The sequence below is a fragment of the Eublepharis macularius genome, chromosome 10, assembly GCF_028583425.1.
Source record: "Eublepharis macularius isolate TG4126 chromosome 10, MPM_Emac_v1.0, whole genome shotgun sequence".
NCBI lineage: Eukaryota > Metazoa > Chordata > Lepidosauria > Squamata > Eublepharidae > Eublepharis > Eublepharis macularius.
The window spans coordinates 56,048,548-56,192,726 of record NC_072799.1 but is presented as its reverse complement, the minus strand read 5'-3'; the positions used below and the strand labels follow the sequence as shown (position 1 = coordinate 56,192,726).

Genomic DNA, 144,179 nt, shown 5'->3' with positions numbered 1-144,179 from the left:
ATGGTAGAGTGGCATAAAACATGCACATGCTTTTTTGTTGCTCTTCAAGGACAGCTATGATTTAAACAATGTAAGAGATTAAAAATGACATTAAAAGATTTATTTTAGAATTTTCCATTTCTTTTATGGGATGATCACAGAAGTTTTTCTTTAAGAACATTTTGGGCCTGATTTGATAAGAATGAAAATTCATATAACTTAATCTAGATTTAAGAGCATTCTGAATGAAACAAATAAACATACGGAGCAGAATAGTTCATAAAGTTTTTGCATTCAGAGAGTTAAACTACTGTGGTAAATAGGATAGTCATGTTTAAACAGTTTGTGCAATATCAATTCTTCAGGGTGAACAACAGGAATATGTGAACTGAGCAACCTTCAAAGGATAGTGGATTTTTTCCTTATCTTAAAAAAAATACTGTTTCACTGCAACCTTTAGCAAGTATCCTTTGTGTAAGTCTTCTAGTGGTTTTAAAAAATGTATTTACTTTCCATCTTCAAGCATCCTAGAGTGACATCTACTGGCAGCATTTTGAAATTCTATAATATGATTCTCAATGTAGCTAAGTCAGTGATGAAAGTTTTGCTTGTAAAGATGAAATTCCCAGGTTCCTGTTCCAGACCTCTGGCTTCCATTGTATCCCAGAATTGGCAAAGTTCCCAGGCCTGGCTGCTCTCCTGGAATATTTGATAACCCTAGCATGGTTACTTACTATGGAAAGCTCCTACCATACGTATTTTAAGAAAGATCCTGATGTTATCTCTTTGTTACCTTTAATCTAGTCATTAATTTATAATTATGTACAGCAATAGTGCATAGATAGATTTTTTTCAGGGTGCCTCAGCTAGGGCATGAATCTACTCTGCTGTGTCAGTTGGAATGAACAAAACCAGTTAATATCACACAACAGGCAAATATAACCAAATTCCTTCTTTGCTATATGACAAGCACAAATAATTGTAACTTGTGCTTTTTTTATGTTTTAGTTTCTGGTTACTTCCTTGGTGTGGATTTATGTTCCCAGCAGCCAAATGTTTACAAAAACTTGCAGTGGTCTAAAATTGTGTATTGTGTTTTTTTGCATCTCATGGCTTGGATCTAAATGTGTCATCTCCAAATGTGTATATGATATTTTTAGGTATATTCAGGAATCCCAATCAAATTCAGAATTCTCAGATGTACTGGTATTGGCTTTCCAGTTAATTCTAAATACATTAACCAGGTCCTTCCCTATGGGGGTATATTTCCAGGGGGCTGAAGGGTCTGTTTTTAAAGCAAACCACCAAAATTGCAGTGTAATGAGGAATGTTTGTCTTTTAACCCCCCCACCAACCCATTTCAAGTGAGTTGGAGCAAGGTGTCCAACTTTACAAGCCCATGAACAAGATTTTCAGAGTATGAGATTTTGAGAGTCAGAGCTTCCTTCTTCAGACAGTAGTCTTACTTGTGACTGAAGAAGGGAGTTCTGACTCTCAAAAGTTTACACTCTGAAAATCTTATTGATTTCTAAGGTACCACTGGTCTCAAATCCTGCTGTTCTACTGCAGACTAACATAGCTACGCACCCAAACGTCTCCCCGCTCCTGTTCCTCTCCTTCCACCACTCTTCCAACTCCACTGTGAGGACTGATGCTGTTCCTTCTTATCAGCAAGCATGGGGCTGTGCTGGAATTAAGAATCTCTCTTCCCAGCATCTTGCATGTTGTTTTGGGGGGCCAGAAGCTATGGGAGACATAATCTCCAGGATGCTTGACATCCTAAAGGGCTGTTTATTTAGTCCGATCTTTGTGCTGGCTACTTTATTTCTCCCCACCCCTTTCTGGGCACAACTTCTTCTAATGGTGACTGGTTCAATAAAGTAACAAAACACACTAGTTGTATGTTAACTTAGAAAATGGAGAGAAGTATGTCATTGTGTTGACTGTGTTTAAGTTCAGGTGTCACTGAAATTATACAAATGAAACTCTCCAGAAGGACCAGGATGGTTTAGTGCTCTGTGATGTAATGCAGACATCATGTTCCAGGCAAAACAACACTCTATTTATTGCTTGTAGCCAATGGTAGATATTGTAAAAGTAATAATAATCATACAATAAATTAATAAAAAGAGTAATCTGTACCATATGCATAATATTGGCATAACAGATCACATTTATTTTACCTTATTTGGTATTCCATTCAAGCTAGAGTTTCCCCACTTAATTAAGGAGATGGAATAACAACAAAGAACAACTTGGAACATATCTTCCATTATCACCATAAAGTATTTTCATTGTCTAAACATTATTTGGCCAGTGGTCTTCTTTCAATGAAAAAAGTAACTAAACTTTATAGCATTTCCCCAATTAATTTTGTTGATGTTAGTATGTCAAGAGCTAAAATCATAACAGAATACAAAAAAATTTATCTGTATGAATCTCATTTAGGATATACTTTCTACTTAATGTTGGCCATATTAATTTGAACATACTTTTATATTTTGAATCTAAAGCTTTTGTATACTTCATACTTCTAGTAGCAAAAACATAAAAATGTCACATGAAAAAGTGAAATACATTATGTGTTATGTAACATTTTGCTTTAATAGCTACAATGCATTAGCTTCCAGCTATAGCCCATTGGTTTTCACAAAACATATTATTTCTAACCTTAAAATATTCTTTCTCTACGAAATTCAAATAGATGGCATGAAAGACCATAGGAAGATGTTTAGTCAAAATGGAATTACAGAAAGCAATTCAAACACCCTTTTCTAGTGAGCTCTTAGAGCTAGTTCCCAAGGGGAAATGGAGTGGTTTGTTAATTGAATTTCTATCTATTTCTGAAAAGTTAAACAAATGTCTCAGTTCTTATGAAGAAACTTGTATTGGTTTGTTAAAAGGCAAAAACTTGTGTAAAAGTCCATAAATGTTGCATTCATAAAGATATTAAATTGATTACTACACTGGTAGTGGTTTTAAATTGTCATGTGGTTCAGACCCCATATCTGTTCATTTTTGAGGAACATTTTTTAACCAGGAAATTTTTAATAAAACTATTTGGCTATTAACTTTGTAGATTACTATGCCTGTAATGTTTTATGGGTACAATTTTATTTGCATGTTATGAAATAGAGTAGAAATCTACTGCCAAATGTAGTGTTCTTGAAATAGTTATATACATTTTCAAGTTAGTTTTCTTAATATATATTTTAGTTCTCATATCATATAACAAAAGATTTGGGGGATTATCCCACTTTTACTGAATGTTTGGAACACAATTCTTCCCTGTGTGGACACAGTGTCCACACATGGAGGGATTTTCATAGGGCATATGGATCCCACCTTCTCTGAAGCTCACATTTTTTGGTTGAACAGCAGGGATATGAGAGTCTTCCCTTTTCCATAAGATTCCTTTGTATGTGCCACAGGAAGCAAAGAATAGGATTCTATTATAGCCTATGGGATCATTCCATGTTTTGGTATTGTTCCCATACAGTAAGGGATTGTGCTGTATTAAAAGGCTCGTTCCTTCTAATAGCAAGCATCAGTTTTGAAAGAAGCCAGCAAAAGGGGCTCACCCACAGACAAGGTTAGTGTATGCAGACTCAGACAGTTACCTAGGTATGAAGAATAACATCGGACTGTATCTTTTAAAAAGAAGAAAAGCCAAAAGAAAACTGACGAGGACTGAGCATGCCTTTGGAATCTTGAAAACAGCTGTGTTGGGGAGGTGGGGGGAAAAACAGAAAGATGAGAAACTTGATCTGTTTAAAACCCTAAGACCTGATGGCACCCTGGGATATTTTGACCAGGGTTTTGTCAATTATCCCCTCCCTACCACCAAATTCCTTGCATTTAGAGCATTTATAGTTTCTCTTTGCTCATTTGATACAATTTTGCATTATAAAAATTTTAGGATTTTATACATGTATAAAGTTTTTGTTTAGCCTACTCTGAAGGGAATTATTATAAGAGTTATAAAATATAATAGAGTTATCTGATGTTTTATTTAATTGTAGCTTTATATTGAGATATAAATGTATATAATTGATTTTGCAGTGTTGAATCAATACACGGCCTTTGCTGTTGCAGAATAAAAATTAGAAGATTTTTCCAGCAGTCAGTCATCAGCAGCAGTCGATCTTTTTCAGAGTTTAACTTTTTAGTCTTAAATATCAATGAAAGGTAGCCATGTTTGCTTTAAGAAAGGTTACTTCTTAAAGGAAGCAACCTTTGGTATGTATATCAAATCTTGATAGAAAGCAGTGCTATGAGCATTTCCTGTATTGGTTGAATTTATTAAAACATAAACTCCAGTTTTCTTATACTATTGCCTTTTAGTTTAAAATCTCTTTTTAAGATTGTCTTTTGCTTTTCCACTATGAAGCTCAAGATTAGGAGAACAACATAGTTGCAACACAGGTGTTCGTAACCAAGTAAAGAACAGATGAACTTGAACATTGTAGAAGTGGAGGAAAGTTTAGAGTTCATTATGATGGTTTTAAAAAGATTGTTCCAAGTATATTCATTTTTTCTTAGTAGAATTGCAGTACAGCTTTACATGAATCATGCATATAGTTCGTTTTACCTTCTGAAATTTAAGTAGTATGATTTAAAATAAGACTTTATCCTGTAAGACTACAAAATATATTTGTTCTTTGTTTAGTAAATTTAGAGGTAAAATTCTTTTTTTCTGTTTTGTACTCTGTCATTATGTGGCTGTTGGCATTAGTATCCAAGTTCAAGTTTTTAGTTTGAACCATGAGCTGGGAACATTATTAAATGTAATACTGGAGACAGCATCATCTGAATGGTGGGTTACCCTTCAGATACTAGTACAGGTTCTTTAATCCCATTTGACTTGTTCATCTTTCTGTAAGGATTCTCCATAAAGATGTACTCAATATTCTTTTCAGGCCTGAGTTAAAGCTTGGATCAGTGGTCATAAACCTGCTTAAAGGACAAAGCCTTGCCTTTCTTTGAAGTCACTTCCCCAGGATTTCAAAGAAGAGCTAAAAGCCAGTTCCCCAAAACCAGTTTAGAAAAGCTTGAACTGGTGCCCCTTAAACCAGCAGCAAAGTAAAATTTTCCCTTTGCTTTATTGAAAACCATGACAATCTTCTGAAGCAGTAAGAATTTAAAAGCTTTTAAAGAAATCTCTTTTGGTCTACAATCTGCCTCTAAGTTGACCTTATTATTTGGAAAAATCAGAAGCATGAAGACCCTTAAACGCTTAACATTTTTATCAAAGGGACCAATGTGACTTTCCAAAGGATTCATGTTCTATAAGACTACAGTGGTGAAGAGGAGAACTTCAGTGAATGAGGCAGCAAAACTATGTAAAGTGTAGTTAGTCATTGCTGCATTAATTTAAAAAAATCTAAAATTCACTTCTTAGAAATTGACCAACGTTAAGTTTTGAAGCAACTTTTGTGCTATGCATTTGAGGCAGTTATAACTTTTTGTCATGTAAAATTACTGTTGAAATAGCAAAGAGTCCAGTAGCACCTTTAAAACTAACCAACTTTATTGTAGCATAAGCTTTTGAGAGCCACAGAAAGCTTATGCGACAATAAAGTTGGTTAGTCTTAAAGGTGCTACTAAACTCTTTGCTATTTTGCTACTGCAGACTAACACGGCTAACTCCAGGATCTATAAGTTGAAATGTAAGTATTTAAGACAATGGCAACAATTCAAGAACATGTTTTGTGTAGAAATGGATCTTTCAGGATTCAGGAATAATGGAAATTGACATTAATTCAGATGTTTACTAATGTACGCAGACTTTGGAATTGTGCCCAACATTTTTAACTTGTTAGTTTCTATTGTATTGATTTCTTTTGAAGATTTTACATTTGAATTTTTGATATTATGACAATGTTTAACACCTGTCTGTCCAATACAGTCTAACATTGCTTATGTGTATGAGATGTCCCTGTCCTTCCTTTCCTATTGTCCATGTTAAAGTGTTGCCGTATGTGTACATTTATATTTCTCTGTATGGTCCCATTATTGCATCTCTTTTTTATGAACATATGCTGCTGATTGTTCTTTGTAATATGAACCTCTCAGAGCATATTACTATTTATAAGGCCTGAAAGTAATATACCACCAGTACAAGCATCACTACTGCTGACTCCAGGATTTTGTATATCCTTGGCCAAGTGAGATATTTTAAAGTAGAAAGGGTAGAGAATTAAAAACTCAAGAATTCTCTTGGATAGTTTATGCTCAGTGAGAATGGCAGCACTATTGGGATACCAAATCATTTGCTGTTTTGAAGCCCCAGGCAATGCTTGACTTCATCATCATTTGGAGACAATCCAGACATACCAATCATGTACTGGATATGAAAATTTTATCTTATACACTATATACAGGTGTAGATGGGCAGACCAGGAACTTTATTATTGCTATGTAAAGTTGAAAATCCTGCAGTTCGCTCTAGATAGGACCCAGAAGAAATGAGCAGTTTCTACAAATTCCTTCTGCCTGCTGCAGACCCCTGTCCTGTTGTCATTCCTCAGGGTCTCCTGTCCACCAGGACCAGCATTTTGAGGAAATCAGTGGGATGCTGTGGGAAGAGGGAACAGGAAATTTCTGTTCTGCCACTGGAAAATTTAGTCTGGATCCAACCCCTGTGAATACCTTGCTGGAAACAGCAAGAATGCTGTCCTTCTGTAACTTCTGAACTGGCTGTACAAAATGAGTTATAAAATACTTTTCCAATGATTACTTTTTAAAGTTGATACTCAAAATGCTTCTATGAACTACTTTTGAATAGTATATGAGCTGCACTATTTAAATAAACGAACAAACAAATCTCTGATCTGCTACTTAGATAATAAATTCACTACTACTACTACTACTACTACTACTACTACTACTACTACTACTACTACTACTACTAAGGCAGGAGTCCCTATTTTTTTTTAGTCTATAGGCACATTTAGAATTCTGTCACAGTGTGATGGGCACAGCAACAAAATGGCTGCCACAAACTGGCTGCTACAGCTTACCTTCACTTTCTTAAAACACTTGGCGGATGACCACATTTATTTATTTTATTGCTTTCAATTTTTATTCCTCCCTCCCCGCACAGGCAGGCTCAGGGCGGATTACATCAAGTAAAAAACAATCATATAAAATTTTACATCTTAAAACTATTTAAAAACAACAACAGCATAACAGTATAATATAAGATTAAAAATGTACAAGTCAGTAGCAATCAGCTAAGCAGAGGCAATCAGAGTGCCACTTAACTGTCATTTAAAAGACTGAATGGTGGATGCCTCTAGTGGGGACCCCTGTGCTAAGGCAAGTCTGATACATAAAGGCTACCATATATATTCTCCTGGAGGTGCTGAATTCATCATGTATTGTGCTCCAGGAGTCCTGCCGGACAGGGTAAAATATCAAGCTATATTAATCAGATGAAACGCATGCTCAACATGAAAATGGTAAGACACAAAACACAGACTAAATCACACACCAAACAGTTGTTGTATCATTATAGATTAAAGCACTTATTCTTAATGACCATATGGCCTCCAGAAAGAAATCTCAAAATCTTGGGGGGCGGGGGGTGCATTCAGAACTTGGGGTGGCAAGAAATTCTTTTCTCTTTGCTTGCAGTGATTTCTGACAGCAAGCATAGGAGAGTGGCTTTATATTGCTCACTTCACTGCAAGTAATATCCCAGAATCTAGATTTCTCCCACAGCCTCTCCCCCCACCCCGTAGCCAACATTAAGGAGCTGGCTAATGGCCACCACAGTCACAAGGATCTCATTGAGTGTATGGCTGAGACCTATGGATCATCATCATATACATATATGCACCTATATAAAATTTTCTTATGCAGAGTGCTGTTTTCATCCATCCCAATTTCTACTTGTTATGAATCTTTTCACTTCCATCCTCCCAGGGCCCCCTCCCGGCAAAGCTTTCCCTTCAGGCTGTCTGGTCAGCTGCAGCATGGCTCCAGTTCCAACTTGATGGAATATCCTCCTCAAGAAGGTGCAGAGAGGCTCTTTCATTTTCTGCCTCCTGGAAGACATGTAAAGCTGTTCTTTTTAGGCAGGCATTCTACAGTGTATTTCATAAGGAGGACATTATTCTGTGGAAAAGTTGTATAGCTATGTTTTTATTTTCTGGGTTTTAAAAAAAATTGTTTAATTCCTGTGTGTGTTTGGTAAGCTATCTTGAGTCGTTGTGGCAAGTGAGAAAGGCACATTGTATTTTAATACTCAGAGAGGGGAATTCAGTTATAATGTGTATCTGGGAGGGAGCAGAGGATTAAAGGTTAGGAACCACTGGGTTAAAGTAATGCCTTTCAATCAAAGTATGCACAGTAATACACTGTACTATTTACAATGATGTTTTAAATAAACTATCTCCTGCACTCTCCTTTGTAAGATGGAAAGTTCAATAGAGTAGCTTGTCTCTAAAAGCATTGTGAGAGTTCACATTCACCTAAACTCCACCTAATAAACATAAGAAGATGTAAAATTCCTGCCCTTATGCTTCCCATTTGTCTTCCCCTGCCCCCCAAACTGTCTGCCATGCTTCCTGGATTTGAGTGTGTTTTGCTAAAACTTGCATGAAACAAAAGCTTTGTAAAATTTATGGCTGCTATTTTAAAATTGTGTAAATTTTTTTGAGTTGCTGTATTGTCCCTTTTTTAAAAAAAAAACCTAATCTTTTTCAAGTCATAGTGCAACCCTATACAGGGTTATTCCAGTCTTAGTCCTTTGAAGTCAACTGGCTTAGGCTGACATAACTCTGCATAGGGTTGCAATTCCAAAGGTTCATGCAGGAGGCGTTTTGATCTCTTTTCTTTGAACAACTGATTCCTGTATGCTCATAAGCTACTTTGTAAACTCTGTTTCAGAAGCAGTGATCATAGGGGGCTGCTTGAAGTAAATTTGGCTTGGGCTCCTGGAGCTGGTTTTACTGTTCTTTGGATCCTGAATCATGTGCATATATAATTTTTTAAAAAGTAATTTAGATTATGATTTCTTTACTTAAAGTAAAATAACTAGGCCCTGTTACTTGTTTAGCGCAATAAACTTCGATATCAGGTATCTAACATAAATATAGTATTTTCCTTTGTCCCTCTCATACCAGGAGGGGAAAAAATCATAATGTGGTTTTGATTTCTTCCGCAAAATGCATGTTGATGCAGCTCTGGGAATCATAAAAAGAGTATGCTTGTCAAAACATGTTCTTCAAATCCATAATTCTAACATATTTGTAATTGTGAAAAAGAAATTGTACTGTTAGTGAAACCTTGATACTTAAGATGTGGAGGTCCTGCAAGTGTTAAGGTTTTTTTTACATGTACTTTTTTGTTGCACATTTTATGATGAAGGCTTGACTAGTTGGTCTGATAAAGGAATCAGCCTGCCCCTGTACATTGGCTCATGGCAGTGTCCGGAGCTAGTTCTCTTAGGCTACAAGTTCTTCGAAAAAGAAGGAAAATTTGCACTGTGTGATGAGCCATTTGTTTTCAGCCTTGTGGTTGAGATTTCAGAATCAAAGACAGATCAAAATGGACATCTTCTAGTTGTTCATAAACAAAAAATACCAAACCATTATAGTTTGAGGTGACTTGTGATTTTTTTGTTTCTTTTTTCCTCCTTGAAGGTGAATTTGCATCTCCTCGAGCTATCTTGACAGGACATGACTACGAAATTGTCTGTGCTGCAATTTGCGCTGAACTTGGTCTAGTAATAAGTGGTTCTAAAGGTAAATTTCGCTGGAGACTTAGAAATTTAAACATCTTTTTTCTTAATGCTGATTCTTTGGGATGTTAATGTTAAAATTAAGCAGTTTTGAAATGGTGAATTTGGATCCTCTTTCTGTGAAGGCTGCCAGTATTGCGCTGCAAAGTATATGTGGTTTGAGTGTTATGTTTTCATGCAAATGGATACTGGGCTTCTCATACATATTTTTAAAGGGCATTATATTTAGACAATGAAATGTCATTATAGCAGGAGTACCCAGCCAAAGACTGACCCGAGGCTGCCTTTGTGGTCTGTGGAGGCGTAGGGAGACACAGTGCTGTGATCTTCTCAGGGGCCCAGTGACTCCCTGGTTCCCCAGCAGGGCTGTGTCTCAGCCCCAGGTTCAAATCACCAGCCAGCCAATCAGCAGCTGGCTGGCTGGCCAGTGGGGCGGAGCACCAACCAGCAGACCTTGAGGGCTAAGTCTTCATTCTGGTCCACCTGCTGGGGTTAAACGGCAGAGTTGGCTGAGCCCCCAGCACTGTGCTCCTCATCTGGCTTCCCATCCATCTCACCCTCATTTCTAGGGATTGCTGAGCATTATGATGACTCCTGGGTCTAGAGAATTCTTGGTTGATGGTCGCAGTTGGGATCTGTAATGTCTGGATGTCATTGTGTTTTTTATGCTTAGGCTATTATATCTCTGTCACACCTTTGAGAAGGGTGGTTCGGGCATTGGGCATGAATCATTTTGGGGAGAAACAGGGCTGTGAACCCAATTTCCCCATACTTCTGGATCCTCTTAAGGGATCGTAGGGGTGAAGCATCACATGGACAAGCCCAGTTGGGGGCTGTTGGGGCATGTTCATTCCCAGGTGGCAGGGGGATCCACACAGAGGTTTGCGCCTATGTGAATTCACTGTCATCCTCGTTTCCCCCTTCAGGGAGTTGGCTGGAGGGGTAATGAGGTCATTGGCTGACAGGCAGGTCAATTGATGCTTGGATTCGTGCCCTATGCTGTGCCAAGTCTTCATCAATTATGAACTAATAAAGCTGTGGCCTTTTAAAATCATACCTGCGTCTTTGTGCTGCCTGCCCTTTCCCCCTTCAACGCTGGACCTACAAATACTTGCCTGTGCTGATTAACAAGGAACCTATTATACTGTGTGTTCTTCTAGAATAGCCTCATCTTTCCATTCTAGTTCTAAAATGGAAAGATGTCCCCCTCCCTACCCCAGTATTTGAAGACTGATTTACTAGCTCTTGAGAGCAAGAATAATCACTCCTGTCAAAGAACTACCTATACCTTAAGACCAGGTACTTCTCATGTTGCGCCTATCGTTTTGCCAGCTTATCTGTCTGCTAAATAAATGTATACCCCACCTTTTCCCCCAAAGAGGACCAAAGCAGCTCACATCATTCTCCTCCATTTTATCCTTACAACAAGCTTGAGAGGTTAGGCTGAGAGAGTGTGACTGACCCAAGGTTACCCAATGAGCTTCCATGGCAAAACGGGTATTTGAACCTGGGTTTTCCAGATCCTATTCAAACATTCTTTTCTGCTACACCAAACTGGCTGTCTGGCATATACACCACTCTGGCATATACAGGTATTTTGTGTTAGAGAAATCAGGATCTATTTTTGCTGGATTGCCATTTTGTTAGATGAATGAGAGGTGGTCTTATGCCCAGCCTCCTATAGTGCCTGCCACCAAGTCATATTGTCACAGAGTTGCTCTTTCATACCCACTAAACTGTGTAAATAGCAACTGGAAAGGCCATCACTCCGAGGGCTGGATCTGACTTGGTCACTGAACCTCTAGGCTCATGACATGGCACAAAACTGTGCTGAAGCAACCAACAGGAAGGAGTTTTCCTTCAGACACTCACAGAACCAAAATATTTGTTGTTTCCTCCACTTTTCTCTGCTTTATCCTACCATTCCTCTCTTGCATCTTGCATCACCACAAAAATGCTTCTCTCCTGTGCAATTTCTTTCCTAAGCTGATCAAATACCTATGTATAATAAAACCCAATTATTGTCTTTGATTTGTTTGCTTTTTGATCTGCTTACTAGCCAATGAAGGAGCCCCGTGGCACAGAGTGGTAAGCTGCTCACGACCTGAGTTCAATCCTGGCAGAAGCCAGGTTCAGGTAGCCGGCTCAAGTTTCCTGGGGGTAAAGTGTAGATGACTGGGGAAGGCAATGCCAAACCACTCCGTAAAAAATCTGCCAAGAAAACGTCGTGATACGATGTCTCCCATGGGTCAGTAATGACTCGGTGCTTGCACAGGGGACTACCTTTACCTTTATCTAGTAGCCAATGAGAAGGTAAAGAAATGATTGCTTTGACCCCTCTGGAATAAAGTGTATTAGCTTATCTGTTATTGTAGGATGTGCATATGAACAATATTGTGAATAAATTTGTGAGTATACATGTATAGGTTAACAAATTAAATTCCTAAGATTCCTGCCAAGTCTTGAAGATCCTGATGGTTTGGCTGTTTCCTTCCCTCATCAGATGGACCGTGTCTCATACATTCTATGAATGGAGATCTACTGAGAACATTAGAAGCACCTGAAAACTGTCTGAAAGCAAAACTTATCCAGGCATCAAGAGAGGGTCACTGTGTCATCTACTATGACAATGGTCATTTTTGTGTATTCAGTGTGAATGGAAAACTGCAAGCCACTATGGAAACCGATGATAATATAAGGGTGAGTATCTTCAATATTTTAAGTGTGTGAGCAGGTTCACTTATTTTGTACAATTAATTAAACAAATAATGCTAACAAAATATCCTCACAGCTATGCCAAAAGACAGACTACTTAAATTGACCATTTTGTTGTTGCATTCTAAATACTTTTGCTATTAATCTAAATTCCTTGGCCAGTACTGGAACTGAATTGCAATAAGAGAATAGACAAGCCTGGCACGTTTCAGCCTTTTTTTCCTTTCTCATGCAAGGGCATCCTGCCCATTCGTGGAGAAATCTTTGTAAGGCTCCTGACTGGGCATTTGGCTAAAACAATTTCTGTAGTGTTTGTTAATGGCAGCATTTGGGGAATGCTGTTTAATGCCAACAGCATTCGCTGTTAGAGTCAGATGGTATAATCTCCTAATTTACCATCTTGTACACAAGTATGATAAAAACCCTACCAAGAGAATATGTGGGCATTCTGGAGATACTAGGGCCTAATCAACACTTTCCACCTGTTTTTGTTTTAAAATTGTATTGCTTAGTGGAGCTTAGGCTAACAGCATATTAAAGTAGATCTGCCTAGCATTGTTTAGATATCTTAATGAGTAATTTAAATCTAAGTAGGCAGGCAGTTCAGAAACACATTATTTTATCCTCAACAAAGCCGCTGTTCTATTCCACCCAAATGAATCAATTTATTTTTCTTTCTTTGGTTGGTTTTGAAAAGCGACATATCTAACAAGCTGTCCTCCCTGTGCTGTATGCCAAAGTTGTCGTAGCGATAGGTCTGTTTTTAAAAGAGCGTGGTCTCTCAAGAATCTGAAAGCCAAACTACACAAGATGCCAGATGTGTTCTTCATGTGTCATGTCTCTCAAGGTTCCCTGGGTAGTGTAGTCTTACAAAGAACAGTCATTCAGTGTGATTCTCCACCAGGGAAAGAGTGATGGGAGGGATGCTCTCTCTCTTTCAAAAAGTCTTGGCTCATGTTTTCGTCCAGGAGCTCGTGGGGAGGGGTGTAATCTAGGGCGGCTTTTTGCAAGAGAGAGAATCCCCCCTCACCGCTCTTCTCCCTGGCAGAGAATTGCATCAGATTCTCTTTTGCAAAAAGTTGCCCTGGATTTCCTGCCTCCAGGTACATTACCGCCCCCCCGCCTGCACTCCCAGAGGAAAACTTGAGCTGAGGCTTTTTGAAAAAAAGAGAGAATCCCTCCCCAGTGGAGAATTGCATTGAGCAGCTGTTCTACGCTGCTCAGGGAACATTGCAGGACCCGACATGCACTCAGGCATCTCATGTAGTTTCCCTCTGAGTTTCAAGACTCTATAAGAGAGTTCAAGTCAGAAACAGAAGATATGTTTGTATATCAGAACCCCGTATTAGTTGATTAGATTATTAGAACACCATTTAGTAGAATTCAAAATCACGTTCATAGTGAGGCAACAGCAAAACATTAAATTGATTCATATTTCTGTAGACAACTTCTTTGAAGCAAGTGCATCTTATATTAAATCCTAAGGGCCATGTTATGAAACTGAAATCCTGACAGACTGAAAAGGTCATTCCTCTTCCACATTCATTTCTAGTTGACTCACTAATGCTACAGCTTTGAGTAAAACTCAAAATCTCATCTTTTATTTAATCAAGAGCACAGAAATACACAGAATTCATTGGTGGTAGAAGAGTTAAAGATTAATGGCTTTAATTTGCCTTTTAATATAGCATTTCTCTGATAAAAAGCCTCCAGTATAACATTCAAGTGAACCATAACCATAAGGTTAATGGATTTTCATCAGATGAATTTTATAACTGTAGCAAATAATTATTTGTCACGGTCTTCACTGCAATTTCAAAAATACCCTTAGGAAACTGCCATTTATGAAATGAGAAAAAATGGATATTGATTTTGTTTATAATGAATAATCTTTTTGTAATTGTATTTGGTTTGTTAGATATCGCGAGTCCAGCATTTTCTTTTAAACCATTTACTGCCTTAGCTTCATCATCCTTCCTCTTGTCTATATTGTCATCTATTCATTTATAATGCACAAAGACTGATGTGTTTACATTTTAAGCACATCTGTGTAGCAAATACCTTTTGTCTATTAACATGGAAAATGTCTAGTTATATCTCTGTCATTATTTTTTCTTATTTCAAGACCCAGTAGTATAAAACTTTGAACATAGCTGCATTTTAAAGCAACATTCAGTAGTATTGAGTGACTGATTTTGATTATCTCATGTTTAATGCAGATGGACTAAAAGGCATCACAGTGTCTGTAGAACAATATACATTTGACTGAATGCACTTAGCATAATAGTAATTCTAAACCACTCTTCTAAAAAAAATGGTTACCAGCTATTCTTCCTTAGAGCTTACAATAAATGCACTTTTCTTTAAAATCATTTGCTCAACTGTGGACAAATGGGTTTGCATAAGCAGGTGTAGGAAATTAGAGGTTTGAAACCATTTCATCCAAGAAATTAATAGAGGTTCTGGTTGCAGAAGAGAAGACATAAACATTTCTGAGCACTCTTATGGTATTGCTATGCTGCTAACTAAGCTGTGAGTTTCATCCTTTATGGCTGGGATCCAAAGAGTTACTTTAGGAAAGCCTAAAGGCATGCATGCATCCAAGCAAAGTTTTTTTACTTTCTTTGAATAGACCTTCATGCTATATCATATATATATATGCTATATCATATACTGCTTCTAAATCCCTTGTCAGTCTCAAAAACAGCTTGCAGTTTGACAAAGTTCAAACCCACTTTGGGAAGCTACTTGTAAAGTTATTTTGAGATGAGCTTAACTTATAAAGTAAATAATAAACTTTCTCAAACAAGTCTCTGGAGACACAGCACATGCATTTTCTTTTTAAAAACCCTAAATAAATAAATTTGAAACAATTTTATTGAAATTATGATATTAACTATTTTGTTTGACTTAGTGAAAAGGTGGCTAAAATTTAGGAAATGTATTAACCTACAATGACTATTACACACACCTCCTCCCAGGAGCTGAGTAGACAGACCATTATATTAAAAAAATGTGTTAAACTTAAATTGTTACAGGCTTTCGCACAGAAAAGATTAATCAAATGCGCACACATTTGAAAAAGAAATGGAGATAAGAAATGAGAAAACAGCTGGATAATAATAGATAAAACACAGAAGGAATAAAAAATTGACTGTTCTATTTAGGATTTCTTGGCTGAGACTAAGAATAGAAAATTTCCTAATAAATGGTGTGTCATGTATTTAGATATTCAACAGCCCAGTGGGTTTTATGCTGGATCTGATTGCCAGCAGTGAGTACTTCAATCAGAACTTCCTACTTTCCAAAAAGAAAAGTACACCAAACAAGTCATGACATGAGGAATATAATTCTTAATCATGAGTCAGTTCTATTCTTCATGTAATCGGTTATTATCATTTTTCTAATTCTCAACATGGCCATCTCTCATGGCCGTTCTCAACATGGCCATATTTAAATCCAGAGATTGGACCAATGAATAGACAGGACAAATTTTTATTCAAAGCTGAGAAAAGCCTGAGATTTGTAGAAAAATCTGAAATTAAAAAATATATATTTTGGGAGATAACATCCCCCAATAATAAAAGCAACACCTGTAGCTTTAAGAAACAAATGCCTCTCAGTGACCATTGTGGGGTTGCTAGGCAACCACAACTGTAGGCTTGGTTTCTGGAAGTAAAAGGCAGGGGGAGGGCACAAGGCCTTTCCAGGGCTTTTTTGGCAGAGGGAGGACTCATCATGATTGCCAGGCCTGGCAACAATCACTGAGTGACTTGTATCATGCGACTTGCATGACTCACCAAGGACTGGCTGCTTGTTACTCTTCAAAATTCAGTGTGGTGTAATGATCAGTTTCAGACTAGGATCTGGGAGACCCAGGTTTGGAGCATTTATAGAGACTTAGCCTAATCTACCTCATAGGGTAGTTTTGAAGATAAAGCGAGGAAGAGGAGAATGTGAAATCTGCTTTGCGTCTCCATTGTGGAAAAAGGTGGAGCATAAAAGTAGTAAATAATAAATACAGCTGAAGGGCAGAAAAAAGGTTGGGGGTGGGTGGGAAGGAGGAGAAGAAAGCAGAAGGGGAGAGGCTATACGAGCTTTCAGGGAAAGGTAAGAGGAATTAGTGGGGGAGAGAGAAATAAGATGCCCTTCCTCCAAGTCCTTGCGCGTTCTGTTTTTATTCTTGTATTTCTATTCTGCCTTTATCTAAGACTAGGTTGGCGTACCTGCTTGGCCTCATTTCATCCTGAAAATTCGGTGATGTGGGTTGGGCTGAGAATTAATTCCTAGAACAAGTTCTAGCTTCATGGCTGACCAGAGTTATTGGAACCTCCCTGGTCAAAGTCTAGCCGATATATCACACTCATTTTCTTTATATTCTTTATGCCATGCTACAAATGTATTATTCTGACAGATTTTTTCCTACGTGTGAAAAATATGTGAATTTTATTCTGACAAGTACTGAGAGCCAGTTTGGTTTAGTGGTTAAGAGCGCAGGATTCTCATCTGGAGAACCGGGTTTCATTCCTCACTCCTCCACTTGAAGCCAGCTGGGTGACCTTGGGTCAGTCACAGCTTCTAGCTCTCTCAGCTCCACCCACCTCACAGGGGGTTTTGTTGTGGGGATAATAACATACTTTGTAAACCACTCTGAGTGGGTGTTAAGTCATCCTGAAGGGCGGTATACAAATCAAATGTTATTATTATTACTGTTGTTGCTTGTAATTTAAGCCTCTTAGAACATTGTCACAACTGTCTATGGGTTTGAAGAGGACTAAGTCCCTACTTCCCAAATTGACAATAGGAAAAACAATAAAGTGCTGTCATGCGTATAACCTTTTCACTGTTTTATTATCCAAGTGTAATTTACTCATTTGTTATTTATTCCAAATTTGATTGTCTTTTTATTTAAAACATTTTAAACTAAATGGTTTCATAAGGCACCTTATCCTTCCTTAATTGGCTATCAACTTTGAATAAAACAATTTAATGGTGAACATTAATAGAAGGTGCACTCTGAATTCTTTAGGCAATTCAGCTGAGCCGTGATGGACAATACCTCCTTACAGGAGGAGACAATGGAGTTGTTATGGTATGGCAAGTGTGTGACCTCAAGCAGCTTTTTGCCTATCCTGGTTGTGATGCTGGAATCCGATCAATGGCTCTTTCATTTGACCAAAGGTGAGCGTCAGTAAGTTTATGTTATGTGTACAATACTATCCTGTATTGGCTTCACTGGATGTGGCTCAGCAGGAAGGGACACAGCACATGTAAGATGAACATTTAATTAATCCCAAAGCAGGGTATTTTTTTTAAAAAAAATGTTTTATTCTATCTATCCCAGCTGTTTTAACACTCCCAAGCCTGTTGTTGTGGTGACAGAAGCAAGATCTAATGACAACTGAATTCAGTGGAAATCTTTACCATTATATTCTTTGACATAGTTGGTAGATCATATGCTTTGTTAAATGCAACCTCAACATAATGATGATAAGGCTTCTCTGAATTTCCTCCCCCTCCCCCCATAGGTGTATAATGACCGGAATGGCTTCTGGCAGTATAGTGCTTTTCTACAATGATTTCAACAGATGGCATCACGAATACCAAACCAGATACTGAAGCTGGAATATACCTGCTGCAGTTGGCAGATGGAAACTTGAAGCATAGCAAGTCTCTCTTCAGTGTCTTGCCAGATCCTCAGTACTTATAAATAGTAAATATAACATCTTCGAATGTAACTTAAAATTGCTGGAAGAAGCTATTTTTTAAAGTTAACTGCTATTTTTGTAGACATTGCTTGACTTTTTTGGGGGAGGGAAGGGATAAGAAGCAGAAAATAGCTGCTGAGGCCTGTAGTTTAAAAAGATAATCTATATTTTTAGTCATAGTAAGTCTATTTTGATTCATGTATGAGGAAAGACCTACATAAGTTGGCTAAAATTCTTGTACTAGCTAAATTATGAAACATGTTTCTCATGTAAATCTTTATAATCTTGAGGATTATTTGATTTTAACAATGGAAGTTGGTTATAATACTGGGGTTTTAAACTGGGCTTAACCATACCACATTTTTGTCTTCTGTCTTTACAATGATTGTACTTCTTCAGCACTGACTCTTCTGGGAATCAATAAGAATATTTAAATTATGAGATAAATATAACATTTCTTTCCATCAATGTAGTGATCAAGCATGCTTCTGATTCTAGATTATTAGTTTTTTGTTTTAGTTTAGTTTTGTTTTGTTGTGCAATTAATGAAGAGGAAATTGGCAACAGAGTTGATATGTCAAGTGTGAGTCCTTATGGCTTTTTCGTGACCTCACCTTCAGCCATACCTAAATGTGCATTGTTCCATAAAAACCAACCTTAATTTTGAGAATTACCTACTTCCATATTTTTTCCCATTAAATCACATGCGGAATCAAAGCACACTTCTGCCTAGTCTGATGTTTTTAGGCAACCAGCAAAAAAGGATTATATAGTTGCCCATAGAAGCAAAAGTTTTGTTTTGATTATGGCATAGATTGTCAGTATGTGTAGCACACACACACTACCATTCCATAAACTGAGCTTGTTCTCATTGGTCCTCAATTATGTTGACAACATTGAATATCCTATCTTTCAACTCCTAATGAAAAGAATTTTACTAAAGGAACAATGTTATTTTGGTGTTGCATAAATTCTACTTTTTCTACAAGGTTGCCATTCAGAACTCTGTGAAAATATTTGTGAAAAAGAATTGTATTGTTTTATAGGTCTATATTGCATAAATAACTACTTTGTATGTTGTGCTCTATTAAGGTTTGAGACATTCCATATCTATATTGGTCTATAATTTTCTGCAGCTGCCTACTTTAAGCAGTTCCCATTTTTTTCTAACATTCAACTACCATTTCTTTCAGTAAAGATCCAAATAGGTCAACTCAATTTGGAAAAAATTAAATAAAAGACATTTGTAATTTAGTGCATCTTTTATTGCAAAAGAGTCTTATTGCTGAGCTGGAACAATGTAAAATTCACAGTTGCCCCTGAAAAGTACTGACTTGTCAGTCAACAGTATTTAACTAAGTTTTTTTTTAAAGGTGATCCTGATGGTTTATAATACTGTCCTTTCAGACCTATTTACTACATCAGCAGGTGCAGGCAGTCTTTGGTGTCTTCCACAGAACTTCACATGTAGCTTATTCAAAACATCATGGGTGTTTTGCAAAATGATGTAGTATAACTTACCAACTGCTCAAGGAATAGTTGATTGTGATTAAAAAATGCTTGTACTGATGTAGCTGAAAGAGATAATTCTAAGCCAGACACTTTTCAAATTAGAATAGAATTCCTTTCTTCCAAAAGCATGGAGATGGGAGGGAAAAAATTAGTATAAAAGTTTACTCTTTAGCTTAGTGAGCATCATTGGTGCTGGGGTGGGTTATTTTACTTAGAACTAATATCTCCCCTTTTCTCTCACAGAGAGAAGCTGGACTCAGTGTTTAGTGATATGATGGACTTTAAACTACCTATACATACAAAGAGTGTGCACTTAGAGCATCATCCCAAACTTTGGCAAGTTCTAATAGATGGATTCAGTTTGGGTCAATAGATACAATTCGAGAAAAGTGAGATCTTTTTAAAAAAGCAAGCAACTGGCTCAGCTTTTTAGTAAGTCTCCTCTTAACATCTTCAAGGAAGATAAAATCATTTTTGTCAGTGTTCCAAGAATTGTTTTTGAACTTTCAGAACCTATTCCACTTTATCTCCCATTATCACATAGCCCCATCGCTTACTCGAGCAGTTCTAGGAACAGATTCATAGGCTGAACTACTAACTTTTGAAGAACTGAAAGGTCAGAAAGAAAAAAAGAGAAACATTTTGTCAGATACGCCTCCAGCATATCTGTCATGTGTTATGGATCTCTTGCTGCAGTGTGCAGTGTACCTCTGAGAACATGCAGAGGGAACCTGTGTTGCTGACTGGGTGCTAGCTGATTATCTTGCAGGTGTTTTGGTTACAATTTCCTGGCAGGCCTGAGAATGTGGCCTTTAAGTTCCAGCAGAGACTGCACCAACCTAAGAGACTGAGCAGAGCGCACCCTTTCCCTCCTCCCCTCTTCCCTGGCTCCCTGGCTCAGCATGCCAAAATCCTACTGGACTTTGTCCTATAATTAACCTTGCTTTGCTAACTTGAGTCACTTCAGCCCATGATCCTGTCTGACCATCTTGAGACTGGTATTCTTTTTTAATAAAGTAACTTTAACTCATACACCTAAGAGATGCAGTGAAGTGCTTGGGGGAAATACCTGGCAAGACCTGACATTTTGGCTGAAGTCCTAAAAATACCCCTGGAACCAGAGTCCTGAACTTCGCTACCTGTGCAATGGCAGACGAAGCAGATAAGGGATCTCATGAGATGCCAGAGGGACTACCGTCCAGCCCAGCGCGACCACAGGGCTCGGAGACGAAGTGCCAAAAGGGTTGGGGGCCCACCCCAAGTCGGGGGCCATCTACCTGAACTGGCTGACCATAACTTCCCAAGAATGGGCATTGCCGAAGCCAGAGGAGGTGCAGCCCACCCCAGAAGATGACGAGCCAGGAGGAGACGGCTCTGGCTCAACAAAAGAGGAGCCCGAAGATCTGGATAAGCCCGAGGCCCCCCAAGGTGTTACCGAGGAGATGCGTGCCATCTGGGGGAAAATAGATGACATTAAAGAAGGAATGGGAGAACTACTGAATGGCTTCTGGGAGATAATGCAAATCCTGCTGCAACCAGGGCCATCTGCAGGGTCCCCTCCGGACGGCGGTGTTCTGGGTCTGGTCCCAGGACCGCAAGACACGCCAGCATTGTCCACACTTCAGCCACAGGGGTGGTGCAAGCTGGATGCCTGGTTTGAGGGGGATCCCGAGGAGCTAGGTTTCTTATTAGTCCAGGCAATGGAGTGCTACTGAGAGTGGGGCCCTACCTTCCCCAATGAAGCTAGCTGAGTGAGTTACTTGGGTTCGTGGTTGAGGGGCCAAGCGGAAAAGTGATATGTGACCCTGTATGGGGTCCACGCCCCAGAACTGCAGAGCTTGGATGCATTTATCCAAGCCTTAAGAGAGCAGTTTGAAGACCCGCTCGAGGAGGAGAGGACGAGGACCAAGCTGAAATGGATGTGACAGGGCACCCGTCCCGTGCGAGAATATGCCATGGAATTTCGACAGTATGCAGCCAAACTGAGGGACTGGACTGAGGAAGTAAAGATCGAATTCTTCCGGGCGGGCCTGAACCCAGACTTCGTGGCCAAGGTGTTGGTGCAAAATGACCCGCGGACGCTGCTGGGATGGATTCAACTCTCCTGCAAGATCGAGAATCGGGACCAAGTTGTCAAGCTACTGCAGATGCAGCACCTAGTGGGTCAGCGCAGACCCCCCTCAGACGCCGGGGCTCAGGAGAGGGAGTACTCCAGAAGCCTCCTCCCGGCGGCTGAGCAGGCTTTCTGCCTTAAATGGGGTCTCTACTTGCAGTGTGGGAGGTTGGGCCATTTTACTGCCGCCTGCCCTGGGCCGAGAGCGGAAGCTTCAGAGAGAGGACGCAAGGCTTGGAGGAGCCAGGCGGGACCTTCACAGGCCACTAAGAAGCCGGCGTGGCTGAGGAACGAAGCGGCCACCAGCTTAAAGCTAGAGGAGGAGTCAGAGTCATCTAGTGGAGACTCGTCTAGGGCTGAGGAAGACAAGAGCCTGCCGGCGGGGAGCAAGGACAAACTGCTGTAAGGAGGCCCAGCCAGCAGGTCACGGAGAAATCAGCACCTGAAGAGGTGAGACCTAAAGGGGCCCTGTTCTAGTTGCCGGTTACCCTAGTGAACCCTCGGAGGGGGTCACACATCAGAGTAAGAGCTCTAATTGACTCGAAGTGCACTAGAGACTTAATTGCCCCCGCGTTGGTGATGAGACTGGGGCTGGAGGTAAGCAAACTCGCCCATCCCATTGTGTTTGAACAAATGGATGGGTCTCGAATGAAGGGGAATCCTCCCAGCGATGAGACTGAACTTACCCCTCTGGGGATGGGGAGCCATTGGAAAGCCCGGACCTTTATAGTAAGCACAGCTACTAAATTTCCCCTCGTGTTGGGAGTGTGCTGGCTATGTGATCATGACCCATATGTACGTTGGAGGGCAGGAGAGCTGTGCTTCCCAGGGGAAGAGTATCACACGTATATGAGGAATGGGGAAAAGTGGACCCTCCCATCCCAGAAGCTGTGCTGTTGACCATGGAGGAGAGGGAACAAATCCCCTCTGAGTATCGGGATTTGACCCAAGTATTTGATGAAAAAGAAGCAGACAAGCTTCCCTCCCACCATAGGTCTACCGATTGTTCCATTGAACTGATCCCCAGACAAAAACTGCCAAGAGAAGCTATACTCTATGAGCCCTGGGGAGAGAGCTGAGGTACGAAAATTCATTGTCAAAAATCTGGCGAGAAGTTTTATTAGACCCATGAGCTCTCCCCACGCCACTCCGGTGTTATTTTATTTATTTATTTATTTATTTATTTATTTATTTATTTATTTATTTATTTATATTTCAATTTATATACTGCCCATCCCAGGGGCTCTGGGCGGTGAACAGTTTAAAATCGATAAAAACAAAAAACAATACTAAAATCAATATACAAAACAATAATGAAATAAATTAACCAAGTGCAATGGTGGGGAGAACCCTCCCCCACCCCAAAGGTGGGAGGCCGACATGGTACCGCCCCCTTCAACCACCGAACGCCTGGCGGATCAGCTGTCTTACAGGCCCGGTGGAACGATATGTCCCGCTGGGGCCGGGTCTCCATTGACAGAGCGTTCCACCAGGCTGGGGCCAGGACTGAATAGGCCCTGGCCCTGGTTGAAGTGAGGCGGGCTTCCTTAGGGCCGGGGACCACCAGTAAACATTTATCCGCTGATCGAAGCGGTCTCCGGGGAACGTACAGGGAGAGGCAGTCCCAAAGATATGCCGGTCCCAACCCGCTAAGGGCTTTAAAGGTAAGAACCAACACCTTGAACCTGATTCGGAATTCAGCCGGAAGCCAGTGCAGCTGGCGCAGGACAGGTGTGATATGTGACTGGTAAGATATACCAGTCAGGACCTGCGCTGCCACATTCTGGACCAATTGTAGTTTCCGGATCAGGCCCAGGGGTAGCCCAGCGTAGAGTGAGTTACAGTAATCTAGCCTGGAGGTGACCGTTGCATTGATCACTGTAGCCAGGTCCTAGGGCGTCAGGTAGGGAGCAAGTTGCCTGATCTGACGATTCCACAAGAAAAAGGATGGGAGGTTGAGGCTGTGCACGGACTATAGGGAGAGCCAGTTTCATGTAATGGTTAAGAGCGCGGGACTCTAATCTGGAGAGCTGGGTTTGATTCCCCACTTGAAGTCAGCTGGGTGACCTTGGGCTAGTCACAGTTCTCTGGAGCTCTCTCAGTCCCACCCACCTCACAGGGTGTTTCATTGTGGGGATAATAATAACAAACTTTGTAAACCACTCTGAGTGGGCATTAAGTTGTCCTGAAGTGTGGTATATAAATCAAATGTTATTATTATTATCAACACGGTCTCGATGTCTAATGCTTACCCTCTCCCCCTCATCAGAGACTTGTTGGGAGTGGTGGCTCAAGGGAAGATCTTCTCTAAACTGGACTTGCGGGATTCTTACTTTAGAGTAAGAATCAAAGAGGGAGTGAATGGAAGACAGCGTTCAACACCCCGTTGGGACACTATGTGTACTTAGTCATGCCTTTCTTGTTGCAACGGCTCTGGGAGTTTTTTATGAATTTGATTAGTGAAGTCCTGCACAAATACCTGTACAAAGGGGTAGTTATTTATTTAGACGACGTGTTACTGTTTTTGCAAGATTATGAATCACATGTGAAATCAGTGCAGGAGGTGCTAAAAACCCTGCAGGCCCACCAGCTGCCAGTTAAATTGGCCAAGTGTGAATTCCATAAGAGAGAGTTGGACTTTTTGGGCTACCGAGTCTCGGGTCAAGGGCTGGACCCAGTGAAGGTGCAAGCCATGGTGGGGTGGGAAGCCCCCAAAACCAGATGGCAGCTGCAGTTACTCCTGGGCTTTGCTAACTTTCACCGACCCTTCATAAAGAACTTTGCCCAAATCTCCTTGCCATTAACTGACCTGGAATGAAGCTTAGTGTTAAACTACATGGACTGCCGAGTGTCAGGAGGCTTTCGAGTGCCTAAAGCAGTTGTTCACTTTGGAGCCGGTACTGCGCCACCCAGATGAAAATCGCAAGTTTGTAGTGCAGGTGGATGCTAGTGATGTGGCGATGGGGTGTGTGTGTGTGATTCTATAGGAGGATGATGAGGGAAAATTACACCCCTGCGTCTATGTGTTGAAAAAAATTTCGGACTCTGAGCACCACTGGGCGATCTGGGATAAAGAGGCGGCAGCGTTAAACAGGCTTTGTGTACTTAGAGACATTGGTTGGAAGGTGCTAAAATGCCATTCGAGGTGTGGACTGATCATAAGAATTTGGAAGCATTATGTGTCCCTCGCAAATTGGGCGCCAAGCAGTTATGGTGGGTGTTTTTCTCCCAATTCAATTTTATACTGAAGCACCTCCCAGGCAAATCGAACTTCCTGGCAGATGCCCTTTCGCGCCTCCCCCAACATGACAGTCAAAAGGAGGAGTGGACACTATGTTTTCACCCACTCAGCTGGGAGGGGCGGTCATTATTAGGCAACAGGCGAGGAGCAAAGCAATGCCGCCTGTTCTCACGGAATGGGAGGAGAAAGTGAAAGCTGAGGTGGAAAAGGAGGAAGTACCCAAGGATGAATTGGAACAGGGCAAGCATGGAGGCTGGTACTGCCAAGGCAAACTATACGTTCCTGCCAGCCTGAGAGCAGAGGTGTTGAAAAGTTGGTATGATGCTAAATTGGCTGGGCATTTCAGGTACTTGAAAATCTTACACCTAGTGCAAAGACAATTTTGGTGGCCCAAAATGAGGCGTGATGTGATGCAATATGTTTCCACCTGCCAAGTGTGCCTGATGGGGAAGAAAAGGGGGGGAAGCCTCCCGGGTTACTTCAGCCACTTGAAACTCCAGCCTGCCATGTACCACAATTTCTATGGACTTTATTACAGACCTTCCCCTCTCCAAGGGAAAGACGGCGATTCTAGTGGTGGTGGACTACCGACGGCCAAAAAGTTGGCCGCTTTGTTTATGCAGCATGTGATCCATTTGCACTTGTTTCCTGAGAAGATAATCTCCGACAGGTGGGCACAGTTCGTGTCCAAGCTCTGGAGGGAGTTGCAGGTGGTAGGGATAGAACAAGGGTTAAGCTCCGTCCATCATCCCGAGACTGATGGACAAAGAGAAAGGGTTAACCAGGTGTTGGAACAATTTCTAAGGTGCTACATCAATTATCAGCAGAATGACTGGGTGGACTTTCTGGTTTTCGCAGAATATTGTTGCAACAATAGCATACACAGCTCCACGGGAGTATCCACCTTCAAGATTGCTCAAGGGTTTAAGGGCAGAACCATGCCATTCATACGTACCTAGGGTGAGAGCAAAGGGAGGGATCTGACTGAGTGGTGGACTAAATTAACTGACCAGTGGAAAGTGATCAAAAGGACCCTGGACAAAGCCAAAGAGGACTCTTAAGAAACAAGAAAATTGGAAATGTTCTGCCCCCTGGAGTCTAAAAGTGGGAGACCAAGTTTATGCCTCCACCAAAAATCTACAGGGGGAGCAGCCGAGCAAGAAACGGGTGGACCCAGTTTGGGACCCTTCGAGGTCATTCAGGTGATCAATGATGTGATTGTGGAAGTTAAACTGCCAAAGAAACTAAAAAATGTTTGCCCTTTATTTCATTTCAGCCTCCTGAAGAAGGCTCCACGGCCTGACGTGTGGCACCCAGATCTGGGGGTCCCCCCCCCCATCGTGAATGGCCAACTTCACCACAAAGTTGAGGTGGTTTTGGACTCTAAATTGAAATGTGGGGAATTGTATTACTTGATTCAATGGGTTCATTTCAACAAGAGTAATGTAGAGTGGGCAACAGCTTCTGATGTGAATGCTCCTAAGCTTGTACGCCAGTTTCACAAGAAGTACCCGGAGAAACCTGGGGGATCAATTTAGAAGAATCTTTGAGGAGGCAGTATGTCAGATATGCCTCCAGCATATCTGTCATGTGTTACGGATTTCTTACTGCAGTGTACCTCTGGGAACATGCAGAGGGAGCCTGTTGCTGACTGTGTGCTAGCTGCTCATCTTGCAGGTGTTTTGGTTACAATTTCCTCGCAGGCCTGAGAACATGGCCTTGAAGTTCGAGCCGAGACCACACCAACCTCCTAGGAGACTGAGCAGAGCTCATCCTTTCCCTCCTCCCCTCTCTCCTGGCTCCTTGGCACAGCGTGCCAAAATCCTAACGGGCATTCTTTCCCACTGGGGGCATGGACTTTGTCCTATAATTAACCTTGCTTTGCTACCTTGAGTCATTTCAGCCAATGATACTGTCTGACCATCTTGATACTGGTATTCTTCTTTAATAAAGTAACTTTAACTCATACACCTAAGAGATGCAGTGAAGTGCCTGGGGGAAATACCTAGCAAGACCTGACACATTTTACTATTATTGATTGCAAAGAACGAAAGAGTGAAGTCAGAAAATCTAAGTACTAAATATGCTAGTATATAACTTGACTCTTTCTGCCCACATCAGACACAGTTGACCAACACTTGATTGTTGTGGTATTAATATTTGGCTGTGTTATAGAAGACTTGGTTTACTATAAAAATCAGGTAGTTTCCTTATTTTGTTTACAGTGCCTAAAAACCAATTACAGATGCTTTAAGAGTCTGAAGCTTTCGTAATGTAATGAGATCTGTTTATAAAGAAACATTTATGTTCTTGGGACAGTTAGCTAGTAAGAGACACTTAAGTTGCTGCCCTATACTTATGTGGTAGGAGGACTCTTGAATTCAAGTGTTCTTTGTGGCCACTTAAACTATTATTTTTTCCAAGGCTAGTGGACAAGTGATGTCCATATCATTGGAAATGCAATACACCAGAGCAGTAGCACTTTTTTTGCTATAGGCAAGCTCTTGCACTTCCATCCTTTCCCCACCAGTTTCCTCATCACTGCTATCAAGGCTGTGGTGATCATCTTATTAATAATTACAGCACAAAAGGAAAATGTGAAGATGTTAAGCACCCTTCTTCAAGCTGACTGTAATATTTCAAGCTTCTTCCCCTGAATTTTTGGGTGCAATTCTCAGAAATTCCATTTCTGAAAAGTCTTATTAAAATAACAGTCATGGATTTACAGTTAAGTCTAGATTTCAGAACTTTCTCTACAACTACTTAGCAGAAGTCCTCGTTGGTCAATCAAAGACTGTAGGAAGTTTTTAAAAAAAGTTACAATAATTGTCTGCTCTACTCACTCACGTTTTTATACCAAGTGGAAGCAATCTGGGAGAGAGAGAACAGCTATCCACCTCCTATTTTGAGATCTGCAGCTTTGAGATGGACTCTGACTTGAGGATAGGGGAAGTCAAGCCTACTTATCTGGATCATTTCCAGATAACTCACTTTCAGCATGGCCACTTTGGCAACCAGCAACGTTGGGACAAAGGAAATCAAAATGTAAGACCCGCCTCGGACTTCCTAAATCCTAAAAAAGAAAAAAAAACAATTACTCTTTTTAAGAAGAATGTTTATTGCAGGTCTTAATAATTCTAATATGAAGTAAAGGCTAATAGAAAATGACAAGAGTTAAGAAGGTGCAAAAGGAAAAAATAAGCAGATTACATACAATATTGAAACAAGCATTAAGAGAAAAGATACAACTCCATCTACCCTTGACTGCACATGTAGCATCACTGCTCTCTATTATTTCAGCTCTTCCTGAAATGAAAGAGTGGACTAATGGAAAAACAAAATAGCAGAAGCATTGTGTGTGGGTGACCCGCAGTTCATCGCTTCAGTTGGCTAAATATATACTCCACTGTAGGTTATGCAACATGCAGCGCACACCTCTTCCAAACAATTCTTGTTGCTTGTAATCAGTACTGGCATGGAATGGGAGGCAATTTGTGCAGAACAAATAATACTTGAAAAGGCTTCAGGGACTGCAGTTGTCATACATATGAAGAACTTCCTCTTGATTATGTTACTCTTATACCCAAATTTGAAGTCAAATTATTGAAACTGCAATTTGACAAAGAAGAACTTAGTAATAACTTCCTCGCAGCCTGCCTTTCAGTACTGTACAGTTTGTCCACTAGGTCCAGTCTGTAGATGAAGTTGCCTTTTAAGAGAAAGTCAGGAACTGAACTTTAAACTTGTATAGATTAGCACTTCCTCCTTTGCTGCGCTCATGTAAGAGAGTGTGCTGGGTAAGTCTTATTAACAGTCTGTATATCAATATATGATTTCCAACAGAGAAGATTAATTCCATTAATTGTTCCAATGTTGTGTGAAATTATATAGAAAGGGTTTGTTTTTGTTTTTTAAAAAAGACTTTCCAAACTGAACTGCCAGTAGAGTACTAAAAACTACTGTGTATACTACACCTGCATTCCCTTTCAAAAAGTTGTGGACAATCTATGGTGGGTACAGGGTAAGAAACCAATACTGGAGGACAGATTTCCAACCTAGCAATGGCCTCGGTTCACATGAATCCTGTGGTATCATTGTGATGCGCTGAGACAGGATGTGGGGGGAGTTTGTGTGGCTCAGAAGCAGCAGGAAAAGGTGCCTGAAGCCCAACCATAGAGGAGTCATGAGCTGCAGCATTTGTCATGGTGTTTTGCTCTCCAGCAGCTGGCCCAGATTCTTGACGGCGCTTGTTGCAGAAGATCTGCCTCTCTTTATCTAGAGCTGTGTTCTATAATGCAAACAAACATGGACATCTCTAAGGGCGGTTATAATTCATATGAAACAGCAGACACACACACACACATCCTTTGACACATGCACTAGTCTGAAGAAAAGGAGTAATAACATTAAACGTCTTTGCCAAACTTGTGGGTTCTCTGGACTTGAGAGCTAGCTTTTTACATGCAGAGCATTGAGAGCATTAGCAACAGACAGTATGAAAACATGCTAATGCAAAGCCAATGAAATCAACTTTAATGAGTTGCTTAAGCTAAAAAAAGGTAAACATCTTATTTGCAAGTCTGGTGAGGAAAAAGCAAGCATGCAATGTTAAACAGAATGGCCATAGCACTCCTTAAATACTCTGATCTAGTTATTGGTGCAACATGACCAATTGTGGCTCCAGATTTGGATTTCCCAACTCAGAAAAGCACTGCAATGCAAATGAGATTGTGCTGACAGATGCGCATCCATTTCCACAACATACATAAAAAGATCTCTCTTGCAAGAGCAGGGTATCAACTATTCAGCAAAAATATAGGGTTGAATCCAGCTTAGGTGGAATCGCAAGAAAAATACCATGGTAGCCACTAGCAAGTCAAACTTACTGTATTGTCATTCATATTTCTGCTTCTGCAACATTTGTGCAACCAGTTTCTGGGCAATATGCTGTATAGGGAGGAAGATCTTACACAAGCAGAACTGTTCTATGTTCATTTATATCTCCACTTCTGCAGTGCTGGATCCAAACCACTGCTTAGAAAAGTTAACATGCTGTGGTTAGCAAAAGACATCAAGTATCAAAAATGTTCTCATGGTTAACTATAGCTGACAGAGAAAGTCAGTAAGTATGTTTCTTGGGAATGGTTTATCTCAATTTTTTGATATATGTGTTGGCTACACGAATTCATGAGACCATACTGATATAACATATGCCACTGGTACAAGAATGCTGCTGGCCATGCCAGTGTTTGCCCAACATATAGTCTGTATGAAAATCTGGGGATGTTTAGGAATACTGAAGTATATGAGATTGAATTGATTGCATTCTGTGACTACACACTAAATTATAGTAACAAAAAACCCATGGCTATGTACTTCCAGTTTACATTTGCAGTAAAAAGAGAGTTATTTGTGTATATGCCATCCTGAACAAAGTTATTCTCTTCTAAATTCACTGTCTTCAATAGACCTAGAAGCATGCAACTCTGCTTAGAACTGCAATGCTAGAGCGTTATAAAACCCAAGCCAATTTAACATGTTTTACTGTTAATAGTCTGCTGTAACAACTTATGGACTATGCCACAGAATGACATAAGATGACAGGCATTGGCGCATTCATGTCCTCAATGAGCATAATGACTTGATAGAGACTGAACCATCTAGACTCCAAGATGAAATATTTATCTGTACTAGATTTTAAACTGAACAGTGACCATCATCTTTAAAAGAACGTTAATTATAGGCCTCTAGTTTTATTAAATGCCCCTCCCAAGGTTCTAAGAAATTATAATAATTTGGCCTTAGTGTTCTGATGTCCCTTACTGGAAATTCTGATCTGTAATCCAAAGTAGTTTAGTATACATCAGAGTTTGCGTTGTAGTTTGCTGCCCCATTCTGCAGGCCCCATACTAAACTTACAGCCTATTTACCACCAGTTTGGATGCTTCTACAAATGCATACCTTTTGGGAACAATTTAGGTCCAGTACAGAATTAGATATATGATCAAATTTTTAGATCAGAATGAGTTGCATGTTCATATACTGTCTGATATAAAAGAACCCTCCTGCACAAAGAAAACTACTAAGTCAAGGAGAAGACTAAGATGAACCTCTCTCTCTGGGTTGATCGTTCTTAATGAGCATTCCCCCCCCTCATTTCTCCCCCAAATAATACAGTTTTACACAATCTGAAGTGGTTAAGCTCTGATTCTACTAAATATATAGGGGTGGTCCCAAGACTGCTTAGTTCACAAATAACTCGGTGTCAGATAACAAAATTGTTGCATCAGTATCTAACTGTCATTTAAGCTATGGTTTTTGTGGGTTTTCCGGGCTGCTAGTATAGACAAAGATTTTAGGGAGTCATGTTGGTCCACAAAAAAGTACAAAAACAAAAACCATACCATACCCCTTCCTGGGACCAAAATATCACAAAAACACAGTGCAAGTGTTCTTCAAGTTCTCAAGAACTCTTCATCGGACTGTATGTTCAGTATATAAAAACATAAGGGGGGGAGGAGACAAAAAGATGTTGTAAGCCATTGTGGAAAGGCCTCTAGTCTACAGTGTGCCAAGTCCCAGAATGGAACATAGGATGTGCTGCAGATTGAATTGAACTGCTAGAACAAACTCAGAGGCACATTCTCCACTTGAAAATATGAATGCAAGTAGAGCTTGAAAAAAGATAATCACTGAAACACACGGCCATGGGAAATGTTGGCAGTCGCAGTAAAGATGACCATCAATAGGAGCAAAATTTAGCAAACTCCTGTTTGAATTACTCTTTACTTTTTCTGTCTACAGAAAGCTAAAGAGCTTAAAGTCTGCTCCATTTTAAGAGGCATCTGTTTCTAAAGGAGGAGGACAGAAAGATCTACAGAGCACATCCATTGTCACAGGTTCAGCCCCAGGCAGAACACGGGTGTTGGGAAAAGCCTTTTTCTCCCATATGCCTTGGAGAGCTAATGCCAGTCAGAGTAGACGAAACTGAGCTAGAAGACCAACAATCTGGTTTGTGTACATGTTCAAAGACACGATACACCATGCATGGATGAAATGATGCAGACATATAAATGCAACGAAAGACTGTCATGTGTTTCTTCTGCATAAGTTGACAGACATCCCCACATCAGACTGCTATAGGTTACTTCTCCTTTTCTGTCAGACTCTAAAAGAACACATTTAATAGGGCAAAAAAGCAGTGTAGTTAGTACATACCATTGCCTTGGACCTACTCAGAAGAAAGCAATGCAGGCATTGGGAAAGGAAGCAAAAGAGGAAGCAAGGGACAGACACTAGACTTACTTGAAGCAGAACCAATAGCTTTGCAACATTTACAAATGCAATGAACCACATTCTGAAAAAAGCAGCACTAAAATTATTTCAGTGTACGATTGCGGTTTTTAAAATCACAAGGAACAGCAGCAAACCATCTTTTAAATGTAATTTCATTCTTCTACCACACGAGGGCAGATCTCAAAATTTCAGAGGAAAAAATGGTTTCTCTTTTTTTGCAACAAAAGGCTGAAAACGAATTCGAATTCAGTGGAGACTTAACTATATAAGCTGAAAGCAGAAAATGGATGCTTACTACAGAAGTGAAACAAATGTGATGGTAACTGTATTAGATTGCCATGTCCTCAGCTTAATTATATTAGACTGTCCATGTCTTCAGCTTAAATGTTTATTTTCTGATTTTCCTAAATTATCATGAGTTTTATAATATGCATAAGCCCTAGAGTTAAAGGTAAGAAAGGCTTTTGATTCCTTGGCCCCATTTCTGTTGAAGCTAATAAGAGGATGAACAAAACAGGTCTTCAACAAAAATAACATTTACTTGGTGGGTCTCTTCAGAAATTATCATCTCTCTTGCTTCCCACCTAATTTATGCAGCAAGTGACCAGATTAAAACAAGAAATATATTTCATTCTACTTAGTAACAAACAGCCTGCCCTCTGTATGTTTACTCAAGAGTAAGTCCAGAGTTCAATGTGGCTTAGCTTCTAGTAAGCATGCCTAGGATTGCAGCCTTTATGAGCAAGGAAGGAGATAAGGAAGAGAAAATGAGAAGTTAAAACTAGTATACGGGGTATGCTTCATTGACTGGAAGCAACATGAGCAGGCCAGATAATTAGAAAACTGCACACCAGTAAAAAGCCAGAAGCTACATTATTTTGAAGCCTGGAGGCAAGATTTAAAGGGCGTGCGTGCAAACCGGACAGCAGCTAGGAGTTAGAACTTAAAATCACTCTATTTAATAATGTATTTGATACCAGGTTTCTGCTTCAGGTTTATCCAAAGTCTCAACAATACAAAGTATGAAGCTCTGAAGACCCTCAGACTGTCAAGTCAAACTGTCAAACAAAATGCAAGCAAGAGTATCAGCCTAAAATAGTTTGCCCTTTCTTCTGCTCTTGTAAATTGTTTTAATTTATTTTTTTTTAAAAAAAAACTACATTTAAAGCTGTCATGCATCACAAACACAGCCACACAAACAGGTTTGCATCCTGAAACAAGTAGGCAATATAAATCTTTCCACAAATTCAAAGATTTTCTTTCTAATCTAAAATGCGTTTCAAGTGTCCCGCTAAGCATGTCAGCCACTGTTGGCACTGCATATTAGTGATGCAATGCTAACAGGAAGTTAAGCAGCATCTTTAAGAACTTCACTGCCAAGAGGCTGTATTTCATGAGACCAAAACTCGTTACAATCTTAATATCTTTACACCAATCTTTTTATTATTCAGAGAAATCTGAACATGAAGACATTTCTGTAATTCTTTTCCAAATACTATTCTTAAAAATGCGTGCACATGCCCACACATCCCATGTAGGGGAAATACAGACACAATCGGGAGTGTTCACGGTTATTTTTTTCAGTGGAAAGATTCAACACGATTCTCTCTTTGAGGATTAAATGGTTGATAGATTAGTGAGGTAATTAATGACAAAGATGCATTTGCTTACCATGATGACAGAAACCCCTGCGGTTGGGTTATTCTGTTTGGGTAGTGTGTTGTTAAAGTGCTGCTTTAATTTACCTGTTACTTCAGCTTGCATATTATTCTCCTGGGAGTCATCATCCTAGTTAAGCAAGGAGAGAAAAAACACACATTTTAACACAAAGAATCACAGCCATTTGTTTTTTTGTTGGAGTGGGATGGACAGCAGGTCTGGATTTCTACTTCCCTGTTACTCGGCAGGTAATTCAGTTTGAAAAAAATTCTAAATCCACAGTACAGATGAAAATTTCCAAATGCATAATGAAAAGTTTAATTTAGTAATGCTGCTATTGACATTATTAATCATGTTGACCATCAAACATCTTCAATGTGATACAGCTCTTTCACTCCTACAAAATGCTAATGAACTTTTTAAAAAGTATGTATGTGATGAACTGATTTACCAGGAACATGTGCCTCTTTTAACTGATCAATTTGTTTCTGCACATTATGCAGAACATGCCTGATATAATTTGTAGGTGATCTCCCCAATCCCTCCAGGAGACCCATACACAAAAATAGGGTTTAGGACTCAAAAATCCAGGGCCCAATCTTGCACTTTTGCCAAACAAGAATCTTTCTGTAATGGAGGAAACACTTCCTCTGTCAAAGGAACAGTCTGTTAGTCATGATGTATTTAGATCCCACCTCGAACTGTACAGGTAATCTGCATTTGTCAACTGTTGTCGGGGAAGGGCTGAAGATTTAGCACTTTTTTCTCTCTGCCATCCAATGAGTCTCCTGCACTGTGAGGAGGACTGATTGTGTTGATGAATGAACAAAGTATTCAATGCCAGATTGGCCCCCTCCCAACTAAAACCCTACGCATGCCAATATTGCAGTCTCACAGCAATCACACTGTGAGCAACTTCAGATGAGAGAGGAAAGCTGCTAGCCACCAGTACCTCTTCTGCACTCAGCAAATACAGCACATGCAAGTTTTCTATTATGGCTGGTCTTTTTATGAACGTTTTAAAACACACACTGTAGAAGAAACTGTGCAGGTAACTGATGGCATGCTGAGTCACAACATAAAGTTAGGACTCATGGGCTTTATTCCAGAAAAGTAGGGCTTTAACACAGTGTGAGCTTCTTTAGAATCATCTCTGTCTAAATGTGCATTTTGAGAAAATACATTACTCACCGACACCCAGGGGTGGTTTAAAATCTGAGCCGCTGTATATCGTGCTTCCACATTTACTTGTAACATCAGACTAATTAACTCCTGATAAACAAAAGGAGAGAGAAAAAATGGGCACCATTTATATTCACATTAAAATGAGAGGCTACTTTTGCTAGAGACATTTTCTTCTAATCTTCATTTCTCCTAGACTCTGAGTTTACGTTCTCTCAAACAGTTGTCCCTGCTTCTTCAGGGGGAGTGCAATTGGGACAGGCTGATTTCTCAGTCCTTGAGTGCCTTTACCATTGGCCAATGACACCTCAGTGATGCTTCCGTTTACCCTTCCCATTTTTTCTTCTGGCATTTGTTAAGGACTTCCACACACCCATCCAACTCAGATGTTGGGCAGAAAAAGAGCTGGGTATCATCCACACATTAGCAGAACCTCACTTCAAGTTCCCAGATGGTCTTTCCCAGAGGTTTCACATAGATGATGAAGAACCTGGGGCAACAAGATAGACCCTAGAAAGAGCTCACAGCATAAATGCCAGAGTACCAGACATGAGTAGAACCACTGAAGCTGTTAAACATCATCTTTATGACAGAAGCTAATCTTCATAGGTCACATGACAAAAAACCCCCAATTGGAACGTTAGGTAGGCACTAAACCCTGGTGAAGTTTTTCTGAACTATTAAAACTAAGCTAGAAGCAAGAATAGGAGTGGTACAAATCAGCTGCTTCTTGTTCTCATAGGAACACCCCCTCTCTGGTTCTCTCTTTTCTTTTGAGGCAAGTATACGAACATATGTCAAAATAAAAAAATGTCTTAAGATCTACTTTATACTGCATAGTGCATAAGGGAAAAGTCATATTCTTGCCTTGGTTATTACTTGGAACCTGACGATGGGAAGCTATTTATACTAAGAGAATAGAGTTTTCTTCCAGCATACAAATAAGCAAGAGCTGATTTAAAATGGTATACCAGTAGCATCAAATAACAAATAGATTATCTATACTCAATTAGTAGTAAGTGCTGGTTTTGCACCTCTCCCAAAACAGATGGTGGCCATGCCCTAGGGCTCAAGTTTATTGGATAACAATACAAAACACGGTTATGGGGATTGCTCCTTAATTTGTAACCTGAAATGTATCACTTAAACTGTGATGATAAAATAACTACTAATCCCAAAGAAGTACTGCTATATGCAAGGATGGTATTGGAAACAACCAATGTTGCCTGGCAAAATAGAATAGTTCTTAAAGATATGGGAGTTGTTATCAATAATCAAACTGACAGAATTTCAAAATTCTAAGAATGTGAGATGACAAAAATGGTCAACAATTGCTACATGTAAAGAAAAATCCTTAAGCTCTTAGAAACGAATGGATAAGAAAGAAATGACTATAATTGTGTACATTCTCTTTCTTAGTTTTTAATTTGTGAACTGGAAGTGCTGTTTGTTCTGTTGTATTTTAATTTTAAATAATCACACACTTGCACATCGAAAATGACTTATACTGAGAGAATCATCAGAAATTGTGATCCATGCAAAACACTGTAAAAACAATACTAGGTCAGGAACACTACAAAAGGACACGTGTCAGAAGTCATGAAATCACTGTATTTTCAGCAGCTTTCTGAGGTGCCAGGTTTTCTTCAGCCAATTATGGTAGGACAGTAAGAAATAGGTGCATAAATTTAAGTCCTATCAACAAACCAATACCTTGGCAGAGTCAGTGATGTTATCCCAGTATGGAGAAGGAAACTCTAGCTTTCCAACCAGGATCTGGTCAAACAGATCTTCTTGAACGTTGTTTTCACTGTGGATCAAGGCAGGCCGGAAAACAATTCAGCATACTGGTTAAAATTAACATATTTAAAATTGGAAAATAAGATTAACCAAATCTGCAGAAATTTGCCCTTGTTTTCACTTGAATTTCACTCTAAACTTAATTTACCTGAAATGTGCGTGTAAAGAGAATATTGACATTCACTAAGCCAGTTTGAAGTAGTGGTTAGTAGAGATGGGTACAAATGTAACCCATCTCTACTAACTAAATGGCCGCGGCAGCCATTTGAGGGGCGGGAAGGTCATTTTCAGCTTCCCTCCACCACCCTGCAGGCCCACGAAGCAGCGGAAGAGGCCAAAAACGGCCTTCCCACCCCTCATGGGAGGAGGGGGAGGACGCCATGGACCCACAGGGCAAGTTGTGGGGCTGGGGGGTGGGGGCTGGGATTTGGGCAGTTTAAAGGGCCCTGCTGCTTGCAAGCGGCAGGTCCCTTTAAACTATCAGCTGGCAGGTGGCGAGGGGGGCATCCCCCCTGCCGCCCACCAGCTGATAGTTTAAAGGGACCTGCCACTTGCTAGGAAGGGCCCTTAAAACTGTCAAATGCCCCTTTCCTTGCTGCTGCTAAGTGGCTGGAAAGGGGCATTTAAACCCCACGAACCACAAACTGATTCGTATGCTTGCCCCAGTTTGTGCAAACTCACAAACCTCATGGTTCAGATTTTTTTTGTGGTTTGTGCCCATCTCTAGTGGTTAGCTGCTAGAATAGGACTGGCGAGCCACAGGTTCAAGTGTCCATGTAGCCATGGATCTCAGTGGCTGACCTTGGGCCAGCCAATTTCTCTTCCTAACCTACTTCAGAAGTTATCATAAGGATAAAACAAGGGATGGGATAGCCATGCAGATCATCTTTAGTTCCTTGGAGGAAAGATGTGATAAAAATATGAGACAATTATTCGCTGTCATCCCTATGAGCTAGTCTATGGTCATACAAAGGATAGTAAAGTTATGGGACAGATACATACAGGTGACTGTTTGTGTCTATATGCATACACATACACTCCAAATAATTGTTGAACTTTCAGGATTCAGCTACGTAAGAAGAACACTGTAAATATTCTGCATTTAGTCCTGTCTAAACAGAGAAGAGGGACTATAAGAAAGCCTCATCTATCTGTATACTGAAGCAAGTTCTGGGGAAATAAAAATTTTTTCCCTCTCAATGCAGGAGGATAAGGTAGAAAAGGCTGATAACACTGGAAGTGCAATTTTAAACCTTTTACTTCCAGCATTTACAATTGCCTTTTAATAGCTGTCCTATAGAAGCTACCTTGCTCACTGGAACCGGTGTGAAAGAAGTTTTGCCTGTTGCCATAACCTACAGAATATGAAGTAACATTTTTAGTTTTCCCAATCTACCTTGAGTCTCAGCGCTAAAAAACATTAACAAATAAACAAAATAAAAATCAGTAGACTATGTGATTATTTACAGTTACATATGTCCGTTTAACACATTCGCTTGCAGAAATGTGAATAATTGACACCTGGAACCTTTTTTTCAGAGGAATGCCTTAACTATGCTAAATGAGTTTCAAGTGGTCTAGCCACATTAACAAAAGTTTACAGCTACTACAAATTACCATGTATGGTGCTTCTGAGATAATATTCAAAGTAATGATTATAATTACAAAAGTTGCTAGTACAACTGTTAACACTAGAGGGCAATCTCTGCATGCTTAATAGTGAAGTTACGTCTTGATGCGCGACATTTAAGGAGAAGCGTATACAGATGGAGAAACCAGTTTCTTGTTGGAAATTATGCCTACCTCTGATAAAACAATATAATCTACTCAATTCTTCCTATAAACATATTGCTTTTTTTCCTGAATATATTGATGGCAGATGAACTAAAGGCATTGGAATTATCTGAACTGATGAGGAAGGAATGAAGATGGAACGTAGCCAGCTGAAATAGGAAAAAGAATGGAGATATATTTATAATAAAATGGGGGAGGTTTGAGGGAGAGAGAAACACTTAATCTTCTCTTACTATCTTACCTACGAAATGGTGGAAACCCACATAACAATATATACGTAATGACACCTGCAGCCCAAATGTCCACCTTTAAGCCATAACTGTAAAAAGAAAAGAAAAAAGAGAGTATATTATGTCTGTCATATATACTGCATTTTTTTTTCATACCAAGGTTTTGGACTTACAGGCATGTAACAGTGTATGCTTTTTAAAAACTTGTAAGGATCTCGCCCATGGCAGGATTTTATGCATAGCTTTATACATCTCGCCCTTCACCTAGAACACACTGAAGGTCATATTGAGTTGAATCTCATCTCAGAATTTACTATACAGAATATAATAAAATGTTCATTATGCACATATCTATTTAAACCTCACAGTTGTCTGTATCAATGCAACAATCGAAATAGCACTCCTTTTGGGGTGTGTGTGTGTGTGTGTGTGTGTGTGGCTTCAGCAGAAGAGAAGATCGACGCCTGAGGAGAAAGCTCCAACTCTCAATCCCTGAACCTCATTAATTAACACTCTAATGACTTTTCACTTGCCAATAATATGGGCAAACAAACATCTGACAAACCTAAACCGAATCTTAAATTTTATAAACAAATACAGGACTTCTTTTCACTGTCACAGACATCCAAAAATCAAGGCAGGAAAGAGAAGAAAACAAAATGGTGACTGAGGAAAATGAGGTAGGCCTGAAGACTACTCCCCCATCTGACACAGCATTAGCCTCATTATTAACAAATATGGAGCAAAGAATTCTAGAAAACATGTCTGCCCTAATTAAACCTTTAATTGATCAATTCGCTGACTTTAAAATCTCCCTGAATATTGCCTCTCAGAAAGCAGTCTGTGTGTTAGAATTAGGAAGGACCTTACAAGAAGAGCTATGCACTCTTCAAAAAGAAAATTAACACCTTCAAGACAGAGTAATAAGCCTTGAGTCACGGCAGACCCATTTAAAATTTAGGGGCTTTGATGAACAACTGACTGCCAGCGTGGACTTACCAATCTTCATTGCAAATTGGCTAGCACAACAGCTACACTTAAAAGTCAGAGTGGCCCCCTTAATAACTAAAGTTTTTCATCTGGGACCCATATATCAGCCACAGCAGAGGGTTCCCAGAGACATTCTAGCAACCTTCCCTGACCTGAGAACTCAAAAGAAAATATTAGAAAAGGCCAGGTCCCGAGGCTCATTTTACTTTAAAGGCAAACAGATCTTGGTATTTCCTGACCTTCCTTTACAGGTCTTATACAGGTGGTGAGAGTTAAAAACAGTAACAGAGGCACTAAGACAAGCAGATATAGAATATAAGTGGATAAACCTAACAAAGCTGCAAGTAAGATGCAAGGACAAATCTGGCTGTACTATAGATCAAGACTCGGGTCTTGCATTACTGCAAAATATTCATGTCAACTTACCCACAGATCTCATCAAAACTTCTCAGAAAAGGAAGATGATGCAATTTTCAACCCCCACAAAGGGTAGTAAAATATTTGTCCATCATGCCTGACTGCTTCATTACTTCATAACATGGTTAAACACTCCATATTGCTCATTTTTAGTTGCTTTTAAGTTTCTACTAAAGTAGTTATGGTCAAGATTAGTATCATTCATTTTACCTTGCTGTTTGGGGAAGGGAGGGGGAAGAGTTTATTTTTTGTATTGGAGTTAACTCTGGTAACCTGGGTTGAGTGTCATGGTCCAGTCTGGACTCAAGAAGCCTTGTGCAATCAGCCAGAACTTCTCAGGAGAAGAGGAGCTCCGTGTAGCCAGTCCTAGTCCTGACTCAGCAGAAGCCAGAGATCAGGAACAACAGCTGCTGGCTGATCAGAGTTCACAGCCAGCAGCTGATGCAGAGGCACCAGCACCCTCCGGCCCCAACACCACAGGGGAAACTCAGTGAGGTACGTACAATGCCACAGGTGAAGCCCAGCCAGGGGCTTCCACCGCCCCCAGGTTCACCTATGCCCAAAGAGCACTGCAGACAATGGCAGAGATTGGAACAGCAGGAGAGACAGCTCAGTGCTCATCTCCTGAACCGACGCCAGCTGCTGGAGAGCAATGATGAGTAACGTCAGGATGGAGCCCCAGCAACCGGTTGCAAACTATGCCTGGCTATAAAAGCCTGCCTGGAGAAACTGCCAGGCATGGAAGCAAAGTGTTAACTACATGCAACCACTCCGTGTACTGTGTATCTTGCTCATACCTGCATCTACACCTGATGCTTCAGTAACTGACCCTGGATTGGACCTGACCTGGCTTTTGGATTCTGGACACACCCCTGGCACTTATCTCGTGCTCTGACTACAGACTGGAATTGGCTTTTGAACATTCCACCGCCACCTTGACTTCGTGTTAGTGCTCAGACTCTGGACTATCATCTTGGGCAAGCCCAGCCCACAACACAGTGTCTGTTTCTCCTGAGGTTGTAGAGGGCTCTTTTAGTTGTTTGCATTCTTAATCTGTCTGGGCTCTTTATTACCTAATTGGTTTACTGTATATCAAATCAAACAATAAGCAAAGTATTTGTGTTTAATACAACAAGGGGGTGGGCTGGGATTAAATAAGGTTCAGTATTATAACTTGAAGTGTTATTTTTCCTGTTTCAAAAAGAGTCCTCAGAGGGAAGGTACTGCTACTTCTATAAAATTAATTTTGTGTAAGTTCTGTTTATATTTATTCAATCTTAGATATAGTAATAATTATTTAATTATTAAAAGTATCACATAAGTATTCAAATCACATTTATCTTGCTGTAGTTAATAACCTTAGCAATAAAAGGAAATCAAATATTACACTTACTGATTAATTTTGCTACTTAGCTTTCTAGAAAAGAGGGTTGATTGTTGTACAAGTTGTTTTGGTTTAATCTAGCCAACATTATATTGTTTCAGGTATAACTTCTTATTAACAATGAGTAATCTATAACCCTGTAATTGGGGTTTGATATAACGTAACATTACTTTAGCTGCAACCTCACGGCTTAGCATTGTACGAACAGAGCTCTAAGCTCCTCTTTGTTTACTTACAGAACATCTCTTACTATAATTTTTATAATAAAAAAGAATGTACTGAGATAGTACATTTCATTGATCTCAGTTCACCTTCTCTAAAGAGACTTAATTTTTCCACTGTGTACCCTCAGAGCCATTTACCACTTAACAGACTAATAGTGTAATAATCTTGTGATCCCCTCTGAGTTCTTACTTTTAATTGCACACAAATCAGAGTGGGTGGATCTATTCCACATCAGAAATGTATTCCAAGTTGAATATAACCACTTTTAATGTATGGGGCCTTAATAACATAAATAAAAGGAAAGAAATGCTATCAAACTTATCCAAATTGTGATCAGACATCATATTACTCCAGGAAACCCACTTGCAATCCTCTGATCAATCTGTTTTGAAAGTCAACTGGATTAAATATCAATACTATGCGAAAGGTACATTGAAGGCACGAGGTGTTAATTTCCAAGAACGTCCATTTCTAACATAGAGCTACGCTAACAGATCCACAAGGTTGTTTCATCTTTGTGAAAGGTCCCCTTGATGAACAAATGACCACATTAGCTTTGGTTAATGCTCCAAACAACAATCAAATGAAATCCTTAGATTTCACATTAAGATAATTTCAGGAAGCAGAAGTGATCATTGAAGGTGATCTTAATTATATTGTAAATCTTGAGTTAAATTGCACACATCTAAATAAATGCAAAACTAAGAAGAGGAAATTAAACATGCATTTAGCAGAACTTTTGAATGAGCTTCATTTAGGCAATATCTGGCATCTAATGCACAATTCTGACAGAGACTTTATATATTTTTTTATCAATCCACAATGTGTACACCAGAATTTATTTTGTTCTCATTTCTGAATCCCTAATTAGCAAGGTGGTAAATTCTGAAATTGGCAAAATCATATGGTCTGATCACGCCTGGGTAAATTGCCTATTGTCAATGGACTTCACATCTAAAGCTGACGGACACTGGTTGCTGAACAAATCTCATATATAATGAAGAATATGCTAAAGAAATTGAACTTCGTATTCAGCAATATCTGAGAGACAATGGCTCCAATGTGACCTCCCTATCCATGACATGGGATGCACTGAAGGTAGTTCTCAGAGGCCATTTAATCTCAATGTTGTCGTACTTGAAAAAGTGTAGAAAACCTTATAAATCAGAATTATTGGAAAAAATTCGCTGTCTAGAGAGAATACACAAGGAATGAGGAAGCAAAAAAGTCTGCCATAAACTTCTAACTGAACACAAGCTTTTAGAAACTCTGGAAACCCAAGTACAAAAAATTCTTTTATTTCTCAAACAAAAGTACTGGAGTAATTCACTTAAATCACTCAGAATGCTGTCTTGGAGGGTGAAAGACAAGAGATCTTCTAGAACGGTAAACACAATTTGTGACAACAAAGGGTGATTAAACACAAAATCAAAGGATATAGCTCAACTATTTGCTAAGTATTATCAATCATTATACTCATCCAAAAATCCAAGCCCTAGACTCACAGAGGAATATCTGCACTCAAGTAAACATATTAGAAGACGTTCACCGACACGGTCTAGAAAACCCACTGAATATCAAGAGGTCTTGGAAATTATTAAAAAATTAAAAACCAACAAATCAGCAGGTTCAGTTGAATATACACCTGAATTCTACAAAAAATATGCTTCTGTTCTGGCACAACCAGGATGTAACATGATTCTAGAGGCAGGGACCCTCCCACCTTCATGGAGCTCCTCATCTATAATGGTCATCCCCAAACCAGGTAAAGATCTTACAAACCCAGCATCCTTTTGTCTGATATCACTTCTGAACCAGGATTATAAAATTTTTACAGCCATCATTGCCAGACATCTAAACTCATTCGTGGCAGAATACGTACATCAAGAACAAGCAGGACTCATATCAGGAAGGGACCTAACAGACATCTATAAAACATTGAATGTCCTTTCCTCATGTAAGTACACGGACACTGAGGTGATCTTCCTCTCGCTAGATATCGAGAAAGCCTTTGATTCACTAGAAACATCATAGTTACAGACTACTTCAACATATGGGCGTTGGAGAAAATTTCCTTTGTTTAGTTAAAACCATCTACTCTTGTCCAACAGCACAAATAAAGGTAAATGGTGTAGCTTTAGAACCAATCACACTACACAGAGGAACTAGACAAGGATGCCCTTTATCACCTATACTTTTGCTATTGCTTTGGAACCTCTAGCTGCGGAAATACGAGAAAACTCCCAAATACATGGAGTGAGCATAGCCTCTCATGTCTTCAAACTTAGCATGCTTGCAGATGATATGCTTCTTTACATCACAAAACTGGAAAAATGTCTTCCTCATCTGCAAAAAACCATCACAGCTTTTAGTCAGATCTCAGGTTTGAAAATCAATCAGTCCAAATCCTGCCTTTTACCTGTCAATTTATCTTCTATTTCTGGAACGTATTTACATCAACTATATGATTTTCAGAGGATGAACACATATCTCTCCTATCTTGGGATACACATTCCTCTGAATCTCATCCACCTGCTAAAAGTCAACCATTTTAGGAAATTCCAAGAGATAAAACTGGATCTACAAAAATGAGATAGACAATTGCTTTCTTGGTCAGACAGGTCCCATCTGATCAAATCTTTTGTTCTTCCTAAAATATTGTTTCTATTCTGAGCTATTCCCATTGCTATACCCTCCAAAACACTGAAACAGTGGCAATCCACAATTAATACATTCCTGCTGCATCATAAAAGACCAAGAATTGGCTTCAATACGTTACGTCTACGCAAAGCATCAGGAGAGTTAAATTATCCTGATATCTCAGCCTACTATAGAACAATACGTCTTTCAAATATAGTACAAATGTTGTGAATAGGAGACCTTGCTGACTAGATAAAGATTCTACATCCACTAACTGCTCCCATGATCATTCAAGAAGTGATATGGAACAGTCAGCACTCTTGTCCAATCTTGATTGAACAGAACATTTTTCTTAAAACCATGCTTAGGGTGTAGGACTCACTTAGGTCCAAACCGACCCCGAAAATACCACGATTTTCCTCATTCTTATTCCAAGAATGGTTTCTTGTGGGTAAAGAATCTGCTGTACCCACAATATGGTGACGAGCTAAGATCACATGCTTGACTGATATTTCCTCAAAGGAGGGTATTTTAGCAAAAGCTGAATTGGAACAGAAAATTCAACAGAAAGTTTGATGGTACTTTACTTACAATTTAGCCATATGATAAACTATCTATGAATCCCAAGACTTCTGAGTATTCCTGAATCAGACTTTGAACGATTACTAAGCAACTCGGGATCTAAGCGCAAAGGTTTAATTACAAAGATTACAATTACAAAGATATATTACTTCATATAGAAAAACCAAAACCTTTAAGTTATCAACTGAAGTGGCAACATGATTGCAATATCACCTTAATAGAAGACCAGTGGACAACTATATGGTCCTCCACATTGTTCAACTCCTCTGTCATAAGCACCAAACTACAAGCTTATAAAATACTGACAAAGTGGTAGCTTATCCCTAAGAAACTAGCAATAATTACTTCTTCACGGTCACCTCTTTGTTGGAAGAACTGTGAGGAGGTAGGTTCCTACACACACTGTTGGTGGAACTGTACATATATCAAAGCATTCTGGAATGAGGTTCTTTCACAAATAACTCAAATAACAGGACATACAATTCCACTGCTTCCTGAGCTTATTTTTCTAAATCACTGGCAAGATATCTCTATACCAAAAATTAGATGTGAATTAATCATCTGCCTCTTAGTGGCAGCAAAAACAGCAATTGCTCTAAAATGGAAGTCACAATCTGCTTCGACTATATCCACATGGTATTTGAAAATATGTGATAATCTGATAATAGAAAAGATCTCAGATGGTCTTCTCCAATCTAAAATTTGCCCTAATACAACTGGGTTCATTGAGAAATGGCTCCCATTTCTTCAGCACATTATCAAAGAGGATATCCTACCCCAAAATCTAGTCTATCCGAAACACTTGTATCCATAAAATTTAACTATCTTAACAGTATAAGATATTGAAGGTTACTCTCTGTTGTGTGAAATGTTTAGCCATGGAGTACATACTGGCATCATTAGTAGAATTTGACTGCTCATATCTCTCTCATTTGCAGCTTGTTGTGTTAGTGTAAACTTAATATGTTTAATTGGCTTCGATAGTATGCCCTGATATTTGTTAATTCATTCTCAGTTATATTGTAACTCATATGCAGGACTTTTTTCTGAGAAAAGAAGTGGTGGAACTCAGTGGTCCCATATGCGCGTGTGCAAAGTGGGCACGCGCTCCCAGGACCGCGCGATGATGACACTTCCAGGAAGTGATGTCATCGTGCAGGACGTGGCCACCCCTGGGAGCATTCCAGTGATTCAAGTCCACTCACCTCCCCGTCCTAGGCTGATTCAGGCCAGGATCTGGCCACTGTCAGGTGCAGGATAGATCCTGGCTGTTTCAGGCCAGTTTCAGCCATTTTGGGCCCAATTTGGGCCCGAAATGGCCAGGATCAGGCCACTGCTAGGCAGGGGAGTGTTCCCCCGCTTAGCAGGGGCCCGATCCTGGCCATTTCTGGCCCAATCCTGGTCGTTTGGGGCCTATTTTGGCCATTTTGGGCCTGGTTCAGGCCTGAAACGGCCAGGGTCAGGCCGCTGCCAGGTGGGGGAGTGTTCCCCCGCCTGGCAACGACCCATTCCAGGCTAATTTGGGCCCGATCCTGGCCGAAACGGCCATGATCAGGGGGGCAGTTTTGAGAACTGCCAGAAAGCTGTTCCGGAGCATTCTGGCAGAAAAGAAGCTCTGCCCATATGAAATGTCAATATAATGTATTGTAAATCTTAGAATCAAAAATAAAATTTGGGGAAAAAAGAAAGAAATAGCGCTCTTGTTTACCCAAGACATTTGGATAAATGAGGTTAACCACACTGACAAAGAGAATTTAAAATATGTATTCTCACCCAGTCTCTGCAATAATTTCTGGAGCCACGTAAGTTGGTGTGCCACAGACTGTATACAATGGCCCTTCAACCACTGTGGCTAATCCAAAGTCTCCCAACTTCAAGGACTTGGTTCCATCTGAATACTCACAGACCTGAGGAGGTGAGGAGAGAATAAATAGGTTTAATTATACACAGAAATATTGATACTGGAGTGCTATGGTTCACAATAATATTACCCCATCTAAAAAAAAAGAGTCTATGAACATGTAACAGTTATTCCAAGCACTAATAAAATATAATACTTAAAAGGGAAGGTGGAAATTTCAAAGGAAAATTGGCAATGATAGTACAAAATGGGGAGGGATGATGAAACTTTCAATAAAGAATCAGCAGGCAAAATATGCAGGGAAACCCACTTCTCCACATTCATCAGTCCCATCGTCAAAAACTTCTTCCACTGCTGTTGGGATAGGCACCAATTTGAATCCAGCAGCAGAAAGATGTATTTGAATATGCTTGGCAAATGGACCTAAGCCGACACTCAGCCAAAGACAACAAAACAAAAAATAACCCACACTTCATCCTCATTTACAGAAAAATGTACCTACCTAACACTGATATGAGACAAATATGTCTTTATGAGTTCTAGATACTTCAGTCTGAAAAGCATGAACACACAAAGAGGCCTAAAAACATATCCTCTCTTAAATGCAGGGGATGTTAACAGATAAATGAAACATACAATGAATTGCTTTTTACTGAGAGTGCCATTCTGAAACACAAAACTAACAGAGGATTCAAAAAGGAGTTAGTAAAACATGGATGAAAATACTATGTAATTCTGTTAACTGTCATTCATTTTGTAGAAAATAATCAGGCCTTTTTTAGAAGTAAAGTCTAGGTTACGGAATACCCTTCCCCCAATGATGCACTTAGTTGCCTGCAATCTGGACACTAAGTGAAGACATCTTTATTTGCCCAGGTCTTATAATTTCATCTCATTGGCTGGTCTGTATAAGTGGCTTATTGCTGACTTTTGTTCATGGTATATCAATGACTTATAGACCTTTCTGTTTGCTTTACTACAGGGGCTGGTTTAACTATTTTATTGCACTTTTATATTACTTTGCTTCTGTTATAGATAAAATTTATTCTGATTTTAACTATATATGCACTTGTGTTTTATGCTGTTGGCTGCTATTGTCCTGCTGCTATGATAATGGTGACGTTTGCAGTTCTATTATTGAGTACTGTTGGTTTTGTGGGTTGGATCCAACTAGCTTTTGTGGTGGTGCAAAAAGAGAGGATGGGTCCCTTTCACTAGCCAAATGGATATGCTGGAGATCATGGGACTGGCATGGACAAAGACCACGTGGGCTGTAGTAAGGAGATTTAATTGGGTAATACTGAACTAAAAAGCTGGCTGGATCCAACTTTATGTATGTAGTTAGTTTTTGTGTTTTGTGCTCATGAAGTCAAGAGGCAGCGAATAAATATTCTAAACCAGCAAATAAATAATAGTAATGTTCTGAATTGTTTAATACTATCTGTCCCAATTTCAGAAAGAGCAAGAAGTAAGTATGTGGGAAGATACATAACCAGCCACAAAGGGCAGTATCCAATGGGTTGGATTCAATGGAGCATTTCCATAGATTGAAGGATTTCTGTCTACTAAGTGTTACTTTCTCACCTCCTCACTCCTGCTACAGCTCAAAATGCCCCACTGAATGCTGTTCCTGGGGGCCCCCTAGGAAGGGAGAGTTGACTAAGCTGCAGTCTCCTGGCAGAAATCCTTCAATCTGCAGAAATTCTGTTGGATCCAAGCCAGAGGCGAGGAACCAAAGGGAAGGGCTTTACCCCAAAGTTCCTTCGACCATGTGAAGAAAATGTGAGGAAAGAAAAACATAAGCAACACTAACTGAAGATCATGAAGGGCCCCAATAGACACTGTCTGCTTTCCCTACTCACATACAAATGCTGTTTGCATTTGTTCACCATTTTCAGCTTCTAGAGAACTAGAGTTGGATCCAGTGGAAAAATCTCAAGAAAAAGACTAAGGTAGCCACTTGCATTAAGTCAAACTTATTGTATCTCCATTGCCGATTGTGCTGTGCAACCAGTTTCTGGGCACAGCAATATATAGGGAGGAAAGAGCTAGATGTTGCACAAGATCTTCCACAAGTGGAACTTTAACCACTTTAAGCTAACCTCTCTCATAGGATTACTATGAGAAACAAACATTTAAAAAACTAGAAGCCTAAAAAGCTGCATCACTGGTTCATACATTATCCCTTGGAGGATAGGTAGGTTATTAATTTATTATTTACTTAATTTTCATCCCACCTCTCTCTCCAATGGGGACCCAAATGGGTTCACATCATTGTCCTCACCTCCATTTTATCCTCACAACAACCCTGTGAGGCAGGTTAGGCTGAGAGGATGTTACTGGCCCAAGGTCACCCAGAGAGCTTCCATGGCAGAGAGGGACCTCCCAGGTCCTAGTCCTACAGTCCAATCAACATGCCACATGGAAGGCCAATGACACAATGATGTTGCTTTTTAGGTTTCTTTAAAACATTTACTGTTTTATGAATGTTGGTTTCTATTTGTGTTGCTGATTTCTTTTAATTCATTTTCACTGAAGGATTATATTATTGCTAATTTTCTAATTGAATATCATCTTTTGTGTCTGTTATGCATAAAACAGAACATCATATCTCCTATCTATTATGTTACTTGGATACAGACATGAAGAACTAGAGAAAGCAAACTAGACAATTGAATGATCAAGCAACTAAATATATTTCTAGGACATCAAGAAGTATTTGTGTCATCTCAAGCAAAACTCAGTTTCAGTCATGGCTCATCTGTCAAGTAATCTCTTTAGGCTTTCCAAGGAAAAAAGCACATATGTCTCTATTTATATACCTGATTTGATTACTAATGAGAGCTTAAAGTGTCAGATTACCCTAAGAGGTACAACTTACTTAAAGTTCCCAATGTCACAATTACTGCTTTAGATAAGATATTATCAACAATATTTTGCTTCAACAAGTGAACAATCAAAACTTGCTTGATGCAAATTTCCCCACAGCGATTTGAAAAATAACAACAGAACATTGCCAAGATTTTTTTTAAAAGGTCACAAAATCCTTAGTCAATGTTGTTACTTGTAACATTCGAATATGAAACCTGCTTGTAATAAAGCAGTATTATTTCAGATTTCTCCAAATTTCCCTCCTCCCAACTCCCCACCCAAACAAAACAAAAGCGAAACTCCACGAGAGTAGCCATTTAAGTCTGTTATACAGACAGAAGCAAACCAAATCAATCTCTTTATTTATTATATACAAGTGGACAGATAAATACTTTGGAATCCTCCACGTTACCCATTCTTGGGGTCAATATACAAGAGTTATTACTATTAATATTTCATTATAAGAACTATTATTATTATTATTTCTCTATTATCCAGGGTATGCAGAAATTAGCTTGTAATTTTTTTAAAAAAATCTAGTATCATTGCTACACATTTCTTCCAGGACACTGAATGTTGGGAGTAGTACATCAACAGTTGGGGCAGGGGGTGGTAGAGAGGAAAGGAAATGGGTCTGATCATATCCCCAAAACAGCTATATTATAGTATACTGGAAGGAAATTGTTACTGTGAGGTGCACATCCTTTTACCCTAATCTCTCTCCTCTGCAGTCCAGGATTCAATACACTTTTAAGTGAATTGGTCACTGTGAAGCTAAGAAAATCCTTGGCAGATGATTAATTAGGAAAGGAGAAATTAGAAACATTGCCTCTGCCTCCTATCAGTTTCTTCAGCTGTGAAGGAAGCAGAACCCTCTTTAGAGTAGTGTGCAGGCAAAAGAAGGGCCTGAGAGGACGTATTCCATCAAACATGTATTTCTTTTTTTTTAATAATTTTTTTTTATTTTTCATAACTACAAAACACTACAGACTATCACAAGGAAAGGGGAGAGGGAAGGGACAAAGGGGGGTGGAAAAAGAAAAGGGGGGGGGATGAACTACAAACACTAAACACTACACTTCAATGTTTCCCTTCATACTGTCATAATACAAAAATAGCTCCATAGAATAATGATGGAGTGGTTAATCATACAGAGAATAAACATTTCAAAATCTGATTAAACTTTCCTCCCCCTTCTAGGTCCCGGACGCAGTTCTCTCTGTGCAACTGCTGTTGCGATGCTCTCCTCCTCCCCCCCCCTCCGGCTCCTCCTTTTCTTCGTTCTTGGTGCAGCAGAGTTCTGGGTTTTTATTCTCAAAATCCTTTAGTTGATCTTCTGATAATATCTTATAGGCCTGATCTTTATATCTGAACCATATTCCTTCCGGGAATAACCATTTGTACTTTATTCCATGGTCCCTCAGAAGAGCTGCAAACTTTTTATATTTAAAACGCCGTTTCCAGACTAGAAATGGAACGTCCTTCAAAATCTTGACTTTCAAACCCATAAAGTCCAAATCCGCATTGTATGAGTTATATAGGATGGTGTCCCGAATCTTTTTAGATGAAAAGTCAATAATGATCTCACGAGGCAACTGTCGCTTTATTGCATATTTTGAAGAAGCCCGACGGACCTCCAAAATGGCGCTTTTAACCTCTTCTTTAGTCGTCCTCGCGGGTGTCGCCAGCAGTTCCGAGACCACATCCCACAGATCCTCCTTTTCCTCCTCTTTCACGTTTTGGAGACGCAAAATTGTCTGTGTTCGTTCCACCTGTAGCCCGATCAGCTGGTTCTCCACCAACTTCAGCTCCTTTTTTGTAGCCTTCACAAGTGACGCACTTTCCAGAGCAGACTTTTCTGCCCCCCCCCCCCGCTGCTGCCTTAATGGTTTTCACCTCGCTTTCAATTAAGCCCACCCTTTGATCAGTTTCGTTCAGCTTGTCAACAAAGGGTTTTATGGCTTCCACCACCGCCCTGCGCACCAACTCTTCGAGCGACTCCCCCTTCAAGGTAGCCGAGATTGACTTACCGAGAGCGGGACTTTGCTTCTTTGCTGCCATTTGGGGGGGGGGCGCCAACAAAATTCTGGAACTCAACGAAGGGGAAGAGCGAGTCTTCTTCAGATCAACCTCTCCTTCACAAACGCTTGTAGAACAGAAGGGATTCGCTTGTTTACAGGCTTCCGCCTGTTTCTTTTACTTGCCGTTTCTCGTTGCCCGGCGGCACTCGAGGCGCCGCGCACATCTGCCGGCCTCCATAGGGACAAACGGGCAATTCCCCCCCCCCGCATTGATTTCGGGGAGTTCTTCCCGCCGCGTCCCGGACCCTGGCTCCCTCCCTGGGAGTCCTGGGGGCTAATCCTTGCGGATCAGCCGCCCGGTCAGGGTGCCCGGTCGTTTCCTCCCGGACCAGCCGAGAGGAGCGTCCGGCATGGCTGAGAAAACGAAACCGAATCCCAAACATGTATTTCTCAATCAAATTCCTTGTCCCTCAAAATCTCTTATATGGAGAGGGGAAGGAAAAAACTCCACTGCTTTGTACCACTCAGCTTCAGGAGTAAAGACGCAGCTCTTTAACTAATCCTAAATAACAGCAGCCAGGACAACTGTGCCATAGCACTATACTGGTGAGGTTCAGGGACAGCTGAACAAAAGGCTACTCATCTAGATTCAGAAATCAGCAGTGTGGCTGGCATTAGTGTACTCTATTAGCTAGGAAATTTCTTAATATTTTATTCTACCTGTAGGGGCAACCCAGTTCCTAGTTTTCTGAACTCAAAGTAACTGCTTAGGTAAACAAGATAATCTCAAGGAAATATGTACCAGACCTAGCAGTAAGGGTTTGCTCGTGCTCAAGTCAAACCTTATTGTTTGTTTAGTGGTTCATGAAAAAAACAGCTTTAGGGCATCTCCTTATATTTTGTTATTGCTAGGTATTGCATTGTGCAATCCTGATTTTCCTGACAGACTCCAATAAGAATTTCCTTCACAGACAATGTAAACATCAATATAACTAAGTAGCAACCAGACATTTTTGAACTATTCAGAAGCAGTTGTTAATTCCAGTCTGTTCTTACAAAGAATTTTTTTTTTAACATTTAAAGTCTTTGTTGCTAAACGAGAAGCTAAATCCTGCTTTCATAAGACACAATCAGCAATCAAAATGTAAATAAGGATGGGACTTGGGAAATGTCAGAAAGGCAAACATGTGACAAAAGGTTATTAATATTTCATGAAAAGCAATTAAGTTAAAGCACACAATTATTTAATTCGTGCACCACAATACCCCTGATTATTTCTTCACACATGCATGCATTTACATTAATGTGGCAGACAAGTGGGAGGCAACATACTAGAAGATTCTCTGGCTTGATATCTCGGTGCACAATATTGAGACCATGGAGGTATTTCAATGCACTGGCTAGATTGTAGACCATTGCACTTCCATCACGTTCAGTGTATTTTGTAGAAGAAGTGATAGCATCAAAAAGATCTCCTCCCTGTAAGAGACAAAAACAACCACCACACATTAAATTCCATCTATTTTTCTAACTATTGAAGAGAAGTTTATACTTAAATTGCATAATCGATCAAACAATGTAAAGTCAAATCCATGTAAAAATGCTTTATGCTTAGTTATAATACTTTAGAACTATGAGCCAAGCTACAAGTGACTTCCTTCACATGGAGAACACTTGATTGTTCTCGCAAGTTTACCTGGGAAGTAAAGTCCGAGTGTCACCAAAGCCACCGCATTGGTGAAGCTCCAGCCGCAGCGACAGCAGAGGGATCTGCTGCTGCTCTCACATGCCCTTCCCCTGCTCCTGAGTTCCCGGAGAAAAACTGGAATGAGGGCATGTTAGAGCAGCAGCAGATCCCTCTGCTGTCACTGCAGCTGGAGCTTCATTCTCCAGAGCAGCTCCCCGGGAGCAGGCAGCCCACAGGATGCTCTGGGAAAAAGTAGCAGCTGCCCACCCTCCAATGACGATTGTTGGGAGCCCTCTTGTCCCACAGGCTTGTGACTGGAGGAACGATTTGCAAAAGCTGCTGCTGTTGCTGCTGGCTTTCTCTGCCAAAAACTGTTAATGGGCTCAATCCATAAAAAGTTATCATGCTTAACAAAAACAAGATATAATAACAATTACTTTTTTATTCAAAGAAAGCCCCATGGCGCAGAGTGGTAAGCTGCAGTACTGCAGTCCAAGCTCTGCTCACGACCTGAGTTCGATCCTGGCGGAAGCCCGGTTCAGGTAGCCAGCTCAAGGTTGACTCAGCTTTCCATCCTTCTGAGGTTGGTAAAACCCAGTTTTCTGGGGGTAAAGTATAGATGACTGGGGAAGGCAATGGCAAACCACCCCATAAAAAGTCTGCCAAGAAAACATTGTGATGTGACGTCGTCCCCCCCCCCCCCCGCCATGAGTCAATAATGACTTGGTGCTTGCCGAGTGTGCAACATATAAGTGGGACCAACTAAAACATTACATTTTCCAATCAGAGTACTATTCCTGAAATGGATTTTTACTTTGCTTTCCCATGACAACTTAGCATACAAATGCAATATACATGCAGAAGCTGCATATGCTACTACATACCTCAGAATCAACAGTAAATGGTCTGCAAGAAGCAGAATTGGATGTATTTGGACACTGGCCATAACTTACAGTGTGAACTAGAACAATCCTACTGAAATCAGTGAACTCTGAACTAAATTTGCATAGATTGCACTGTTAGTCACTTGAATTACTGTGGGCTGTGGGAAGGGACTGTTCGTATAGATTCATCGACATCATTTTCTGTATATTTATATACATTTTCTGTATATTACTTCATACTCAGTAACAGTAAATGTCTCACCTTGACCAATTCCATTACCAGATAAAGCTCTGTTGCAGTATTCATCTCCTCTATTAGCATGATGATATTGGGGTGCTTCACTCGGCGCAATATTGAGACTTCATTCTCAATCAAATGCTCCTGTGTATTGTTGGGGAGGGAAGGACAGAAAGAAAGCAACCTTCTTTAACAATGTAGTTACAAATATATTTTAGGACAAAACTGGGCTTCCTATAGGGAATTGAGCACTCCAAAACTATTCTTCTCCGTATTATTTACTGTGTGGTCATAAATAAATCTCTTCTGAAACACAGGTATTGGTCCAACAATCTCATAAATATTTGAAAACAAAGGTTTCCCAAATATTTAAAATTATTTTCTCTACACAATTTCACTTAAATCTTGTAATATTTCTTCAGTATGTTATAAAGCAAACAAAAAATATTATGTCTTTTTATCCATCAGATAAATGTTTCAATACTTTTCTCTGTAAGAAACCCACTAGGTATACTGCAGTGGGGATACTATTTCCTGAAAAATAATTCAGCAGTTGCTCCAACATACATTTTGTGAAACTCAAAAGCCTCACTAGAAGCCAAATTCTCCTCAAAGTACAAACATTCTAACATGCGTCTGTGAGGAGAACTGAGGAGAACTAAGGAAAGTACATGTGAGTGTTCTATAATAGATGGTCGTGAGCAGTGCCTGAAAAATTGCATTCTATTTTCCCTGCATCGTCAAGATTACAGAACAACGTGGCATCTGTATTCAACTAGCATACTTATCTGTATATTTCCATTTATCCTAAAGACTTAATTATTTAAAAACCTACACGCTAAGCATGCACCTCCACCTATGAACATGTGGTACACCAGGTATTTCTTAGGCTGCGGGATTTGAACCCCAATTTATGAGAGGATCAATAGTCCTTCTGGAACAAACACAAGTCTGCTCCAAACAAACACATATCCTAAAGTAAAATATATATTTGATATGCCAGTCCTAGAATTGCTTAAGTTCTGTTCCAGCATTTCTTCAACTCTGTATTGGATTACTGCTTTATTTTATTATTTTTCTTTTATTCAGCTTATACCCCGCCCTTCCCACAAGCAGCCTCAGGGCAGCTTACAGCAAGAATTCACAATTAAAACAACATAACAGCATTAAAAAACCCAAATTAACAGCTAAAATCCAGGTGCCTCTAAAAAAAACCTAAGCTTCTGCAAAACTGCGAAGACCACAGGACCGCCATGATAAAGGCCCAAGGCAGTAGAAGAGGGGGCATGGCAGTCAGGATAGGGGATAAAAAGATGGCTCCTAGTAAAAGGTCCAGCAGAACATCTCCATCTTGTAGGCCCTGCAGAACTGTAAAAAGTCCTGTAGGGCCTGGATCTCCACAGGGAGAGCGTTCCACCAGGCCAGGGCCGTGACAGAAAAGGCCCTGGCCCTAGTTGAAGCAAGCCAAATGCTTCAAGCAAGCCAAATGTCCCTTGGGCTGGGGACCATCAGAAGCTGCTTATCTGCAGAGCGCAGGCCCTATGGGGGCCATAATGGGAGAGGGGATCCCGTAGGTATGCAGTCCGTGGAGAGCTTTAAACTCTAGCTAATGCTCTGTCTTTGCAAACTTGTATTTATTTACCCTATGGCATTGTTTATGGAAATGTTCTTGAAACTGATTGTACTAATCTCCACACTGTGTAATCCGCCTTAAGTCTCAGTGAGAAAGGCGGACTATGAATGGCATAAATAAAACAAACAAAATATGTATACATACACAGTTTCTACTCCTGAACACAAGCCACAATCCCTTTGAATTAGCCCTTTTGACACCATGCAAACAATAGTTGAAATTATGTTCTAGTTCTTAGTTCTAGTACTCTAGAAATGCACTTTAATTCAGATGCAATGGGTGGGTGCTGTCTGCTGAAAATTAATACTAAAGTAATTAAAGGCAATACTGTTTGTGAGATACTTCTATCATTAACATTTGCTATGATGAAGCAAACCTATTATGTCTACTTATATGTGACATGGCTTATCAAAAGGGTCTTGGATACCATTACATTCTCCTTATTCAATTAATGAAACAGATGGCATAAATTTGCTAGTGATTCACTCAGTAATCTACAAAAACAATTTGCAAGCTGTAACACCGTTATCTAGATAGAGTAAATCTGCTCATCGTGTATTTGTAAATACAGATGCAGCTTTATAACATTCAAAAACGCACAACAGTGATGAATAAGCAGTTGTTAATGTTCTTACCAGAAAACGTATCCTAACAGTTTGGTAAAGGGACAAGTTTCCCAGAGCAACATGGCTCTTGGTTACCCAAGGCTTTATATGCCAATTTGGATATTCAACTGTTAGACTCTAGAATCCTCCACTATCTTCCTGGATGAGAGGACTATGGAAGGATCTCCCAAATTATGATGGAATTATTCTACATTCCGTTCATACCTTTCCACAGCATTTTCCTTTGTCTATAATCTTCAAAGCAAACTCCTTTCCAGTGGTCCTACAAACAAATGAACAATAATACTAAATAACTACTTGTATTTTTTCCTGAACTGTGCAACTGTTTTTCATTTTTATTGTACATAGTGATAAAATCACTTTCATCGATGGGAACAGATGAGAAAATGACTGCTTTTATTTTCCTTCTCTATAAGCCATATCTGTTGCCTTGACTACCAGTACCATGTTTACTGCAGTCATTTACTCTAGTGCAACCTAATGCTTCACATTCTGCCCCTGCTTTAGGGTCAGCTAAAGTAGTTCCATATCCTCCACCGAGTTCTGCTTAACTGGCAGCTTTGTAGTCATATGTCGTAGCTTACAGGTTTCTCAGTCATTTCAGACAAAAAAAATCCTGATAGGGACCAGGGGGTTATTTTAAAGTGTACTAGTTCAGTTACCTTAATGTATCTTTAGAATTAACACAGTAATATCCTTTTAAATGCAATTTATGTTAGAAATATTATATGGCCATTCTATAAATTTACAGTAATGCTGTGCTAAACCTAAACACAGTTACCAGGAAACTATGTGAGGTTATTTTCATCTAAGTTAGCTCAGCTATGCAGGATTATGGGGAGGGAAGAAGTATTTTTATCTATCCATCTAATACATTTTTATCCTGCCCTTTCTCTAAGGGTGGAATATTCCCTTTTTATCTTCATAATACTCCTGTGATGTGGCGGTACAGAGTCCACAAGAAAAAGTTTATGACAAAGTGGGAATTTAACCCTTTATCTCCCAGATTCTAGTCTGTCACTAACTGTTATTCAACACTTTTTCTCTATATAAGAATGGAAACATGATTTATTATGTTTTTATCTGGATGAACAGTCTTCTAAACGTACGCTGAAAAACTGAGAACCAGTGTGATACAAGGGGGTAGAGAATAGGACTAGAATTTGGGAGAGCCAGGTTCAAATCTCCACTTATAATGAAATGTACTGTATGATCTTGGGGCAGCCATTCTCTTTTTCTCAGCCTAACTATCTTCCAAGGTTGCTGTGAGGATAACAAGGAGGAGGAGGAGGAAAGAACATGTATGCCACCTAGAAGGAAGAACGGGATAGAAATGCTCTTAATAAATAAGTCTTTATAAAATCATTTCCAAGGAAGACATGAACACTGTATCTTTCAAATAGTGGCTTGGAATGTACAAGCAGACACATAAATGGACTTAGCACAGTTCCACATGCACAACATCGTATGCAACACCTAGCACCTTCCTCCTTTACATATTAGTTTCCAGAGATTGCGGCTCTCCCAGCGCAGCAGAATGCCGCTGGAGCTGGGAGCCGTCCTTTGAAGCCCCGCCCGGTGGAACGGAGACAGTCTCCCTTCCTGGGCATCCAGGGCTTTGCTGGGGGGGCGGAGCCAGGAGCCATTTGCTGGCTGCTCCGCCCTTCCCCAGCTCCAGTCTACAGTAGATATTTTGCATGCAGCAACACAAGTGGGGGATACGATAAGGTTGACTTAGTGCAAGGAAGCAACTACTGTAGTCTTATTTTTGTATTTCTACCTGAGGAAGAGCTCTAGTGAAAATGTAAAGTTTTCAACTCAATATCTCTATTACATTCATAGCAACACACAAATTTTCACTGGTATTATGCAAATTTGTATAGCATAGTTACTAAGAGGTTGCTATTTATCAGAAATTACTGGCTCAATTCTTGCAGGTTGCATTGGGAAAAAACCCACAGCCTTATATACAATATGGGAGCAAAGATTACAAGACAATGTATGTGAAATGCCTTGACAATCTGTAAGTGCTATAGAAAAGGTGAAGTATTATTGAGAAGCATCTTAAAAAGACAGTGATTCAACTATCATTAGCACTCAGAAATCAACTATGAGATAACTGGTACACAGAGATTTTCCTGAGACTGGAGGCAGGGGTGTCTTGAAAATTGTACTTACAGTGTATTGGAGCTTGCATTGTGCTGACCAACAGCCCAATCAGCCAGCCAGACCTTCTACCAGATGGTCCCTCGTATTTCTCAGAGACCCTAACTACCTCCTTCACATTCCATGAACTTGCCTGGCAGTGGCAGCAAAACCCCTGTCACTTCCTTTGTTTTAAATGTTACATCTCCCAGGGGTTCCTTGCACTTTCAAAGCTGCTTCACAGAATTTGGAAGAAAGGGGGAAAGACAGGGTGTGGAATTTTGTTGCCAATGTCTGGTAGGTTTAAGAGAAAAGAAGGAGCAGTCCTGGGTGACAAGTGGGGAGCCGCCATATGGAATGAGGCAATCATGGGGAAGGACAGTTCTTTCTATACTAAGTTTTTATAAGATCCAATCTAGGTTGTCATGAAAAATATTGCTGCAGCTCCTTGTCAAGGGTTCACTTGGTCACAAATTAGGCTTTTTACTATGCACTATGTTGGAATGGCCTATGAATATGTAGTCATACAATCTTCATTTCTTTCTATGGGGCATGTCAGCACGGCTTAAATTTGATAGAGGCTGTTGAACAGCAGTTCCCCCCTCCCCCAACGATTCAATAGTGCCCTGTTTAGCATAAACAGAAAAAAGCAATGATATTGCTATACATATTTTGAATCTATTATAACTACTCAATTAATGTTGTACAAGTGCAATGTCAGAATAGCATGCATTAAAGATGCTTATTATGGAACAACATAGTGTAGCAGAATAATATCACTGGTGTGAAAGCACAGCTGTGTCTGCTAGGTTGCCATAGTTACAGCTAAATTGAACTGAGAACAAAAGGAAAAAATAGCACCTCAATAGCATTTGAGAACCAAGCACTACATTTTTAAAACTACCACAACTATACTTAAAATGGAAAAAGCTTCTCAGATGTGCCAGGTTATATATTACATTATTGAATAGCTGGATAAATATGCATCAGTTTCCAAGTTTTTTAAAAAAACCCTGCAGCATTTTTCAGTGGATGCCACTGTCAGAAATAACTTGAACACAACAGAACAAATAATGTATAAAACTTATTATAAAGAACGTCCAGTTAGAAATATCTTCCTGTAGTTTCTGAAGCTTCTCTCCCTTTCCTTTATGACCATATAGATCATTATTAATTCACAGCATGCACCAATTTATGTGATTATATTATAAAACAGTAAGCATTTTGAAAGAATTTTTGAAGGTGGATGCTTGAAAAATTGAATAGCTTAGAAGTTAACTGAAGGGAAACACCACCAAATATGCTAGCAGGAGAATCATTGGGTGACTTAATTCCATTTCTCAATAATATTTCTATGCTAACTATTCATACGTTCATAAGGCAATTGGATGTTCTAATTTAACAATAAACAAATAGCACATGGATATGGTAAATGTAAAGTATTCTAGTTAATTGGTTCACTTCACTGAAATTCCTCAGCTTCAGAAATCTAGTTAATGACCAATATTTACCTCCATTTTGAAATGCCTGTAAAAGTTGAGTTTTAGTTGAGAAATTAAGTTGAGAAATCAAAATTCAGTAGTTTAGTAATCCAAAGTATGCTTTGAAAAGTAGCAAGAATTAGTATGGAACAAAAATCTAGCTCCCTACTTGGGTTAAGGAAAAATTAACTGAAGCATCTAGTACTTATCCCTTAATTTTAAAAGCAGGCTGGAAGACCTGAATATGTATTAATAGCGCAATCCTATTATCATCTTGTAGACACTGGGCAGGGTAGAATTGCTCCCACATCACCTGCTCCTCCTTTTTGTCCTTTGCCTAAGACTTCCAGGAAAAGTGCCAAGTGTACAAAAAGCTCAAAAACCTAACAGCGCCAGTGATCTTGCAATGAGGAATAATTGCATACTAAGTAAACAAGCCTCTCTTTTTAATAGCTTGGAGCAATAGCCCCAGCATATGGAACACAGCGTAAATATGTAGCATGTATGAAAGGAACTTCGTTACTAAACTATCTATTGTTACCTATGGCTCATTATTCTTTGTGCTGAAGGCCGAGTACATGGAACAGAGCAAACAGAGAGATATCTTTGAGGAGCAATACTGTCCTGGTAAAAAGGTAAAGGTGGTCCCCTATGCAAGCACTGAGTCATTACTGACCCATGGGGAGGACATCACATCACAAAGTTTTCTTAGCAGACTTTTTCTTACAGGGTGGTTTGCCATTGCCTTCCCTAGTCATCTACACTTTACCCCCAGGAAACTGGGTACCCATTTTACCAACCTTGGAAGGATGGAAGGCTGAGTCAACCTGGAGCCGGCTACTTGAAGCCGGCTTCCACCAGGATAGAACTCGGGTTGTGAGCAGAGCTTGGGCTGCAGTACTGCATCTTACCACTCTGCGCCAAAGGGCTCCTACTGTCCTGGAATTACCTTATTTGGGGTGAAGCCACAAAACAGAAGTGACTAATGAGACCCACTACAGTAAGGGTCCCCAACCTTTCTAAGCCTACAGATACCTTTGGAAATCTGGCACAGGGCAGTGGGTGCAACCACAAAATGGCTGCCACAGGAGGTGGATCCAATCACAAAATGTAAAGGAGTGAGGTTATGCATAACTCTAAAAGTAAATCTTCAACATTTCAAGCAGAAGCTCTAATCTAATCTTTTAAAAATGAACATATTGTTTAAAAATATTTCCTTACTTACACCCAGGTTACCCTTTAGTCACACATTGAAGCTCTTTGTGGTGTGGTGGCAGCTGTTGTCAAAGCTTTTTTTTTTTTGGAATCTGCACAGCCAATCAGATCTCCAGAGGCTAATCAGAAGTCCTGCTGGACAAAACCCCCACCTGCTGCTCCTTTCTAAAAACACTTGACAGGCACTAAGAAAGGTGACAGTGGGCCCCATTTTGAGTACCCCTGCACTACTGTTGTTCATTATTGCTCTTTGCAATGTCCTAGCTGTTGATTATATTGTATTTTCACTTTCACTATGTAATCTGCCTTGGATCTCAATGAAAAAGGTGGACTAACAACAAAACCCACGTAGGCTGACTGCTGTTTTTGTTTCTACCACTTTTTCTGTTCATGTGCTGTCACCGCCTTACACACTGCCACCCACCATAAAACTCTTTTTACAGGCTCTGGGGCTTCACAGGCAGATAAGGGCAGTCTCTAGTAATCAGGCAGAGTGCCCTGACCAATCCACACAGGGTTCCTTCTTTCCTCTTCCCAGGGACTTTACGAAACATTTGGTCAGCTCCCTATTATTCACTACCCCTCACCAAGCTACTCTCCAGGGCTATTGCGGAAAAGGAACTCAGTGTTTACTTTCTCTGTACACTGCCACCAGGCTGCTCATATGTGTGATTTCCACTCAGCCAACAACTTCAAGCCAGCCAGGGTTAAAACAGAAACAAGAATAACTTTATTTACAAAATGTATATATTGCAGTGAATTATTCAAACACACAGCTACTCTGCTGCACACTCTTATAACAGTAGATGGTTACAATGTATGAGAAAGGGTGTCCACAACTAGCTATACTTCTGCCCTTAGCAGCTTCAAAACCTTCTCTCTCACACTAACTGCCTTAAAGATTCCAACTGCCACCATTCCCAGCATTTTGCCATCTCTCATTAGCTGCTCCCAAGGACAAGCAGAGCTGGAACCAGTCCTGTCCTTCACATGTGTATTTTCCGAACGTATGATCGGCAACAATGTAACAAGGATAGAACTGCTCGCTATAGAAGTACAGTAATAAGAGCAGCTGCACATATTGCTTATATGTCTATCATACAGCTTTACAACCCATTGGTCCCCACAGGAATAGAAGAAAGTGGCTACCAAATTCCTGTGCTGCTGCCAGAATTCTTTTTATCTTTCTCTCTTGTTCCCCATCCCCCTTGTTTTATACAGAGCAGTATGCTTGTTTATTAACATGCCTGACTGGTTTCATGAATTTAAGGTTGTTGTTCATTTTGTTTGCTCTGCAAACTCTTTTTCCATCCGAAATTATTGCTACCTACTGCATTTCCAACAAGCTATTTTATGAAGGCCACACCTGCATCTCTCAAGGGCAAGACTTGAATTTTAATTGCACTGCACTGCCCTTTCTAGGCATATATATTATATTGTCCATCTAATTATATTATGTAGCAACCTGAATAGCCAGACTAGACCAAGCTTGTTAAAGACTGGAAACTAAGCAGGGTCAGCCATAGTAGTACCTGGATGTGAGAAAGACCAAGTCAGCTACACAGACAAAGGCACTGGCAAACCACCTCTGCTTCTTTTGCTTTGAAATCCCCATGAGAGGTTGTCATAAGTCAGCTGAGCCTTGACAGCACTAATTAATTTTATTATATTGTTCAATTAACAGTGAAATCCTAAACAGAGTTACTCCATTCTAAGGCCATTGATCTCAATGGGTTTAAACTGGAGTAACTCTGCATAGGATTGAGCTGCAAATTTCTAGCCAGCTACTACTGTAGCTTCTATTTTGTCTATTACCCTGTAGCTTCTATTTTGTCTATTTTTTCTATTACCCTGAAGCTTCCTTCCTTCTCTTGTAAAAATCTCATTTCCTTAAAAAAAACCCCTCCAATATAAATATGTTGTGTGAGATATTATATGTATTATCACTGGCACCTCATTAATACACTAAAGTTCCCCTCTCCCCCCTGCAAAGCATCTATGCCGCCTGAATCTTAGCCTTTGAGAGGCTGTGAAGGTACAGGTGTAGCTTTCTATTCCTGAAAATATTCTGTGTTTGTACATGGGAAGGGAAGGATTGCAATATTATGATGCTGTTGCCATCATCACATGTGGATTGGTGACCTTCCTGCATAAGTAACATAGAAGTCATCAAGCAAGCAACATCAAGATTGGTAGGTGAAATGCCAAGGATGGTTGCTGGGAACATTTATTGGTGTTGCTATGACAACTGTCATTTCTATAGCTATTCCTGCTCTTTTTTCCCTTTGCTGCTACAAGTGCATTGGGTTGTGACTGCATTATCTTAGTGTTAGCCCAACTGGAATAGCTGCACAGACTAGCAGGACCACAGGAAAGTGCTGTCCATAATGAAGAGAAAAGGAACTGCTGTGTACCAAAAGTAATGTATAACAATCTTATTAGGAGACTAGAAAAAGGTCTAGAACTGCTAGAGGATGTGTTGGTATTCTACTTTCTTTCTAACTTAGTAACCATCTTCTATGCCAATGCTTTCCAATTCTATTATTCTGTGTCAGTTTTTTAAGCACTATATTGCTTAGATTTATCATCCTGCCTAAAGTGTGTTTGCTTTCATAGAAAAACATCTTAGGGCTCTAGAGACATTTTCTAAAGAATCCTTGGGGAAAGAGAAAGATAATCGGTACTGAGAGGATTGAAGAGGTAGGTGCCTAATTTCTGGTTAGGCTAAAAAAGTCCTAAGCTGTTTGGTGGTATTCACTACCAATATTTGTTTGCTTAATGGTATAACACTTACAAACTCTTGCACCCATGCTGGTGAAGTCATTTAAGAGGATATGGCAGGCAGGTAACAGTGAAAAGAACACACTGAACACTTCATTGACTTAGATGTTGTGTGTAATTATTATGCCAGTTAATGATAACCAGGACATCCTGGTAATTATCTAGGAAACATGGCTGTTGTGGGTTTTCCGGGCTGTATTGCCGTGGTCTTGGCATTGTAGTTCCTGAAGTTTCGATTCGGTTTCGTTTTCTCAGCCATGCCGGACGCTCCTCTCGGCTGGTCCGGGAGGAAACGACCGGGCACCCTGACCGGGCAGCTGATCCGCAAGGATTAGCCCCCAGGACTCCCAGGGAGGGAGCCAGGGTCCGGGACGCGGCGGGAAGAACTCCCCGAAATCAATGCGGGGGGGGGGGGAATTGCCCGTTTGTCCCTATGGAGGCCGGCAGATGTGCGCGGCGCCTCGAGTGCCGCCGGGCAACGAGAAACGGCAAGTAAAAGAAACGGCGGAAGCCTGTAAACAAGCGAATCCCTTCTGTTCTACAAGCGTTTGTGAAGGAGAGGTTGATCTGAAGAAGACTCGCTCTTCCCCTTCGTTGAGTTCCAGAATTTTGTTGGCGCCCCCCCCCAAAATGGCAGCAAAGAAGCAAAGTCCCGCTCTCGGTAAGTCAATCTCGGCTACCTTGCAGAAGGGGGAGTCGCTCGAAGAGTTGGTACGCAGGGCGGTGGTGGAAGCTATAAAACCCTTTGTTGACAAGCTGAACGAAACTGATCAAAGGGTGGGCTTAATTGAAAGCGAGGTGAAAACCATTAAGGCAGCAGCGGGGGGGGCAGAAAAGTCTGCTCTGGAAAGTGCGTCACTTGTGAAGGCTACAAAAAAGGAGCTGAAGTTGGTGGAGAACCAGCTGATCGGGCTACAGGTGGAACGAACGCAGACAATTTTGCGTCTCCAAAACGTGAAAGAGGAGGAAAATGAGGATCTGTGGGATTTGGTCTCGGAACTACTGGCGACACCCGCGAGGACGACTAAAGAAGAGGTTAAAAGCGCCATTTTGGAGGTCCGTCGGGCTTCTTCAAAATATGCAACAAAGCGACAGTTGCCTCGTGAGATCATTATTGACTTTTCATCTAAAAAGATTCGGGACACCATCCTATATAACTCATACAATGCGGACTTGGACTTTATGGGTTTGAAAGTCAAGATTTTGAAGGACGTTCCATTTCTAGTCCGGAAACGGCGTTTTAAATATAAAAAGTTTGCAGCACTTCTGAGGGACCATGGAATAAAGTACAAATGGTTATTCCCGGAAGGAATATGGTTCAGATATAAAGATCAGGCCTATAAGATATTATCAGAAGATCAACTAAAGGATTTTGAGAATAAAAACCCAGAACTCTGCTGCACCAAGAACGAAGAAAAGGAGGAGCCGGAGGGGGGGGGAGGAGGAGAGCATCGCAACAGCAGTTGCACAGAGAGAATTGCGTCCGGGACCTAGAAGGGGGAGGAAAGTTTAATCAGAATTTGAAATGTTTATTCTCTGTATGATTAACCACTCCATCATTATTCTATGGAGCTATTTTTGTATTATGACAGTATGAAGGGAAACATTGAAGTGTAGTGTTTAGTGTTTGTAGTTCATTCCCCCCCCCCTTTTCTTTTTCCACCTCCCTTTGTCCCTTCCCTCTCCCCTTTCCTTGTGATAGTCTGGTGTAGTGTTTTGTAGCTATGAAAAATAAAAAAATTTATTAAAAAAAAAAAAGTAGTTCCTGAAGTTTCGCCAGCAGCTGTGGCTGGCATCTTCAGAGGTGTAGCACCAAAAGACAGAGATCTCTCAGTGTCCTGTCAAACGTCAGGAACTACAATGCCAAGACCACGGCAATACAGCCCGGAAAACCCACAACAGCCATCGTTCTCCGGCCGTGAAAGCCTTCGACAATACATCTAGGAAACAGTTATTTTACAGGTTTCCTGGAAATATGCTATGATAAATGTTGTCTCTTATCATGAAAGATGAAAGTGATGCTCGATCATTTTCTACAGACAGTTGATATTTACCTATAAAAATAATAAAAATTAATGAAGTAAATACATTATGGTTGTTGTGGGTTTTCCGGGCTGTATATACATTATCCCCAATAAATGACAGAAAGGAAGAAAAATGTGGCACTTGATTGTCTTTTGAAATAATAATCATATGTCCATCCAATGTACAGTTTTAAAAGGTGCAATTAAGTAAAAAAAGAAAAGAATAGATATATGATTTCCTCACCTTTCTATGCACTCCTTAACCACAGCAAAATTACCATCACCAATCACTTTCCCCACTTTGTACTTCTCAAGAATTGTTGCTGTCCCTGAGCATTTGTTTCCATTCACACCTGCAGATAGGAAAGGACAAAAAGTACGGTGAACAGTGAGGTAGGTAATCTAGATTGTCCCTCATTGACCCCAAGCCTCCTCTTAGGCTACATACTTGCCTATAATATAGGGACTTAAAAATAGCTTATTTTTTTAAAGTACATGTCCTTTCAAATTTGCAACTAGAACATGAGAGACAAAAGCAAAGCTTAATTTAAGTTGCATAACCTTGTAGTGCTATCACAGAGGGCAAGCATCAAAACAGCTTTCAGACAGTTTAACATTCCCAAGGCAGCAGAAATTCCATTTAATGATCATCATACCTTTTCCATTTCATTTACAGTGTAATCTCAAGCAGAGTTACACACTTCTAAGTCCATTGACTTAGAAGGGTATAATTAGGGTATAATTTTTAGGATTGCACTGTTAAGCTACTTAAACTTAACTGCACTAGTCTTCTTGATGAATGACCTTCACTGGGAAATAGACAGGAGAGTGCAATTCTCTTGGTATTTGGTGCCATTGACAATTATATTATTCTAGATCAGTTGTTTGAGATGCATATCAGGAACATCTGAGTCAATTAAAAAGAAACCTGGGCTAAGCATCTGCCCCTCTCCTTTTTGCAGGTAACTTAAAGCCTGTGCTTGGTCCTTTGCTCTCAGCTTGCACCTATGACCCTGCAGCAAAACCGACACCAGTTCAGGATATTCTTGTGGCTCATCATCGGTGTTAAGTTTGACCCTGGAGGGGGGGGCATTGTTGGGTTGATTGTTTTGTGTGTGTTTTCCTTCTTTTGTAAGCTGCTTTGAGCTGCAGTGTGGGGGATAAGTAGAATAAAATATTTAAATAGATATTTAAAAAATAAATTAGCAGGGAATGCACGTGGCCCTGCCTTGTGGGATAATGGTAAATGCTTTTTCATTCCATTGGTTTTGGGCTGTTCCAGTAGATATAAATAGGGGGAGTAGCTTGGTAGTATATTACAGTTCTAGGTGCTTGGCACATTTAGAACGTATTTGTGGGACTATATCATGTTATTGGTAAGTCTGTACGGCCTCCTTAAAAGCATACTAAACATGAAGCAGAAAGACCTAAGTCATGGAATGGAAGACTGACGGCACCCTGCAATCTCTATTACAAATAACACCGAAATGCAATATTAAATAAACATCATAATATACCTAGACTATGCCATCTAGCTACCTACATCAGCTGGAAGTTGGTAGTTAATCTGGGAATGCAAAATGTAGTCCCTGTTGCAAAAGCTGCTTATGATATGAAAGATGCGAGTTTCTCAATCTGATGTACTTCATATCACAGGAGCACAACATGTCCAGCAGGACTAGAGAAAATGGAATGCAGGGCAATTAAGTTTATTTCACTCTGCCTTCCCAAGCCTCACAAATTGCTTCTTGTCAAGAAAAGCCCTGAGAAGATTCTCTCCTGACACCCCTTCCCCCCTTTCATCCCCATTTGGTGAGAGACCCCAGTGCGACCCTGTCCAGGTATCTGGAGTCATTTGTCACCTCTGCAGAGTTTTTACTTCTTCCTGAAGAAGACTTAATTAAAACTCTGTAACACGTCACCAATCTTTAGAGATATTTGATGAATTACAGTTTTATTGGACACCTGAATAAGCAACTGCCCCTCTTGTCCCCAGGAGGGAATGCTGAATTATTGTTTTATTGGCAGGAACTAAAACAAGCAATGTCATCCCTTGTCTCCAGCCAGAATGTTGATCGAAATGCATCAAGGTCTTTAGTGTCTTGGACCATTCAGCTCCAAGGTCCTTTCCATCCTATAAATATGTGAGTTCTGATTCAGTCAGTGTGTACACTATCTGGATCCAAGTGTGTCACCCTCAGATTCCGGTCTGAGCCCCCTCCCCAAAGAAACGATGGCTGTTAGCTCCTTCTTCCATGGACTTCTGATGGGTAAATATTTCCTCATGCTACTCCCCCTTTTTCCAGCTGTGTTCCTAGGCTCTAGTATGCAATTGTTTGTCTATCTGTGTGTGATATTTTTCCTCTTTAATAAAAGCTACCTTTGTTTTTGGAAAAAGCATCCGTCTTGTTGGTGTCTTCATGAGAGGGACCCCGTAAAAGTTGACAGAATATCCCTAACTACCTCTTGCTGATCCCTGTTTGCTAATTTCCCCTACTTTTGCAAGGAGTCCCCATCCAGGTAACATTCCTGGGTGGCACTTTCGTGCCCAACTACTTATGCAAAGAGGAGGGGAGCGAGAGAGCGAGGGAGGTTTGGGGAGAGAACAAGAATGGGGAGACTCTGCATGGGGACTGCAGGGGGAGGGTAAAGGTCAGCCACTGAAAGACTAAGCAGGCAATTGGGTGATGGAATAGGGAGGGGGAAAATCTGCACAGTTAGAGCAGAAGAGCATGGGAAGAGGAAATGGAGACAAGGCAGGCAGAGGCATGAAAGGGTGGGCAAGCAAAGACCCAAGTCAGTTGGGGGAAGTAGGGAAAGGAATGGGATTTTCTTTTTCCTGGGAATCTTATGCATGTCCCATCTTGTTCATAACTATTTATGTTACATAGAAATACAAATTCATCCTGCTTTCAACCTGGGAAGGCTGTTTATTCACACTATCATGCTTGGATATTCTCTAATATTAACATGTGATGTGTGTGTAAAATGCTGCCAAGTCACAGCTGACTTATGGCAACCTCATAGGCGTTTCAAGGCAAGAGACTAACACAGATAATTTTGCCACTGCCTGCCTCTGCATACCGACCCTGGACTTGGTGGTCTCCCACCCAAATACTAACCAGGGCTGACTCTGCTTAGTTTTCAAGATCTGATGAGATTAGGCTGGCCTGGGCCATTCGGGGAGAACATGCAGTATCTCCCACAGCCTGTTCTGTCCATAATAATCTAATTGTGCCTCATATAAGGAATTCTAGCTTTAAGTGACAAGTTATAAAGCTGCTTTAATGTAAACAGAGGCTAACATTTGGATGTATATTACTATCTAACAAAAAAGGCTTGTGTCCCTACCAAAGAACCATCATATATGATGTATTTACAGTTACTTTGTAGAACAACAATTATACATTTTTCTTCTGAGTGGATAAAAACAATTCAATACCTGGTGATACACATTAAGTTCACATGACGCAAACATCCACCCCAGCCAACAACAGTCGTGCACTATGGCACTGCTGTGCAGGTATTATTGGGTTGAGGGTGAACAATTTATTATGTCCACAATACCTACTTCATATGGGCTCTTGTTGCCCACACAAAATATGCATGGCAACAGAAATGCAGGGGTGACCGCAAATAGCTTAGAGCTGGATGAGTAACTTCCTGTCCAAAACAGTATCTGCATCTGCGCTAATAAAGTCACGGCTTGTTTCACTGCATATGAAACTGATCTGTGCATAGGACTGGTAGCCAGACTGAGTAAGATTAGACAACAGCAACAGTAACACCTCCAGCATAGACATGCACAAAACAATGTGAAAATATTTACATATTTTGTTGTTGGATCTTTACGCATGTTGTCGGATCTTACCTTCAGGACTCAGGCAAGGAGATAGTTCAGGCACACCATTAACATTAGAAGAAGACTCACAGTGTGGTGGAATCTATGGGAAGATGCAAGGTGTTAATTCTGTGGTAGTTAAATACATTACTAAGCGATTACACTGGCATACAAATAAGAGTCAGCCTTATTTTCTTCACGTTTTACAAAAACACCCGCAAAACTAAACATGAATTGACTAGTTTTTCTAATCACCCAAATACCCAATTTCTGCTAGTCATTCTGTTATTATTTAGTTACATATTATTTATTTATTATATTTTTAACCTGCCCTCCCCCCAAGCGGGATCAGGATGAGGTACAACATTGATTAAAATACAACATAAAAACAATAAACACAGCATAAAACAGCAATCAATAAAACCATTCCAAGATGGGCAGTCCTGCACTCTTGCCCGTCAGCATACAAAAAGGGAAGGTAGTAGCGGACAGATAAGATTGCTGAACCCCTTTTTGGGGAAGCCAGCAGTGGACCCTCCATAACCCCTCACAGAAGGAGACTGGTGGAAAGTTCGGCACTGATGTACTAAAATTAGCCTCCACCATATGCCTGGCGGAACATCTCTGTCTTACAGGCCCGCCTAAATGATACAAGATCATGGCAGGCCCAAGTGTCCTCAGACAGAGAGTTCCATCAGGTTGGGGCCAGGACCGAAAAGGCCCTGGCCCTGGTAGAGGCCAGCTGAGCCTCCCTAGGGCCAGGGACCACCAATAGATGTTTTCCGGTTGAACTAAGCACTCTTTGGGGCACATACGGGAAGAGATGGTCCCTTTGGTATGCTGGTCCCAGCCCGTTTAGGGCTTTATAGGTCAGAACCAACACCTTGAACTGGATCCAGAATTCTACTGGGAGCCAGTGAAGCTGCTGCAAGATAAGCGTAATGTGTGTCGTACACGAAGCTCCAGTTAGGACACGCACAGCAGCATTCTGGACCCATTGAAGTCTCCGGATCAAGCCCAAGGGTAGCCCTGCATAGAGCGAGTTACAGTAGTCCAACCTGGAGGTGACCGTTGCATGGATCACTGTCATTAGGTCCTGGGCCGAGAGGTAGGGCACCAGTTGCCAGGCCTGCCAAAGGTGGAAAAAGGCCGCCTGAGCCACAGCTGCGATCTGGCCCTCCATAGACAAGGAAGAGTCCAGAATCACGCCCAAACTCCTAACCGATGGTACGGGCACAAGTGGTACCCCCCCCAAAAGGCAGGAGAAGGATCCCCGCCTCCAACAGCCCACAGCCCAAGTACAGGATCTCCGTCTTCACAGGATTCAACTTCAGCCTTCTCTGTTCTAGTCACCCAGACACGGCCTCCAAAGCTCTCAACAGTGTCAGGGGCAGAGTCAGGTTGGCCACCCATCAACCGATACAACTGGGTGTCATCTGCATATTGATGACAACCTAGTCCGAAACTCTGCACTAACTGGGCAAGGGGGTGCATATAAAGATTGAACAACAGGGGAGAGAGTATTGCCCCCTGTGGGACGCTGCACTCTAAAGGATAGTGTGCAGGCAGTCTCTCCCCCAGCGCCACCCTCTGTCCCTGGCCATGGAGAAAAGAGACAAGCCACTTGGCCATCCCTTGGTCCCCATATTGGTGAGGCAGTGGGCCAACAACTCATGGTCGACTATGTCGAATGCCGCTGAAAGATCTAACAAGATGAGCAGCGCTGACCCGCCCTGATCCAAATGCCCACGGAGATCATCCGCGAAGGCGACCAACACTGTCTCTGTCCCATGACCCAAGGGCATATACAAGGGCATATAAAGATTGAACAACAGGGGAGACAGTATTGCCCCCTGTGGGATGCTGCACTCTAAAGGATAGTGTGCATACAGCCTCTCCCCCAGCGCCACCCTCTGTCCCCGGCCATGGAGAAAAGAGACAAGCCACTTGGCCATCCCTCGGTCCCCACATCGGTGAGGCAGTGGGCCAACAACTCATGGTCGATCATGTTAAATGCCGCTGAAAGATCTAACAAGATGAGCAGCGCCCTGATCCAGATGCCCACGGAGATCATCCGCGAGGGCGACCAACACTGTCTCCGTCCCATGACCCAAACGGAACCCGGACTGGTATGGGTCCAAGACAGAGGTCTCTTCCAGGAACACCTATAGCTGATCCACTATCGTCCGCTCAATCACCTTTCCCAGGAATGGGAAGTCTGATACTGGGCGGTAACTGGACGGGTCAGTGGGGTCCAAAGATTTTTTTTAAAAGAGTTTAATTCCACATATATGTATTCAAACTATGCCCAGAACATGCAGTTTCTTAATCATTCCTGTAGACAACAACACTTCCACTGTGCCAATGATCCCATCTCATATGATTAAATCCATCTCATGATTAAATCAAAACTCCTACAGAGTGGTTTATATAAACATAACATATGAGAATAAATAAATAATTCCTTCTTATGAGCAGGAAAAATAAAATGGTACAATAGGAGAGAAGGAATAACCAGAACCAAGATCTATTTTAAAAAGGGTAAATGAAAATAGATTAATTTTCTTGTTATATGTAACCAGCATGTCACCTGCCTCCACAATATGCAAAAGAAGAGGCAAAAGATTGGGGAATGAACCACCTTTAAGCTACTACATATCCACAAATCCTACCAAACTTGTGCAGTCAATAGTTAAATTGGGAAGGGATAAGTAAAAGTTGTCTACCAGGTTTTTGGGTGGAGGTGGGGGGTGTTACAGAATTATTTTACATGATATTATTCACTACACTGTACTCTCTCAGAACTGTTCTTTTACAAATCTTACAAAAACAGATCGCTAAATTTAGCATAAGTGATGGTAGATGATTCACTACCATTGCATAGAGTAAAATCATTAGCAAAAATTAATGATGCTTAAGTAGGGTAACATTTGCTACAGTCAATCCATTTACAATTATTTCCTGTTAATTTTAGTATCAGGAATAGAGATGGTCACGAACTGAAATACGAACAAAAATTAAGCACGAACCAGGCCGGTTCGTGGTTCGTCAGATCCCATTTCTGATGAACCGCCACAAACTTTAGGCTGGTTGTTTGGTTCATTTTTTGGTTCATGACTGCAGACAGCCTGGTGCCAATCAATCAGTTTCCTAGGCAACAGGGGGTGGACTTCCTGCAGACCTTCTGCTGGCCCGGAAGTGACCTTCTGCTGACCCGGAAGTGATGGTTTTCTGACCCAGATGTGCTGTTTTCACGAACCAAAACAAACTGGTTCGCGAACAAGGGGCAGGTTCGTGAAAGTTCGTGTTCATCGTTCGTGAAATTTGATGAACCATGAACCGCATGGTTTGTTTTTTTTCTGGTTCGTGCCCATCTCTAATCAGGAATAGTTAAAATGACCTGGACCCTGAGCAGCATTTCTGCAGATACAAGGACTGCTGCTTTAAGAATGCAACTTTCTTGGCTCCCCTCTTGTGCTGCAGCCCTACGTATCCTCCTGTAATGTTGTTCCCAGGAACACCAATTCCAGGGGCAAGGACACTGAGACCAAAGCAGGATGTGAAAAAATTATACTCTGTGGGAAGAAGTCCTTGTACCCCTATAAATGCTGGTCTGGACCCAACCCCATGTATTGTTTTACGCACAGAATGTCATATGCTGGAATGCCAGTCTTTATTTGATTGGCTTGCACCATTGAATTTATAACACTAATAAACATATCTATGCTCTCTTATGCTTTTATTCACTTCCGACAGGTAATCTTGCCCAAAAAATTCAAATATCTTGAATTTATGTATCAGGAAAAGTTGATATATATCAGGAAAAATTCTGATTTCCTGATCAAGAAAAATTCAAATATCTTGAATTTATATATCAGGAAAAGTTGATATACAGCCTAGTGATAAAGAATGTGTAAGCCTGAGCTGCTAATAGGAATTTTAAGCACCTTCTTTCATGTCAATGTGATTCTTCTGTTTTTTCCTCCATATATTCCTGGAGGAATATATTCCTCCTACATTCTTATTTAAAGGATTATGACATAAATTCTTATAATTTGATGCAGGATGTTCAAAATACACCTCTAGCTGGAGCTCAGGAATAGTCAAAAGAATCTTTGGATAGCACTAGGAAATGTAAGGTCAGTATTTTCTATCTCAGTTAACATTACCTAGTTATGCAGCAACATATTTTAAATCTTTTCATTAGCGGACAATAATTGAGCTGGTCAATTGGGTTTTAACATTTCCTGGGATACTAATATATGCTGGAATTATCCATTGGAAGCTGTAACATCAAGACAGCAAATGAGACAGAAAATAGATTGTCAGCCACTTTTAAGAAAAAACAAAACTAATATTTCTTGTTAGACAAATATGCTCAACAGTATCTGTAGGATGTCTTCTACACCAGAATATAATAGCATTATTCTTTCAGAATGTGTGATAGAATCAACCCTAGAACTGAGAAAATCTCTTGAGATAGATTACTATTACACTGGCTCCGGGCCAAACTTCACGTGATATTCTATCTTGTGTAGTTCGTCCCTGATGTCAGGGGGTTTATTTTACATAGTGCAGCTGAAGAGACTGCAAACATAAATGAAAGACCAGAGGAGGCTAGAGGGATTCTGAACCCATTCCTTTCTTGGCATTTCCCCCCTCATGAAGTCAATCAGAGGATGTTTTTGTCTTACACTGGCAAAGATAAGTTACAGGTACCTCTATCTTTGCCTCTTGCAGGACCAAAATTAGTTTGGGGGATAGCATGTTGGAATAACTAAATGATGTGAAGGGAAAAAGTTAAGAATCCACCATTACCCTCACCCTAGTCTGCCACTTTAGTTTGCAGCCTCCTCAGCTGCATTACGCAAACAAACTTTAAAAGAAAAACCAGTCAATGATATGTCAATTAGGAACACATATAGTCTGGTTCTCACTGAGCATGGTTCCACACCAACCACAACTGAGGCACAATTATCATGAATTGTACATCTTGTTATAATGGCAATTCCCAAATCCCGATAGTGCTAGTAACAATTTGCAGTTCTCTTACTTGCTGTTTCAAATCTTTCCAGGAGTTGATTTCATTTTTTCCCTATTGCTTTAGAATAGATGCACAATGTTGCACATTTTAAACATCCCATTTTGATTAGGGCAAAGTACCCTAAATCAAGTGTTTTTATCCATCACCCACTATATTAGAGGCTTTGAGGAGATGATTCTCCACCTCATGCTCAAAGCAGAGCAGGGCATTCGGCTAAAACAAGGCAAACAACTGCAGTCGCTGTCCCTCAACAAGTGAGCACGGGCCATGTAAAAGGAGGGAATTCCCAGGAGCCCTGCCTGGCTGGTGCCTGTCGGGAACTCTGCTGTGTCATGTCTGCGCGAGGCCGGGTGGAGGTGGCTGCAGCACTGGCATCGTCTTCACCTCCAAGAGACACTGACAGCAACACGTTTGTCTTCATCTGGGCACATTTGGGGAGAAGGGGATGGGGGGAGCAGGGTGGGCTGGGTTAAGACAGCTATTAATTGTGAGGAGCAGTTCTCCAGAGAACTGTTTTGAGGGATTAAAACAAAAAAAAGTTCTCTTTCTCTTTCTCGCTCTCTCTTTTTGCTGTGTTAAGAGTTCAGATCACATATCCAGGGACAGGGTAGAAAAAGGATGGAGGTGGCCGAGGACAGAAATGCTTTAGAATTGGTGTGTGTGTGGGGAGGCATTTCATAACCAGCCCGTAGGGTTTAAGCTGTGGAGCAGCAAGCAACCATTCAGAGCTGACCCTGTGCTGCTCCTTTGTTTTTCATTTGCATTTTACACCCCACCTCTACCTTATCTTTTAAAAAGCCTTTTGTAGTCTTTTTTCCCCATCTCTAAAAACGAGATGGTGACTTTTTAACGGCAAACAAAAATGCCCTTCTTGATAGTGCAACAAGTTGGACAAGATGCAAATTGGAAACAAAACTTGTATATTTGGCTGAATAAAGTTTAAATTATCATTAATTAATTAATTATCATTAAAAAAGACAACTGAGTTTGCATCAAGCCAACCAGCCCGGTTCAAAGGGACATGGCTAGACATGTGCTGAGAGGCCCATCCACAGCAGGTCATTTTGTGCAACACTGGCGTTAATTGTAGAAGACAGTCTGACTTCATTCTATTTCCTGCTGAAACTCCATGTAAAAGAAATGGACAGTACTACTCATCCTTACTTCTGGTAAAAGTGACCACTCTCTCTTAATAGTCATCTAAATCCTACCTAGGAAACAGAAATGAAAAACCATCTACATATACCAAAACTGATGCCTGAGGATGAAAAACGAGAGGCAAACTAGACCTATTAAGTTTCCACAATATTGTTAACACAGAATTAGAAGGGTGCAAAAATATTAAAATCCTTCCCTAATGCATCTGGAATAGAGGTGGGCACGAACCTGGGAAATAACGAACCATGCGGTACGTGGTTCATCGTTTCACAAACCACAAACTTTTACGAACTTGCCCTGGTTCACAAACCAGTTCATTTGGTTCATGAAAACATCACTTCCAGGGCAGCAGAAGGTCACTTCTGGGGCTGCAGAAAGTCCATCTCACTGTTGCCTAGGAAACTGATTTATCAGCACCAGGATGTCTGTAGAGATGAACCCAAAAATGAATCAAATGAACCAACTTAAAGTTCATGGCAGTTCATCAGAAATGGGCTCTGACAAACCTCCAATTCGCGAACTATGAATGAATTTTAGTTCATATTTCAGTTCGTGCCCGCCTCTAATCTGGAAATTTTATCATATACCCACCCAGACTTCCCCCCAATTTGCAAAACCATATTTGAATACCATTTTTGATCAAACTCAAGTCTTCAAAGTTGTGGTAAACTTAACAGTCAATCCAAGTTTGTGTTTGAGCTTTATACATAATATCTAGATTATCTCAATACTCCAACTGTGCAACATTTTTCCTTTCCTTTACTAAATTAAGGAAAAATTCAAACATTTGCAGCCAAAGAATTCTCTAAAATTATTTTAAATCAACTTATGAAAGTACTCTCACCACAAAGGTCCTGTTCCTAGGGTCTGGATTTAATTTTAATTCCAGTCAAATAGAACAATAGATGAAAGGATAAAGCATTTCAGATGCTGGTCAAGCAAGATCTATTTAAAACTAACAAGAGTTACAGTATTTCTAAACTGTCTGTCTTCTGCTTTCAAAACAATCAAAAGAACATTGTCCTTTTGCGTTGTTCTGGCTGCAATTCTAGTCCAGTAAATGCCACATTTCTGAATGAATCAGCAATTGACCATTTGTGCTGAGTAGCAAAAACGAAGTCCCACAAACTATAGCCAGTGAATCCCTACTCTGGGAGGCATTCCAGTTAAGTATCAAGGGAGGAGGAAAAAGAGATGTATTATGGAGATGATTTTTCTGATGAGCAGTAATGTTCTGAAATAAGAAAAACGTGAGTATAACTGCTATGAAATTTTTAAAAGTCAGTTCTTTAAAACAATGTGTAACACATGAGGTTTCTGCCAATCTAGGTTATGCAACTGGTTAAAGAAAAAGATCCAGATTTACTACAAAAGGGGCCATGGATAATGGCAGAGCACCTGCTTTACACACAGAAGGCCCCAGGTTTAAGATCAGGAAGGTGATGTGAAGGACCTCTACTCAAGACTCTGGAGAAGTGCTGCCAGTCAGAGCAGGCAATATCAACCTTGATAGACCAAATGGCAGACAAAAGATAAGGCAGCTTCATGTATGTGTCAATTTTTAAAAAATAAAAAAGAGTCCAGTGGCACCTTTAAGACTAACCAATTTTATTGTAGCATAAGCTTTCGAGAATCAAGTTCTCATAACAAAGCAGATCTTCCCTGACATATTCCACTATGGACAGAATACAAATTACTGGTAACAGAGACATGTATGAAAGCTTATTCTTGTTTTTGTCATGCTTGATCTTCAGAATAGTGAAGTAAAATCGATATGTAAGTATCCAGAAAATGCAAAGTACATTACCTAGAATGTCAACACTGCTGCAATGGATGCCATCAACAAAACAAATTTCTGTAGTGTAGCTGTTAGATGCAACCTCCCCCTCACTTGTTTGTACCCCAATGCATATGACATGAGAGGCAAAACTTGAGACTTCACCCCACTGTACTACCACTCTCGGCACACCAGACACAAAGATCTTACGCTAGCTTTAAAACTGTACATGGTTGTGAACCGGAATAAATACATTCACCCATTCATTCAAACTGTACATGGAAATCAGAAAACATGTCAACGTTCCCAGTCTACTATTACTCTGGGAGACCTCAAATATTTACAATATTAATTTGTTCATTAAGTACCAACATGCACTGAGCAATCCAGGGCCCTTTGAAACTGCAAGGGCATTTGAGCAACAGCTGAAGAAAATAAAGGAAACAGAGTGGAGAGGATAAACTGGCCTTGTGATGCTCTTAACAGCTTTTAGAATCACGGAAGAGGTGATACATGGTCAGGGAATGAATGCTGTGGGGAATGTACACTCTGGCCCTGACTCTGTCATTCCAGCATCCTATAAGTTTTTGAGCACTGTGAAGCTTAGACAATCCTAGTGAAAGAGGAGATCAGAGGAATGATTCCTTTGATCCTAATTAATTGTACCAATACCCAAGGAAGGTGTCAGAACCTCAAAGAGTACAGAGTTCCTGGAATGTGTAATGAAACTTGGTTAATGTATTCCTCATTCTCCAATCCCAAGTCTTCCCCCCCCCCGCCCACAATTAAACCTTTCGTGTTGTACTACTGAAATTCAAGATAAGCAGCTTCCTGCTTGCCTAGTCCCAAACCTCAGTAATCAGGGCAGATGCAAAACAGTATTGATTGCTTAGGTTCAGGAACCAGTGAGCAGGAAGTAACTTACTTAGGCCCAGAGTTCAGTAGCATTGTGCTATTGTACCGCTGGGGAATTCCTAATTGCTTACCCTCCCTCAAGGGCCTCCAACTTGTTTATTTGATTTCTAAACACCAGACGGTGAATAAAATGGAACTACAATGTACACAATACATATTTGACTCAATTTTTATTATTTTAGTTGCATTGTATGCTGCAATTAATTTCAGTTGCTTCCCTACAATCAGAACATGCTTCAAAGCAGAAGTAATCATTTTGCTGGGAACAGGCCAAGCTATCCACAACATACCTTGAGTCCTCGGAAACTCCCAGGACTTGTTGGTGAAGAGCTAGAAGACTTCGTAGATTTCGGAGTAGAAAGCTGGCTGCTGGGGGTTCCATTGACTAACGGGAATAACCAAGGCAAAGAAAAGACACGAGTGTTATTATAAATAAGACAAAACCCAGAAATCCTGTTAGGAGGTGATATGCTATCATAACAACAACAAAAAACTTAACTTGTTAGCTATCAACAGAGCATATTGAAGGGATACCATACTCATTAATATTACACAACAACAGCATACTTGGAATTAGATTAAACAAACCAAAACAGTAGGCTGAAAACAGCAATCCATGAGTGCAACAATTGCAGCTTTCTTCCATCACCCAGTCCCACTTTCTCCTTCCTACTCCTGCCAACCAACTTTTCTCCAGTTAAGTCTCTACTTTTCAGCCCTCCATTTCTTTTCAGAAGGCATCTTTCCTTCGGTGAATGCCTGACAGGTAGGGAGCAGAGTCATGTCCACTGTTCTTGGTACCACGAAAAATTCAAATGATGCAGATGCTTTGCAGAACTACCACACTCCAAATTCTAATTTTAATCAATTGCTGCTGTATAGAAAGGAATCCCTCCGCAGGAACTTTCCAACCTACCAGCTATGATTCAAGTTAGTCCTAGCTCAATTACATCCTTGAGTTGGGGTGAAGTATAGGAGCTGTCACGCTGAGCAAAATAGTCTGACATGCTATTCAGCATGCGCCTCAGTTAGCAATGGATGTAACAATGTATATAATCTAATTTCTGTATCCAGAATAAAAATTGGGCTACAATATCTTATCCAAGTTAGATCAGAGCTCAGTCAGGTTAGTTTGTTTTCCAGAAAATAAGTTAATAAGAAAAACACATTTGCTTATTTGCAAGACTGTCTGACAAACATGCTGGCTATGTCTTCACAAAAATGGGTCCATGTATGCCTAGTGAGAAGTGAAAAAAATGAGATTTTTCAAAGAGCAAGACTGTTTTCAACTACTTTCTTTTTGGGTAAAGTGTTGTTCCTTTAAGAAAAAATGAGCCTGCCAGCAAGACATTTGGTTTCCATGGGAATGTTAGTTATCACCTACACTTTTTCAGCTGTGTAAAGAATATCTATAATAAGCAACAGAACATTCACTTAACAAGCACCATTGTTTTTGCGGAGTGAATGCCTGCAGCGCTGAACCTGTATGGCAACCAAGTCTTCCAAACTAGCTATTCCATTACTTCTAATTCTTGAACAGCTGGGGCTCACACTGGTAATATGACTGCACAAAAGCCAAGGTCTTTTCCCCAAGATTTAAGCAATGGATTATAAAATGTTCTATAGGGAATTAGCATTTACTTGAAAAAGGAAGGATTCTATTGCCAATTTATTCCTAGTCCTGTATTCAAACAATGAAATGGAAGCTCTGAAATATGCTTTAAAACCAACAACCTACAGCAAAATGTATAAGGTCTTACTCATTCACTTTATTCTCTTCTTGTTTATTTATATACTCACACAATACTATTTTTTCTGAGTCTACTTTGTTTATTCTACTTAAACCTTCCAAACAGTATCTGAAAATATTAGCTTATATCCTAATACTTACACTGAAGTAAATTGACGGAAAATTATAATAAGAGATTGCTGAAATTGAGTTTATTTGTAAATTTGGAAAAATGAGGGGAAAAGCCCAGGGCTTAATAGGGATACTGGATTCTTCTCTCTCTCTCTAGATGCTGATTTTCCACTTTTCACACCACTACTCTATCAAGCTAATTACACTATTTTATGCCTTACACTCTTACTTTAAATACCCCTCTTACCTTCTCGCAGGATAAAAACCCTACATAGTTCCACTTCTAAATGTATCTGAAGAAAGGAGCTTTGATTCTTGAAAGTTCATACCCTGGAAGTCTAGTTGGTCTTCAAAGTGCTGCTGGACTTGAATCTTGCTCTTCTACTGCAGACCAACACAGCCATCCACCTGAAACTATCTACTGATCTCAGTGATCCTTCCTTCCACTTGGGTGCCAGAGAATGTGGGCCCTTCAATCATTTAGGCACTACTTACTATCCTAGTACAGGGTTTAAAAAAGTTTGGCCATACGATTTAGATGGTTGTGACAGTAAGGTTGGTAAGAACTGCAGTAACATTCTGTTTATAAAAATGTTGGCATTTCCCCCAGTTTATCCCCATTGCTATCTAGACAAGAAACACTGACCAGCCTTCAAAATGTAATTTTCAACATGTACCATCTGCTGCAATTTAAAAACAGTTTTTGTTTTCAAGAAATACAAAATGGCATTTTCGCTAATCTAGAGTACTAGTCCTGACTCCTGAACCTCACATCATACCAGCCACCAGCCTCAGGAAGATCTCCATGCAAGCCCCCCTGAATCTTGACTGCATGTCAAGGAGCTAACTCAGGAGCTAGAGCTGTGGACTAAGTGAGATGCAGCTAATGCACCTGAAAATTCAAGGAGACGAAGTCCGGAACCCAGCAACAACAGCCCTAAGGGCAAGATCCAGGGCAGAAGCATTTTTGTGCTTATGAATTTTTGCTCCTTAATTATCCCTGTACGAAAAATTTTTAATATGGCATTTGCTGATCTTTCCCCTTGTTCAGCAACATATTGGCTGGGCTTAACCCTTGAGCCATTTGCCTGTACAATCACACCTAAGTATTTAAAGCAATCTACTTGTTCAATCTGATGGCCATTGATAGCCCAGTATCTTTGTTTCGATCTACTCCAGAATGCTATGATTTTGGTCTTCTGCTAACTGATATCCAGGAGCTCAGTTTCGCAAAACATAGCCATTTTCCCAAGGGCTCTCCTTAAGCCAACTGGGGTTCTGGATAAGAGCACTGTTAGTATGATTAAACTATTTTCCCCTAAAAGCTGAAAGTGAGGTTTCATCACTATTTGATAGTGCAGTCTTGACTTAAGGCATATTCATATATAAAACTGTATTACCAAACATTACATGGAAGATCAGTGCTTCTAGCTTTTTTATATTAAAAAGCAGCTGTGGAGAGACCCCTGACTTGGATTAGAGCGATGGTGCAGGAAGAAGCAGAGAGGGGTAACCCTTTCTGCCTATGTACCATTTCCCAAACAAAAATCACACCAGCACACAGAAATATACAGATATAATAATGGCCTTTTCTACCCCACCAGAGTAACATGAGTTGGGCAAGAAGGGGAAGCAATTTCTATCTGGAAAACAGCACAGGGGAAATGACTAAACTCCCTTTCCATTAATCGAAAGTCCTGATTCAAGTCTACTTTTTAGCATTTAAAAAAATACATGAAGCAATCCAATCACAGATCTCCTATGTAAAGTGCATTTCAGCCTAGATTTGCATATGGGATCAAAAACCACTGTGAAGGCCTTCATATCACCAGCCAAAACTGCAAACAAGGTACTTTTAAGTGGACACATCTTACAAGTCAAAGAGTACCGAACTAAGACACGCATGTGTCCATCAGTACTTAGCAAAAGTTAACAAGAGTCCTACCACTGACAAGGTTCTCTAACGACTAAGCATTGTTTCAATCTATATTGTAATTACATGAATCTGAATTTAATTGTAAGGTTTCAGAAACTCCCTTAGACACCAGGAGTGCATTATCAGCAAACACTTCTCATTGCACACACATTTGCCCACTATTGCTTATTTGCAGGTCAAATTACAGTTTAATAAATCTAATTTTACTATAATGTCTGCTGAGGTCTGATTTAATGAAAACAGTTCTTTTAGCTATTACTTTCTGATACTGCACACAGAGACAAAGGTAACGAGATCATGCCTTAATTCTACAAATCATAAAAATGTACAGTACGAAGAAATACATACACAGAAATAGAAGAGATAAAATGAAAGTATAGAAGACAAGGCGGTGGTACAAAGCCATAATAGCAATGGCTCACCTGGGGATTTTGCTGAAGAGTAAGTACTGGAGTAGTAGCCACCCCTCTTTACTGTATTCATTCAATTGACACAAAGACAAAAGATAGGAGAGAAGTTATTCGTAGACATAAAAGGAAAGAAGTAAAGTATACCAACAAAAACAAAACAGGAAAGAGAAATCGATTACAATTTGCCTTCCAGCAAATCATAGAGTGAATTGATATTTACTTTTTTTGCATAGTGATCTTTAAAAAAACTTAAATGCTTCAATTGTGCCACACTGAAACTTAGATGAAATCCTTAGAAGAAAGATAATATCCTTTAAAGCAAACTACACTGATGTCAATTAGATTCCTCACAAGACTATGAAAGATTGAACCCTAAGTTGTCAAACTTACTGAAAGTTCATTCCCCTTATCTTCTTGGATCTTGTACCCAAACCTCTGTTATACAGATGGCACTTTAATCCTTTTGTTTGTGATTAACTTATTTTATTATTGTTCTCATATTATTAGGTAAAGGTAGTCTCCTGTGCAAGCAACAAGTCATTACTGACCCATGGGGGGGGGGGGGGACGTCGCATCATGACGTTTTCTTGGCAGACTTTTTGTTATGAGGTAGTTTCCATTGCCTTCCCCAGTCATCTACACTTTACCCCCAGGAAACTGAGTACTCATTTTACCGACCTCGGAAGGATGGAAGGCTGAGTCAACCTTGAGCAGGCTATCTGAACCCCATTTCCGCCAGGATCGAACTCAGGTTGTGAGCAGAGCTTGGGCTGCAGTACTGCACCTTACCACTCTGCACCATGGGGCTCTTACTCTCATATTATTATTCCCATATTATTCTCATATTATCGTTCCAGTTTTAGACTTGGATAACAACAACAGCAGAAGCAGCACTTATATACCATTCTTCTAGACAGGTTAGTGACCCACTCAAACCAGTGAACAAAGTCAGTGTTATTATTATCCCCACAGTACATCTGGGGAGCCAGGGCTGAGAAGAGTATCTTACCCAAGGCCACTTACTGAGCTCATGGCAGGAATGGGATTCAAACCAGGAAAGTGCTAATTCGTGGCCCAACCACTTAACCACTATGGTGCAACAGCTTATATGAATCTCTTTCAAGGTACTAACTCACTTTCTATAACTGTTACCAGACAAGCTATTGTCTTGTCTTGAATTACTATACCAGCACAAGTAAAAAAGATGCCAAGAGGAAATCAAGAGAGAATAGAAGGTAATTTTGATCTGGGATAGTGATAAAGGTAGGGATAACGGCTATAATAAGGAGAACCAGCAGCAAGTTTCAAGGTTCAGGGCCTTAGTAACACCAGCAGCCATTATAATTAAACAGATTTTCTTTTAAATTAGACTAAAAAGTGGGATATAAATATCCTTAACACAACTGACATGTTGTCATTACTTTTTAAAAAGATATTAACACAGCCATCTAAAATGTTAAAATGTGCAAAATGTACAAAACCACTAGAACAAAACAGGAATAACATCACATCCACTAAAAATGCTATCATATGCAGAACAGGGAGACTACAGCAGATTAAAAGCTATTTTCAACAGGGCAGCCTTTACCAAATTATAAAAGACTAGCAGAAATGGTGCCATGTGAACCTCCTGAGGAAAGAATTCCACTCTTGGCATTGCCACAGAAAAGCACTCTTCGTATATCAGCATCTGCCAAACACTGAAGGCCATGGCAACATGGAACAGATGAACTCAATATACTCCCTCTGCTGCTTGGTGGTGGTGGTAGTGGTGGTGGAGGAGAGCACCCTCAAGTCATAGCTGACTTATGGCCACGCCTGGTGGGGTTTTCCTGGCAAGAGGCTAACAGAGGTGGTTTGCCATTGCCTGCCTTTGCAACCCTGATTTTCATTGGAAGTCTCCCATCCAATTACTAACGAAGGCCACCCCTGCTTAGCTTCTGAGATCTGACGAGATCAGACTCACCTGGGCTTTCCAGGTCAGAGTCCCTCTGCTGCTTACCTATTTGCCAAATTAAAAATTTCAAAGTTACCTGAAGGTAAAGGGAGATGTAGGGAGTGGGAGCTACGTTGCTGGCACAAAATGTTTATCAGCGCCCAACAAAGTATCAGTATGTTCCAGTATTTCTGCAGCTGTCAAGGAACCATTTGACCTAAAACATTTTTGATACTGCAGGAAATTTTAAACACATAACTGAGGCAGTATACAGTCTGAAGTGGTCAGGAAATTTGGCCAAGCAGAGAACCTTGGAAAATTCTGACAAAGCAGTTCTAAGATAAGGATAGGAGAAAAAAAAGAGGGAGCAAGGCAAAATATTAGTAGTAAGGAAAAAGTGATTACCAGATATAATAACAAAGCTTTCGTGTAAACCACTGCGAGAGTAATACAAAATAGGGCTTCTCATTATCTTACTCAAGTATATTCAGTGGGACTTTCTCCCAGGAAAGTGTCCTTATAACTACAGCCTGCATTTGATTCTACTATCTCTTGCTATCTTTGCTCTTCTCAGTTGTCTTCCCACTGTCAACTGCAGATTGTACAGTTGCTGGAGAAAACGGCCTAAGCTTTTTGTTTATGAAACTGTGAATACCACTAATGGCACTATTAAAAAAAAGAGGGACTTGATGAGGGGCAAAATCAATGGGGAATAGGGAAGACTGGGGCAGCTACAAACCATCTTTATAGCCGTGCCACATTGTAAACTTCATTTTAAAACCAGAAATGCATCTCTTTCCTAATAGATGTACCTGAAGCAGGTGACTTGCTTCGACGGGAAGGACCAGGGCTTTTAGATCCAAAATATCTTGGAGTGCCGGATGAGCGGGAATAAGATGACTTCATAACACGACATTCTGTAAATGAACAGATGGGGCAGTAGAGGAAATATCTGAAGTATGCAGCTGCTTCCAAACAAAGCCACCTACAACAGTATATATTTATCACTCAAATACTGTCATTTCCCACACAGCTTTGCTCAAATATGCTAAAAAATGTATAAAACCACAAATTTATAAATCCACAACTTCCATTAGAAGTTGGCCAAACGTGAATTACAGAAAATACTTTTACAAAGCTTTTATAACTAGATGTGGTTATTTGTTATGTAAAATGAAAGTGCAGACTTAAACAGTTGTCTGCATATTTCAGCTTTGGTGGCAAAGTAAGTTATTATGGTACTGACCCAATAGAATCTACAATGTTTCCTTCTACAAAATGATTAATATGCAACAAAGATACACTGAAGAATTAAACTCAACACTGCCAGAGACTTTTGAATTTCACTGCACAAATAGCTACTTTAATAAGCAACATTATTTAGCACATTTGTTTGTTTTAGTAGGTCCCTTTTCCCAGAGGTGTATGATTGTAATATCCAGGAAAAAATGCTCTGTATTTTGATACACATACTTCTAATCAACGAACAAGCCTGTCCAACAAGCCAGGAAGGGTTCAACTTCAATCAGGGACTATGGTTTCTAGAAAGGTTATGTAATGATGTAATGCTGTGTGCGTGTAGTAACAGGTTTAAGACTGAAAGTGGAGGAGCAAGGGGTAAGAAATTTAATTTATGTGGAAAAATTGTGATACAATGTTGGGATTTGCCCCCCCCCCCAAGTTCTTTTCCCCAAACAGTTGAAATTTGCACATTTTCAGGCCTAAAAGTGCTGCAGGGGAAAATCAAACGGCCATCAATATTTCTTCAGTCAATCAACTATAACTACTGTATGAATGGCCATACAGTATTCACAGTAAACTACAATTCATAATAATGTTATGCTTTTTAATGTTCATATAAGCTGTACATTTATTTTAAAAATCAGTTAAGGTAGTGTATAATAAACAGCAATTTAAAGCATTTTTAGAAACTGATCTTTTTTATTACGTTCTTTAAGTATATAATACTAAATATCTGAGCAAAACAGCTGCAAATGAGTTTAAAGGACCTTTACCATATTGTATTTGAACTGCATGTAACAATGAGGGATACAGATCAGTCATTCTATGAAAAATTGAAATTTGACACATGGGTTGCACTGTAGTCATAAATTTTGTTGAAAATTTGAAGACATATTCCATGTTGAAATTTATCTACAAGGAACTTAAAAATAATTATCGTTGGGGCAGGGCCACAACCCTCCAAAAATTTGTTCAGTAACATATAACCTAAAAAATGTTAGTTAAATCTTGTTGGCATATAGGGATGCCAGTCCCTCACAAGGGGCGGGGGATCCCCTGCTCCCACCCTTCCCCTGCCCCGCTTACCTGGCTGGTGGGGGGAACACACGTCCCGGGGCACACTCCTGGGCAGCACGGTGCACTCTCAGGTGGCGTGGTACACTCCTGCATGCTGCAGTGGCCTGATTCAAGGTGGATTCAGTCCGAATTAGGCCCAACTCAATCGGATTCAGGCCCTATTTGGCCAGAACTGGGCCACTGCGGAGCGTGGGAGTGCTGCCGCACTCCACAGTGGCTGGATTCGGGCTGCTTCAGCCTTAATCGGCCCGGATTCAGGCCAAATTGGGCCCAAATTGGCCTGAATCCAGCCCCTACGGAGCGCAGCAACACTCCCATGCTCCGCGGTGGCCCAAATTGGGCCCGATTCGGCCCTTTGGGGAGCATGGGAGTGCTCCCAGGGCAGCACATGACCCATATGATGATGTCACTTCCCAGAAGTGACGTCATCATGCAAGCCAGGAATGTGCAATGGGGGAAAGGAGAAAGTAGGGGCCGGGCCTCTGACCTCCTGCCTAGGGGGTGGGATCAGGGGACCTGGCAACCCTATTGTCATAGAATGAGATATATTCTACCTACACTGATCACAAAAACCTCATACCGAAGCTCAAAAAAATTTCTTTCAAAATATAGAGTGCAGAGTACCAAAGTTAGCAGAACTGCAGCAATAACTGACAGTAAAATATTTAGGAAATGTTCAAGAAAATCCATACCCCAACATTGTACCATAAATTTTTCAGGGAAAACCACTTGCTTTTCTAAACAGCTGAACTGAGACAACTGCTCGGGCTCATCTCTGTGCTGCTTTTTGCTAGGTATGTACAAAAATTTTTTGGATTGTATGTTGTTTTTACAAAACTGAATCAGGTTCCTTAATATTAGAATTAAAGCTAGTTGTATTTGGGAATCAAACCTATAACGGTTCCCATTTATTTCAGTGGGAAACAAATTTCCAGGAGTAACCTTCATTGTCCAACCGAGATGAAATTTTCTGGGACTGCAACCATCACCCAATGGATTTTCCACCCCAAATTTCATGTAAATAGGTGAAAGCATCTGTCATATAGAAAATAAAAGTCTCAGCTGCACAGCAGGCTCCAGGCTTGCATGCACTGGTGAAAGGGATTTCTTTCCCCAGACCCTCAAGAAGCAGAGGGGAGTCTAGTTTTTAATAAGAAGTGAACTCATCACTTAGGTAAGTCCTCTGTTACACCCTATCTTGCTGCATCCAGTGTTTTGTTTCCAACCAAATTATTTTTTTGTATCAGAACCTGGCAGAAAGAAAATATCGCTCCAAGTCAGGGTAGGGTTTTGCTCACCTAACATGCACCTCCCAGATCTGTTTATAATGCTCTCCTTCATCCACACAGGGTGATATTAGTTATATGAACTTAAGTAGGAAGAGAGATGGTTTTAAGTGTCCATTTCCAGGTCTGGCAAAGATTTCTCAATCTGTTACCACCACATTTGAAAGCAGGCTTGAAATTGGGCACACCACATGTCCGTGTTTTAATCTCAGATTTAAACTACTCTAGGGCTGACAGTGTAACCTACAATCGTAGCTGTTATATTGATTTAAAGGTTGAAATAGATAAGATTGGTGAAACATACAGACCATAATAACTATACTATCAGAATGGCCAGTAAAGGTTACCTAGTCGGTGAACCATCTTCTTTCAAGTAGGATATATAAATAAAACTGGCTTTTATTGATACTAGAGGCAGTCTCACATGGCAGTAATATATGCACACACCTTGTGATTCAGCAATTCAGAAGAATTAAGATATTATTATTCATAACATTCCACTTGCTCTCCAACTGATCTTCCCTAATGCAGTCTGGAAAGAGGTTGCTCAATTTATAAAGGCTTAAATTACATGAACACTATTTACAGCTAAAGCAAGCATTTATAGTACTGTAAATTATCTAATGTACCTTCACTTACATATTGGCCATCTTCACATGTAACAATAAACCAAGGCTAGGGAATCTTCAGACTCCCAGAAATCTAATGCCAGACATCTGGCTTTTATGGCAAATCATAGTGCACCATAATGCTTGAGCCACAAACTGTAGTTTGTTCAATTCCCTACAATCCAGAACTACAAAACAAGGATTAAGTAGAGAAGAATGAGAGCCCAAGAATCCTTCAGGCTTGTTCATATCTGAAGAGAAGATCAGTGGATATATAGATCATGGGCAATGCTGTTAGACATAAATGTATACAGCAAAAAAATATGGCAGCTAGGAGACTGGCAAAGAAAAATAATTTCTTCAATCTATTTCATGTATAGATATACAATGCCCCACTCAGAAATTCAGATATAGAGGTTTATACATCTACTTTGAACCGCAATACTTTGTTTTACACCAGTCTTATAATTGTTTACAGGTTGGGAAGTTTGGGGGATGGGAAGGAAACAAACAGCTTTTGTAGTTCTTTGGGGACTTTATAACAGCTTGGTTTCCTGGCAAAATCAGGCAATCTTCTACAAGAGCTTTGTACCAATAAAATTTCATTTAAAAAATCCTATTTTTATGGGGACAATAATGTATACAAGAGTGGATCATTTTGACTGTGGATTATGTGATTACTTTCCATGCCATTAGATCTATTGGTGTAGGAAATAATTATTAATCCATGTGACCCATGTGCTTGGCCTCTTCAGTCATTACTGCCTTGTCACACAAAGTAGATTTTTTGGCAAGTGCTTCATCACTTGGCAACACATGGACAACATTAAACAGAATCTTAGAATTCATAACCAGTACACGCTTACTAGACATGGGCACAAATCGAAATATGAGTCAAATTTCGTGATGAATCGGGCCAATTTGTGTTTTGCGAAATGCGTTTCATGGGGCCACAGTTTTCATGAAATTCATGACTTTTTGGGCCGATTCATTCGATTCGTGAATGATTCGTGATGCCAGACAAGCTGGCGTCGATCCATTGATTCCCTAGGCAACATAGGCTCAGAATGTCTGCAGATCTTTTGTTGCCATTGGAAACAGGGAGGTATGGAGGTGGGAGCAGATTATGGAAGGGAAGGGCACTGAGACATGGTAGGGCTCGGTGCCCTTCCAATCTGCGTCCCATCCCAAGATATACCTGTTGTGGGGCTAGGATATTAAACCACTCTCCGACACTGGCGCTGTGCAATGCCAGGTCCATAAATAATAAGACCAAAACGCTGCAAGATTATCTTGCAGCATTGAATGTGGACCTGGCTTGCGTGACCGAGACATGGGTGAGGGAGGGCGAGACGGTCGCTTTGAAAGAACTAGCCCCCCCCCCAGTTATACGGTCCTCCACCAGTCCCGGACAAGTGGTCGGGGGGAGGCGTGGCTTTGCTCATTCGGGAGTCTTTCTCCTTCAGACCACTCCCCACCCCAAAAATTACTGGCATTAATTGTGTGGGCCTAGCGTTGGATGCCGAGGAGAGGTTGGCAATATGCGTGGTGTACCGACCACCTACTGCACCTGCATCTTCCCTGTCTGGTCTCTTGGAGGCGGTGGCCAGCTGGGCCTTGGAATTCCCGAAACTTTTGGTTCTCGGGGATTTCAACGTCCATGCTGACGACGATGCCTCCATGCAGGCCATTGACCTGGTGTCCTCCATGGCGGCCCTAGGACTCTCCCAGTTTGTTTCGGCTCCCACGCATCAAGCAGGTCACATGCTGGATTTGATTTTTGGGGCAGGGATGATGGTGGTCCTGGATGCCTATGATGCAGTGCCATGGTCAGATCACTTTGTTCTGAAGGCTCGTCTGAGCATGCCGCTCCTTTCCCGGGTGGGCGGTGAGCGGATTTACGCTCACCCGCAGAGGCTTATGGATCCAATTGGTTTCCAGGTGGCTCTGCGGGATCCGATGCCCCCTGGCAGTACGTTAGATGAGCTGGTGGACGATTGGCATGGCCGTCTTTCCGAAGCCATCGACGCTATTGCCCCCTGCCGCCCTGTCCGAGCCCGCAAACGGGTAGCTCCTTGGTTTACCGAGGAGCTTCGCCAGATGAAGCGGTCTCTGAGACGACTAGAGCGAGTGTGGAGGCGGGGGCACGACGAAGAGGCAAGAACATCTTATAGGATGTTTATGAAAGCCTATGAGGTGGCAGTGAAAGCAGCAAAGAGGGATTTCTTTGCTGCTTCCATTGCGTCCGCTAGCTCACGCCCGGCTCAATTATTTCGAACAGTTCGGTCCTTGGTCTCCCTCTCTCAGGGAGACCACCAAATTCTTAATTCAACTATTGGCTGCGAGGCTTTTGCGAGCTATTTTGTGGGTAAAATCTTGTCCCTTCGCCGTGGCCTGCCACCCACTGTTGATACAGTAAGGGAACTGGAGACCCCTTGGCCGTCTTCTGGGTCCGTATTAGACCATTTCAGGCTGCTCTCTCAGGACGATGTTGACAGGATCCTGCAGGGGATGAGGCCAACCACCTGTCCTCTGGACCCCTGCCCATCCTGGCTGGTGAAGGCCAGCTCAGAGGGGCTACGGGACCATTTGGAGGCCATTGTTAACATCTCCCTGAGCTCTGGGTTTTTTCCAGGAGTGTTAAAGGAGGCGGTAGTGCGGCCCCTCCTGAAAGAAACATCTTTGGACCCCACCAACCCGTCCAGTTACCGCCCAGTGTCGAACCTCCCGTTCCTGGGCAAGGTGATTGAGCGGGCGGGTGGCGGTACAACTGCAGGAATTCCTGAATGATGCTCTAGTCCTGGACACATTCCAGTCTGGCTTCCGTCCTGGCCATGGGACGGAGACAGCCTTGGTTGCCGTCACAGACGACCTTCGCAGGCATCTGGATCGAGGCGGGTCAGCGCTGCTTGTGTTACTTGATCTCACAGCAGCGTTTGACACGGTTGACTATGATTTGTTGGCCAGCCGCCTTGCCGACGTGGGGATTAGGGGGACAGCCTTACAGTGGCTGGTCTCCTTTCTCCAGGGTCAGGGACAGAGGGTGGCACTCGAGGGAGATCTATCGCCCCATCACCCTTTGGTGTGCGGAGTTCCCCAAGGGGCGATACTCTCCCCGATGTTATTTAACATCTATATGCGCCCCCTCGCCCAGTTGGTGCGGAGGTTTGGGCTGGGTTGTCATCAATACACGGATGACACCCAACTTTTTCTGTTGATGGACGGCTGGCCAGACACGGCCCCAGACAATCTGGCCAGAGCTTTGGAGGCTGTGACGGCATGGTTGAAACAGAGCAGGCTGAAATTGAACCCAGAGAAGACGGAGGTCCTGCAGCTGGGACGGGGGCTGCCAGATGTTGGGATCCAGCTCCCTGCCCTGGATGGGATACCACTGGCAACTTTGCCAGTGGTAAAGAGTCTGGGTGTGCTCCTGGATGCCTCCCTATCGATGGAGGCCCAGGTCACGGCGGTTGCCAAGTCTGCATTTTTCCATCTTCGTCAGATCAGGCAACTTGCCCCCTACCTGACGCCCCAGGACCTGGCTACAGTGATCCATGCAACGGTCACCTCCAGGCTAGATTACTGTAACTCACTCTACGCTGGGCTACCCCTGGGCCTGATCCAGAAACTACAACTGGTCCAGAATGCGGCGGCACGGGTCCTGACTGGTATATCTTACCAGTCACATATCACTCCTGTCCTGCACCAGCTGCACCTCTCCCTGTACGTTCCCCGGAGATCGCTTCGATCAGCGAATAAATATTTACTTGTGGTCCCTGGCCCTAAGGAAGCCCGCCTCGCTTCAACCAGGGCCAGGGCCTTTTCAGTCCTGGCCCCAGCCTGGTAGAACGCTCTGTCAATGGAAACCCAGGCCCAGCGGGACATATTATCGTTCTGCCGGGCCTGTAAGACAGAGCTGTTCCGCCAGGCGTTTGGTGATTGAAGGGGGTGGTGCCATGTCAGCCTCCCACCTTTGGGGTGGGGGAGGGTTCTCCCCACCACTGCACCTTGTTAATTTGTTTTATTATTTGTATACTGATTTTAGTTTTTGTTTTTATCGATTTTAACTGTTCACCGCCCAGAGCCCCTGGGGATGGGCGGTATATAAATTGAAAAAATAAATAAATAAATAAAATAAAACCCCAATCTAAGCCCACATAACCTTGATAGGCAGCTCTCCCTGCCAACTGGAGAGCTTCCATTCTGCCCTATACAGCAAGGAGCAGGGGGGTTAATTCCCTAGGCAACTGAGGAGATGGGCCTTCTGTAGCCATGGGAACACCAATCTCATCCCTCTAAACCCTGTTAGGCAGGTCTGTCTGCCAACAAAGACCTCCGGTTCTGCCCTATGTGAGCATTTCTTATATAAGGCACAGCTCTCTGTCTCCTGCTTTTCAGTTCCAGTAGACAGAGGGAGAGGGAGGACCTGTTGCTGAGATTTGGAGTGAGAGAATGGAATTGGGAGCTTTTGGCTGGATTTGCTGCTGCTTTAAAAGAGACTGAAAAGTCTCTTTCTTATTTTCAGCTCTTGGTCTTGCTGGGAAGGTCATTAGGTGAGGGTGCCTTCTTTCCTCTACCCAACTCCAGTCTCAGGGCATTGCCTGGCTCTAGGGCCTAGCTTGACTGAGGCCTACCTTTTTTTCCTTTAATTGTCTTTGCTTCTATTCTTATTTAGAGCATTTGTTCTTGCTGGCTTGTTGGGTGAGGGTGGGTGGAGGAGAACCTGCTGAAGTCTCCCTGTGAGTTTGGCATCTCTGGGTATGAAGGGAGCCATTGAAGTGCCCTGGGTTCTGACAAATCACGAAACTAATGAATCGTTTCACAAAACAGGACAATTTTGTAAAAGTTTGTGATTTGTGGAATGTGACAAAACACGAAAAGCTCGATTCATTTTTTCTCCATTTCATGCCCATCTCTAATGCTTACCGCTGTGATCCAGAACAAAATCATCTTGAGCATAACGATATTTTTCCGGTCCACAAGCAATGAAAACATCATCATCACTGAAAAAGTCTTGCAAGCAGGTAACCTAAAAAAGAAAAAGATCCCAAAGCAAATTAGTTCTTAATTGTTAGAAGAAGGCCGGGGGAGCGGGATCATACTAAGATATTTTCTTGCATTTGTGTAAAATGATATTGCTTGTTTTGTGGGCCTCAAAGTTACAAATATTTGGTGATGTAGCTAGTTTACTATAATGCATTTCTCTTTCTTTGTAACATATTCTTTGTTCTGTAAAATACCTGTCACATATAAAACCAGAAATTACTAATTTCATTTTCTGTCCTAACAAGGGACACAAGAGTATGATTAGATAAATAAATGAACAATTCTGATCTGAGCTCAATAGATAAAGAAAGTCCATGTGATTTATCACTGCCCTTACATCAGAGTTCTTTTGTCTGTGAAGATATTTAATACATTTCCCATGTTAAGCCATTCACAAAAAGCAAGTGGGTAAAATAAAGTATGAGCACTTCAGCATTAGCAAATTTATCTGTATTTTTAACCTACCCTAATTATCCATTCATACCCAGAAAACATAATCCCATTCTTCAACTGACCAACTCTATAATACTTCAAGGGCTCTGAAACCATGGTTCTACCTACAAAGACAGAGAACTATTTGTCCTAAAAAACAAATTTTATAACTCCCATTTAACTGCCAGAAAACCAAATGTGTCCACCCCCAATTCCCCCTCACTGTGCCTCTACAATCAGGATGAACCATACAAGTCCATTTAAATGAGTTGTAAGCACCATACACATTAGTAAGCTTACATTAGCATATAAATGACCAATAAGGAACCCTCAACTAAAATGCTAAGAATGGAAAGATACATAGCATGAGACTATATCATTCCAACTTCATGTAGTACAAACATATAACATAAATAGGGGCTTTGATGCCAGGTACTGTGGCAAAAGTGTTGCTGGAAACCTCTAGACTGGGGATCCTATGAGTAGCAGATCAGGATTTCATGGTCTCCATGATGACCATGGGACTGTCCCAAGTAATTACTGAGCCCATACATTTAGCAGGGCACACACTCAATTTGGTCTATTGTTTTGATGGGGGGAGGTGATCTGGAGGTGAGGGAATTAAAACTTACTCCTTTACCATGGTGAGATCATTACCTGATAGAATTAGAGTCTCTCTGCAGGGACAGTAGACCAATAAAGATGCCCCCCCCCAGGCATCTGATGGATCCCAATGGTTTAGTGTCTGCACTTGGGGATTTCCCCACCTCAGCTGCTGATGATTCAATACCCTGACTGCCCTCTGGAATAAGGAAATGACCCGAGGTATTATCACAGACAGAGCCAAGCAATCTCCCTGGTTCACAGGAGAATTGATGGTAATGAAACGGGAGGGACAATGGCTAGAGCACCACTGGTGGAAAACTCAGAGCAAGACTGATTGAACACAGCATAGAGCCCATATTAGAGCCTATTCTGTGCCAGTGATTGTGGCAAAAAGCCAGTATTTCTCTGCCCCTACTGCATCTGCACACAACCATCCAGTTGAGTAGTTTCATGTAGTTCAAGGGCTTTTAAATCACGGCCCCAGGGAATGAGATTCTAACCTCATGATTGTGTTCTGTGATTACTTTGCTACTTACTTTGTAGTCAAACAATGCAATCCAAAACAGAATTACTCCAGTCTAAACCCATTGATTTCAGGTTTCTTAGACATGAATAACTGCTTAGGATTGCACTGGAAATGACCAAGATCTGCTCTGAGTTAGATGCAGCATGGATGCATGTTTAAATGATGTACTTTTGCATCTTCTTGTCTGATTTATATGGATACCTTTCAGCTTGTGGAGCCTGAGGATCTGAACAAGATCCTTGCAGAGCTGAGATCTGCCTTCTCAACCCTCACCCTTCCTGGTGGCTAATAAGGGATGACTGGTAAGAAGAGTGATAAATGTGTCCTCGCAGATGGGAATTGTACTACCCATGCTCAAGAAGGCAGTAATTCGACCTGTGTTGGAAAAAATCCCTTCCTGAGCCCTACTATGTTGGAGAATATCTCCAGTCTCCAAAATGTTAGAGCACTTAGCTGCTTCTCAGCTGCAGAGGTTCTTGGAAGAGACTAATTTTTTGGACCCATTTCAATCTGACTTCAGGCTGAGATTTGGAACAGAGACCGCATTGGTTGCCTTGGTTGATTACTTCTATCAAGATCTTGATGGGGGAGCGTGACACTCCTAGTCCTGCTGGATCTCTCAATGGCTTTCGATATCATCAACCACGGTACCCTTCTGAGTTACCTCTTGGTTCTGGAACTAAGGGGCACTGTGTTACGCTAGGTTAAGTTCTGTCTGGGCGATCAATCTTGGAAGGTGGTACCAGGGGACTCCTATTCTAGCCCATGGGAACTGACGTATGCAGTCCCACAGGGCTCGATTCCGCCCCCCCCCCATGTTATTTAACATTTACATGAAGCCACTGGGAGAGGTCGTCAGAAGGTATGGGGTGCAGTGTCACCAATATGTGGATGATACCCAGCTTTAACTTTCTCTTTCATCTAATTCCAAAGATGCTGTTGACGTTTGGAACTGGTGCTTGGAATCAGTAAAAAGATGGATTAGGGTGAACAAACTAAAACTTAATCCTGACAAGACAGAGGTTCACCATGTTAGTAGAAGGGCTGACTAGTGATGTGAGATCTCCCCTGTCTTGCATGGAGTTACACTCTCCCTGGAAAGTCAAGTTTGCAGCTTAGGAGACTACTTCTTGACACAGCGGTCGCCTTAGAAAGCTAGACTGCCCTTGAAGACTGTTGGAAGCCGCAACTAGTGCAGAATACAGCAGCTAGACTGCTGGTCAGGGTCAGCTATTTGGAACATGAGACTCCAAGATGGCAGCAATTGCACTGGCTACCAATCTGCTTTCAAGACCATTTCAAGGTGCTGTTTCTAACCAACATGGCTTGGGACCAGGGTATCTGAAGGATCATCTTCTCCCATATGTTCCTGCCTGGGAGTTAAGACCACAGGTAGAGACACTCTTGACTGTCCCATCAGCCAAAGAAGCTCGGTTGGTGGGTGCACAGAAGAGGGCCTTTTCAGTGGCAGTCCCTTGATTGCGGAACAATGTCCCAAAGGAGGAGCACCTGGCTCCCTCTCTCTCTAGCTTCAGGATGCAGCTAAACACTGTTTTTTGTTGGAGAGCTTTTTATCATGAGTTGGATTTTAACCTTGTTTTAATTGTTTTTAACTGGTTTTTTATATATTTATGTAAGCTGCTTTGAGCACCTTTGGAGAAAAGGGGGCTAATAAATACTTTAAATAAATAACGTGCCTGGCAAAGTGAGCACTTTGCTCAAACAGCCTAGCTTAAAAACAGTTATTGCTAACACTTGTTTTCTCAGAAATCTCACAGGGCCCCTTATTGCTTCAGGACTCCAATCATGAACATCTCTACTCCTCTATCAGAGGATGCAAGAATAATGTACCCTTTACAAAGCAATGATGGAAAAGCATTCTGTACTATGAGTGTGTGATGCGGTATATGCAGACTGAAAATATATCCCAAAAACCCTTCTCAGTATTTTGGGGCATATTCAGAATCCTGATAGATATCGGGATTCTCAGATATACAGATACTGCTGTCCTGATTAATAAGAAAAACATTCAGAAATAACCATGACCAGCATTTTAAAGATCATAGCAGCCCCCCGCCCCTTTGCTGCTTTACCAGGCCTGGAAGGAAGGAAGGAAGGAGGCAACTGGCAAACAGCCCTCCAACCTCCCAGAAAGATTCTCCTATAGGGAATAATGGACCCAGTTAATTTCAGAATCCACCCCCCACCCCCACCCCCTGCCCAAAACTCAGATCGGAATATGCAACCAGAAGGAGATAAATACTGGGAATACCGATATTTATGACCGTCCCAGTACCCAAATAAAAAAAAATACCAGTTTTTAGTGCACACCTCTATTCCATACTTCTTATGACTGCATACATCCCACATGTATCTCTTCCAATCTGCTGAAAATAAACACCAGTTGGCTGCTTGAGGTCCAGCAATGACATTGCTTATTTCTAATATTTTTATCTTGCAGTTCTACCACATCAGGGATCACAAGCAACTTACTAAGTAAAATACACAGAAACAATACAATTTTGAAACATATACAGTCAAGTAGGTTACCAATGCTAACTTAAATCACATGATTAGGCACGAGAATGACCTGGGTTTAGTGCAGTTTACACCAGCTCAGCTCACCCAGGGACTCAGGCTGCAAGCCATGGGATAAGGGCCAAAAAGCTCCTGCCACTGGACAAGCCAAGGCGTTCAGTCGCCTGCAAAAGGGGGAGGTACAGATGCTTATCTTCTGCTCCCAACATTTTCTTGATGTTGACACAACTGTTGCACCCAACAATCCCAGCCTGGGCTTTATTTAATTTCACATCTCCCTACAGCAGATCTTGAACCCAATCCCCAGTTTCCCATCTCTTTGCTTGCCTTACCCAGATGATTCCATCACCATCCCTCCCCACTGCAACCTTAACGGTTGCTAAATTCTACATTGGCACCAACCTTAATCATGGTTAAGACTAACCAGGTTTCCACTTAATTAGATGATTTAAAACATTAGTTAAATGGGGAACCCTGTAAACCTTTGTCAAAGTTAATGTTACAGTTAACGTTAATCAAAGTAGAGAGAAAATGGACAAGGAAGATGATATTCTTCTGTCTATTATTGATTCACTACAGTTAAAAGATCACCAAACTCCATGCCCGTTATATCCACACTGGCTCTTAGCTGTGCACTGGCGATGACACTTGTACAGCAAGGGAGATTTTAATTTTAATTTGCTGTTGTCATGATTGCATCTGAAGGTTCTGATATCCATTCACTAAGGCACAGGCTTGTAAGTGACCATTTATCTCACAGCATGATTAAAGGATAGGCCCTCTTTGTGCGGCTTAGTATCAAACAGCAGATGGCCTGTTGAGGGGTGCAAGAGCCTTATTTGAAACTAAAAAAAGCAAAAAAGAAATACCAGTTAGTCCTTTAAACAAGACTAAGAATATTTGGAACCAAAATAGTAAAAATACTTTATTTTACCTCAGAAAAAAACCCTCCCTGCAATTTTAATTGCAGTAGGCGAAAAGGGGCGACAGAAAGAAAATAAAAAGCAAAAAACGTTATGAAGATAGGAAGAGTTCATAAGGAATAAGTACAGCTGCCCAACAATAAAGTGTGCATGTATTACGTCCATGATAATAGTAAACGTTGGCTTGAGTACAGGAAAGGCTTCTTGTTGCCTGCAGTAGAAAACACTCAGAATATCAATGACTTTTCAGCACTTTCAACAATCATTTGTACAAGATGTCTGAAAGCAGTGCAGTTGTCATGGCAGCTAAACTAGAGATAAAAGCAGGCTAAACTTACAGTAACATGTAGCACTGAGCATTCGTTTGATTCTATTGTCAGGCTCAATGATACAACATTCTCTCAACACAGTATCCGGTTAGCTTTAGCACATGATAAATGATAAATGCCCACAGAGGCTGCTTTTCAGGACAAAATTAATTCTCTTCAACTAAGCAACAGCTGAACAGCTCACCTCATCAGCAGGAAACCTCCCCTCCACACAGGAAAAAACTATTTCTTGTTGTAAAATCCTCCCCACTCCCCCCCCCACCGCCCACATAGTCCCTACACCTTCTCTGAGGATTTATTTTTTAGAAAACAACTTTACCCTTAGATAAGCAATGGTTATCAGCAGAGAGCTCTCAACACTTCCTTTGTTATGATTATTTTTATACAGCAGCCAGAAAAAGTGTTTGCACATGTAAGACCACCACGAAGGAAAAACCTACACCCAAAGTACTAAAGCGTCATCTCTTCTTTGAATGCTCACTCTCGTATCTTACACAAGTTGTGGGCCTCGCGCTGTGCAAGGCACATCACTCCTAATTTAAAAGCTGCATAGTTTAATGTTATAAAAAACAAACAAGGAAAGCTACATACCACAACGAAGAACAAAACAGGAGGAAAGAAAATCTATTGATGCTGGAAAGCTACTGATACGTATTTCCATATTTAGGCTAATATTCTGTTTTGGATAATATTTCTGAGTTTGTACCTGAACTTGAATGCTTCCTCTCATCCCTTCTTGTCTCGTTTTATGTGTATTATATTACAGAGAATTATTCTGAATGTTAAGGCAATGGCAGAAAAACAAAATAGTTTCAAAATACTTTACAAAAATTGTATTTTCTTTTCTTAGTTGGAAAAACATCACACACACACACACACACAAAATAATGATTTAGTAGTTGATGAAGAGATACTGATGCCAAGCTTTGGAATATAAACTGATATTTACGTTGCCATATAATTTCGAAGGGGACGTCTGTGGTAGCAAAATAAGTCCAGTAGCACTCTAAAGTCAAATATTATTTATTTCAACATAAGCTTTTATGAATCAGAGCTCACAAAGGCTTATGCTGGAATAACCTTTGTTAGTTTAAAGGTACCACTGGACTCCTATTTTTTTTCAACGTAAAATATAGTTAGTTCAGGTTGCTGGAAAAGCTTACCTTCTATAATTCCATATAATGGGTCTTTAAACAGATGAGCTAGCAAAGACAGCTACAAGCTGTGTGCACTTAATACTCAAACTGGTATACAGTATTTTTTTTTCCTGGCGAGTTAATTTAGATAAGTTACCAGCAGCATTTAAAATACCATACTGATCAAACTCAATGTTGTTTCAAATGATAAGATTATAAACTGACAAAAAACTGAAAAGATTTAATATTTCTTACACATTCTGATTTCGTGTATGTGTTAATTCTGATATACCTGTTTCAGTTTTCTCCTGAAAAACATAGCTTAAACACTGGATTAAAATAACAACAACAATTAATTCAAAGAATTCTTTGGCTGAATCCAGAGAATGCCTTGTACTTCCTATGTGTGTGTGTGGAGTGGCATTTCCACCAATTGTTCCATCCCACTCTAGTCCCCTGTGCTGCAGCTCCTACTATTTTTGTAGGTCACCTATGTTCAGAAGCAGCTTTTGTCAGAAGGCGCTGAGAGCTGCTCTATTCACAGTTCTCTTGATGACAGCTAGTATTGTTAGGCAATACACACTGTGGACTACAAGCATATGACGATAGCCTAAGGACTACAAGTGGCCTTTGCTCACAAACTGGGTTCTCTCTCTGTTATGTAGTTTTTAACAATTTACCCATGTTGTATTTCATATTGTAAACAGTTTTGTAAATAATTGAAATAAAAATAATTTAAAAAAAAACTCCTGGGTTTTCTCATCTCTCCTTCCCTACTGCATCTTCTGCTGTCTCCAAAGGCAGAAGTTGCAGTAGGGTTCTTTTGGTTCAGAAATCCTCCAAAATACGTACCACAGGTAGTGACAAAGGGATTGTAGGAGGAAAGGGACAGTTGAATCCAAGCCAATACATCCCTAGATCCCCAGTTTAATCAGTCACTTGCTTGAAATTAAAGTGGAAATCAGAATTTACTTTACAGAATTTCACATGGAGAATTGTTTTAACTTGCAACTCGTTTTACGCACATAGAGAGAAAGACCATGTTTACCTATAGGAAATAACAGCCCATTATTTGCTGTAGGTAAAGACCGGGCCTCTTCAGCTATTCGATGGCACTTTTAATTCCTTTAAAATTTAAAGAAACAGAGATGGCAACTAACAGCCATTTGTCCTTTCTGTCCTTCCCCACTCCTGCACCTTCCTAAAACTGAAATGCTCCCCAAATCCCAGGAAATAAATTTTCATTATTCCCAGAATTTCATGAGCGTTTGGGGTCATTTTGGATATCCCCAAGCCAACCCAAAACAGCTAACTGCAGGTTTAATTTTGGCCTGGGTTATATCCAAATGCTGGAGATTGAACATATGACCTTTTACGTGCAAAGCAGATGTTCTACTAGTGGACCATAGCCCTCAAGTCTCTCACTCTTGGCAATCCTCATTTTCTTCTCTGTCTTTCTGGCAACATAAATTTGATCATTTTATAATCTTTTAAAGATAGGCCATTTTCACACTTCCTCAACGTCACACAACATTGTGCAACACTCACGGAATGCTAGTGTCTTTATGGTGTGATTTCTGATGTCATCATGCCAAGGTGACGTCAGGAATCATGCCATGCAGATGCCACCATTCCGTGAGTGTTGTATGATGTTGCTCAATATTAACGATGTGTTAAAATGACCATAGTGATGAAAGAGGACGCGTGAGGACTAATGAGGATATATTATTTTCATAGTTACTTGTGATAAGGTAAAGGTAGTCCCTGTGCAAGTACCGAGTCATTGCTGACCCATGGGGGACGTCACATCACGACATTTTCTTGGCAGACTTTTTGTTACGGGATGTTTTGCCATTGCCTTCCCCAGTCATCTACACTTTACCCCCAGGAAACTGGGTACTCATTTTACTGACCTCGGAAGGATGGAAGACTGAGTCAACCTTGAGCCAGCTACTCGAACCCAGCTTCCGCCAGAATCGAACTCAGGTTGTGAGCAGAGCTTTGGTTGCAGTACTGCAGCTTACCACTCTGCGCCATGGGGCTCTTAGTTACTTATGAGCATTGCCTAAAATTTAATACATTATATATGAGCATTTTCCCCAGTGAAGTAATTTGTATACTGCATTTAAAACACTAGGGTCAAATACACTGCAGATTTAAATGTTACTATGATGTTTAAGAAGACTTTTATCTATACTAAATTCCATGAAATACGGAAACGCTTGTGACACGTACACACCGGATTTGTCTTTTGTCCTTTCCCCCTACATATTTGTCCTTCCTTTTTTTCTTTCTACCGTTACTGCCTCAGATTACCCCCTGGAAGCTACGTGCCCATTGCCTCTATCACCCTGATTTTCATCCAGTCATGACAATCTCAGGCCACACTTTTGTTTTCCACTCAGTTGCATAGACCTGGATCCTCACTGTGCTAAGAAACTATAAGCATTACAATTTAGCTAGCAATACCAGCCACAGAAAAAAGTGTAGTTAAATTACTTAATGTGTTCAGTGAATAACTAGAGGATTTCAGTATAAAGATTGTGGAAGTTCTTGGCAGTGACACAGACCTCAAAATTAGAGATGCCTGAATAGAAACTATTGCAATTCTTCATTCCCTTACACAGGATACTGAACTTTATTACTCCAGTTTGGTATGTTTGGCTCCCTCATTTCACTGCTCATCAAGTAGTATATGTGTGAAAATTCTCTCTTAAACCACTCAAAGCAAGCCATACTTCTTTTAAATGTTATCTTACCAGATGACCTTATTCTATCTTAAAGACTGCTTTAAAACATTTTTCTAGAGATCTAGTATCCTTTTCTAGTATCCTTCACAATTCCTAGATTCCATAAGCAGAAGCACTGTTGCAAGAACCCCCCCCCCACACACACACAGAAGCTGGAAATGAGTACAGCAAAGCCCAGGGGTCCAAAGCTGGGCTGTATACCCATGCTATGGTTTCTTTGTGTCATTTCAGAAACGTTTTTAAAAATGTCTTCTATAAGACTGCCGTAAATGGAATAGGATTGGGGGGTGGGTGGGTGGGAATCCATGTTATATGTTTGTACTGGCTCCAGATAAATATCTTACTATCAATACTTCCATACATCCACAGTAAAAAAAAAATGCTTTACTAGTTCATTCTTGTTGAATGAGTAGGAGTTCCATTACTTTTAAGTGTATACACATGAAATATATTTTAAAGCTTTCTGTTGTAAGTAGAATGTAAAAATACACATACCCAGCTCCATCTGAATATTTTGCATCTTCCATATCAGCTTCTCATCTCATAAAACTATGCCTCCATCTGTTCTTAGAGCCCTTCTGCTCCTCCACCACGTCCAGTCAGATTCAACCCAAACCCATGTATCATTGTGAAAACAGTTTGGCTGGGGCCCTGCTGGTGGCTGCACAGGTGAAGACAATGGGTGCAGGGCCAGCCTATCCATTAGGCTCACCTAGGTGATGGTCTGGAGTGCCACAGGTGGAGGGGCACCAACCAGTGTGGTGGAAAGCTGGATTATGCAATTCCCTGTCTAGGCATGGAGTTCACTAAAGTGACCATAGGCTGGCCATTCTCTTTCACTTTACTAGTTTGTTTCCAAGTGCAATTCATGGGACTAGGTTCTGACTTTAAAGACCTTAAAAAGTCTGAAGTTCTACTGTGCCTCCTCCTATGTGAGCTTGGGAGAACCCTTCTATTGAAGCAAGTTTTACTTTAATTGTGTGTGCGTTTTACCAGATATAAAGTATCACAGCTCCTTTCACTTATAAGATAAATTCAGTTTAATCCCAGACAACTGTATTATCCTCATATATTCAAAAGCCTGCATTAAGAGCCCTGAATAAGCGAACCAGTTCCAAAATAGTTACATTTCTGCCAAGGTGTAGTCACAGAGTAACAGAGTCATTAACCTGGCTTCTTCTCCAGTAAACAGAAACATAGTGGTACTATTGGATGACAAAATACTGGATAGCATTTCTGCTTTGAAAGGGGAAGAAAGCCTCAATGGAAACAAAAGAAGCCTTTGACCTTGGCTTCAGTCAAACACCATGTCAGGAAAAATAGTGAAACTCTCCTTTATAACAAGATCTCAGGCAATCTCTGGCCTTGCAAATATTAGCTTCAAGAAAACAGGATACAGTCTAGTGTTTCAAAAGAGGAAATGCTTGGCTTAATGGACAAAAGAAAGGAAATTTGGGGATACAGCACACCCAATAATAATTGTGTTTGCCTGTATATGCAGATTGCTGAGTGATACCGACAAGCGGTTCAAGCAGAAACACTCAGAGTGAAGCAGGCTCACTCTGTATGCAGTACCGAAACATATCATCAGTAACCTGCTGAGGACAGCATGGTAGATTTAAACACAAAGCCATCTATTGAATCCAATATGGTAAGTGTCAAATCTTCCTCCAGGACAGCACAGCTTCACTCTGAGCAGAACATGTGGCAGTTGCTTTGCTAAAAGCCTTATTATTCTGTCCCCTTTCACAGATGCAAAGCAATTGTTCATTCATCTAGTATGTGTCGTATTCCTAATCACCATCCGCTGAGTGTTCTGATTTGAAGAATAATACACACATCATTATGCCAACATGCCTATTAAAATCCACATATTGTTCCATTTAACTCATCTGCAACCATCATGTTTATAGTTCAGGGCTGCAAAATGTGAGGTAAGTACTAAAGCAGAAATAGGTCAACAACATTTCCCATTTCATATCTGCTACCAATGGAAATAGGCTTGAACTTTTTTTTTAAAAGCCCCAAAATTCAGCAGCCTCTAGCATGGAGGTGAAAAGGATATTTCCATCCCTCACTGCTGAACAGATCTGCTTGCTCAGAAAGTAGCTTTACTTACTCTCAAAGAAGTATGTGCACATTGCAAAAGGAACTTGAATAAGAAAAAAAATGGTAGTGCACATTTAATTATTGTTTGTTAAGCAAGCTACTAAAAGCTCTCTATAGGCTGGAACTGAGCAATAAAGAAATTGAAACGTGTTTGCTTAAAATAGATAACATGATCGATGCCTAGAGAATTGAATTTCAGAAATATAATCTCTATTGCCAGTCCTTTCCACCATAAGCAAGACCATTCTGTTGCCAAATTTGAGAGGTAGCAGAGTTTAAATGGCTTTCAAATATTAATTAATGATAAATTAGGAGGTTAATAAAAAACTTTGAAATGCAATAGGCAAATCAGTTGGAAAGTCTTGTGTAAATGAAAAGCATGATTTGAGATTCTATTAAGGGAAGAAAAAGCAAGTATTTATAATCAATTTGAGTTACCAAACATATGGATTTTAAAATGAAATCTTACAGCCCCAGTGTCCTGAAGAAGACGACCCCAAAGGAAAACAGTTATTCCAATGCCTCACATATACAAGATTCATTGGCCAACCTGGCGAAACGGTAATAAAATATAATGCCCCAAAACAAGAAATGTAAAATTGAATCATTTCTATCCTTCAATGTCAACGTCATAATCTTAACTCAGGCTGTGACATTAAATTGTAAAAGAAAGACTCCAAAGCTAGTTCCATAAACCAGTTATTCATTGGATACTTTATCTGAGGTCCACAAACCAGGTCTGAGTAGACAAATAGTTTGCCAATTCACACACGCAAAATTCTCAAGTATTTATTTATTTATAGCTGGCTTTCCTCCCCAACAGAGACCCAACAGTCTTATAACACCATTTCTTGCATCTCCATTTTATCCTCACAGCTACCACTCCGTGAGGTAGATTAGGATGAGAATGTGTGTGAAGGGCTGAATGTCACCCAGCGAGCAGAAAATATGAAACAGCTTCCCAATGCAACTATCTCCAGAACTTGCTTTCAAAATCACAACTAGGGCTGCAGTATAGGTAATCAAAAACTAAACATAAAAAGCAGACAACAGCTCTTACTTTCATGCCCTCCTTGTGAGCTTCCAGAGCCATACAGCTTGCTAGTATTGGAAACAGAACGGTGGAATAACAGCATAATCCTAGACTTGCTCCAGCGTAAATTCAATATAATCATTAGGCTCAGGCTAGAGTAACTCTTCATAGGGTTGCGCTGCAATTTATCTGATCCAGCAAGGCAGCTGTGTCCTTAGCTTGAATTTTATGACCAAATAATGCCATGAAAGACTGTAGACATAAATGGCAGTCTGTGTGCATCTAGCACAATTACAAGGGCATACTATACCAAAAGCTCAAAGTGATCATATAATGGTATGGTAAACTGGTATATGAATAGATACTTTGATTACAAACAAATAGCAAGACCACAGAGGACAGCACACCTATAAATCTTATAAAGTGCTCTTAATAATCTTTCCTAGTAAATATCATTTGAAAATGAACCTAATATGATGAGAAGCAGCAACGGGGAAGGGTGGAGCAACCCTGCGGTTCTTTGGGAATCTAAAATGAGTGACAAATTAAACAAAAATACTGAATCTTTGCTCTGCTGTCTGATCATTTTAAAAAACCCTCAAACCTGGCAACAAACCCAGAAGCAGCCTAATACAAGGCTGTTTAAGTCATCCTACTATATAAAAGGCTAAACATATTCAAGACAACTCATTTACTACCCTGGTGCACCACCAGAGGGCGCTGCTGTGGAGGGAAACCCAGATGAGGCAACCAGACCTCCAGAGAACGCGCCATGGTGGGAAACCCAGGCCAGGATCATGCGTGGAGCAGGTGGCAATGCCTGCCCCCTGCCCGCTTGCCCTTCACCCAGCTGGAATCAGGAGGGGAGCAGGTGACAGTGCCCATCCCTCACCTTCACCTTGCTGAGATCAGAAGCAGAGCAGGTGGCAATACCCGCCTCCCATCTTCACCCAACTGGGAGAGGAGCAGGTGGCAGTGCCCGCTTGCCCTTCGCCCAGCTGGGATCAGGAGGGGAGCAGGTGGCAATGCCTGCTCCCCATCTTTACCCAGCTGGGATCAGGAGGGGAGCAGGTGACAGTGCCCATCCCCTGCCTTCACCCTGCTGAGAACAGAAGTGGAGCAGGTGGCAATGCCCACCCCCCACCTTCACCAAGCTGGGATCAAGAGCAAAGCAGGTGGCAATGCCCATCCCCTGCCTTCATCCAGCTGAGATCAGGAGCAGAGCACGTGGCAATGCCCACTTTCCACCTTCACCCAGATGGACTCAGGAGCAGAGCAGGGGGCAATGCCCATCCCCCGCCTTCACCCAGCTGGGATCAGGAGGGGAGTAGGTGACAGTGCCCATCCCCTGCCTTCACCCTGCTGAGAACAGAAGTGGAGCAGGTGGCAATGCCCACCCCCCCACCTTCACCAAGCTGGGATCAAGAGCAAAGCAGGTGGCAATGCCCATCCCCTGCCTTCATCCAGCTGAGATCAGGAGCAGAGCACGTGGCAATGCCCACTTTTCACCTTCACCCAGATGGACTCAGGAGCAGAGCAGGGGGCAATGCCCATCCCCCGTCTTCACCCAGCTGGGATCAGGAGCGGGAGCAGGTAGCAATGCCCATCCCCTGCCTTCACCCAGCTGGGATCAGGAGCAAAGCAGGTGGCAATGCCCATCCCCCACCTTCACCCAGCTGGGAGCAGGAGCGGGAGCAGGTGGCAATGCCCATCCCCTGCCTTCACCCAGCTGAAATCAGGAGCAGAGCAGGTGGCAATGCCCACTCTCCACTTTCACTCAGATGGGATCAGGAGCAGAGCAGGTCGCTATACCAACTGGCTTACTCTGGAATAAATGGGCCAACAAAGGCACTTTATGTAGCGTTTGTTGTCTTGGCTGCCACATTCAATTCAATTATGGTCCAAGCTCACCAAAATAAACATCGTTTTGTAACATAAATAAATAAAGCCTGCAAGGAGATTTAATCCCCTTTTTTAAGTATTAAAGCATCCATTTGGTGTGTAATGTAGATATTAGTTGTTTATTTTTGCTACAGAATGGTAACTGCTACATGGACAAAATTATATTTGTTTAAAAAAGCGTAATTTTTATAAATGCTATAATATAAAGGAATATTACGGTTTCCCCCCAACTAAAGTAAGATTGGTGTTCAAAAAGAAAATGAAAAAACACACTACCAACTTTACATGGACTGGAAGATCATGCCTTTATTTTGGCAAATGCTATGCCAAGAAGAAATAGCAATGATCTTACAGAATGTAAATGTTATAAGAGGAAGGTTTTATTAAGGAACAGAAGTACCATGCAAAAGCATAGTGAAGAACATTTAAGTCCTTAACAAATGGAGAAATCGTCAGGTTCAAATGTTTGCCAGTTTGGTGTAGTGGTTAAGAGCGGAGGGACTGTAATCTGGAGAACCAGTTTGAAGCCTCATTCCTCTGCTTGAAGCCAGCTGGGTGACCTTGGGTCAGTCACAGCTTTGCCAGAGCTCTCTCAGCCCCACCCACCTCACAGGGTGATTGTTGTGGGGATTATAATAACATACTTTGTAAATTGCTCTGAGTGGGTGTTCACTTGTCCTGAAGGGTGGTCTATATATTGAATGTTGTTATTGTTGTTGTTCTATCATCATCATCATCATCATACAAGAAGCATAACGTTGTCACAAATTCCCTATAAAAATACCTCGGGAATCTACCAAGTGGGACATGCTTTTATCAGATTTGTGCATTTTGTTGATGGAATAACTAGTTAACAAAAAAACAAACATCACTGAAGTATATTTTTACATATTCATTCTGAAATCTCAAATTAACACCAACAAAGTTAATTTTTTTAGACAATGAGTTTTCTGTGGAGCAGTCCACAAAGCTGCAGCTGTTCATTATAAGACCCGCAGTCTAAAGTTAAGGAGGCAATATTGCCTAATTTACACAGTATTCCCTAGGACCTGAACCAAACCAACAGAAACTTGTTATGCAAATCTAAGCAGACATAGGACAGCTGCAAGAAAATATTCAATAGGCTTTCCCAGGATAATTATCTGTAAATTGTCCACCACAGTGGGATGCAACATATATGCAAGATTTAAATTCCAAGTCCTATGATTTGATCCTGGAGTGGCAGATGGTAAGCCTTTTCATTTGCTATTTGTTCTAGTTCTATGAAGTCATTACCTAAAACTGCTTTTTTTAAAAAAAAGATTGTAGGAAACTCATACTATTAAGGAAGGCACAGAAACAAATAAGCTAAGCAAACCATCTTACAGAGCAAAATTAGTTTAGAAAATTTTACTAATTGAAATGCATCTTCTGATGCTTAAAGATGGATACTGCTCTGTAAAGAGGAAAACAGGCAGTCCTTTTAGCAAAGGATTTTCATGAAATTTTAACTAAAAACTGGAGAAAGGCATATAAACTAAGACAAACATAATCACGGTTAAGTATTAATATATCTAATTTTCAACATAGCCCCATCTGTGGATACTTAAAAGTCCAAGACTGGAGCCATGGAAAGATAAGATAGATCTTTCTAGAAACCTGAGAAAAGGCCTAGGTTTTCAGAAAAACATGAGTCTTAAAAAGAAATACTTTGGGACATTAAATTAACTTAAAATAAGAGAAGCAGTTCCTATACCTTTAAGAAAACAATGCTCTCTGATGACCATCATGCTGGTTGCTAGGCAGCCACAATCATATTGCCAGCCATCAAACCTTGGTTTCTCTCAGTAAAAGGGAGGAGAAAGGGCAAGGCCCTTTCCAGAGCTATTTGGGCTTCCCAGTACACCCCTGTTCCCCTCCCTCCTAGCTGTGAGAAAAAAAAAAGGGGGGGGGCTGAGAGCTAGCGTGGTGTACTGGTTAAACTGTCAAATCCTCATTCTGCCATAGAAGCTTGCTGGCTGACCTTGGGCTAGCCACTCTGCCTCAGTGGAACGTACTTCACAGGGTTGTTGTGAAGATAACATGGAGAATGATATAAGCTACTCTGGGTCTTCATTTGGGAGAAAGGTGGGGTATAAATGAAGCAAATAATAAAGCTGGAGGGGGAGCAGATAAAAGAAATGTTGGTTTGTGGCTGGAAAGAAAGGAGGAGGAAAGGAGGGGATATGGGGCTGCCAGAAGGAGCGAAAAGATGAAATAGTATTGGGGAATGGGTATATAGGAAAATATAATGATCTCCAAGTCTTTGCAGGTTGCTGCTTGTTATCTCTGAATATGTAACCAGTTAATAATTCACTGAAAACCAGAATGTGAACCCGTTTCTGAAGCAGGTTTGCAAACTATGATTGGAATTAACTTTGGTAGTATTGTTCTGCACCATCCAAACTATGGTTTAAATCATTTCCCATCACTTCAGTCCTTCTCACTGCAAAGCGGCAAGCTGGCCTCACTAATTATGCACGCTCCAGGAAGCAGGATTTAACTTACTAAATCACAATCACAACTTGTAAAAATAATACGTGCAAAACAAAGACTTTTTAAAAAATCAGGAAATAAGATCATTTCATAGATTTCTGTCAAAAAAATTTATCAAATTTTAAAGATTACAATCCAGTTCCAAACAGGCAAGATTGTCTACCAGTGTGACTTGCTTTCCAGGAAGTATACTTAGGATCACAACCCTTCTGCAGATTTTAAGAGAATTATTTCTCTAAAACATGCATATTGCTTCATACATCATTATTATTTCTCTGAAACATGCATATTGCTTCATACATCATTATATTTATGGGACTCAGTATCAATAATACTATAAATGGTTAGCTTTTTCTGAAGGCTTTTATTTAAAGTAAAAAATAATTGACCAATGGGCTACTAGTAACAATTCAAAACAGTATAATTATTACTTGAAACAAACATTAAAATATGTGATGATAGATCATGTCTAGTTTTTTTTAAAAATCATGCATTTATTGGGTCAAGGAGGACATCACAATATATGATTTTCCTCCCAACTGCATTTCAAAAAACAAAAACAAAAACCCAAACCTCCCCCCTCCCAAAAAACACAATTAGCCATTTAGAAAATGCTTCATTCTCACATCTTCTTTCAGTTCCTGCCAACAGCACAGCAACCCAACAAAAATCTGCTTCTTAAGCAAATTTGGAGGCATAAGCAATTTAGCCCATTAGGAAAATAAAGCTAAAAATGTCCATCAGTTGGTAATTGGAGACCTAATGGGAACAGGAAAATAACACAACTATATGAGCTTTTGTCTGGTATTAGTTCAAAAAGGCAAGACGCCTCTTCACTTTTAAGAAAGTGTCTTGAACATGTAAACTGCTGTCAAGTTGCAGCTGACTTACGTGATCCCAGAGGGTTTTCAAGGTAAGAGCTAAACAGAAGCAGTTTGCCATTGCCTGTTTCTTCACAGCAACCCTGGACTTCACAGTGGTCTCCCAGCCGAGTACAAACCAAGGCCAACCTTGCTTAGCTTCCAAGATTTGACTAGAGTGGACTAGCCTGGGCCATCCAAGTCAGCGCAATTAAGTGCCATTAAGTCACAAATGACTTCTAGCAATTCTGATGGGGTATTCAAGGCAACAGATGGGCAGAGGTGGTTTGCCAATGCCTTCCTCTGTATAGCAACCCTTGTCTTTCTTGGTAGTCTCCCATACAAGTACTAACTGTGGTCAACCCTGCTTAGCTTGAGCTCTAATTCCTTGAATTAGAGGATAACTATTGCATTGTTCAATAAAGTTCTATAAGAGTTTCAGGTACACCTAAAATGTTGGGGGAGTTAGCTCTGAGTCATTGAGAGGAACACCTGCTGTTTATAGTGAAATTTTACAGATGCTATGTCTTTTGAAAATGTAATCACACAAGAATAACTGTGTTAATCTGTTGCAGCAAAAAGAAAGAAAAAGAGATTTGTTGCTCTCCTATTAACTCCAATCATAAAATTTTCCAGTCTGCTTCCTCAGACACAACCACAAAGTCTTATGTCACTATAAACCTGTTAAAAGCCACTAAGGTCTGTCTTGATAACACAAATATTTTTAGAGCCCTAAGATACTAAGAACTGTCAAATAGGCCCACATACTAACACAGTGAACTAGTTTCTGTCTCAATCTACACTAGGAACGAAGCAGTGTTGGCTTAGCGCCAAACTACAAGTGACGCCTGACACGGGTTGGACACTTGTCAGCTTCCCTCAAGTTTTGATGGGAAATGTAGGCAGCTTGGCGGAATGTTGGACAAGTGACAGTTGAAAAGTCCATTGGTGACTTCCGGAATGACACAGTGAAAACACGAGAGGGGAATTTTATGAGCTCCCTCCCATGACCTTCCTGGTTCCTTGGGAGCCAAGAGATTGGACCCCCAAGCCCTCCCCCCGGAGAGGGGAGGCAGGCTGAAACAAGGTGGAAGAGCTTAGGGGGACTGGCGAACCTCCAGAAGCCCAGATACCGGTTCTGAAGCGAGGACCAAAGAAGGAGCCAACATGGCTACTTAACTATGAACCCGGGAGTCCCACAGGCCGAAAAAAACTACAGCAAATCAAGCAGATTCTTAACAAGACAGATAAAAAAAACAATTCTGAGAGCAGAACCACAAGTGACAAAAGGCACAGATTGGACACTTGTCTGCTTCCCTCAAGTTTTGATGGGAAATGTAGGCATCCTGGTCTCGCAGCTTCGCTCTCTGACTGCTGTCCAATGGACTTTTCAACTGTCACTTGTCCAACATTCCGCCAAGTTGCCTACATTTCCCATCAAAACTTGAGGGAAGCAGACAAGTGTCCAATCTGTGCCTTTTGTCACTTGTGGTTCTGCCATAAGTGAGCTTAACTGACCCCACAGCCTTCCATCAAGTAAGTGGACACATTTATGGTTTTAAGGGGCAATTCAACTTAACTACACGGGGCTGCCCGAGCGAGCTGAGAGGGGCAGAGACAGGGGAGGAATGACTCTCTCAGAAACTGCTGGAATGCTATAAATCTTTGAATATAATTAACCAAAACAAAGCTTTTTACCACTTTCTGAAATGGCTTCTTGGCAAGAAGAGGTACTTGTTTGTTTGCAAGAAATGTCTAAAATAATGCCGGAGTTACTAATTAAAGCTGATGCGATATTTGGAGTGGAAAAGGATAAAGGGATTACAAGAAATCACAATCCAGAAAAAATTTCTGGAGGGACAGACTTAACTGAAAGCAAAATCGAGCCAAATGAAGGGAAAATAAGTCTGCGACACACTTTACAAAATGGGCGATCTTATCAGGACGTCCCCTTCAAGACACAAAACTTTAGTAAAGAAAAGGCAGGGCCACAAACCAGACCTGCATGGAGAGAAACAGGCATCCCAACACAGAAAGGGGAGAAAAGAATGCAGCGGATCTTAAAACAGAAAAATAAACAGAGGAGTAACTACATCCATACTGATCTCCTTCAGAAATGGCTGGAAGATAAGGGAATCTACCTTTGGTGGCCCAGATCGATTAGGGATTGGATGTACGTCTCACGAAGAAAGAAGAAAAAAGCAGATCTGCATGGAAAGAATTAAGCATGCCAATACTGAAAGGGGAAAGAGGGATTAAGGACTGGATGTACCACTTTTCATGAAGAGAGAAGAAAAAACAACTATCAGAATCTTGGGGCATATCAGGACTTATTAATGCAGACTTAACCTCTTACTTAAATAGCTTTTCCCTTCTTTCCTTCTTTTCTCTTTTTTATATAACACCATATAGTCTATGTTAATGTGTCTTTGGAGTTTATTAAATGTACTTAGACTGTACTCCTTCTCAAAATATAAAATACTGGCTAAGCTAAATGACCACCTGCTCTTTTTAACCTTACAAGTATGAAAACTCAAGTAAATAAGTCCAGATGGTCAAAATAAAATAGATGAAGGAGTTACTATCTTTAAAAGGTAAAATTGTGTTTTAACTATATAGTTATGTGACCACCCTAGTCTTATCAATATGAAAACCCAAGCAAATAGTTTTGGCGCGTGCGCGTGCGCGTGCGCGCACACACACACACACACACACACTTAAAATTGAAAACAATTTTATATTCTAACTAAATATTGATTTGGCCTCTATACCCTTACTATTATGAAAATACAAGCAGACAAGTTTGGAAGGCATGGCCAGAACAGATATAAGAAAGAGAGGAAATTAATATAAAAATTGCTCTTATCTTTATGTTGAGGTATATTACTGTCCTGCTGATATTGTATGTTTTGCTACATCCACCTCCTACTCCTAGAACGATTATGGATCTAAGATCCCTGATTAAAAGGTAAAAGAGGTGAAATGTGATCTAGCTGTAATATGCACAAAAGAAAAAGTTACTAGAAATATAAGCTACAGAGTAAGTGGATTAAAAAATATAGAAATAATAAAAGGGAATCTTGAAGGTATATGGGGCACTAATTACATAAATAATGGCTTTTTATATCTAGATGGATGATTATGTGTCTTGTACGTGAATCTCATAAATGCTTATGGCCTGTTGTAACCCCTCCCTATATATTATAAAAACCCAATAAAATTTATATATATAAAAAAGAAAAAGTCCATTGGACAGCAGTCGGAGAGCCAAGCTGCAAGACCAGGATGCCTACATTTCCCATCAAAACTTGAGGGAAGCTGACAAGTGTCCAACTAGTGTCAGGCATCACTTGTAGTTTGGCCCTTAGACTATCATGAGTGTACCTTGCAGGAATAAAAGTTATCTTGTGCTTGCACTAATTATTCAAGTAAATTCAAGAGTGCTGTTTTAAAGCATAAACCATGATTATGAATTTCTCTTACCTGCTTGCCGTCCAGTGTGCAAATTCTCTTGACAACTCCTGAATCTAACTTAATAGCTTCTGTTATATCAGTCAACACTTGGTCAAAGGAGTGAGCAGTCTTTTTATTCAGCAAAATTCTCACAGCTTTCCGTGGCTTCACTCCACTCCGTATAACGGTCACTAGTTTGGGCTTAATGAAGTCTTTACTCTCCTTTATTTCACTTCTTGCAGAGGTCAAAGACGTGAGGGATCGAGATGACCCAGATTTTATGTTGACTGACCAGTTTGGATTAACATTCTTAGTGTAATCAACTTTCCGAAATGGTTCATTTGATGCACATACATAACTTTCACCTGAGGGAAGATAAAAAGACAGACATTACATTTCTTGATAACCCTGACAAGTCTTTGTTTTGAGAACCAAGTACTGCATTTTGATTTAAATATATAAGATACTCTACTCAGAGTCCCACTAATTAAATTTAGCATGGGTTTCTTTAAGACACAAGGCTATGCTTTGAAAGGCTGTTAAAACATCTTCTGTTGAAAACTAAATTTTAGACCAAATGTACTTTACCAAAGTTATTTGTATTACTTCTTTTTTAAAAAGGTAATCAAATTGTGCAGAAACTTGCACACAGAAAGAAAAATAAGACTTGCACACAGAAAGAAAAATAAGTTATTTTATGTGTTAAATGATTAGAAAGAGCAGCTGAGATGACATTGCCATTAAAAAAAATACTGTGACAACCCTAATTTCTGCAAGCCTTTCCAAACCAAAAATATCTATATAAAATGTACAGTGTTTTATTAATGTGTCTGAAGACTGATGCAAAGTTACAATTTTATGGACTCCTCTATAGGCAATGAAAAGTGTAAAAGAAAAAGTGAAGCTGAAGGAAAACTTAAGAGCTAAATTAATGTTATTTCTCATCTAATAACGATCTTCAGTTGTCTATTAATAGTTCAGAATGTAGCATATCTAATTTTCAACCCAGCCTCATAAATCCAGAGACTGAAGTCATGAACAGATTGTAGTTAAATGACCATATGAACATCCTATAAATCTGTCCACCATGTCCGGAAATTGCTGAGAGAGACAGGCAAGTAAGTATTGTTCTGACACACAAGGAAGATATACAATCCGTTTCCTTACAAGAATTTTATGAAGAGTGTTGAGCAAAGAAACATTGTAATAAATGTCTGAAACAGGATGGAATTCAGCGAGTAAATACATGTAAACTCAGCAATGTCCTACACAGCAATGAGTTAACTGGCTGGAACCAACACAATATTTCTGCTTGTGCTAGAGCTCTTGAACAAGAAGAAAAGCAAGAAAAAGATGACATTCATTTCTTGTACTAAATCAAACTTACTGCATCCCCATTTGTGTTTCTGCTTGCACAAAACCTTGTGCAACAAATTTCTGGACACTATGATATATACGGAGGAAAGTGCTAGATGTTGCACAGGACAAGTGGAAGTATACCAAGACAGTTTATGCTTCTGCTTGTGCTTCGCTGGATTCAAGTCTACTAGTAAACTGGGCAAAACACAGTGTATCATGGGGTCAACAGATACCCCATTAATTTCCCAATTTAACCAATTTTCCTCCACTCAGACTGTCCTTTGGACACAACTTCAGCATGCATCAGGCAAACTTGTGTGTCTGCTCAGACAAAATAAGCCATCAGGGCTTTTTTTCTGGGAAAAGAGGTGGTGGAACTCAGTGGGTTGCCCTTGGAGAAAATGGTCACATGGCTGGTGGCCCTGGCCCCTGATCTCCAGACAGAGGGGAGTTTAGATTGCCCTCTGCGCTGCTCAGCGGCGCGGAAGGCAATCTAAGCTCCCCTCTGTCTGGAGATCAGGGGCCGGGGCCGCCAGCCATGTGACCATTTTCAAGAGGTTCCGGAACTCCGTTTCACTGTGTTCCTGCTGAAAAAAAGCCCTGCATATAATCTTGAATGCACCCTGGTACATCATAGTTCATTGTGAAATCACTGTTTTAAATTATTATGGAGATATTTGGAGTAATATCATCAAATTCTCCTTCTTACTGCAGCACTTCAACCCGTTTTGATCCCAGCAATACCTTTCTGAGAGCCATAGGAGGCTGTTGGGAGAAGGGAAAGATCTGCTTCTGATAGCAGATCACTATTAGAATACAATTGTAAGGTTCTGCCAAGTCGCTTCACTGCATGAGTCCAGGAACTGCATGAGTTAAAGCATTTTATTGATAAGCATTTTATTGATAAGTATTATTCCCTACTACATTCCTTGCCAGGAATGGTGTTTCACTACAAGCACATAACATATATAGGATTCTAAGCACAGCCTAATCCCCAGAGTCCTCACTCCCTTCAGGAAACAGCTAAGTTCAATAGATGAGCAGCAAGACAAAGCAGGGATGATGTGTTGGAAACTCCAAGGCCATGAGGCCCAGCTTCCCAGGTGAAAGAGAAACAGCACAGATATCGATGGTTGTTGTGGATTTTCTGGGCTGTATAGCCGTGGTCTTGGCATTGTAGTTCTTGACGTTTTGCCAACAGCTGTGACTGGCATCTTCAGAGGTGTAGCACCAAAAGACAGAGATCTCTCAGTGCTACACCTCTGAAGATGCCAGTCACAGCTGCTGGCGAAACGTCAGGAACTACAATGCCAAGACCACGGCTATACAGCCCAGAAAATCCACAACAATCATCGTTCTCCGGCTGTGAAAGCCTTCGACAATACAGCACAAATATTAGTAGGCTCTCACGTTCCAGGCAGAGAACAGCTTCAGCTTCTAACATCAGAGTCAAACAGAATCAAACAGCGCACAGGCCTTGCAGAGCACAAGCAATACACAGGACCTTGCAGAGTATGACAGGAGGCATCCTGACATCAATCCATCATTCTTATCCACAAAGAAATGTGATGCTTAAAGGGAATTTTCCCATGATAAAGAACTACTTTAACTGATCTGAGGCTGTTAAGTCTTTGTTATCATCTGCAATGAGTACTTTCACATACATCCTACTAACAAGATCTGATACCGGAGACATAGTTTGTTTAGATTACTCTTTATGAACAATAGTATCCCCTCTGTAAATTCTTTGTAACTTTAGCATGGTACTCTAATCAGTAGCTTTTAGTATGTAACCTGAGTATCTTATATTTCTTTTAATAAGTCCTGAATTTACGTTTCCACAGTTAAACCTCACTGTTGTTGAACCAGTTTCTTTCTTGGCATGTGCATTGTTCAACATCTTGGCATGTACCATATGCTTGACATTACCCCCCCCCAAAAAAGGTAAGTGACAGATCAAATGACTTCAATCACAAAGGCCCATTTGTGGATTTCAGAAACCCAAACCAAGAAAGATGTAGGGTGGAAGCTTGGTCTGAGAATGAAACCTGATGTCCTGTATTACTCATGGATTTTATAAACACCCTGGAAGTTTACCTAGAGCAGTCTTTGAATCATAACCATATTTTCTATGCCCCATTTTAAATAGTTCTTCCAGACCCAGTTTCAAATCACATTCAGAAATGACATAAGGAGAAAGATTCTAGAGCACAGCTTGGCTCAAGAGAAAAGCAAAGCTAGGTGTCACCAGGGCAAATGACAGGACTGTATCTGGCTCTGCTCTTAAAGTGAACTTGGAAACTCCAGTTGGAAGAGATTTCTACAGCCAGGTAACAATCAGGCACTCAGCAGAACATGTATTTCATACCTATTCTTCACTCAGTCCATTTGTTTTTAAATTCATTTCAAGGCACTGGCTGTCACCTCCAAAGCCCTTAACGGCCTTGGACACACATACCTACCTGTCTCTACTCTTGTGCTCAACTACAACAGCTTCACTTACCCAAACAAAGCTCTCTGAAGGCACCGCCTTGCAAATGGGCAAGATCACCTTGCAAATGGGTAAGGTCACCCATCCTCTGAGGTGACTCTCCTTTTGGAACACCCTTCATGAGGAGATCAAGAAGCCCCCCATGTTTCTATCATATCACAAAATGAGCAAAACAGAAATGTTAAGAAGGGCATTTTTATAAAGAGATTAGAACTGAAGTAAGAATGGAACCATTTAGGAGAATGCTTTTATAGTGGAACATACTTATAGCCTTCTGCAACGATTATTATAAGTCTCATCTTGTTTTTACTATATTGCCTTCTACATCTATAATTCCATTTTCTGCATTGTTTATAGTATTCCTTAGATAGTTTGTTGTTTGCATTGTTTTATAATTTTGTAATCCTACTGCTATTGCACTGTTCATTCAATTGCGTATGGTCCCTGACCACATTTTAAATCTTAATAGTCCATTGTGAGATTAGTCCATTGTGAGATCAATTTAGGTTCCTAATGGGTACAATTCCCCCATTACAGGGAACTCCTCAATAATAAGGTGGGAAGCTGTTATAAGCTGGCCCCTTAAATGTTAATGGTTATCTCCTGTAAGAGCCCTGGCCAGTCTCTAGCACATTGCCTTGTTTCCAATTTGCTATACCATTTGCTTTGTTGTACCTAAGCCAAATTCCATCCAGGTTGCACATGTGCCCGTATGCACACAAGCACAGAGAAAGAGAGATAGAAAGAGGATTGGAGGAGTGGTTTTGAACCACACAGATGATCATACTAAGAATAGGAATTCAAGTTATTAATTAGGTTTTGTTGATGATGAGCAACAAATAAGGTTTACTCGCAATTAATCACTATCTAAGTCTTGTGTCTTCTTCTTCTTTGAGGCTAAGGCTTTATCAAAGAAAGTTGAGTGGCAATTAATTACAACAGATTTCTTAAATAACTGTCCATGAAATCAACCAGAATGTTTGGATTCTAAAACAGTCCAATGAATATTAATGGAATAGATTAACAGTGCAATTCCAAACAGAGCTACACCCTTCTAAATCAATAAATTTAGAAGGGTGTAACTCTGTTTAACTTTGCAGTTACAGTGCAATCCTAAACAGTTACTCCAGTCTACGCCCACTGATTTCAATGGGCTTAGACTGGAGTAACTCTGTTTAGGAATGCACTGTTAGGATACTAAAATCCAGACATCAGGTTAAGTGCCTTACAGATAGGGTTCATTTTTGTTTTCTAAGAACAATTATTTGTTTTCTTAGAGTAATTATTCATAAGACCAGCTACTGATATGAAATCACTTAGATATTACTACAGGCCTAAAGACAGCAAAAATAAGCAACAGCACAAACAGTATTATAAATAGAGATGGGCATGAACCGAAATACAAACCAAAGATTGGCACGAACTAGGCCGGTTCATGGTTTGCGAAACCAGCAATTCGTCAGAGCCCATTTCTGACAAACCACCACGAACTTTAGGCTGGTTCGTTTGGTTTGTTACTGCAGACAGCCTGGCACCAATCAATCAGTTTCCTAGGCAACAGGGGATGGACTTCCTGCAGACTTTCTGCTGACCCAGAAGTGGCCTTCTGCTGGCCTGGAACTGATGATTTGCTGACCTGGATGTGACATTTTCACGAACCAAACGAATGGGTTCACAAACTGGGGCTGGTTCGTGAAAGTTCGTGGTTCATGAAAAACGACGAACCACGAACCGCATGGTTTGGTTTTTTTCAGTTCATGCCCATCTCTAATTATAAACAGAAAACTCTGGATAGGATCTGTTAAAACATGTGTGTGTGCATTTGCTTATATTTCATGCATGCTTTAGTATTCTCAGATTTGCCTAGTCTAATGAGGCAACTATGAACAAGTAGCCATTCTAGCCCTAGAACAATGTTCACCACTTACTTGCTTCAATAAGCTAGTTAGCAAGTCCCATGGGACAGAGCAAGGGAAACAAACTTAATTCTTTGCATAAGGCAGGGTTAGTAGGCCTTTTCACTTTGGCAGGCTCATATTTTCAGGAATGACTGTAAACTATATGTAACTTTAGTCCCCCAATTAAAATTTGCAGTAACAAAACCCAAAGTAATATCTGTATAAGGAAACTAGCTGAGTAGCACAATAAAAGCATGCCTATCTCTGAGGCAAAGCTTCTTTATAAAAAGAAAAAATGTAAAATCACAACTGTATTATATAGAACAGACAGATAAAACACAATAAATTTATAGTTTTATGCAGTATTTTTGCTGTAATCTACATAAACATGCTACTAGTTTCTTAAACACTTATGATTTTTTTAAAATTGTAAAACATTTATTAAAATTGATTTAACACTTATGGTATTAATCTCAAAGGATCTTCATTTACTCATCAAAAGTATCTGATGTTGCTCTTATTAATTCCCCCCAGAAAGCAAACATCAATTTGCAGGAGAAATTTATCTCTTGGGTTTTAGTTAATATTTATGCTATTGCTAATGAAATACTTTTTGATTCAGTGATATTATAGAATATAACTTGCAAAGCAAACTCTAGGACAAACAATTTAACTGCGTATGTTTAAAGGTTGTATACTTTAAAGGGAGATGAAAGGCCCCTCCATTCAAATGCAGTGCCTGCAATTAAAAAAAAAATCTGTTAAGGGTACTTGAAGGGCTGCCACAGAGAGAACAGAGTAGAGCTGTTTTCTGTTGCCACAGAGGGTCAGACCAGAAACAACGGGTAAAAATGTAAGCGAAAGAGTTTTCATCTAAACATTAGGAAGAACTTCCTGACAGTTAAAGTGGTTCCTGAGTAGAACAGGCTTCCTTGGAAGGTGGTGGCTTTCCTTCTGTGGCGATATTTAAGAAGATGCTAGATATCCACCGGACAGAAATGGGGATTCTATGACTCAATATGAATGTACGCAGATTGGGAGAGGGAAGGCATGAAGAGATGAGCTGGTGCTAGGCTCTTGTGGCCCTTTCTTACATGCCCAGGGTAAATCTGATTGCCACTTTGGGATCAGGAAGGAATTTTCCTCCAAGTCAGATTGGCCACGTATCTTAAAGGTTTTTTGCCTTCCTCTGGGCACAGAGCAGGGATCACTGGGGGAGGTGAGAGGGGGAATACAGCTATGAATTTCCTGCATAGTGCAGGGGACTGGAGTGAATGACCCTTGGGTCCATTCTAGCTCTGTTTCTATCTGCCATTTCCATGCACTGTTGAATTGCTAGAAAGTATGAATTTACACACTATGCCCGGATCTGTTTTCAAACATTTTGTTTCCCAAAACATTTTGTTTGTTTTAGATTAGAGACACTACTACCTATTTACAGTAAGCTTGCAAACAGCAGTGTAGCAACTTGCTTTTGAAAAATAAACAGCATTTCAAGAATTTCCTGTTAAAATAAAACTCACAAATCGATACACAGGCATGTATCCAATAATGCAGTTTCTTTGACAAAATAACATTTCCATTTGCAAAACAGAGGGTTGTGATTTTATCTACAGAACTGATGCTCATTGGGAAGGCAGAGATCTTGAAAGACATTGTATTCTCCACTTTTGATGGAGTTTGTCTGACCCTTACAGATTCGGTTAAGAGCCTAGGGGTTATACTGGATCCCGTGCTACTGTTACAAAAGCAAGTTAAAGCAGTTGCAAAAAATGCTTTCTACAACCTCACTCTAGCCTGGAAGATGGCTTCCTACCTCGACATGGCCAACCTGGCCACCTGGATCCCACACTATGGTAACATCAAGACTTGACTATTGTAATGCACTATACATAGGTCTCCTGTCTAAGTTAACTAGGAGACTCCAGCTGGCGCAAAATGCTGCGGCTTGGCTGTTATCAGGAGCATGAATATCACTCCCATCTTGCAGTGACGCCATTGGATACCTATCAGTTACTGTGCTCAGTTCAAGGTATTAGCTATCACATACAAGGCTCTTCATGGACTTGGTCTGGCATATCTACAGGACCACCTGTCCCCATAGGTTCCTCCACGGCAGCTTTGCTCATCTGAACAGAGTCTCCTGCAAGTGCCACCCTGCGCATGGGCGAAATCAACAGCTGCCCATACATGTGCATTCTCTGTGGTGGGCCCAGCCCTATGGAATGTCCTGCCTGAGGAGGTCAGGAGAGCCCCCACTCTCCTGGCCTTCCACAAATGATGCAAAACTGAATTATTCAAAAGGGCTTTTTATACAGATAGGAGGGCTGTATTGTAGGGAGATGACCTCAAAGAGATGCTTCACTAATGAAATAGGGATCGTAGACTTCACCACTATGTTGCCTTACGCTGGTCCAAAGAGCTTGGAATCCCTATCTGTTGCTTTAAGTGCGTGCTTCTATGTACTACCTGTTACTTTAAGTATGACATTACTGGGTAGGTCTATGTTGTCTAATGTCAGGCCTAGAATTGCGTATGCTCTGTTTCAGTATTTCTTCAACTCTGTATTGGATTTTTGCTAATATTATGTCTTTGTAAACTTGCATTTCTTTATCCTATGGCATTGTTTATTGAAAGGTCCTTGATATTGACTGTGCTACTCTCACACTATGTAATCCACCTTGGATCTCAGTGAGAAAGATGAACTATAAATGAGATGAGATGAGACGGACAGATGAACAGACAGATAGATGAGAGAGAGAGGGAGAGGGAGAGAGAGAGATCACTGCAGCACCTTATTTTGTCCCCTATGCTGTTCCTAAGGAACAAAGCTGCTGGTGGGGAAGCAATGCACTTACAGCAGGAGGAAGAAAAAGGAATTCATGGGTGTTTGGATACATGCTATTATAAATTCATCATTACGCAACTACAGATATCACATGAATATGGACTTGGCTGGTGATAAAATATGAAACTACTGAAAGCTTATTAGGAAAAAAGTATGAGAATTACTGGCATGTGTAACCATCCAGTATACAATAGTTGTATCTCTGCCAGGCTACTGAAGCATGTTGGCAGAAATGTGGAAGTTGGCAGTATAATATTAACAAGCCATATGTACCAACCACAGATTTAGGTACTGCACTAGCAGTTATTGGTGAATATCTTTCTATGCAGAGATATTCTTTCTGACAAACAAACCAATTTTAGATGTTATGTCCTCTTTATTTGCTTTGTTCTCTCTTACTACCTCCCCACCCCCCTCCGGTAACTAGAATTATACACAGTGAGAAAATTCAGTCAAGAATATTGATGGTTTTTATTCATTCAGTTAGGTTTTCCTTTTTTTACTCTCACATAGCGGGTGCGGTTAAAAAAGGCAAAGGAATAAACAGAAATTAAAATCCCAAACAACAATAATGCATAGGACTTGTCAGATAAAAATTATCACAACTTACATAAGGATCGTCAATAACTTTTAAATCACTGCCACCTGACAAGCTTGGCTTGATTTAAATATAACACCAGTGGGCAAGAAGATCTTGCTCTTGCAATGCTGAATGCTCTCAGCATCTTGTTTAAACTTTGTCTCTATGCATACAATCCCACTATGTATGGGACACATGCACACCAATTTAACAAACATATTTGACGTACTAATATTGCATGCATAATAGCTGAGGAGAAAGCTTAAATGGGACACTGGGTGTACACAACATCTCACAAGTATATTCTTCGTTCCTGACAATGTCATGTTTTAATCAGGATTTAGTAGCTGCTTATGCAAGTTGCCAAAGGGAAGGCTGCCAGCATCCCAGTAATACACTGCTACTGTGAAACCAAATTTTGTATCTCCAAAGGCAGACCCTGCATATTCATAAGCCATCTAGACCCTATTTGGTGATCTACCTGACCCACATCAGAGAGAACAGGATGCCAGCACATTATTCTTGTTAGCTGTCATCTTGTTGTCATGCTGCAGGCCCTTCACTAAAAAATGATGATTATGAGTAGCTTAGCAAGTCACACTATTCTGAAACCATTATTAGAATGCAACAAGAAATCAGTATCACCACACACAAAAAAACAGACTAAAAGGCTACTAAATGCAAAACCACTTAGCAAGGAAATAAAAGCATCATTTATACTACAATCTTCTGAACTAGGTATAAGCTGATTATTTATGTACTTATTTCATTTATGCTGCACCTTTGTCCTCAATGAGACCCAAAGTGGTTTACAACATTTTCTCTACACAACCTTGTGAAGTAGTTTAGATTGAGAGTATGTAACTGTGAAACATCATCTGGTGCTCCAACCATGCTTACAAAAAGTGTTATTTAAAATCTCTTCAAAAAATTAACTTACATACAATACAAGCTTTAGAGCCAGGCAGGAAGAAAATATACTGGTCTTTATAAAGGATAAACACAATCCTATTTAGGGGACTGATTCTCAGAGGGGCCCTCTTCTGCAGAAAGACAATCATACCTTCTTTGACTGAATGATGAAGAGCCAAAAATAACTCTGGAACACTCCCACATAAGTAGAATGCAATCTTCTTGTAGATAAAGTGGAGAATCAGTGATATGAAGTACAATTCTTAAAGTATGTGTAAGTAAATCTGAAGTAAAGGCAAACCCTCTCAAATGCTCTCTGGAGCAATTTCCACTGCTTTCTCCTAGAAGAAAACTAACCCCAAAGCTGCCATCATCTGGAGTATCCTTACAGAAGGTGGTAGCTTTGTATTAGATTCCTTCTAGAGGAGAAAGCAAGAGAGATTTAGGATGTCTTTAAAGTTTTTTTAATATACAAAAAGAAAAGATATTATGGGAAACAGAATCAAATAAACCAAAGAAGACTGTAGTACATTTACAGCAAGTACATGTGCTTTAGTATAGGGGTGTGTAATTCAGGTTAGTTATTTAGTAAAAATTACTGAATTCTACCTGATTTGGTAAAAAATACCAAATTTTACCTGATTCGGTAAAACTTGGTATGCCGAGCTTAAATCTATATTCCTGAATAAATTTGGTAATACCGATCTCAAGCTTACTGCATTAATTCTGTAAAATTCCAGAAGCATGGCAGCACTATTCCTTGCTGTTGCTTTGCTAAGAAAAAGCAAAGAAACACTGCTTGCTTCCCGCCTTTTTTAACAAGATGGGAGGAGAGACTGAGGTAGAGGCAAAAGGGGACGGGAAATGAGTGACCAATCCTTGCAGCAGCTCTCCTTCTCTGGCTAATGGGAATCTCAAGAAGTAGAGTGACTTTTTCAAACTGCTGCAAAGAGTTAAATTAGGAAGCTTGCCTCAGTCAGCCTCGATTTTTCTCTCACCTGGAGACTGAGAGATACTGCCTATGTCATGGGTCAGTCAGGCACAGCCAGCCCCGACAAGAAGGGGAGGAAGATGAAACAACCACAGCAGGGCTCTATCTGCCTTTGGCTATGAGCAACCCATTGGTGGTCAACAGCAGTCCATCTGTCTCAGCCCAGGAGACACCAACTAGCTCCCCACGACCCACCTTGCCTCCACTGGAGTGCTGGCAGAAAAGGGTCCAATGCGCACTACCGGAGAAGAAGTGAAATGCATGATTAGCAACTCAAAAACACATGGAGCTGACCAAGGGCACCAGTGAACCTGACTTTGCCTAGCCCCTGCAACCTCAGACTGCCTTGGATTATGACCTCATACTGCTTTGGACTGTGACTGGATCCTGCTGCCCAGTGTGAGGATTCTGACTACTGCTACCTACTCTGAGACCTTCTGCACCGAGGACTTCAGTTGGTGCCTGGTTTAAGAGTCACAGACTCATTGGGTTTTCTCTCTCTTTGTGGGGAGGGGGCAATGGAGAAGGATTTTTTACTTTGCTTTTTGAAAACTTCAGTATCTAACAAACTGCCTTAACTACATACCAGTAATATATTTATTGTTAATTATTTATGTTTAACCTGATTGGACTATATGTTGTATTTAGATACGTACTGTTAGCTCACTGTGGATTGTTGTGTTTAATTCTGTTACAAAAACAAAAAAAAATCAAAAATAGTTTAAAAATCTGCTTTTTTGCTGTGTGTGAATGGTGCTTTAGTTGGGCTTTTGTGTAGGGGGGGACTTTGATTTCTGGTTTTTGAAGTTATATTTAGTGTTCATTTTGCTGCTTGTTCTTCTCGGGGGAGGGATGACAGTATTAGATAATTATACTTCCTGTGTACACTGTACATATGAACATATTTTTAGATTTATTATTTAATATACAATTAATTTTGTACACAATTAATATAACACAGCATGTTATATAATCAAAGAGGTCAATTTTTCAATGTAATTTGAGTAATTTTAACATGCCTTTCTCCATCATCTTGAAAAATTGAATTTGCTAATAATTCTTCATTTTCTGACTATATAACTACTGTATCAAAGTCCATTCAATAGCCCTTATTTTCTTTATCACATAATTTATGGCTTTTTATTTTCTTGTATTTTTTCTTCTCAGATTGCAAAAACTAAGACACATGTATCTATCTCTCTATTCCATATACAGAATATATTTGTGATTTTGTTTGGATAAGTGGCTAAGACTTTTATACTCTTCATAACTACGTCAAACAGTACATGTGTATTTACGAAATTAAGTTCTTAAAGCAGTAAAATAAGTTTAAGAAAGTAAATAATGCCTGTTTTTTTTAATAATAATGTATTTATTCTTCTTTCTGGAAAAGCAACTCCTCCTGACTTTTTGAAATTTGAAATTTCTGGTAAATGTACATCTCTCAAAGCAACATATCGAATAAAACTGCACTTCCACAGATTATTTCTCATCAGCAATGCCAGCGTATCCTTTCCAACTGAATGAGCCATCCTTACTCCCACCGCACTCATAAAACACTTACATGGGAAAAAAACTAGTTTCACAGAATCCTCTACAGGGTAGTAGGAGTCGATTATCCAAATGGATGAAGAGATATGCTACACTTACTGTACGATGATTAGGCTGCAGTCCTGAATACAGAGATGGAACCTAAATTATCAACTTCAGTGGGATTTAAGCCACATATATGTGTGCAGCATTGCATCCTGGGTTTCCTTTCTAACAGTGCAATCCTAAACAGAGTTACCTAGTCTAAACCCACTGAAATCAATGGTCTTAAACTGGAGTGACACTGCTTAGGATTACACTGTAAGTTGCCAACCCATGGGAAAAACTTAAGAGAAGCTTTAGATGGGAAAAATGATTATTTGATTTTCTTTCTTTTAAAAAAAAACACTTTAATTGTAGTAAGTTTAGAGCAGCATGCACAGTCCCTTCCCTCCACTTCATTCAACAATCCTGTAAAGTAAGTTAGGCTGAGATACAGCGGCCTGTCCAAAGTCATGCAGTAAGCTTTACAGCACTGTAGTCCATCAAAGAGTATAATAATATAGTAAGAGTATAATAATAATAACAACCGGATGACTTCAGGATATCTTAACAACCACTCAGAGCAGTTTACAAAGTATGTCATTATTATCCCCACAACAACAAATACCCTGTGAGGTGGGTGGGGCTGAGAGAGCTCCGGGCAAGCTGTGACTGACCCAAGGTCACCCAGCTGGAGGAGGAGTGGGAGGAGTGGAGGAGTGGGAAATCAAACCTGGTTCTCCAGATTAGAGTCCCACTACTCTTAACCACTACACCAAACTGGCTCTTCAGTATGTGATCATAATTGAAATCTAGGAGTCTTTCAGTGGTACCTTAAGCACATTTATAACCTTCTAAATCCACTTGAACCAACAGGATTAGGATCGAATTCCACTGTCATGTACCAAAGTTGGTTTATTTTGTCCCATTCCATATGGAAGTATTAATTTTAAATACTAATAGCCAAGTGGCCCTGATCTTTGGATTCTTAAATCCACAGACTGAAGCCATGAATGGACAAGACTACAAAATGATAAAAGGAGTGCCTGAAGCTTTAATCAGATGCCCTCAATGGTTGTTGCTAGGTAACCAGTTTTGGTTTCTGTCAGTAAAAGGCAGTAGGAGGGGGCAGGTCCCTTTCCAGGGCTGCTTTGCCTTTTGAGAGGGAACTCATTGGGGCCAGCCCAGAAGCAACCATCAGGAGACTTGACTGATACCACATGACTTGCATGACTCACTCAGGCCTGGCTGCTTGCTTTCGTTCAACAGCAGCCCCCAAGTCAATGTAGTGGTTCAAGTTTCATAGTAGGATGTGGGAGACCCAGGTCAAATCACCTATGAAAGCTCACTGGGTGACTTTGATCACTAGGCCACAAGCAAAGGAAAGAGGGCGTGGGGGGGTCCCCTACTTTCTTGCTTCTATTTCTCACAGCAGTATCCAGTTTCCTTCTGCCCTCCATGCATCTGATGAAGAGACCGTGATTCTTGAAAGCTTATGCTACAATAAAATTGGTTAGTCTTAAAGGTGCTACTGGACTCTTTTTGATTTCACAGCAGTATGACCTACTCACAAAAATAAGGCACCATCTACCTGAGAAATAGTTGCCATGATTATAAGCACCCTTAAAACAAAGAGCTGTGGAACCTTTCACTTATAATCATGACCCACATTGCACAACACAGGCTTGGATAAACTCCATGATTCTGGCACAGAGGCTGCTTATTCAAGCAGCAGTTACTGTTTTCCATTGAAGTTACAAGCCACTCACTTGATTTCTGATACTGTTGCTGTCCTGGCTATGATGGTTCTGATTTCACAGCCGTCAGAGCACCCACTTGGTTTTTATTACCAAAAGGCAATATTTGTGTTAGTTGGTTAAGGAAAAATAAGCAGACTAGCACTTTTTTCGGCTTAAGCTTTCATGAACCATAGCCCACTTCTTCAGATGCTATGACTGGATTCTCACTGTGCTGTCATGTTAATGTGGGAAGTTTGACAAGCGCGTGTATCGAAAATGCTTTTCAAAAAGAAGTGGGGTGGAAAAACTGCCAGTGATTGATTTTTCTGCAGAAATTTTTCTATTTCTAAAGACTGTTTTATACCACTAACAATTTGAATGGATGCCATATATTAAGCAAACCTGGAAATTTCGAATTAGTAACAAACAATTTCCAGGTGATTATTCCTAGGAATTAGGTATGTTTTACTGATTTGTAAACTGGAAGTAAGGGATAAAATCACAAATACATACATATATAATCTTTATGTAACTTTAAATCCCAGTTTAGGATGTTTTGACATAATAGGCCTAAGAGTTTGCTATTAGGTTTTTGTGTAAATCTGCAAACATTTTTTTACTGTTCCAGCAAACCAAGACAACACTGAGTGATTATTGACTGGGATACAAGGTTTCCCCAAGGCCTAGAATAAACTTTTGATCTCTTTTAAGTCAGAAGACTGCTGCCTGTACTGAACGATCACTGGAGAGTGAATCATTGGAGAGTAATTGAGGTTTAGTGGTGATTGTGCTGCTTTAAAAACCATCAAAAGACTTTTGGTTTCAGTGTGCCTGTTTTAAATAATGCCCCCAGAGTAGCTCTGTAACAGATCTGACCATGTCTCATATCCACAAAAAGCACATTATGAGAGTAAGCCTTAGCAAGTCCTAGTCAGGTCTATTCAGTCAGGCTTACTCCCAGGACAGAGTTCTTAGAATTGTGCTTCAGGGATATCTAACTTGGATGGGAAATATCCCAAAAGCACCCAACTACCTGTCATCTAAAAAAAATATCATCCAGGAAATTTAAAATATTTAATTTGATGTAAAGTTGGCAAACCTTGAGAAAATAACTTTGGTGACCAAATTATTATTTCTGGCAAACAACAAATGCACTTGCATTTGAAGCATATTTGCAGCCAGCTGTAAATTTTTCAAATTTACCTCCCTCATTGGATTCTTTCAAGTATCTTTACAGGGAGCGGCTGTAGCTCGGTGGAAGAGCCTCCGCTTTGCGGGCAGGAGGCCCCAGGTTCAATCTCTGGCAACTACCGTTAAAAGGATCAGCTGCCAATCAGAGCATGCAACAGTGACCCTGAGGGATCAGGGGTATAATTCAGTATAAGGCAACTACGTATGTTTTCCTCCTGACTACATAAAGAAGGGAATATCACTGATTTAGCTGACATATCAAGAACTCATTACATTGTGATGTGTTTTCCCACTTTGGTTACTCCAAAACAGCGATCTTCTTGAAACCTTAGACTAAATTCATGTTCACATTTTATAACAGTCATTACTATCACTACTTTGCACAGTTTTTTAAGGTCTGGGGGGGATAATCCAGTTCCTGGCTTCTTTTTAAGACAATGGTTATGAATTTTCACCAGTATAAAGTTAAAATGTACTTATGCTAGTGCCTGGGGGGGGGGTTCAGCAAAGGAATAGATGTTTGTGAGTGACCTACATAGCACTAGTGTACATTGATCTAAATATGAATTAATGCTGCATAACTAGTTTGTGAGCAATAATAGGTCAGATTCAGTCTTTGAATTAAGCACACAATTAGTTCCAAAGTGTTTTCCTCCATCCCCTTCACTAATGCACATCAGTGAAACTTTTTTCATAATATATGAAAAAATGCTTCATAGCAGAGCTACCTTATCAAAAGGAAAATGTCCCATATGGCTTCCCAATATGCCTGTTTAAAAGGCATCTGTCTATTTGCTTGATGCCAAGTAGACTGGCAAAGCATAGCACTGGTGAATAAAAAGCTGATACATGAAACCAATGCAGCATGATTTCAGAGGACTAAAGACATCTGATTACTTGGGAAATCACAGCAGCAACAAGCAACACTTAAATACAGGATATTCAATATACTGATAATTCCAAGATAATTCCAATTCAAAAAGCGCTCAGTAAAGAATGGTTGCAGAGCCACTGAAAATCCCCACAAGAAACAACAACTATAGAATTATAGCAGGTATTTTCATATCCTAGTAAGTTTACTACAACAGGTATTTCCAGTTGCAACAAGTAGAAATAAATAGAACTGTTATACCATTACAGTGAAATACAAATGGCAGCATGGTTAGGTTGAACTTACTATTTATGTTTTCCTCAAAATACAAAAGCCTAATTAATGTGCCTCATGTAAAAAAGCTTTTGTCCAATATAACTACATCACCATCCTATAAGATGCTTCCCTTACAAGATGGAAGAGCTGAATTAGCTATTGCATTTGAATACTTGCGTAAGACTTCCCAGGTATTTGCCATGGACAGACATCCTGATTTTTACCTAGAGTGGTGGTTCAAGGGAGGAAGCATTTAATCAAACCTTTTCTCCCATGCCATTTTCCTAGTAGAATACCAATAATCCTACTGCTGACATTAACCAATTTCTTAACATAAACAAAATGTTGCAACATCCATTACTGTTTTTATTATTCTTAAATAGCAGTGGGTTAAAGTGGGTGAATTCATATCAAAATTAATATCTAAGCATATCAATGAGAATGCTCAACACTTATTTTCCTTAATTCAAAGACACATGACAACTTCACTACAAAGCCCTGGGCTTCACTAAGGCCTTATAATAATCAGAACTGCCTCAAGTTAAACAATTAGTAAAGAGATTTCTGAATAATTTGACACTGTTCAGAGCCGTTGTCACTATCATGGATAGCACTACAAGAATACCATCTAGCTTCAACAACCCTAGTGTCAATATCATACGAGACTAGGGCAGTTTCCACACTACTCACCTTCATCCAGAATGCTGCAGAATGTCGCGAAAAAAACACCGAAGATAGCGTCTTCTCGCACAAGTTTTGTGCGACATTGCGCAAAATTTGCGTGAGAAGACACTATCTTCTGCGTTTTTTCCCCACAACATTCCGCAACGTTCTGGATGAAGGTGAGTAGTGTGGAAATGGCCTAGTATTTTGGAAACGGCCCTGTGTGGGACATCATAAAATGAGAAAAGAAGGTCTGCATCAATTTTGCCTTTCATCTGCTTACCAGTTAGCAACTTCAGGAAAACCCAGAAAAACAGAGAAGATTATGATCCAGAAAAGTAAGAACGGAAGTACAACTGAGCTGTTCAAAAGGTTCAATTGATGTAAATGGGCTCTGAATGATGTCACTTTGCTTGGGATGGCACTATTAATCAAATAACCTGGTTTTGATTTCCGTTGATAAGATGGTGAATTTCCCATACTCTTTATCATAGTTACGCTAACTAAGTAGTTATGCATTTAAAGCATCTCAGAAGTGCAAAGGAACTTCAGGCAAATGTTCTTATATCACTGTGTTGGGTTCACGTACCTGTGAGTTGGGAAAACCAGTGCTAAGCTTGCAGCCAGGCAAAAGTAAAGCATCACTTCTGCCAAGGAGGCGTCCTTGACTGTTGTAGATGTTTCCTAAGACACCATGATCACACATATTGTTCTAATTGTAAGAAAGGCACTTCTTGGAAGCATTGGTCAAAACAAGAAAGCTACCCAGCTATGAGCCTGCATATACCAAAGACACAACTCATAGGAAGATCACCCAGCTGTCAAAAATAAGCTAAATGTACTTTGAGAGCAACAACAGGACAACAGACTGAGCAACAATTAAACTCACCAGAAAACACAGGAAAGGCTTTAGGAAGACAAAGCAAGACTTAATTTATATTCAACAAATACTTATCAATACTTAAAAGCCATCTTCCTAATTGCAAGCCCAGTGTATGTCTGAAGATATATGAGGCGCCAACTTTGCAGAAGCTGAGCAAGTCTGAGTATGGAAGGAAATCCAGCTAGGAACAACCTGTACACTACCTTGAGTACCATGATGAAAGGGAGATGGGCTACACCTATAATAAAAAAATTGCCTGAAAAACACAAGATGAGAGCAACAGGGAGCTGGAGTATCCAGGATATCAGGTATCCATAAAGTTCTGTAAAGCTTAGCTATGTATGCGCCCTACGGGCCCCAGAGAATCAGTGACAAAAGAAGATAAAGGAGTGTGACTAGCTAAACAACTTAAGACTTCAAACTCTCCTTCCCAGGTGTTTTATGAGCATCTTGAACATAGTTGTCAGAGGGAAAATGTTAGGAGGCCCAACAGTTTGCCTATCTAAACTATCTGCCCGGTAATGGTCCATGCTCCTGCTACTGTTATGGTAAACTTTACTGTATATGATAAATTGCATAAGTGTACTCTGAAGATCAGCATGCCTGTATATGTTGTTCGATTAATATGCAAGTTGGACACCAGCTTTCCAAAACATACACATGCACAAGTCATTGTCAGGATACATTAATATGAACTTCTACATGTGTTCTAATAAGTGTGATGGGAATGCACCCTTTCAATATAATCTGCTTTTTCTTATGAGACTCTAACATACTCCATACTCTCTGCAAGAACATATTATATTCAGTTTTACAACATTCTGCTGAACAACCTTTCTTGAATTATTTGGGATCATGTCCATAGCCCTTTAAAGGTGGAATGAGCACTGGAACTGGGAGTTGAAATTAATCTTAAAACATCATGCTCTATATGGAACCATACATTCTGGAATCATGCAAAATCTGCACGTCACACTCTTGAAATCTGACTTTTGAATGCCACGCATTCTCTGATTTAAAAATAAATCTTTTTTAGCGAGGCCCTGGATGTATTAACGAGACACACTACTGGCATATTTTGTTCCCAAAGCATCTATGCACACATGTGCATAACTATAATTCTGTTCTAAATGTGCAGGGATCCTGCTTTTAAATCAAGTGAGAGTTAAGCAGAATGTGTGGACTTGTAGCTACATCTCAACCTTTGTGCACCCTTTCATGCACTTCTAGTGAGTGTGCCGTTAGCCCTCCCACTGAGCATTATTACCGCTAAGCTGGATACCGTTTCAACCAGGCAAGCAGGAGGTACATTTACCTAGACTAACCAAAGGGAAATGGGGAGACATGTCAAAGGAGGAGAAATCTCACTGAGAAGGCTCCAGCTGAAGCAGCTGGAGCGGGATGACATCATCTACCAAGGGCGGTAAAGGGGGAAAGCAGGCTGAACCCTCTTGTGAAAACGCCCCTGGCTGACCACAGGCCAGGCGGCCTCGACAGGCGCAGGTGCCTCCCTTACCGTCCACCAGCTCTTCCAGGCTGGTCAGCTTCCGACTGCCGTCAATGGTGTAGATGGCGCGGACGCCCTGGGGCAAGTTGACGTTGTCCGACAGGGAGCGGGTGAGCTCGACGAGGAGGGCGTCGAAGGAGCGGAAGCGGTCGCAGGAGATGGGGTAGACCAAGCCCTTGAAGTACTTGTCCCCATTGCGGTAGAAGCGCGCCCTCTTGGCCTTCTTCTCCGAGCTGAGGGCCTGCAGGGTGCGCGTGCGGTAGAAGCTGCAGTGGGCGCTGTGCGCGGGGCTGGGGATGAGCCCGTTCCCTTTGGGCCCGGAGCTGCTGCTGCAAGTGGAGCTGCCCCCGCCCCGGCGGGCGCTCGAGCGCTGCTGCCTTTTGTCCCGCTCTTCGAAGTGCTCCAACTCGATGCTCCTCCGGGGGCTGGCCATTGGAGAGCCGCGACGCCTCCCCTACCGGCCGACCCTTCCCAAGAACCCCGCCGCACAACCGCCGCCTCCCCGGCCGCGCAACCACCCGGCGCGCTAGCCCAGCATCCCGCCAGAAGCACGGCGGCAGTCCCTCAGCCGCGCGGCGGCCCCAAGCCCGTTCCGCCAGAGAGCAGCAGCAGCCGCGCCGAGGTGAGCCCGGGGCTGCGTGTCCATCGAGGGGTAGCGGGGCGCCCTCGCGAAGCCACGCACGCGCAAGGCGCCGGAACCTCAGCTCAGCATCCCCCGGCTAAGCGCGACGCAGGCACACCACCCAAGGTCGGGGACGCCCGTCGCAGCCGCGGAGGGACCCTCCCTGCAGCCTCAGGAGCGCGCTGGGCGCAGAGAGGATGCTGCGGGCAGCCGGCCCCTCGCCCCTTCCATTCCCTCCTCAAAGCTGCCGAGCAGGAGGAGGCGGGGAAGGCATGCAGCCGCCCAGCCCCCGCTAGAGCCTGCCGCGGCCAGCTAGACGCCCCATTGATTACCACCGCACGCCTACCAAGGAGGACACGCCTGGCGCGCTTTCTGCAGTCACCGCCCGTTCTCGCCCACCCGCCTCACATTCTAGGCGAAGCCAAAGCTCTCCAAATCCGTAGGGTTTCGAAGGCGGCCGCGCAGGCGCGCGCACACTCCAACCGGCGGCCGCGGCGGTGCGGATCCTCCCCGTGATAACAGGCTGCTAACAGCGCCGCATACTAAAGCTGCTAGGAGGGCCAGGAAAGCTGCCGTCTAAAAGGGGGCCGGGGACCGGGGTCAGGCCTCCTCTCCGGCTCCTTTCCTGTGCCGGCAATCTCTTCCCAAACCAGGCGCAGAAAATCCAACCGGAGCAGCGAACTGCTGCGGCGGCTGCAATCTGACCAATGTGCACTAATCGTTATGCGGTGTGTGACACGGACAGCCAGAGGTTGTTGCTGGGTCCTAAAGAGACTCCAGTCATCAGTGATAAGCTCAAAAAGGGAGATCCAGCTGTGGTTCCGAAAGCTGTCCTAGAAACTTTTGTGCTGATTCCCCGATCCTGAACACGATCCTGTCGTTCAGCATTTAGAGAGCTGCTGTAGCATAGTGGCTAAGTGGTTGGGACTTGAGCCAACACGCCCATGAGCAGAGCAGGTGGTGTTGGGTAAGCCATGCCTTTCAGCTCCAGCTCCCCAGATGGGTTATGGGGCACTCTTCTGTCTAGAAGAACAGTATATAAGAACAGTTGTTATTTTATTATTATTTTGCAGTATTTCCTTCATGTTCATGAGTGCAATATTGTAACTGCAAACTAATTTACAAGTTTTGTTTCACATCTCTATTTATTTTTATTTATTTATTTATATCATTTATAGTCTGCTTTTTTCACTGAGACTCAAGGCGGATTACACAGTATGAGCTTAATATAATCAGTATCAAGTACATTTTCATACAGTGCGAAGGACATTTCCATAAACAATGCCATAGGGTAAATAGATACACGTTTTAAAAGACAGCGTTAGCAAGAATCCAATACCTGTGTTTCAGGCTGGCGAAAGGTGTTTCACTGCCCCAGGCAGGGAGCAGCATTGCAGGTCAGCGTGCTGATGTAGTGAGTGTGCTGGACTGGGACCAGAAAGACCTGGGTTCACATCCTCACTTAGCCAGGAACTCAGTGAGTGACTTTGGGCCAGCCTAACCCAACCCATAGGTATGAAATGTAGGAATGGAGACCCATGTGCTGCCCTGAGTTCCTCAGAGGAAGGACAGGATCTAGATGTGATAAATGAGCCTGAAAGGCAACAGCGGAGACAAGCTTGTCACTTCTTTCCACACTGCTAACTGGGAGCTACCTGGTAGAAGCTGTGCCTGTCACTTCCTCCCATGCGACTGCAAATTGCTATGCCTCAAGCAACTACTTGAGTGGTGAAAACTCACCACCAGACTTTATAATGATCAAACCTCAGACTACCTATTGCATGGATTTTTAAAAATCTATCCCACTATAGCCCTGAGGAAGGTAAATATTGTTTCTATTTTAAAGATGGGAAGCAAAGCTCCTGACCCAACATCTAATGCTCTATCTCAGGAACCCCAGATGTGAGCCCTTGCAACACTAGACAGCTATCAGGGCCAGTTTACTGCCCAAGAAATCCAAGTGGTTGTTTGGGGTGTCACAGCTGCAACATCTTGCTCACAGCCAGGGGACATGTGAGATGAAGCAATGGACATGGCTTGCACCTACCATTGCCACCCAGAATCTGCCACAGCCAGCACCACTGGGCTCATCTTTCCCCAGCCAGTGGCAGCACCCACAATTTCTCCATGGAAACTTGCAGATATAATGTAGCTGATAGTTCCTGGTGGCAACTCATGAGTAAATGCACAGCAGAGCTCTGTTTGGATCAGGACTGCTGTGCAAGAGAAGGAGGAATCGTGCCTTCTCCCCTGTGATGTTTTTTGCAGCTGGAGCAGCCCAGGGCCATGGGTGAGAGAGTAATATTTTCTCTGTGGGGAGCCAGCATATGCAACCATTCAATGCACATGCTGGCTCTCAATACGGCAAATTGCGCCCCGTCCTCCTCAGGCTGTTCCAGCTACTGAACTGGGCCCTGCTATGCATTTACTGATGACTTGACACTCTGAACTAGCAGCTGCAGTATAGCTTGTCAGGATGGAGGCATAGGCCTTTTGATAATAAGCTGGCCTGTGATTCACCTTTTTAGAGCAGGCCCTGAGAAAGCCAGGAAGGAGAAAGCAATAAACACCATTTACTGTAACTGACATCCTGGGAGGGATGTTGTTCTAGCCTTCTGCTTCCCATCATAAAACCAGAGGCCTGAGAAACAAATATCTCTCAGGGGGCCAGCTGACCAGACAGTTGGGAGACACTGTTTCTAAGGGAAGACACCCCCTCCCCAAAGAAGGTAGAAAAGGTGCTGCAGCCTTTTGTGTGTGTGGTTCAGCAGGGACTGGAGAGTGGAGGGTCCATTCCCAAGCACTGGACACCCATCCCAGCAGGGGATTCCTCAGGTTCTAGTTGGGAACACTAAAGGGATAGATAGATCTTAGACTTCTGGTTTTCTTTTTCCCCCTCTTATTAGCTGTAGCCTTGCATACTGCTCCTTTGGTATATATCCTTGCTCTCTATGCATTTTTATAGTCTTCTGTAATTCAATAAAGATCTTCCTTTGGTTAAGACAAGCTGTGGCAAGCCTCACCTATGTACCTTCAGCTCAGTCACTTGCTAGAACTCTGCACATGCTCAGAGTAGTGCACCAGCTCCCCCAAACAGCTGGTGAAGGGTCAAGACTGATTCAGTGGTGGGTGATGGCAGCCTACCAGAAGGGACCTAGGATTGGGAAGGAGAACCACCCCTCCATCATAACATAGCTGGAAGTCCCCATGATGAACTTGTATAGTTTGTAATACCGAGTTAGGCTCTCTGTCTCCAGTACTGCTGGAGTTTTCCTTGCTCCCATGTGGTGATAGCAAGAAAGCTGAAAGGAGGTGATGTCCGTGCCTGTCATTGCCTTCCAGACTCAGGATTTGAGATTGCAAAATACCTTGAGCACTGCTAACCTGCACACAGTTACTTGGAAGAGCAAGATTCAAGTTCAGTAGCACCTTACACACCAACAAGATTTCCAAGGTATAAGCTTTCAAGAGGAAAAGTTCCCTTTGTCAGATACAGGGAGCTCTTGAAAGCTTATACCCTCGAAATCTTGTAGGTTTTTAAGGTGCTACTTGCCTCGAATCTTGCACTTCTAATGCAGACTAATATGGTTAACCACATGAAACAGTTACTTAGACTACTCATTAAACTCAGTCAGATTTATGAGTAAACACACTTAGAATGACTCTTCATATAGCATACGAATGAGCTCATCTTCCTTTCAACGAAGGACACAATAGTAATCAGAACTGAACACTAGTGTTTTTAACTCATGATGAATATACAAGGATGGCATTAATGGTCCACTTTTTTAAAAAAAGGTGCCTGGAAACCAAATCCTTCCCAGATGTATGGAGATTAGCTTTGGCAACTCAAAACTACATGAATGACCTTTTACAAAGGCACTTGTCTAGCTAGTTTGTGTGCGTCAGGGCCTGAATCAAGAAATTCTGACACAACATTGGGAGCTAGGCTGAATCCACATTACCTCCGCGCGTCTTGGTGTTGCACTAAATGTTCGCTAAACACCCGGAAGTATAGCGTCTTTCAAGCGCAATTTCTGAATCGCGCTAGAAAGGCGCTATACTTCCGGGTGTTTAGCGAACATTTAGTGCAACACTGGGACGCGCAGAGGTAATGTGGATTCAGCCCTAGAAACAGACAAAGGCTCTGTTTTATCTGTGACACTGACCTGAACATATAGACCTAGCTGTTATGTCCCCCTGGAGTGGAATTACAGTTAATGATACCAATTGAGGACATAAACAGGTGGGTTGGATAGGCTTGGCCTTCCACTTACCCTCTTGACCATTGTCTAGCATGGTTAATAACAAATATGAGACTAATGGTTGTTGTGGGTTTTCCGGGCTGTATTGCCGTGGTCTTGGCATTGTAGACCACGGCAATACAGCCCGGAAAACCCACAACAACAATCGTTCTCTGGCCGTGAAAGCCTTCGACAATACAAATACGAGACTGTCTGTTTTGATCGCAAAAGGTGTGGTTCCTACTCCATTAACGAAAAATAATGCTTAGACTTCCGTTTGGTTTAGTGGTTAAGAGCGCGACACTCTAATCTGGAGAGCCGGGTTTGATTCCCCACTCCTCCACTTGTAGCCAGCTGGGTGACCTTGGGCTAGTCACGGCTCTCTGGAGCTCTCTCAGCCCCACCTACCTCACAGGGTGTTTGTTGTGGGGATAATAATGACATACTTTGTAAACCGCTCTGAGTGGGCATTAAGTTGTCCTGAAGGGCGGTATATGAATTGAATGTTGTTGTTGTTATAAAAAACACCATTGCTATTTATTTACCAATACTGGGCAAGGTTATTGTGTTGGGGGGGGGGTAGCCATTCAAATCCAAGCACTTGTAGAATAAACTAATTAACTCAATTCATTTTGCTACAGCTTCCATCTGGGTTTGGGAACTACACAAGTTGGACAGCAATCAGCATTTAGAGAAGTACAAATTCAAATGACCCTATAGTCCTGGACCTAGTTTGATATTACCAAATTTAGCATCCATTTGGGCAGACTAGTTAATTTGGAAATGTGGATTTCTGTCTATAGGAGCTCTAATTTCTATGTTTCAACTAAGTGCTAAATCTATGCTGATCACTTGTAAATCCTGTGGATGATTTACAGTGCAGTCCTAAGAAGAATTACTCAAATTACTTCAACAGCCTTGCAGAGAAATCTTAAGCAGACTTACTCCAGTCTAAGCCCACTGATTTCAATTGGCAAGGGTTTAGGATTTTGCTGTTTGAAAGGTATAAATCTGTTTAGGATTGCATTGCTAGTTTTGCCCCCCCCCCCAATCAAAAAGATGCTGTTGGAGACGTTGCCTGGGGCTTGGTTGTGCACTTTCCTTAATACAATGATGACATCCAGTTTCTGCCTTGAAGTGCAGTCCCTGGAGTTAGGTATGAGCTTGTGGAGGGTGAATAAATTTAACATGAAAGAGCCAGTTTGGTGTAGTGGTTAACAGCACGGGACTCTAATCTGGAGAGCCGGGTTTAATTCCCCATTCCTCCACTTGAAGCCACCTGGGTGACCTTGGGTCAGTCACAGCTTCTAGGAGCTCTCTCAGCCCCACCCACCTCACAGGGTGTTCATTGTTGTGGGGATAATAATAATTTACTTTGTAAACCATTCTGAGTGGGTGTTAAGTAGTCCTGAAGGGCAGTATATAAATCAAATGTTGTTGTTATTATTGGTGGTCGTTTGGGTGGCCAACTGTGCCAATTATGAAAGAAGCAATGCTAGGCCATCCACAGGTAAGGTAGAGGTCTCAATGGAGTCCCTGGGGTATTCATCAAATTATCAGCTTTTAAATTAACCAGAAGGGGAAAAAATGAGCTCATGAACACCAGACATGCATCAGGAGGTCTAAATGATGAGAGCAGTTTGGAAACAATTGAAGGGGAAGGGACGTTGAGGGCAAGTTAGTCTTCCTGTGCTCCCAAAACTGAAAGGATCCTGGAAAAGGAAATCTTGGGAATGGGGGGAATTCCAAATTGTACCCCCCCCATCATTCATCATAGGCCTTCAATTTGTAAGACTAACAGTGCAATCCTAAACAGAGTTATGCCAATCTAAATCCATTAAAATCAATGGGTTTAGACAGGCGTAACTCTGATTAGGATTGCACTGTCCATTGCTGATGCAGGGGCGATATGGATAATATAAGAGTATGAAATTTACCTGTTCTAAATATCCACACATCTACATAAGGAATAGGTTTGCAGTTTGTGTATGTGTAGTTCTGAATCTGGCTGTTCTCCTGGATGTTTAAATAGTGGAGGCAGGCGAGGAGTGCCTTTTACCAGTTTTGTGTAAATGTACAAATGTACAACTCTTCTAATGAGCAGAGATTTAGTTATTATTGCCCATGCCCTAATATGTGAGTTATAGACTTGTCAAGTCACTTCCAGCTTATGGCAACCCTATGAATGGATGCTCTCCAAAACATCCTGACAGCCTTGCTCAGGTCCTGCAAACAGAAGGCCATGGCTTCCTTTATTGAGTCAATATATCTCATGTTGGGCCTTCTCCTTTTCCTGTTGTCCATGCAGTTGTTTGGAACAGATAGCAAAATAAGCAGGGAGAACAACCTATGATGTTGATTTAAAGTGAAGCACTTGAGGAACGGCTGTAGAACAGTAAATCTGCTGCATTCCAAGTGGTACCTGTTCTCTTCTGCTTATGACATATGCATGTATGTGTGTACCTAGATATAAATAAAGCAAATAAGATCTTATTCACACATGCAGGAAAATGAGGCCATAATGTAGTAATAGAACTATATTAACTGTTCAAAAAGACTGTATGTCTTCTAATTGCAGCTAGTGGAGCCCAGCTTTAAATTTCTCTGTTTGCTGTGCTACTTTCTGTTTGCAGGGAATGTTTAATATAGGGGAGCATTCCAGTTTAATCCTTTGTCATCCTCCACCTGCAGTTTGAAGTTGTGCAGTTCATTTTGTCTCTTCAGATATCATTCCCCTGCATGTGTGAACTGGGCCCAAGGTCTCCAATGTCCCTGGTCTCCAAAGGAAATCACATGCAAAAGTATGGCCACTGTCAGTGTAATCCTAAAGAGAGTCACCCCCTCATGAATCCCTTGAATTCAATGGGCTTAGAAGGATGTAACACTTCTTAGGATTGCATTGTATATTAATTTTATTGCTGCTTTAGGTTATGTTTGTCTTGTTTTATTACTAGAACAGTTTAACCAAGGGAATCTGGGGGAACAAAGGACAGGAAGTAGAGGTAATAATCTGTTGTCATTCTAGAATATAGCCTTTATGATTCTTCATGAGCCTTACTTTGACAGGGAATCAGTCAAAAGGTTTGTTGTCATTCTGGTTTAACTCCATCAAGCCCTCATAATAGGCTCTGACCTATCATACTGGAATCAGCGCTATCTGGCATTAATAGCAAATGACTACATTGCATTTCTTTAAAGACCCTTAACATTTCTTTCCGTTGCCTTCTATCATGCTGCTTCTATATTTATCTATATTCTGTTGCTCTTACTTTAGAACCTTGTATTATATAACCAGCAACTTCCTTATTTACAAAGTAAAATATCCTTGGCTAATTCAGAGCAAAAATGTACTGATGTCACACCTGTGTCCATTAATTGTTTAGATGACGTGAGAACTGAGCACATTGACTGCTTTTTAAAGCAAAATTAGTACTTGGTTGTATTTTCTTTTATACTTGCATGAAATTAATACATAAAATGTTGGCAAAGCAGACTGCATTTTTGGGGATGTACACTGGGGCAATTCAGAGGGGCTTGAGTTTATTAGGTCAGTGTGTACATTTCTCGGTGTGTGTTTTTTTCAAAGACCTTGATTCGGTCGG

General features: G+C 41.0%; 2 protein-coding genes across 6 annotated transcripts in view; one reads left to right on the top strand and one right to left on the bottom strand.

Moving 5' to 3' along the window:
* Window positions 1–19,404, top strand: part of LRBA (LPS responsive beige-like anchor protein) — a 602,029-nt gene extending 582,625 nt beyond the window's left edge. For all 3 annotated transcript variants that reach the window (XM_054990072.1, XM_054990073.1, XM_054990070.1), the window contains exons 54-57: window positions 9,630–9,731; window positions 12,231–12,427; window positions 17,472–17,623; window positions 17,971–19,404. In XM_054990072.1, coding sequence (XP_054846047.1) covers window positions 9,630–9,731; window positions 12,231–12,427; window positions 17,472–17,623; window positions 17,971–18,061 — 542 coding nt within the window. In that variant the 3' untranslated portion in view covers window positions 18,062–19,404. The remainder of the gene's footprint in view (window positions 1–9,629; window positions 9,732–12,230; window positions 12,428–17,471; window positions 17,624–17,970) is intronic.
* Window positions 19,405–28,122: 8,718 nt separating this feature from the next.
* DCLK2 (doublecortin like kinase 2) lies at window positions 28,123–136,722 on the bottom strand. 3 transcript variants are annotated; one of them, XM_054990583.1, is made up of 17 exons: window positions 135,721–136,722; window positions 115,961–116,295; window positions 94,700–94,802; window positions 86,373–86,477; window positions 83,637–83,687; window positions 79,708–79,802; window positions 70,554–70,626; window positions 66,927–67,035; window positions 57,241–57,298; window positions 54,802–54,921; window positions 53,301–53,447; window positions 46,989–47,122; window positions 38,989–39,066; window positions 36,867–36,963; window positions 35,163–35,243; window positions 33,984–34,100; window positions 28,123–29,304 (listed from the first exon to the last, which is right to left on the bottom strand). In XM_054990583.1, exons 1-17 carry the CDS (start codon window positions 136,142–136,144, stop codon window positions 29,089–29,091), a joined length of 2,343 nt encoding a protein of 780 aa, XP_054846558.1. In that variant the 5' UTR covers window positions 136,145–136,722; the 3' UTR covers window positions 28,123–29,088. The 3 variants fall into 3 exon arrangements, with proteins under 3 accessions (XP_054846558.1, XP_054846556.1, XP_054846557.1); XM_054990582.1 differs by lacking the exon at window positions 83,637–83,687 and adding an exon at window positions 31,426–31,498 and having other exon boundaries at window positions 29,237–29,304; XM_054990581.1 differs by lacking the exon at window positions 83,637–83,687.
* Window positions 136,723–144,179: the final 7,457 nt, after the last annotated feature.

What these genes read in the sequence shown, in the direction of transcription:
- DCLK2 (XM_054990583.1), bottom strand. Translation starts at nt 136,144, where the DNA reads ATGGCCAGCCCCCGGAGGAGCATCGAGTTGGAGCACTTCGAAGAGCGG. An exon ending in GGAGTTTCCGAGGACTCAAG is followed by an intron (nt 70,627 to 79,707) that starts GTATGTTGTGGA and finishes ATCTTCCCATAG; the next exon opens with ATTCCACCACACTGTGAGTC. An exon ending in GTTAAGGAGTGCATAGAAAG is followed by an intron (nt 57,299 to 66,926) that starts GTGAGGAAATCA and finishes ATTTGTTTGTAG; the next exon opens with GACCACTGGAAAGGAGTTTG.